The sequence below is a fragment of the Papio anubis genome, chromosome 4 (genome assembly GCF_008728515.1).
Source record: "Papio anubis isolate 15944 chromosome 4, Panubis1.0, whole genome shotgun sequence".
NCBI classification, from domain to species: domain Eukaryota; kingdom Metazoa; phylum Chordata; class Mammalia; order Primates; family Cercopithecidae; genus Papio; species Papio anubis.
The window spans coordinates 66,193,433-66,309,064 of record NC_044979.1 but is presented as its reverse complement, the minus strand read 5'-3'; the positions used below and the strand labels follow the sequence as shown (position 1 = coordinate 66,309,064).

The 115,632-nt window shown below is 38.6% G+C and overlaps 2 protein-coding genes and 3 long non-coding RNA genes across 12 annotated transcripts; 3 read left to right on the top strand and 2 right to left on the bottom strand.

Moving 5' to 3' along the window:
• Nucleotides 1-16,895: 16,895 nt before the first annotated feature.
• Nucleotides 16,896-43,587, top strand: TMEM243 (transmembrane protein 243). 2 transcript variants are annotated; one of them, XM_031665285.1, is made up of 5 exons: nucleotides 16,896-16,954; nucleotides 17,763-18,056; nucleotides 36,337-36,387; nucleotides 37,314-37,418; nucleotides 38,617-43,587. In XM_031665285.1, exons 2-5 carry the CDS (start codon nucleotides 17,979-17,981, stop codon nucleotides 38,737-38,739), a joined length of 357 nt encoding a protein of 118 aa, XP_031521145.1. In that variant the 5' UTR covers nucleotides 16,896-16,954; nucleotides 17,763-17,978; the 3' UTR covers nucleotides 38,740-43,587. The 2 variants fall into 2 exon arrangements, with proteins under 2 accessions (XP_031521145.1, XP_031521144.1); XM_031665284.1 differs by lacking the exon at nucleotides 16,896-16,954 and adding an exon at nucleotides 16,965-17,144.
• Nucleotides 39,051-83,068, bottom strand: DMTF1 (cyclin D binding myb like transcription factor 1). 7 transcript variants are annotated; one of them, XM_017956993.3, is made up of 19 exons: nucleotides 82,875-83,037; nucleotides 80,947-81,085; nucleotides 71,959-72,081; nucleotides 70,543-70,659; nucleotides 69,028-69,150; nucleotides 64,595-64,689; nucleotides 62,069-62,183; nucleotides 60,647-60,723; nucleotides 55,665-55,822; nucleotides 53,970-54,002; nucleotides 52,968-53,077; nucleotides 50,689-50,917; nucleotides 49,280-49,431; nucleotides 46,938-47,147; nucleotides 44,279-44,364; nucleotides 41,985-42,140; nucleotides 41,239-41,616; nucleotides 40,542-40,686; nucleotides 39,051-40,340 (listed from the first exon to the last, which is right to left on the bottom strand). In XM_017956993.3, exons 4-19 carry the CDS (start codon nucleotides 70,649-70,651, stop codon nucleotides 40,231-40,233), a joined length of 2,286 nt encoding a protein of 761 aa, XP_017812482.1. In that variant the 5' UTR covers nucleotides 70,652-70,659; nucleotides 71,959-72,081; nucleotides 80,947-81,085; nucleotides 82,875-83,037; the 3' UTR covers nucleotides 39,051-40,230. The 7 variants fall into 7 exon arrangements, with proteins under 7 accessions (XP_017812482.1, XP_017812481.1, XP_003896427.1 ...); XM_017956992.3 differs by lacking the exon at nucleotides 82,875-83,037 and adding an exon at nucleotides 81,191-82,811; XM_003896378.4 differs by lacking the exon at nucleotides 80,947-81,085 and having other exon boundaries at nucleotides 82,875-83,068.
• On the top strand, nucleotides 83,015-83,977 carry LOC108584805. The gene is made up of 2 exons (XR_002521108.2): nucleotides 83,015-83,651; nucleotides 83,742-83,977. It is a non-coding gene; the product is annotated as an uncharacterized LOC108584805 (long non-coding RNA).
• A 7,613-nt stretch (nucleotides 83,978-91,590) lies between these two features.
• LOC110742871 lies at nucleotides 91,591-93,555 on the top strand. Its single transcript, XR_004183195.1, has 2 exons — nucleotides 91,591-91,667; nucleotides 93,239-93,555. It is a non-coding gene; the product is annotated as an uncharacterized LOC110742871 (long non-coding RNA).
• A 9,219-nt stretch (nucleotides 93,556-102,774) lies between these two features.
• LOC116274503 lies at nucleotides 102,775-109,475 on the bottom strand. Its single transcript, XR_004183194.1, has 2 exons — nucleotides 109,427-109,475; nucleotides 102,775-104,004 (listed from the first exon to the last, which is right to left on the bottom strand). It is a non-coding gene; the product is annotated as an uncharacterized LOC116274503 (long non-coding RNA).
• Between the last annotated feature and the right edge of the window lie 6,157 nt (nucleotides 109,476-115,632).

Genomic DNA, 115,632 nt, shown 5'->3' with positions numbered 1-115,632 from the left:
TGCTGAAGAAAAGTTTGAAGCCATCAGAGGTTGGTTTGTGAGGCTTAAGTTCTCTGTACCATAAAAGTGCAAGGTAAAGGAGCAAGTGCTGATGTAGAAGCTGCAGCAAGTTATCAAGAATATCTAGCTAAGATCATTGGTAGCTATGCTAAAAAGCAGATTTTTGGTGTAAATGAAATAATTTTCTATTTGAAGAAGGTGTCATCTAGAACTTCCATAGCCAAAGAGGAGAAACAAATGCCTGGCTGTAAAGCTTCAGTCTGTAAAGGACAGGCTGACTCCCTTGTTAATGCAGCTGGTGATTTTATGACAAGTTCACTTCGATGCTCATTTACCATTCTGAAAACCCTAGGGCCCTTAAGAATTATGCAAAATCTACTTTGCCTATGCTCTATAAATGGAACAACAAAGTCTGTGTGGCAGTACATCTGTTTACAGCATGGTTTCCTGAATATTTTAAGCCCACTGTTGAGATCTACTGCTTAAAAAAAAAAAAAAAGACTCCTGTCTAAATATTACTGTTCATTGACAATGAACCTGGTCAAACAAGACTTCTGATGAGATATACAAGGAGATGAATGTTATTTTCATTAAAATACACCTCAATCCATGGTCTGCAGGATGGATGCTGCTAACACAACATCCATTCTGCAGGCCATGGATTAAGGGATATTTTTGACTTTCAAGTCTTATTATTTAAGAAATACATTTTGTAAGGCTACAGCTGCCATAAATAGTGATCCCTCTGGTGGATCTGGGCAAAGTCAATGAAAACCCTGCTCGAAAGGACTCATCATTTTATTCTATTTTATTATTTTTCTCACACAGAAGACAGCATGGATTTATCGTTTTAAATGCCATTCAGAATATTTGTGATTCATCGGGAGGAGGTCCAAAAATTGACATTAACAGGAGTTTGGAAGAAGTTGATTCCAACCTTCATGAATGATTTGGAGGCATTCAAGACTTTGATGGAGGAAGTAACTGCAGATATGGTGGAAATAGCAAGAGAACTAGAACTAGAATGGGCATCTGAAGATGTGACTGAATTGCTGCAATATCATGATCAATAAATGAGGAACTCCTTATAGATGAGCAAAGTGTTCTCTTGAGATAGAATATATTTCTGGTGAAGATGCTATAAACGTTGTTGAAATGACAACACAGGATTTAAAATATTACATAAACTTAGTTGATAAAGCATTTGTAGAGTTTGAAAGGTTTGACTCCAGTTTTGAAAGACATTCTACTGTTGGTAAAATGCTATCAGATAGCATCGCATGCTTCAGAGAAATCTTTTGTAAAAGGCAGAGTCAATTGATGTGGCAAACTTCATTATTGTTTTAGTTTTAGAAAGTGCTGCAGCCACCCCAACCTTTAGTACCACCACCCTGATTAGTCAGGAGCCATCAACATCGAGGTATGACAAGCAAAAAGGTTACTGAAGATCATTGCAGGTTCAAATGATTGTTAGCATATTTTAGCAATACGGTAATTTAAAATCAAGGTATGTGCATTGTATTTGTAGATATAATGCTATTGCACATTTAATAGACTACTGTATAGCGTAACATAACTTTTATATGCATTAGAAAACCAAAATGTTTGTGTGTCTCATTTCATTGCAAAATTCATGAACTGAATCTTCAGTGTCTCCGAGGTATGCTTGCAATGCCATTCTACTTATTTTCTAATCACATACAAAGAGAATCAGTGTCTTAATTTTGTTTGCCAGAAGCATACCCTCAGATATGGACTATAATGCAAACGGTTGATTTGGGAAGTGGGCCACAAAAACGCAGTAGGGGAGCTGGGAACTGAGATGGGGGAGGAAACAAGGTCAGCTCAGGGTTGTTATCAAAGAAGTTACCACTGTGGGCAACTATATCTTAATCACATGCAGGAGCTCTGGGAGCCAGAGTAGAGTATACACCTTAGAGTTATCCCATCCATGGGGTAAAGGAGCTGGGGTATTTACACACATTACCTGTGATTCCCTGGCACTTCTGGCCTTCCATGCATGCAGGCAAAGGGATTTCAGCAAAGAGAAGTCCCTGGGCAAGGTGTTGCAGTTACTGGTGATTGGAAGTTGGATTGGCCTGTGCTGAAATGGTAGTGTCCAATGGGATACAAGCAGGGTATTGCCAGTGTCTGCTACAAACTCCATGAGATTCTGCAACTTTATTTTTTGGTCGTTGTTCACCATTATGGTTGTGTGGTTTATCCTTGTTGGTATGTTGATATATATAACTGTGGTTCACTTATTTTTACTGCTACATTGTATGGTATTAGTATGTTTCATCTATTTATTTGTTCTACCTGTTTATGGGCATTTGGGCTGTTTCGACCTTTTCGTTATTACAAACAATGCTCCCTTGCAGCTTCTTGCACAAGTCTCTTGGTATATTTGTGCAAAAGTTTCTCCTATACACCTAGGTTTAGAATTGTTGGAGGAGGAGATAATACATTTTAAACTTTACTATATGATGAGTGGTTTTCCAGTTACACCCACACCACTAGCAAAGTGTGAGATTTTCTAATATTTTATATCTTTGCCAAAACATACTATTGTTAGACTTTTAATTTTTGCTAGTTTGGTAGGTGTAAAAGCAATCAACAAAGAAAGTTTTGGCCTAGTGTAGTGGCTCATGCCTGTAATCCCAGCACTTTGGGAGGCCAAGATAAGTAGATCATTTGAGCCCAGAAGTTTGAGACCAGCCTGGGCAACATGGTAAAACCCCGTTTCTACAAAAAAAAAAAAAAAAAGAAAAGAAAGAAAGAAAACCTTAGCCAGGCATGGTGGCACGTGCCTGTAATCCCAGCTAATTGAGAGGCTGAGGTGGGAGTATCACCTGAGCCTGGAAGGTTCAGGCCTGCTGTGATCTCACCACCACACTGCAGCCTGGGCAACAGAGTGAGACCCTGTCTCAAAAAAAAAAAAAAAGTTCTTCATCTTTTGGGAATACACATATATATATTTTAAATTTAAAATGGGGTCCATTTCAATATTTGTTTCTGCCACTGCAACTTAAATTTTCTAAGAATAAAGATGGGATAATAATTCTTGGAGTTGTAACTATAAACGAATGAAATTGTTTTGCTCACGTAACTTGCCAACAGGTTCTAAGGTGAATACAAAAGAAGACTTTCAAGAGGGTGAGTGAGTGAATGTAGCAATTTGATTTAGGTGTATAGTCTAAGGATGACATTGAAGTATGACTAATGTTCTGGGGTCTATTAAAAATTCAGTGTTCTTATTTTTTAGGTAGGTTTCATACTATACAGATGATAGGTTCCCTACTCTGTATGCAATTATTCTCTTAAAACACTTTTCACTTTGAAACAAGTGGTTTTTCCAGGGGCTGTGAACAGGAGAAAACTTTGTTAACAAATTCTTGAAACATCTTTAGTGAAGGGAGAAGCAGTTCCCAGTAGAACAGTGGTAGTTTCCTGGGGCTGCTGAAACAAATTACCACAAACTAGCAGCTTCAAACAACAGACATTTATTTATTATCTCACAGTTCTGCAGGTCAGAAGTCTGAAATCAAAGTGTAGTCGTGGTTGGTTTCTTCAGGAAGTTCTGAGGGATAATCCTTTCCATGCTCCAATCTCAACCCCATCTTCACATGGTCTTCTCTGTGTGTTTCTATATGGTCACCTTCTCTTAAAAGGGCACTAATCATTGGATTTAGGGACTACCCCAATCCAAGATGATCTCATCTTGAGATCCTTAACTACACCTGCAAAGAGCCTTCTCTCCAAATACGTTCACCGTCTTACTCAGGTCAGGCTAGTATAACAAATAACATAAATCAGGTGGCTTAAACAATGAACATTTATTCCTCACAGTACTGGGAGCTGGAAGTCCAAGATCAGGGTACCAGTATGGTTGGGTTCTGGTGAGGGACTTATTCCTGGCTTGCAGATTGCTGCCTTCTGGCTGTAACCTCACGTGGGAGAGAGACAGAGATAATCTCTTTCATATCTTTTCTTATAAGGGCACTAATCCCACTCAAGAAGGTTCTACCCTCGTGATCTAATTACCTCCTAAAGACCCCACCTTTAAATACCATCACACTTGGGATAGGGCTTCAACTTATAAATTTGGGGAGGACATAAACATTCAATCCAGAGCAGTTGACAAAGATTCTCTGCTTGGCCAAACTTTAGTCAGGCTCCTGACCCTTCTCCTAGGCTGATCGGTGCACTTCCTTGTAAAATCCAGTTGTAGAAAAGAACCCTGCTAAGTCAGGATAGCTAAAAGCCCCCATCTTCAATATCTGATTATGCTCTGTAGCTGATCAGGTTCCTCCTCCTCCATCATTCCCCAGGTGATGTCTGATCACCCTGGTGTGTCTTCAGCAAGGACCTGGTTTAACAAGAATGCCCATCTTACTCCTGATGTTTCCTTTTAGTAATTTTCCATGCACTGAGCCCCACCTTACTCCTTGGCTATATATTCCCACTTGCCTATTCCGCATTCAGAGTTGAGCCAAATCTCTCTCCCCTGCTGTAAGACCCCATTGTAGCAGTTCCTATACCTATCATGATGTTTCTGGATATAGTTTTCCTTCCTGTGCTTTAGCAAGTGTCGTTGATCTTTTTTTAACACAGTTACAGTCACAGGTTTTAGGTGGACATGTCTTTTGGGAGGCCACAATTCAACTCATTACAGGAGGCAACAGAAGACATGTAGGCAGGAGAAGTTAATTACATTAGATATTCAGAGGTGCTGGTTATCTCTTTCTTTAGGGTCTGAGATGGAAAAACACCATGTTGGGTGGTAAAGATGAAATCTCTTCCTTTGTATATTCTGAGACCTAATATCTTTTCCCTAATCTATTTATTTTCCTAATCTACCTCAGTAACAGATGTCTTCAGTGCAGGGATTGTCAAGGAACTCAGCCAAGGGATAGTGATGCCAATGTTTTCACTGGGGAGAACGCAAATGACTCTCTAAGAAGGAAAAATGTGTACTGTTGCAAGGGCAGATTGCAAGACAATTTCTTTGTCGTGGTTGCTATTTATTTACTTTTTCCTTGCAATCTTGATGTTTTTCTTTAGGAAAAAATTAAGCCTCTCAAAAGTTCTTCCTTGGAGAGAGAAACACATTAGACAAACTTATTCTGTGATGTTCTGTTTATTTAATCTAAAATGTCAGAAGTCATGATGACAAAATGTTTTCATTCTTGTTTTTGTTTGATTAATTTTTCTGCACTATTTATTTGTTTATTTTTAGAGAAAATGTCACAGGATCCTTGGGTTGTTGCTTTGCCAGCTGGAAACCTCTGTGGCCAGCAGCGCCTTCTGCCTGAGTATTGCTGGCACTGCTGGGCTTGTTCTGCCCCCTCAGCCTGGCAGGCTGCTCTCGGCTGGCACTACTGGCCCAGATCCCACACCTGCCAAAGGCGAGCCAGGTGTGGAACAGTGAGGGATATGTGGGTGAACACACATGGGGTCTGGCCACCACACACAGCCAGGGACACTGGCTGCTGCAGTGGGTTGGCGGCTCCATGAGAGGTTGTGACTGGACCAGATGTACAATATACAGCTTCCACTGTGGGTACCTGTGTCTGGACAAGGGGAATGCTGTGGCACCCAGAAGCTTGGAGACATTAGGGACTGGAGAGCCCCAAAGAGGGTGTCACAGCCCTGGCTCAGGGAGCACCCTAGGTCTGGGTTCCCTGAAGGGCCACAGCTCCTCTCCTTCTCATCTTAGGCAACATGGTGAGTGAGGACGGGGGTGTGTTTCAACCCTGTTTGTGTTACAGCTCTTTCAGTCCCGCCATTCAGTCCCTCTCGAGTTCTTGTCTCATGTACATGAAGAATGAGGTACACAGACAACTGGAGGGTGAGCAAGGCGGAGAGGAGCTTCTTGAGCAACAGAACAGCTCTCAGGAGACCCGAAGTGGGTAGCAGCTCCTTTCTGCAGGCAGGTTGTCTGGACATCTGTCCAGCGCTCAGTGGAGAGCAGACCCAGAGTGGCTAGCTCCTTTCTGCTGGCAGGTCGTCCTGGCATCTGTGTAGCCCCCAGCAGAGAGGAGATCTAGACTGGCTGGCTCCTATCCACAGTCAGATCATCCTGATGTCTGTTCAGCTCTCAGCGGAGAGGATATCCACAGTGGGTAGCTCCATTCCTCTGGCAGGTCACCCCAAGGAGTGTCCAGCTCTCACTCCAGTTGGCTGACTCCACTGGAACTGACAGCCCAGCCCTCATGCTTCATGCCATCCTTGACTTGTGGGTGGGGCTTCACTGGGGACCACCTCTTTCCACACAGGAGCCTGTCTGCCTCCTGCCTCCATCAATCATGTTGTCCACAGTGCTCAGTCTGTTTGTAAGGAGGGGAGCTTCCAGGCCTGTTCTGAGCTCCCCTTGGTGGCCCCCATCAGCCTCCCTCCCATGCTGGTAGGCACCCAAAGTCTAGAGGGGGCCAAGGTGGCAGGGGGCTGGCATGTTAGCATCACCCTGAGTGCACGCACACCTGGCTAGGTCATGACAGTGCCTGGGCTGGGCCTCAACTTTGCTCCAAAATCAGAGAGGGTGCCAGGAACAGGGAGGGGCCAGGCAGCAGGAGCAGGCACTTCCCAGCCTGTGGTGGAATGGGGGCTTCCTTGGTCCCCAAGAGTTCAGATATGCTCAGGTCCACAGCTGCAGCTGGGCAGCTGCAGCTGCACCCAGGAGGGCAGGGCTCCTGCCCCAACAACTGAGAAAGGGGCTGGGCTCCCCACTAGTTACCTGCAGCCCGATAACCTCTGCCGCTGCAGCAGACGTCTTTGCAGTGGGTGCTCCAGACTGGCTGCTGCAGTGGGTTGGCGGCTCCATGAGAGTAAGACTTGCCATCAACAAGGTCTTACTCTGTTACCCAGGCTGGAATGAAGTGGTGTGATCACAGCTCATTTGAACTCCTGGGTTCAAGTGATCCTCCCAACTTAGCCTCCCAAGTAGCCAAGGCTATAGGTGTGCATCATGCCTAGTTAGTGGGGTCTCCCTATGTTGCCCAGGTGGTCTCTAAGCACTTGGGCTCAAGATGGGGTCCCCCTCTGTTGTCTAGGCTGGTCTCAAACACTTGGGCTCAAGTGATCCTCCTGCCTTGGTCTTCCAAAGCACTGGGATTGTAGGCATGCACCACCACGCCCTGCCCATATTTTTACACTTGAAAGGTTAAATTGATATATTGCCCATTATTAGAAAGAGATGTCATAGATATGTTAAGCAATATTATTAACTTCTTCAGATATTTATTTTTCACTGTGAAGCTGGATGTTTAAGCAATAAGATTGTATTTCTGTCTAGTCTTCCTTAAAAAATTAGAGTGGCATTATTCTAAGAAAAGAAGTGTTATTACCCCCACTGTTATGTCTATTTAGAGAACAACTTAAATAGTATGGGAAAGTCACCTACAGCAAGGCTGGCAGGTTTAAGCTTGAATGTGTACAGTGTTTGTGTCATGCTATGTTTAAAATTATCACAGAGAAAATACCTTTGTGAAAAAGATGTTAAACCACCACTCTGTCCAAAACATAAAGGCCAGTAATACCATTATATGAAAAACGGCTATAACTGTCCTGCATCTGTGAACTACCTTTACATTTACTTTGTTTTTTCTTTTTCCCCTTTAACGTTAGGCCTCTCTCATGGTGAAACAGTCACATGATGGCAGTCTCAGAGAGGTTTGAAAAACTACTCCACTGCGCCTATTTTACAATGAAGAAATGGAAACTCCTAAGGCTAACTAATAACCAAAAAAAAAAAAAAAAAAAGCCAGAGTATGGTACACACGTTTCCTAAAGGTATGCCTGAATTTTAAATAATTGACTCAAAATTATTATCAGTAATATTCTACATTTTGAATGAAATAACAAAATAGCAATGGTATTATTACTTTTTCCTAAGTTTTCTTAAGAAATATAGTTTAAAACCTGAAAAATTATTTACCTGTCCTTAAATATTTTCAAATTCCTGACTCATGAAATTAATTAGTTAAAAATAATACACATGTGAAACATCGAAAAGTTATTGTAGGAACTTCAGGAAATTGTTTATCTGCTCAAGAATCTATTTGCTCATATTTGAGAGGATTGACTTAATGAATGTATTTCTCTAATTTCTCTGGGCAAATTTTGTACTTTCAAATTGAGAACAGTGTTTCAGCAATGTATGCCGCTAGACCAGTGCTGCAGATTTTATCTGCTTCAGTAGCACTGCCAAGTCAATTATTAAAACATCTAAAAATTACCTCTTATCCACTGTGGCTTATTCCAGTGAATAGCAATTTAGAGTAAAAATCTATTTCACGGCTGGGTGTGGTGGCTCATGCCTATAATCCCAGCTCTCAGGGAGGCAGAGGCAGGAGGAGAGCTTGAGCCCAGAAGTTTGAGACTGCCTGGGCAATACGAGACCCCATTCTCTCGATGAGACCCTATTCTCCACAAAAAGAAAAAAAGAAAGAAAGAAAAATCTATTTCACCTATTACATCTCATTTAATTCCCACAACACCTCTTGAGAGAAGAAATTTTGTTTATTAGTGGACATAAGAGACAGCCTCTGAGATTTGCTCAAGGACACAGGTCTCACTACATAGCAGCCTTATTTAAAAATAGAGAACTCTCAATAATGTCTATAGTTTAGATCAAGCTTGTCCAACCCGTGGCCAATGGACTGCATGCAGTCCAAGATGGCTTTGAATGTGGCCCAATGCAAATTCACAAACTTTCTTAAAACATTATTAGCTTTTTTTGTGTGTGTATTTTTTTTAACTCATCAGCTATCATCAGTGTTACTGTATTTTATGTGTGGCCAAAGATGATTCTTCTTCTTCCAATGTGGCCTATGGAAGCCAAAATATTGGACACTCCTGGTTAGATAATAGTATTGTACCAATGCTACTTTTTTTTAGTTTTGTTAAATGTACCATGGTTTTATATCAATAAGATGTTAATGTTAGGGAAGCTGGGTGAAGGGTATACCCCGTACTCTCTCTCTGTCTTCAACTTTTATGTAAATTTAGAAATCAATTCTTTCTTTCTTTCTTTCTCTTTCTTTCTTTCTTTCTTTCTTTCTTTCTTTCTTTCTTTCTTTCTTCTTTCCATTTTTCTTTCTCTCTCTTCTCCCTCCCTCTTCTTCCTTTCTTTCTTCTCTTTCTTTCTTTCTTTCTTTCTTTCTTTCTTTCTTTCTTTCTTTCTCTCTCTCTCTCTCTCCTCCCTCTTCTTTATTTCCCCTTCCTTCCTTTCTTCTTTCTTTTCTTCTCTCTCTTTTCCTTCCTCCCTTCCTTTCTTCCTTCCTTCTTTCCTTCCTTCCTTCCTTCCTTCCTTCCTTCCTTCCTTCCTTCCTTCCTTCTTTCCTTCCTCCCTCCCTCCCTCCCTCCCTCCCTCCCTTCCTCCCTTCTTTCTTTCCTTATTTTGACAAGTTGCTGCTCTGTCACCCAGGTTGGAGTGCAGGATGTGATCATAGCACACTGCAACCTTGAATTCTTGGTCTCAAGCCATCCTCCCACCTCAGCCTCCCCAGTACAGTGACTACAAGCATGTGCCATCAAGCCTGCCCTCACTATGTTGCCAGGGCTGGTCTTGAACTCCTGGCCTCAAGCAATCCTCCTGCTCAGCCTCCCAAAGTGCCAGGATTACAGGCATGAGCCACCATGCCTGGTGCAAAAGTATAAAAATTTAAAAATAGATCTTCTAATTATTTCACAGTGTATTAGCATTTTATTTTATTATGTTATTTTACAGGGGCACGGTCTTACTCTGTCACTCAAGTTGGAGTGTAGTCTTGCAATCACGGCTCACTGCAGCCCTGATATACCAGGCTCAAGTGATCCACTTTGGGCTCAAGTGATCCTCCCACCTCAGCCTACTGAATAGCTGGGACTACATGCATGTGCCACCATGCCCAACTAATGTATTAGCATTTTAGATCAGTCAGGGTAGAATATAATCTTTCTTTTTACAGATGAGGAAATTGGTACTGACGCTGACTTTCCCCAGCTCAGACCAGGCTCAAGTCTCCCAGTTATGGAGGTGGTTGTTCCATAGCACCTGCCTGATATGCAAGGGGTATGTAGAAAGCTCATCCTTCTATTCAAAAAGTTTTATCAGTAGGCCCACAGCTCCTACCTACACTTAGGAGCACATACAGATTGATGTGTGCAATTTGTTGCAATGCCTCAGTTCCTTACATCTGTAAATCCATTTTCCCGTTACATGACTATTCAGACGATGTGCACCCCCAGCAGTTACTCCCATCTGGCTCCTGTGCAGCTGAAAGACATTTTCTCCCTCAATCTCCTTCTGTTACTTTTCTTTGGAACTGCAGCCTTCCTCTCATCTTGATTTGGTTTTTCCCCTTGCCTTTTTTCTTGAAGTCCACTGAGTGAGGCTGTGAGGGCCACACTCAGAGCAGAAGTTTGAAGACCTCTGTTTCTCCCCATTTCCTGCCCTTTAAGAGACATCTCAGCTCAGCAAGACTCAGGCACAGCTTACCTGGTCTACTGTCCTCTCATTCATGAGCGCTGCTCTTCCAACTTCTGCTTTGAGAGAAGCACACATCTTCCAAGTTCTGCGTACCTGGTATGCTGTCCTCGCATTTGTGAGTGAAAGCACACATCTTCCAACTTCTCCACCGAGTGCGACCCTCCCTACATCCAGCTATTCGACATAATTCTATATACCAGCAAGGATTGCATGTAGAGAACTACGTTGCTCCTATTATAACCCTGACAGGAATTGGATTCTGATTTTTTCTTTTAATTCAGTTCTCACCTTCCTGGACTGACTTTGAACACTGCTTCCTCCCTCACCTTCTCCTGGCTTTACTTTCACCTTCTGAATACTCTTGTACTTGGCTGTTGAAAAAAATACCATGATGCCACTGTTGCTACTGAGCATATTTTAAGGGGGAAAAAGATAAAGGGGCACAAATGCATCATTGCTAGTTTTCTTGTCTTCTCACAAAGGTATAGAACTTCAAAAGAGAGAAAGACTAGTAAAAAAAATACCCATTTTTGTATTTTTCACGCTCCCTTTCAGTTTTGTTTCATATGTAAAAGAAAAAACACACTATTTTTTTTTTTCTACTCATTCTCATCTCAACTTTTGACACTAACTAAAGAGGAAAAACAATTTTTCTCTATTCAGTACTTTACTTCTGACACTACCTGGGGTTAGCACAGACCCCACAGGTTAAGAGCTCAGTCTTAAAAGACTGTCCCCACTTCAGGCACCAATTGCAAGTAGTACATTCTCACTGACTCACCCTTCTGCCTGCCTTAGCTACAAATCAGGGATTCCTACAGTCCCTTCCTCAAGTTTGATGATTTGCTATGATGATCCACAGAACTCAGGGAAACATTTACATTTACTAGTTTATCATTAAGGACATTATAAAAGATACAGGTGAACAGCCAGATGAAGAAGTACATAGGGCAAAGTCTGAAAGGGTCCTGAGTACAGGAGCTTCTGTCCCTGTGGGATTGGGGTGTGCTACCCACTGGTATGTGGGTGTTCACCAACCCGGAAACTCTCTGAACTCCATCTTTTAGGGATTTTTTTTTTTTACAGAGGTTCTATCACATAGGCATAATCAATTTTTAATTCAATCTCTAGCCCCTCTTTCTCCCTAGAAGATCTGGGAATGGGGCTGAAAGTTCCAAGCTTCGAATCATGGCTTTCTGGTGACCAGTCCCCATCCTGAAGCTATTTAGGGGCTCACCAAGAGTTGTCCCATTAAAACAAAAGGTGCTTCCATCACCCAGGACATTCTAAGGAATTTTGTAGCTCTGTGCTATGATCTGGGAGTGGAGATCGAATACATATTTCTTGTTATGTCACAATATGCATAGGTATCTTACACAATAATACTATATAAATTCTACTTTATATTTACTTTCCCCCTTTAACATTAAATTATATGCGTTTTTCCATTTTGCTGCAACTGTTGTAATGTTCCCTTTAGTAGACGCATAATATGCATAATTTACAGTGTTAACGGTGTCAGGTGTTTAAAATACATTATTTGATTTAATTCTCACAAAAACCTATAGGACAAGTATTGTTTTATTTATTTCACAAAAGTAAAAACTGAGGCTGATAGGGGTTAAGTAACTTGCTCAAGTGTATGCATCTAGTGAGGGTTAAGCGAGAATTCAAACTAAGGTCTGTTGACTCCAAAGTCCATGTTAATACTTGTCAGATAATAGAGTGAGGATCCACAGAAGAACTTCAGGCTCATTCAAGGGTTCAATACCCCAGAGATTCTGGTAGCTGCAAACCAGAGCCATCTAGAAAATTAAAAAAAAAAAATACTTATGCTGGAGTCTCATCTCCAGAAACTCTGATTTCGTTGATCTGGGTATAGTCTGAGACTATTAAAGAACTCCCCAAGTATTTTAATGTCTAACCAGAATTCAGAACCACTTCTTTCCACTGTGACAGCTTTACTATAGAGACAATAAAAGCAGAGAAATACAGTTAATTTGCATCTGAAATGAATAGAGTTATTTAAGTTAATTGTAAAAGTGGCTTTATAAATTACATGCCTCCTGCCAAATTGTGGAAGTCTATTCATATACATTTGGGAATACATAGAGGTGTATTAATGGTTGCCATGGTTGTAAATAACTAACTCTTGCAAAGCACGCCATGAGAAGACAAAAAGGCCAAGAACAAGGCCCTGGGAGATAATATTTAAGAGATGTGGAGAGGAAGAGCAGAAGAGCTACAGTGAAGGCTATTTCCAGGAATTTTCAATGCTAAATGCTGCAGAAAGGCCATATGGGAGAAGGCCTGAAAAGTATCCATTAGATTCAGCTATAAGTCCTCACTGGAACTTTCATGGGAGAATACTCATGGACTAGTACATGTAAACCAGACTTTCAGTGAGTTGAGGCAAATGTGGGAGGTAAGGAAGTGGATACAATCTGTATGGACTTCTCTACAGAAATTGTGACTTTAAAAATGTTATCAATATGTTTTCAGCTATAAGCAAAAGAATATCCAAATTAAAAGTGACTTATACAATAGAGATCTCCACTCAAAATACACACACATACACACACACACACACACACACTCCACATAAGAAGAAGCCAGAGGTGGGTGGTTCACAGGTTTAGACTCTGGTTGGCTTCTTTGAGATACTTTTGGTCACCCTTAATGGTCATAAGATGTTGGAAACATCTGCAAATACCATGTCCTCAACACGAAAATGTCTAGGAAGGTAACTCTCCTCATAGGCCTCTCTCTTACCAGGGAGGAAACCTTCTGAAAGCCTCCAGTGAACTTGCCCTAATGACTTATTGGCCTAAACACTCATATCCCTTCCCACAGCTGCAAGGGAGTCTCAGAAAGTGACTATATGGTGTATTTTTCCTTTACATTGGGAGGTAGGCTCTGCTTTCAGGGAAGAGGGAGGAGAAGGATGGCTGTATAGCCAACCAAGAGTTCCAAAAAGGGTATGATCAGAGTGTAGTAGCCAGAGAGAGACATGGGCTCAATGCAAGGTGGTTTTTTGTTTTGTTTTGTTTTGTTTTTGTTTTTGCTTGTTTTAACATGGTTAGAACTGATCATGTTTAAATGCCTTTGACAGAAAAAAATATAATCAGAATAGTGAGACCTCTGTGATCATGGGATGCAATGGGACATAAAATAGGAGAGATGGGCAAGAATTTCTTCTATTCTAATTGGAAAGGAGGAGTAATGGAACAGGTTGGATATAGGTGAATGTGCAGTTTTGTTGGGGAATTGAGGAAATTCCCATCTGATGGCTTATCTTTCTTCCCTGCGAAGTAGGCAGCTGAGTTATCTGCTGAGAGTAAGGGAGGAACAGAGAAAGGCCAGGAGACTGAATAAAATAGGCAACATAAGGATAGTTGCCCAGGCAACGCAGGATTTCCAGATGATTTTAAGGGCACGGTTGAGGTTAGCTGCTCTCAATTTAAGATTATTGCATTCAGGGGCATTTATGATTTTTTTTCCCTCCAGCTGCACTAGACACCTAGCTAGTTACAGATGTTAAGAACAGAGAAGGGGCCGGGCGTGGTGGCTCACGCCTGTAATCCCAGCGAGGCAGGCGGATCACGAGGTCAGGAGACCTAGATCATCCTGGCTAACAAGGTGAAACCTGGTCTCTACTAAAAACACAAAAATTAGCCAGGCGTAGTGGCGAGCGCCTGTAGTCTCAGCTACTCGGGAGGCTGAGGCAGGAGAATGGCGTGAACCTGGGAGGCAGAGTTTGCAGTGAGCCGAGATCGAGCCACTGCACTCCAGCCTGGGCGACAGAGCAAGACTCTGCCTCAAAAAAAAAAAAAAAAAAAAAAGAACACAGAAAGATTAATATCTCAGGGAACTTTCTGCACGGGGTGATAAAATAAATGAGGCAAAAGAATTGAAGATATTATCAAAAGAGCAATCAGAGTGAAAAAACACAGATTCTAAATTGGAAGAAAGTGAAAACAGGGGAGTAGATCTACCAGAAGAAAGTCAAGGGACCAAAGGATCAGAGACACTAAGGTGGCTAAATAAATGATATATTGACTGTGAGTGAGAGAACTGGAAGATAAAGCTCACCAAATGGTCTGGATTTATGTCAGACTTGGTATAGTTCTGAATGTTGACAAAGTCCAGAATGTGAAACGGGAATGAGTGGCTGAAGCAGAATGAAGAGCAAGAATTGATAAGTCATGGCATTGGGAGAGTAAACTCTACAGCCTTGATCCAATTTGTAAATATAAAGGTGTATGAAATAAGGACTTTTCAAGTTTCAATGTGCATAGGAATCCCCTGGGTATTTATTAAAATGTAGATTGCAGTTCAGTAGCTTTTGGGTGAGGCTTGAAATTCTGCATTCCTAACAAGGTGATGACCACGTTGCTGGTCTGGAGATCCACACTTCGAGCACAAGGCACTGGAGAATCTTACCATTGACTTCCACATATACTGTCTTCTTTTAAATAATCTTCTATCCCACTTGGCTAAAGGAGGCAGACCTTAGAAGCTAGGTGTCACTTGGTCCTTCCTATTGGCTGAGGGTGAAGAGCTTGATGCAACTATAAATCCATTCATAATCCAGGCTGAGCCAATCAAAACTCCTTGTGAGAACCTGAACTGAGAAATAGAGACTGGGCCTGCCAAGCAGTGGTGGACACTGGAGCTGTAAGGTCCATTTTCCTTGAGTTTAGCACCAAAACAAACTAAAGCCATATGCAAGTTGAAGTTTTGGAAAAGTAGTGATCATGAGGAAGCAGAGGAAGCTGGTTTTTAGGAAAACAAATGGAACAGAGACATAGAAAATTGATGAGATGGGAATAAGCAGCTCTCAAGTGCTAAGGTCACGATACCTTACTCAACTATCCACCTCCAACATAGCCTCCACGATATCTGGCCTCTCTGGACTGGCTTTTTGCTTCTCCTCCTCATCTTGGCTAACTCACATTCTCCTTTTGGGTCCTGATTTAGGCTTCCTCAAGAAAACTTTCCCTGCCACCTGAAGCTATTGGGTTTCCTCCCATGTATCCTCATAGCATTCCATTGTGTCCAGTTCACAGCACTTGTCACCATTTATGACAGCCACTATTTGAATATTTATTTGTTGGTATCATATATTCTTTATTACTTTTTTCAAAAAATGTTGAACATAGATACTATAGTTCCACTTATTATTATGATCTTCACTTTTTACATATGAAGGGGCTCAAGAGAGGTTAGATAACTTGTCTAAGGTCACATAGCTTGTTGATGGTGGCATCAGGGTTTGAAGGCAGAAACGATCAACCTCAAAGCTTGTGCTTTTAGCCACCGTATCTCTTTTCTCTAGATTCTAATTATGCATCTCTGTTTTCCACTCTAGCTTCAAGGCTATGACTATGCCTGTGTCTTCATCACTATATCACCACGTCTGGTAGTTGTCCGGTACATAGTAGATTCTCAAAAGTATTTTATTGAACGTGGCTAAATGTGAGTGAATAAAGTTATTTGTACCGCCATTCAATCTTCTAAGATAACTGGGTGCAGGATTGTGTAGCATTGCTGTTTTATCAGGAAGTCTTGAGCAAACAAACATGATTTGTAAAATATATAACTTGTAGGTCAGATATGCACCGTACTAATTCTACTCAGTGTTGCAAATTCCAGATCTATGTATCTACATCGTTTGTAGTCCATTCCGTGCCCTAAACTGTTGAGTGGACGCCTGGAATCATGACTTGGATTCTAAATGTGGTGTGGGTACAACGTTCCAACCCAGACCCTCCCTGCACACAAACGTTTTCAGAGCTCTCTTCAATCTAGGCGCTATATAGTGCCCTGAGAATCCAGCGTGGTTGTATGTTTCCAAATATTTATACATGATTCAAAATGCAGAGTGACGTTGTTACTTTTAATGACCTGTCCACCTCCAGTTGTCTATATCCTAAAACCTGGAAGACGAGATTGGTACGCGAAGCGCTGGCTCCACAGCTGCAAACGTGCTTAGTCAGCACCATCACCGGCGGCAGCATGGACAAGTCAAAGACGTATCTAGCACTACTGCCTCCTGACTTTCTGTAAACACATAAGATCTCTGTCACAGAACAAATCAAGGCAAACACGCAAACAACCCTAAACCAAAATTACCATTGACGGCCATTCTGTCCTTGTTAAGCGAAGACTGAGGTGGTTAAAGCAGGTTGATTGTTTTTAAGATGCTTTCAGCCAGGTGCAAGGCTATCTGCAAAAATGTGCTTTGCCCACGTGGATCGCATGGACACTAATTACTAAGGGCTAAGGAGCTGAGAAACGTCCAGCCGCAGAGATTGGCCGCCCTAAGGGGACTAAGCTGGCACCTCTAGAAATAAAGCTCCGCAGCCAATGCCGCGCCTCGGCCCGCGGGATTGGCTGCCTCGGTTGTGACGCGACCTGGGCGGGCCGACTTGCGACGGAGGCCGCGGGTCCGGGTCGGGGGATCCGAGAAGGACCCGAGAGGTGATCCGCAGCGCTGCGCCCGGACCGCGCGCCCGTCCTCCGCCAGCGCGGAAGGTCTATTCCTCCCCCACGCATCGGGCCCGCGACCCCGGGCCGCGGCACCGGATCCCGGCGGGGGTGTGGACCCAGGGCCCGCTCTCTCCGGCGCGGCCAGAGCCCCCCAGTGTGCGAGCGCCTAGGGGATGCCGAGGTTTGGCGGGTGCGGGGCCAATCTGGGCAGGGCCGAGCCGAGATTCTCCCTGTCTCTGTGCCCTGACCGTACTCCTGCGGTTCTGGCAGAGAGCGCGGGGAGAGCAGCGGCGGGAGGTGCGGGGAGCACGCCGGCCGTGGGGTAGAAGCAACACCTGAGAGGGGATCCAAGTTGCTTGGCTCGGCCCGAGCAGCGACCTGAACCCGCCGCCCTGCGGGAGGGGTGTGCGGAGCGCTGGGCTGTGCTCCTACAACTTCACTCCTCCCGCCGCTGGGGAACGTAGCGGGCGAGGCGCAGAGGGCTAGAAAAGGGATTCTCAATGCATTCTTCCAAGAAAACTTTTTCTCCCTCGAACATGAAGGAATACGTGTTCACTGTAGAAAATTGGGAAAACATGGGAAATTATTGTGTAAAAAATGGGGAGCGAGGCGTGGGAGTCACTCCCGGGGCGAGGGGACTGCGATTTGCTTTGCTAACCGCAGCCGGGGGCGAGCGACGGGCGGCGCTGCCGCGGGGGCGCCGAAGGCCGAGATTTGAGGAAGTGGGAGCTGCCCGGGCGGGGGCGTCCCGCCGAGAGTCCGCCACGCAGTGTTTGTTTCCTTTCACTTCCTGCGGCAGCTGCTCAAGATGAGGAGGTGCGTGGGGCCGGGGCGGAGCGGCAGCGTTCCCCGCGTGTGAGCCCCCGACCCATTGCCGGCGCCAGCACTTCCCTGACCACTCGGGTTCGGCTATGCGGGAGCCGTGAGGAGGAGGCTTGCTGTCGTGGACTTGAGATCTCGGGAAGTCATGCTGGCTTGCTTTTAAGTGGCTTGGGGAAAGTGAAGAAACCCCAAAATGGAGGACTTTGCTACTAGGACCTATGGCACCAGTGGCCTGGACAACAGACCTCTGTTTGGGGAGACGTCCGCCAAGGTGAGTGCGGATTGTGTTTCCAGACTGGGATGGGGGGTGTGTCTGCGGCCTGCCCTCCCGCCGAGTCCTGGCTGGGTCCTGCTGCTGCTCCTAAAAGCACTGTTAGGGAGGAAGCTGGTTCTGCAATACCGCTTCCCTCTCAAGATGTTTGCCCGGCCAGTCAGTCGTTGCCTGCTTTGGGACACGTGGTTGGCCAAGAGCGTTGAAGGCTGGAGTGGAGAAAAGTTCAGAAAGGTCGGGGTTGTTGGAAGCCCTTCTGGGGAGTGCGGAAGCCCCTACGGAGGGGGGAGGTTGATTTAGTGGTTGTACAGCTGCACCTGCAGCAGGAGGACTGACCCTCCAGAGGCTTCAGGTGTGTGCCCAAAGCTTCCTAAGAGAGCCGAGAAGGGGTGCTTCATGATTCCTGTTTACATAGAACTGTTAAGGGTTCATTGCTGAGCAGTGAAGCAGTCAAGCAAGGAAAGGGGAGAGGCTTGAGATGAGGGGTTCTTGAATGATGGCCTGCATTCCAGGAAGTGATCAAAGGGGCCCTGAACCCAAACGGGCTATCGTACATTATTCTAGGCTTTAAAATGTATAACACCTTTTAAAAAGGATTAATTATGTGATGTCCTGGGCCAACAATTGAGGAGAGATCTTTTTCTATCGTCAGCATTAACTTTCTGAGTAGTTTGGGCAAGATCTGCCTGGTTTATTTTTTCACCTAAAAGTGGCATTGGTTGGCTGGTCTCAGTGCAGTGGTGTTGACAACTAATTGATCATAGCTGGTTACAGATTTCTTTGTTCCTTCTGCAATCTCCCTGCTTCACTTGACTGGCTTAAAAGAAGGGGAAAAAAAACAGTGGCACTGGTGATCTTTGACCTCTGGTAAAGTGCTTTCAGCTCTCGAAAGGTAATGCACATGTAGAGTCCAGAGCTTCCGGTTTTTTTAGTTTTGGCAGGAGCCCTCCAGCAGACAGGATAGGGAACTGGTACACCTGGCAGTCTGGGGAATAGCCCTGAATTTGGAAGCTATGAGGCTGCCACAGGACTACTTTATTTTTTAAACTCCACTTGGATTTTACGTTCTGCTCTCAAAATGTTGTAATATGAAAGCAATTTAAACTCGATCTCCAGGAAGATGCACCTTGTTCATCTTGTGGCTTGGTGTAATCCCAGCCCACAGTGCTCCTGGTTTGAGACACATACCTCCTCCAGTAGATGTTCCATCTTAGGCAAACGTTATTGAGCATTATGTACTTGGCCCTGGGGAGCCAAGGAACCCTGTCAGGTGGGGAAAAAAATGTAGGCAAATGAGATGTGGTTGGATCTGTGCTACGACAGGGACATGTTGGGGGTACAGACGAGAACTGGTTGCTTTTGTATGGGAAATTTTCCCCCCTCTCCCAAGAGGTAAGAGAGTGCCTCCCCAACATGCTTCAGCAATAGATTGGGGTTCTGGGAGATCCAGACCTCTGACCTCTTTTAACCCATCTCTCTTGTAATTATAGAGGTAGATGACTTGGTAGTGGACTTGGCCATTTATGCAGACAGTTAGAAATATTGATGTTTTCTGAACAGCTTGGGCGAAAACATCCAGTGATTTAAGTTTCCTATTGCCCATGATCCATTTGAAACCCATTCAAGAACTTTACTTTTCCAAATGTATCTTTTATTGCATACTTACTATGAGAATATATCACACTGGGATTATTTAGGAAACTTTAGGGCATTGTAATAATAGCTGCAGCTATTCAGAGAAAAAAGTTAATATTTATTAATTCTTGATCTCTCAAAATTTCTCCCTTTAGCCCCCTCTGTGAAGTTGACAGGGTGATTGGACATAGAGAAATTCTACAGAATGGAGAAGGGAGAGAGATCCCTGGTCTGAGGGTGGAAGAAAACATGTATCTTATAAATGGAGATGCCACATCTGAGAGAGGAGAGGCCTCCATATGTGTTCACAGCAAATGAAGATTTGAGGGCCTGAGGAGGGTAAGGCCCAGGAATGGAGCCTCAATAGTGAAAGGATAGGACTCATTACAGTGGAGCCATTTCCACAGAGGACAGCAACTGCTAGAGCAGGGTCCTGGGGACACTGAGAAACCCATCACTTGCTCTTGTGTGTGGGTGTCTCCAGCTTGCTGTTTTACATGCCAGGAAACGACAAAATAGCCACTACACAGTGGAAACTTGCTGTTAGTGAACTGCCATTTCTGAGAACATCGAGAAAGAATAAAAGCCCAGTTCCTGTCCTACTCTGACAGGTGGTTTCCTGTGCATTTTGTAATCTTACTTGCTTTATGAGGACTGACACATCCATATAGCCTCTCAACTTTAGGTGCAAACTCTAAGGCAAAGAGAACTGAAGCTCAAAGAGCAGAGAAAAGTCTGGAATATGTTTTTGTTTCCTCAGTGCCAGGCAACATGGTGGGCATTCAGCTTTCCCTTGTTTAATCATCAAGTTCCTTTGTGAGATGGGTGTTCTTTTTTCTGTTATACAACTAAGGAAGTGGAACCCTCAGAGGGGGTTGTGTTCAGTCATACAAGCAGTTTCCTCTGGTAATGCTTCACCAACTCCCTTTCATGAGTTGAATAGTGAGGTCAGTAGTAACTTAATTAGGCAGTTTTTGCTTCTCAAAGCACTCCAGACATCTGCATACCTGTTGCCCTTTCACAGAAAATAGGGGTTGAAGTAGTTTGCCCCAAGTCCTGAGGTGAGTGAGAGATAATGAGATCTATTACACAACAATGACTATTAATATATAACTAATTTGGCCTTGAGCAGCACCCTCTTGGGGAATCTCTGACGGAACTTTTGCCTTTATGTATGTCGGGTGCACATAGTGATTTTGGTTACTGAAATCCCAGATTTATTCAATCTTTAGCATGAAAATTATTCCTTCTAAGTTATTCCTATTTAGGAATAGCTTTATAGGTGTAATCATGGAGAGAAGGGCAAAGTGAAACAGTTCTCTATTGTTCCATAAATATCTGAGGGACTATTTTTGTCTTTGAGGCAGGGTCTCACTTTGTCACTCAGATTGGAGTGCAGTGGCATGACCATGGCTCACTGCAGTCCTGACCTCCTGGGCTCAAGTGATTTTCCCACTTGAGCTTCTGAGTAGCTGGGACTATAGGTGCCTTCTACCAAGGCTGGCTAATATATATATATATATATATATATATATTTTTTTTTTTTTTTTTGAGACGGAGTGTCTCTCTGTCGCCCAGGCTGGAGTGCAGTGGTGTAATCTTGGCTCACTGCAAGCTCTGCCTCCCAGGTTCACACCATTCTTCTGCCTCAGCCTCCCAAGTAGCTGGGACTATAGGCATCTGCCACCACGCCCGGCTAATTTTTTTGTATTTTTAGTAGAGACGGGGTTTCATTATGTTAGCCAAGATGATCTCCATCTCCTGACCTCATGATCCGCCCGCCTCGGCTTCCCAAAGTGCTGGGATTACAGGTGTGAGCCACTGTGCCGGGCCCTAACTTTAATTTGTTGCAGAGATGGGGCTTCCTGTATTGCTCAGGCTGGTCTCAAACTTGTGGCCTCAGGCGATCCTCCCAACTTGGCCTCTCAAAGTGGTGGGTTTATAGGCGTGAGCCATCGTGCCCATCCTAGGGATTATTGACAAAAAAGGAAAGGTGTTCATCTTTTGTAAGAAACATAGACCTCATTCCTTGATACCTATGGAATTTTCATGTTAGGTTGGCTATCTTACGAATCCTAGTTTGAATGCCCAGATGCTTTTTACATCTTTTTTAAACCATTCCCAAGTTTTGTGCCATAGTACTTCTCTTTCAGGTGAAAAGTATGGCACAGACACCAAGATGATAAGAAATATCTGAAGTTTCCAAGCCTGTGTTATGGCTTAGCATTTTCTAAAAGAGTGCTATCCAGTAGAAATATTATGTGAGCAGCCATATATGTAATTTACATTTCTTAGTAGCCGTATGAAAAAGTATCAAACAAGTGAAATATTAATAATTTTATGTAACCCCTTATTTCCAAAATATTAATACTATCATTTCAACATATAATCAATATTAACATTTAACTAGACACGGTGGCTCAGACCTGTATATCCCATCACTTTGGGAGGCTGAGGTGGGAGAATCACTTGAGCCCAGGCTTTTGAAACCAGCCTGGCCAACGAAATGAGATCCTGTCACACACACACAAAAAATTAGCTGGGTGTGGTGGCACCCACCTGTGGTCCTAGCTGCAGGCTCGCACCACTGAACTCCAGCCTGGGTGACAGAACGAGACTATCTCAAACAAAAAACAAACAGATACTTTTGCAATTTTTTTGTATGAAGTCTTTGAAATCCAGTATGTATTTTATATTAACAGCTCATCTGAATTCACACTAGCTGTGTTTCAGATGCTCAGTAACCACGTGTGGCTAGTACAGGCTGATGTCCCAAATCCAAAATCCGAAATGCTCCAAAATCCAAAACTTTTTGAGCACTGACTTGATGCTACAAGTGGGAATTTCCACACAAAAGTACTTAACACAAACTTTATTTCATGCACAAAATTTTTAAAGATATTGTATAAAACTTGTCTTCCAGGCTATGTGTATAAGATGTATATGAAACAAATTTTGTGCTTAGACTTGTGTCCCACCCAAGATCTCATTATGTATATGTAAATATTCCAAAGCCTGCAAAAAATTCTGAAATCAGAGAAGCTTCTGGTCCCAAACATTTTGGATAAGGGATACCCAACCATTTCAGACAGCTTAGTTTTAAAGCAGCTGAAATGTTAGTTATGGTGGTTCCATAGCCAAGTTTGTGAAACATTTTTCTTTATTGTGGGACTTTGGAAGCTTTAATATGCCAGTTTTCATTGTGACTCTAGTTGGTGAGGGTACGTGAGTAGTACCTCCTAAACAGTGTAGGTGGCGTGGCCTCTTTAACCCTAGTACAATGCCTTACCCAGTTCTTGCCTCTGGCTCCCTAGGAGCATTCACTAGATAAGTTTCTACAGAATACAGTTTGGGAAACATGGTTCAGTGAATTGCCTTCCTCTGCTTTTCCCTCCCATCCTGTCCCCTAGGGTAAACTGAAACCTGGAGATTTTCTTCCCTCTTCTGCCCACGACTACCTTTAAAAGTTTGCTTTAGTACAACACACAGTTTGGACAGTCTTTCCCACTGTCTAGTGTTAGAAGGGCACTAAATTATTCTGAGGGCTTGTGAGTCTTGATCTCGACTTGTTAGCTGGCTGTGGAATCATCTGAAATCAGTTTCAGTCAGTCTAGACTGGTGAACCTAGGAGGAGAGGGAGAGAATGTTCTCTCTGGAGAAAGCAAAGCAGCATCCTATAGCTAGGGCAAATAGGAAAAGGATGAACACTGTCCACTTGGTGCCATGTAGTGCAAACCAGTTTCTAGATCAGCCCACTCTATGGGTGGTCACTGATTACAAAATAAGTGATTCATCCTCTAAGAAGGGTGGTGACAGTTCCTGCTCCTTTATTCTTCTTGGATGTGATATATAAAATCAATGATTTGGGGAGAAGGTACATACACTGAATTCCTCAGCAGATACCATAGTGAGAGGGAGGCCCTCTGTGGAGGGGGCAAGTTAGTGGGCTCTGAGGCTCAGATCTTTGGTTCCAAAGACAAAAGTATCTTCCTTTATCCCCCTCCCCCCAGTAAAAAAAAAAAAGCAAGCAAAAATGGTGAAAAGCAAGGGCTTTTTATGATTAGTGTTAGTCAAGCTATTCAAACTTGGAGCATTTGGCCTCTGCAAATAATCATGTAAGATTAGAGTTGCCACTTCATGCCATTTTTGTTGTTGCTTATTTAAGAACAAGGCTCAGTAGGGATGGTAATAGAATAATTTTAAAAAACGGAAAGAAGAGAAAAATAATAAAGCTATGATTAAGATAGCTGGGTCTGTGCCAGCAGCCCCTTCCTCTGTCTTAGAGCTACCAATGCTGTTCTCTGAGGAGTGCAGGCTTTAGTGTATTTCCTCTAGACAGAGCTTCTAGTTGATCATCCAAGCAGCTGTTTCTCTCAAAGGAGGGTTAGTCACCCAAAGGTGAAACAGTTATCTCCTCTCTTCTCATTCAGCCTGTCAAAACAACTTTGCCTTTTTTTTGTGTGTGCTAGAAAAGTAATTAGGAAAAATAAATGCCATCACTTTTTCTTTAGTACTCTATGTGGTTTTCTCTCTTCCACCCCTAGACCAGTGGACTGGAATCTCTGGGTGTGGGGCACAGGCACTGGTATTTCTGGAAGGTCCTGGGGATGCTGGTGCATAGAAAGGGTTGAGATGCATTGGCCTTACCTTTGCTCTGTGTAAGCCCAGTCCAGGCTAATGCCTCTCCATGGATCCCTTTCCTTTAGCTGCCTCCTTGCTCTTCACAAATGCCGTTCTCCTTTCTGCTGTGTCCTCTCTTCTCTAAATATCTGAATTCTGCTCAGCCTGATTCCCCACTTTAGAACCTTCCTTGTAATCCAGTCTCTTCTCACTTTCCTTCTGTGAGCCTGGCTGTCAAAGATGCCCCCTGGCACTTACTCCTCGTGCTGTGAGGCACTCATGTAGGTCTTGCCTCCTAACTAGAGAATAAGCTCTTCTTAAATGGTAGGTGCCAGTTTCCTCATTTTTGTAGCCTTTTTAGCCCTAGGGACAATGGCTTACCAAGTTCTTGATTTCATGTATATTAAGTTTTAAGCAAAGTGAGAATTTAGCATTATCAAAAACTAACCTACATTCTTGGGACATTCTGAGCTCACAGTAGAAGGCAGGGAGTGGTTAGGAACCTGGATATGCTAGATATCAAAACAGGAAGTGATGCTTCAAGCTCTCATACAATTAAAGTCATTTTTCTCTTTTTCTTTCTGCTAAGCTGTATATAGCAGAGGCCAGTAGTAAATACAATATTGTATTTAAAAAACTTAAACTGAGGTGTGGCCTCTCGGAAGCTGATGGTCTACTGAGTTTTCTCTGGATGTGATTTTTGCTGGTCTTTGGTAATATCCTGTGCTTACTGAATTGAGTCACTTTTTTCTTATGGTTGGCTCATAGGCTGTGTATGGGTATAGTGACCATAGTTTCTGAGTTGCTGAAGAGACATGTGGGTGGATAAACCTCAGTGTCCCTGTGAGAATGGTGGAATGCATTTGAAACTGGGGCTGCCATAGAAATTGGGGCCAGGGTGTTAGGCCAGCTCAGCTCTCTCTCAGCTCTGAGGAGTCTGATCTCTTATTGGTAAGATTCCCCCTTAGACATAGTATAAATAGTGCAAATACTGTATTAGCTGTCATTTACTGACCGTCTACTGAATGCCAGATACTCTCTTGTAGGGGCTATGTATTCTCCTCCAATCCTCATTACAACCCTACATGGTAGACGTTGTACAAATATGAAAACTAAGGCTTAAAAGTTGTAACTTAAATACAGGTCCACATCTAGCAGTGGAAGTCATGCGTTTGGGAGAGAATCGAGTGTAAAAGTTGTAAAGGGTGGGTGTGCCTGAATTCTCATAAATGCTTTCTCTTGCACCTCCCGTGCTCTTGGCACTGTTCAAAGTCTGGTGTTGCTTTGGGAAGTCTCAGAATATACGGGTCGTAATTCACTGCGTCCTAGGTTTAGCCAGTGAGACAAAATGTCTCCTTGCTTTCCGCCTGTGTGGCTGCTGTACCTCTGGTTGTCTCCAGTGACAGTACGAGAGGAAGCTCCTGTACAGGCAGAGCCATGCTGCTCTGAGGGACCCAAATTAAATCCCTGGACACAGGACCTTAGGTTTCTTTATTCAGCTGGTCTCAAAATAAACCTTCTCCCACATTTTGCATCCTCTCAGTATGTTTTTTCCTGGCCCCTAAGGCTTCTGACTAGGCCACTTCCACAGCTTTCATGGCGAGTAGTTGTCTGCTGTGATTTGGAAGAAGAGAAGCAAAGTCATTTCTGAGAATCAAACTTTTATTTATGGTGTTGGGACCCTTAAGTTTGCTTGAGAAACGCAGAACTTTGGAGGCAAAATTGTAGGATGTGGCTCAAGGGCCTGAATCACTCAGTCCAGGTAAACAATGGTAGGAAGTAGCACCCTTTGGGCATTTAATACATGCTGAATGTGTTGCCTTGCTCTTTCCCATCCCAGGAGAAGATAATCACTGTCTTCAATGACCTGAGGAAAGCATGGGTAGGGGAGGGTAAGCAATGAGTATAAAATGGGATTGAGTGCCAGGAGGTGTTGTTCCTAGACCAAACTGAGGGTCGGGCTGCTCTTTCTCAGGCCCTCTAAGGGGATGCAGTTGAGGAGCTGAATGTTAATAGCTAAGACAATGGGGAAAAGTCTCCAGGGAATTTCAGAGAGCTTCATAGCAACCCCCATGCTACAGGCCCAGAGGCCTGTGAGGGAAAAATGGTTTTGTGGGTCAGGTCCTGGGCCCCAGTGCCCTGAGTCATAGTTGTTCCAGCTCCAGCTGTGGCTAAAAGGGTCCAAGATATACCTTGAGCTGTTGTTTAAGAGGGTGCAAGCCCCAAACCTTAGTGGCTTCCATGTGGTGTTGGGTCTGTGGGTGCACAGAGGCAGGAGTTTGGGAGCCTCTGCCTAGATTTCAGAGGATGTATGGAAATACTTGGATGTCCAGAAGTCTGCTGCAAGGGGGAGCCCTCATGCATTGCACTGTAAGCCTGGAAAAGCCACAGACACTCAACTCCAGCCTGTGAAAGCAGCTTTGGGGGCTGTACTCTGCAGAACCACAGGGGTGGACCTGCTCAAGGCCTTAGGAGCCCAATCCTTGCATTAGTGCAGCCTAGATGTGAGACACAGAGCCAAAGGAGGTTATTTTGGAGCTTTAAGATTTAATGACTGCCCTACTGGGTTTTAGACTTGTATGGGACCAGTAGCCCCTTCGTTTTGGCTGATTTCTCCCTTTCGGAATGGGTCTGTTTACCCAATGCCTGTACCCCCATTGTATCTTGGAAGTAACTAACTTGTCTTTGATTTTACAGGCTCATAGGTGGAAGGGACTTGCCTTGTCTCAGATGAGACTTTGGACTTAGACTTTTAGGTTAATGCTGGAGTGAGTTAAGACTTTGGGGGGACTGTTGGGAAGGCATGATTGGTTTTGAAATGTGAGGAGGACATGAAGTTTCAGAGGGCCCACGGGCTGAATGATAAGGTTTGGCTGTGTCCTTACCCAAATCTCATGTCAAATTGTAATCTCCACATGTTGAGGGGCTGGGAGGGAGGTGATCGGGTCATGGGGGCAATTTCTAATGGTTTAGCACCATCCCGCAATGCTGTCTCATGAGCGAGTTCTCCTGAGATCAAATGGTTTAAACGTGTGTGGCAGTTCCCTGCTTCATCCCCACTCTCTCTCCCTCTTCTCCCCACTCTCTCTCCCTCTTCTCCCCACTCTCTCTTCCTCTTCTCCCCACTCTGTCTCCCTCTTCTCCCCAGTCTGTCTCCCTCTTCTCCCCAGTCTCTCTCCCTCCTCTCCCCACTCTCTCCCCCCTCTCCCCACTCTCTCCCTCTTCTCCCGCTCCTTTCCCCGCTTTCCCCCCCCTCTCTCATTCTCACTCTCATTCTCTCTCTAATTCTCACTCCCTCATTCTCTCTCACTCACTCTCACTCTCGCTGTGTCTCTCTTTCACTGTCTGTCTGTCACTCTTTGTCTCACTATCACTCTCACTCTCACTCTCGCCCTCTACACGCTCCTTCCCCCTCTGTGCACTCTCTCCCCCCCCCCCCCCCCGCGCTCCCTCCCGCACCCCCACCCGCGCGCTCCCTCCCCCACTGCGCCAGCTTCCAGGGGTAGGATGTCTGACAGAGGAGGACACTTGGAGGTGTGAGGTCTAACCTGGAAATAGGATTGAACACCTGGTAAGGGATGTGGGTCTATAGGACTCCCTGCGATGCTGTCTGAGGAGAAAGACTTTTGTGGAATCACATAGAAAGTTTGGAAGTAACACCAAAAATGGAGTTCTGAGTCTTCTTCCACCCTCTACCCTGCCTTCTCCCTCAAGAATGTAGAAGGGAATGTCTTCATGGCATTGTCCATCTAGGCTTTTGCTTTTCTGCAAGGACTTTTCTCTGTTTTGCCTTGCGCCTCTCTGGGAGTGTTGGGGAGCATTGTCGAAGGATTAATTTGTCAACTGGAGTTCAGAGCTGTGATGCCTTATAAATCAGTCCTTGGTCCTGCCCTAGCAGAAAGTAACTGGGCTTGTACTCAGGAAAACCTGGACCTCAGAGATCCCCGTAGTTTACCATTGATGTTTCTTTGGGAACAACAGAACCTATCCTGGGAGGTATCTGTTAGCGTGTTGCACCTTTGTGGCTGACAAACCGTGACCTCTTGGTCTGCAGTACCAGGCCACAGCTTCTGTGGTGCTGTTACATGCCTGCCCTGCAGCAGTGAGACACATTATGTTCCTATCGATAGGCCAGGCCCCAGATAAGTGGTAGGATTAGATAAATAGTCTCTACTGGTGAGAGGCACTCTAAAGAAAATACTGTTGGCCACTTCTGCTTTGAGTCTTTCGTTTCACCAACATTCATTGAGTGCCTACAGTGTGCCACACTGTCAAGAAGGAAAAGAAGTGTAGTAGTTCCTACTAATCCACAGCTTCACTTTTCTAGGCTTCAGTTACCTGTGGTCAGCCGTGGTCCAAAAATATTAAATGGAAAACTTTAGAAATAATTTGTAAGTTTTAAATTGTGCACTGTTTTATGTAATGTGATTAACTCTTACTCTGTCCTGCTCCTGCTGGGGACATGAATCATCCCTTTGTCCAGTGTATCCACACAGTAGATGCTACCTGCCCGTTAGTCACTTAGTAATCATCTCTGTTATCTGATTGAAAAAACAGTATGTATAGGGTTTGGTACTATTTGCAGTTTCAGGCATCCACTGGTGGTCTTGGAGTGTATCCCCCGCAGGTAAGGGGGGACTATTTGTAGACTGTCTTTCCCACTGTTAACTGCCAGTCTTAGTGTGGGACACAAGTAATACATTTTATTTTGATGCAGTTAAGTGTGAAGACTGAGCAAAGTGATGTGGGTGTTCTGAGGGGAGGTGCCCAGGGTGGTGTCCGGAAAGGATTTACAGTGAAGTTGATAGTGTTGAGTTCTGAAGGATGATGATATGGTTTGGCTGTGTCCTCACCCAAATCTCTTCTTGAATTTTAGCTCCCATAATTCCCACGTGCTGTGGGAGGGACCCGGTGGGAGATAATTGAATCATGGCGGCAGTTTCCCCCATACTGTTCTCATGGTAGTGAATAAGTCTCATGAGATCTGATGATTTTATAAGGGGAAACTCCTTTCACTTGGCTCTAATTTTCTTTTTTGCCTGCCACCGTGTAAGATGTACCTTTTGCCTTCTGCCACTTGAAACTGTGAGTCCATTAAACCTCTTTTTCTTTATAAATTACCCAGTCTCAGGTATGTCTTTATCAGCAGTGTGAAAACGGATTAATACATAAATTGGTACCAGGAGTGGGGTGCTGCTGTAAAGGTACCCGAAAATGTGGAAGTGACTTTGGAACTGGGTAACAGGTTGGAACAGTTTGGAGGGCTTAGAAGAAGATAGGAAAAGTTTGGAACTTCCTAGAGACTTGGAAGGCTCACAAGACAGGAAGATGTGGGAAAGTTTCCTTCCTAGAGACTTGTTGAATGGTTTTGACCAAAATGCTGATAGTGATGTGGACAATAAGGTTCACACTGAGGTGGTCTCAGATGGAGATGAAGAACTTGTTGGGAACTGGAGTAAAGGTGACTCTTGTTATGTTTTAGCAAAGAGACTGATGGTACTTTGCCCCAGTCCTAGAGATTTATGGACCTTTGAACTTGAGGGAGATGAGTTTGGGTATCTGGCAGAAGAAATTTCTAAGCAGCAGAGCATTCAAGAGGTAACTTGAGTGCTGTTAAAAGCATTCAGTTTTAAAAGGGAAACAAGAGCATAAAAGTTTGGAAAATGTGCAGCCTGACAATGCAATAGAAAAAGAAAAAATGAGAAAACTAAGTCAGCTGTGGAAATTTGCGTAAGTAATGAGGAGCCAAATGTTAATCCCCAAGACAATGGGGAAAATGTCTTCAGGGCATGTCAGAGACCTTTGAGGCAGCCCCTCATATCACAGGCCTAGAGGTTCTAGGAGGAAAAAATGGTTTTGTGGGTTGGGCCCAGGCCCCCCTGCTGTATGCAGCTTAGGGACTTGGTGCTCTGTGTCCCAGCAGCTCTAGCCATGGCTAAAAGGGGCTGACGTACAGCTCAGGCCATGACTTCATAGCTGCACGTGGCAACTTCCATGTGGGGTTGGGTCTGTGGATGCACGGAAGTCAAGAATTGAGGTCTGGGAACCTTTGCCTAGATTTCAGAGGACATATGGAAACACCTGGATGTCTAGGCAGAGGTTGCTGAAGGGGCAGGACCCTCATGGAGAACTTCTGCTAGGGCAGCACAGAAGGGAAATTTGGGGTTGAAGCCCCTACAGAGTCCCCATGGGGCATTGCCTAGTGGAGCTGTGAGAAGGCCACCATCCTCCAGACACCAGAATGGTAGATTCACTGAAACTTGCTCCATGTGCCTGGAAAAGCTGCAGACACTCAAGGCCAGCCTGTGAAAGCAGCTGGGAGGGAGGCTGTACCCTGCAAAACTGCCCAAAACTGTGGGAACCTACCTCTTGCATCAGCATGACCTGGATGTGAGACATTGGAGCTTTAAAAATTGACTGCCCTGCTGGTTTTTGGATTTGCATGGGGCCTGTAGCCCCTTTGTTTTGGCCAGTTTTTCTGATTTGGAATGTGTGTGTTTACCCAGTGCCCATATCCCCATTGTATCTAGGAAGTAACTAACTTGCTTTTGATGTTACAGGCTCATAGGTGGACTTGTCTCAGATGAGACTTTGGACTGTGAACTTTTGAGTTAATGCTGAAATGAGTTAAGACTTTGAGGGACTGTTGGAAAGGCATGATTGGTTTTGAAATGTGAGGACATTAGATTTGGGAGGGGCCAGGGATGAAATTATATGGTTTGGCTGTGTCTCCACCCAAATCTCATCCTGAATTGTAGCTCCCATAATTCCCATTTGTTGTGGGAGGGACCAGGTGGGAGATGATTGAATCATAGGGGCGGTTTCCCTTGTACTGTTCTCGTGGTAGTGAATAAGTCTCACAAGATCTGATGATTTTATAAGGAGTTTCTTCTTTTGCTTGGCTCTCATTTTCTCTCTTGCCTGCCACCGTGTAAGACGTGTCTTATCACCATAAGCCATGATTGTGAGGCTACCTCAGCTATGTGGAACTGTGAGTCCATTAAACCTCTTTTTCTTAACAAACTACTCGGTTTTGGGTATGTCTTTATCAGCAGCGTGGAAACGAATACAGATGAGTAGTCAAAATTGGGAGTAGCACTTTTTGGGGAACTGGGTTGACATTATGCCTCTGGGATTTTTTTATGGACCAATATAAGAAATGATTATGTATGAATTATCTGCATTTTCTGTGTCCCTAGATTTGTCCTGACTCATGGGACAAATTCTTTTTAGAGCCAGGAGAATTTTGACTCTAATTATCCAGTATGCTTACTTTTATTAGTTAGAACTTAAAATTCTGTTGTACTTCCCACTTGGCTGTCAGGAATCTTCATACACACATTTGAGTTTAAATGATAAATGTTTTTTTAGACAATTTTTTTTTTTTTAAAAAATAAGATTCTCATTCTGTCCAGGCTAGAGTGCAGATCACCACCTGGGCTCAAGTGACCTTCCCACCTCAGCCTCCCAAGTAGCTGGGACTACAGCTACGTGTCATCAAATCCAGATAATTTTTATATTTTTTTGTAGATACAAGGTCTCAGTATTTTTCCCAGGTTGGTCTTGAATCCCTAAGCTCAAGTGATCCTCCCACCTTGGCCTCCCAAAGTGCTGGGATTACAAGTGTGAGCCACTATACCTGGCCTTTGTAAGTTCTTTAGCCTTTTTCCCCCCCCCCATTCCCCAAAGCCTTTTAGAAATTTTGTCTTGGTCTTTTTATGGTCGGTTAGGTTAGTTAGGTTAGGGTTTTATTATAGTAGCACATGTCCTTGAAATTCATTTTGGAAGTAGGCAAAAGATTGCCATGGAAATGGAAGGCTGAATACAATGTCGCTTGTAAGCATTCCAAACTGTTTAGAACCAGGATATTTCCAGGGAGCTGAAGAGCTGAGGGCAGGCACAGCTAGCTTTTGGTTATTTGGGATATTATTGCCAGCTTCCTCCCAGGGCCATTGTTACCACCTGATCATTTGAGTTTTAGTTTCTCTAGTATCAAGATACTGGCTAATGACTGACCAGGCAAGTATAGGGGTTCTCTGGCTTTTAATCACTAGGGCATTAGTCCTTTTTCTCTGGCCCAAGTGCAGTCTGGGGATTCAGAACCATAAAGTGTAAGAACTGGAAGGGACCAGGTATCATTTAGCCCAGTCTTCTCCTTTGATAGAGTCAAATGGGTTAAGGAATCCTTTTGAGGTTACGAAGCTAGCTAGTGGCAGAATGAGATGAGAACCTTGGTTTCCGGACTGTGTTAAGGTCCATATTTATTAGTTTAAGGACTCTTAGACCTTTTGAACGTCTCATTATGCTTGCATTTTGCAAACAGCATTGGATAGATTTTCTGCCATTACCTAGCTGTGTGACCTTTGGCAAGTCAGTCTTCTCGAACCTAGTTACCCGTTGGTAAATGGAGATAACATATTCCCTACTTGCTTTACAGAGTTTCTTTCCACCATTCCAGATACAAACCAGTTGCATATACCTCTATCTTTTTCTCCTTCCTCATTTTAAAGGAAGACAAAGATATGAATCTGTCAGGCCCAGACTCTTCACTGTGCATTGCATTCCAGTTCCTTTCCTCTCAGCTCTCATGAAACTTGGGTCAACAATCTCCATTTGTCCCATTGCGTTTTTGTAACGGCAGTGCTTTTGTTCTCCCATGGGTCTTTGTGGAGTTCCTTTCATGAACCATCTTTCCTTTCCTTTTCATCTGCTGGTCTTCCTTAGGGTTTTGACTTCTCTGTTAGTCTCTCCCTGACTGCCAAAGATAGCTCACTTTGTCTTTTTAGTGCCCTCCTGAACTCTGGATAGTGTAAACTTCTGGAAGGTAGAGATGTTTTTATTCACTTTTGTATTTGCATCTGAATTATATGAGGTGATATAGGTGAAATCTCAACTGTATATATACACATGTATGTGCACACACAGTGTCTGTTTTTATGTTCATGTATATATGAATTCAGACTATCTCTAAACCTGTTGCAGAATATTTTGTCTCTGGGAAGGAAATTTTAAATCTATATCCTGTCCTCTCAGCAGGCAAGGATCCAGGCTAATTGCCATCCTTTGTCCGATCAGCTTCCTTGTAGAGTGAAAATAAGCCACAGTATAAGGTTTAAATTTCTGGTAGCAGAGACAAGTTATGATAGGTAGAACTAGAGTGAAAATAAAACTAGGGAGGGGACACAGCTAAGTTCTGTGAGAAATAATTGAGTTAATAGAGACTAACTATAGAAGTAGAAATAATCTGAGTTTCCATTTATTCCATAAACAGTAAAGTTTAAATGTAATATTCACTTTTCTCCATGTACTATAGCTCCAACTTGGAGCATATTATTCCCCAAACTGTCCTTTGAAGTGTTAATTAACTAGCTATTTAATTATTCTCTATTATCCTCTTTGGAGATTGGGAGCTAGAAGAGCTGCTAAAACCCTGAAAAGTAATCTCTAGGCCCAGGGAAGGAGCTCCACCCTGTGATTTGAACTTAATATTTAAAAATGACTTATTTTAGACTAAACTTTAGAGCACAGCCTCTCCATTTTAAATGTGCACACAAATTACCAGATCCTGTTAAAATGCAGATTCTGATTCAGTTGGTCTCAGTGAGGCCTAAGATTCTGCATTTCTTGCAGTTCCCTCAGGTGAGGCCAATGTGCTGGTTCATAGACTACACTTTGAGTAGCACGTTTAAAACAAGAGAACATTAGAAGTAGGAGGGCTTCTGAAGTTAACTCTGCATACCTGAATTCATGGTTATGTTGATAGCAGAAGGCCTTGGCTTGGAGAAAGAAAATATTCTAGAAACACTTCTGCCATGTCCTAAATAAATAGTAGTTCATCCCATCTTGGGAATCCCAGAGGGGATCACTACATTATAACAGTAACTGATTTTCATGAAAATCAGTTGGAATTCTGTTCAGTGACTATCTAAAAGGCAGGCAGGAATGTATTCATTAAAGTTTAGTTATATTTTCATCAGGATGATTAAAATCAGTTATATGGAGAAATTCAACAATGTGGAACAAAGTCACCTATGAGGAAATTTTCATTCTTGAAAGATAAGCAACTTAGTTTAGTACTTTGCTAATAGGCTTTTTGAGGTGTTGTCTGCCACTTGCCATCTTTGTCTAGACCAGCACTAGCATTCTAGTTTGTTCTTTGGGTGAGAACTATAAATGGAGAAAGGAGGTCTGGCATTGAATCTTGTCTTTATCACTTAATTGTATTGAGATCTTGGGAAAGTTCTCAGTTTCCCTGAGCCTGTTTTGCTACCTGTGAAACAGTCATATTACCATTTCATCCCAGAATTTTTAAGGAGAGGATTGGTGAATGATCTTGGCATAGTTAATATCCTTTTACCATTATTTTTCTCCTACTTTGATCCTGGTAGGCAACTTGCTGTGTGTCATTTGGCAATTAGTGATTTATTGGCTTGGCTTCTATTGGTGGGATAGCTGTTGTGAGGTATGCAGTCCTTCGTTTTGGAAATCCTGGGAGCTCAGAGAGAAGTAGATATTCTTGCTTCTCAAAAACAGTGGGGCTCCCATGGATTTTTGTCTCTCTACATATTTTATGTTAAACACACTTATTCCTCCCATGCGGGAAAAAGTTAAAAGTGATCAGTGACTTGTCCCTGGGTCCCTTTCCTAACAGGTGGTCCTAACTTCAGGCTTCTGTGTGCTGTGTAAGCTTCTCTAGCTGAGGTCGTGATAAGATCTCTTCCGAGTCCTCTGGAGTTAGGATGTGGCTGGAGTCCAGTTTCTTTTGTTCTTTAACCTTTCAGTTGCAGTGGCCTTGGTCTGGAGAGTTGTGATTTGTCCTTGGTTAGATTACGCACATCCAATACTTGGCTTTCTTATACTCTTTCCCTCCCAGTTTTGCCTGACTCTTAACTTCTGTGAGTTTTTACCTTTAAAAGCTGACTACTTGGAAATGAGAATTCGGTTGCTGCTCTGTGACTGTTCCTGTGTCCTTCCCATCTCTGAGGTTTTGTTTATTGGCAGCCTATGTTCCATATCCTGCTGTTCTCTGCTCAGACCTTATCAAAACAATATTTAAGATGACTGATTCGTTAAAGACTCAGCTTTGACTTCTCAGAAATAAGACTGCATGTCATTCTCATTGGCCTTAGTGTTTCCTAATCAGGGCTTAAACCCTAACTTTAATCTGTAGTTCTGCAACCTATCTTACTTTACATTTTTAGTAGTACCTGAAACTACTTCTAACCAGTGACCTGGATTCAGGAATCTCTGGTTTTCAAAATTGCTTCTAACTTGCTATATGACTCTTACCAAATAATTTAACCACACTGGGCCTAAATTTACTTTTAACCTGTAAAACTAGGATTGGATCAGTTTTTCAAATGTTCTTTGTTGTTGGTTGGGGTGGGATGGGAATGACAAGAAAGCTCAGTAGGTAGGCTCTTCATTCAATGAAGATTTTGTTTATATACTGAAGGCTTTCACTATTAAATAACTTGGAAAAACTGCTGGACTGGATGGTCTTTTAAGACTGCAGGTACCAAGCCTTTGGCACTCTAGGATCCATCCCTTTTAACAGTAGCATCTATTTTTAGATGAGACAAGGATACCTAAGCTGTATTACAAATGTAGTTCCAGACACATCATGGTACTCCACATCTAGTCTGGTTCCTGATACTTTTAACCAATGCCCTGGCTTGGCCATTCCCGTAGTGCCTGTCCTTTTCCTTTGGCTCATACTATCCTCCTCAGCACAAGCATTATTTGTAAGCCTCCCTTCCCCATTTGATACTACCCAATCAAGACTCTAGTATAAATGTTCTGTCCCTTCAAGAAACCTTCCCCAGTTGGCCATTTTCCCAAAGTACATTTTCCATTCTCATGACTCAGTACACTTTGCTTTGTTTGGTAGTTTTATGTGTAAAGCTCAGAGAAGGACTGGATCTTGGGTTTCTTTATTGTAAACCATCCCAACACCTTGCATTGCACTATACTGAAGGTAACATGGATCCAAGTCATATGGCTTAAAAATTCTTTTCTCTTTCAGGATCGAATCATCAATTTAGTTGTTGGCAGTTTAACATCCTTATTGATTCTAGTAAGTATCCTCATTTTGTGCCTCACCCAGGCTCTTAGCCAAAGTTTTGAAAACTTTATCAATTATAATTAACTTTCCAAAAAGTTAAGTGCTTTTATTACCACAAAATTGCAATTGCTAATTGGAGTAGCTAATTTAATTCCGCCGCACCCCCAGGTTGAATATGTGAAATGGTACAAGTCAGACAACTTGGTTTTCAGATAATTGAGTTTACCATGTTTTGCCTAGTAAATTTGTAAAAACGTCAGTGTAGCCACTTCCTTCTGTCATCATCTACCATAATTCCCCATTTCTATTAATTTTGTTCCTAAAGAACATATCCATTACCCTATGGTCAAGTTTTAAAAGATGTGGTCACAGTGTATAGCAGTTTTACTGTATACATACTGTAAAATACATGTGGGAGCTATCACAATAAAATTTTTAAAAGCTGCATTTTCCATAGTTTGACATTTTTCTGGCACATTTTCATTAAATTTGATAATTTGTTTTTTCCATGGCTTCTTAATGAAAACATTGCATATAATGCTGCATCTGTTAGAAACAGAACTACACGGTATTAGGTCTTTCAGTGTGTTTCATAATGTTATAGCAAAACCGGCTTTGATTATATTCATTTTGCTAGGAATGTTTAAAATAACAAAATGGCTAGAACTTTTTCTAGTAGAATCATTAATTCTGGGAGTGAGGTTTAGTTAAAGAAGTTATTTTGGGATCAGCTAGTTTTACTAATGTTTTCTCTCCTTTCATAAGTAAGGGAAAGGTTAGAAAAGGAGGAAGTACTAAAAACTCAAACATATTTATAATTACTCTAACATTCTAGAAAGCAAACTTGGTGGCAGATGTAATTGTTGCCTAGACTCCAGTTGGTAATTACCAAGTCTTGGAATTACTATTAAGGCCTTACATAATTTCTCTTCATACAGGTAACGCTGATCAGTGCTTTTGTTTTCCCTCAACTACCTCCAAAACCGTTGAATATATTCTTTGCTGTCTGCATCTCTTTGAGTAGTATTACTGCCTGCATACTTGTAAGTACTGTTGAGAATTTAACCAGTGTTCTTGAGGGTTTAAGTTGCAATGCATAGGACAAAAATTTTCAGCCTTGGGTCTATACAAAAGGGTATCTCTTAATTATATCCTCATCCTCCCCCTAAAAGTATGTTAGAATTCTCAATAAAATCTGAGTTTTCTCCTAAATCCCAAAGTTGTAACCCCAAAGAGAAACTCTTACTCCCTTGATAGCTAAAAAAAAAAAAAAAAAAAAAGAGAAAAAAAAATTAGTGGGAAGACTTAGGTGGCCAGATATTTTAATTTACTTAATTCATCTTCACTCAAGGACTATATGAGGACCAGCAGTCTTCGGGAAATGCCAGTTACTGCTAAGGGATGAGATAGCACACTCTGGATTGAATTCTAATGATTACAAAATTAGTCTATTTTAATCTACATGTTTGTCTCCCACAGTGGAGGTATTAACACCAAAACCTCCTGGGAAATCTGAAGCTGGAGTTGTAAAAATGTTTGATTTACTGCAAATGTTTGTTTTATGGTAAAGAAACAAAGATGGTGGTGGCTCCTCAGTGTTCAATCATTCATTAGTTGGCTACATTGTTTCATGTTCCTTGAGAGGCAGAATCAAAAGAAAAAACAATTGTTTTGATCTCCATAGGGCTTAAATCATAATAGTAATTTGCTTATCTGAGTTAAAATTAAAGAGGAGACATCTCCAAGTGTTCCAATTCACTGATCCTGCTATGTACTCCCATGACCCGAAAAAGGACTGGCCCATCGCACTTTGGGAGCTTTCCTGTTCCCCTAGCTTGAAGCCTAAAGTGACTAACAATGAACTAACTTAATCCAGATATACTATGGAAGCCCTATTTTGCAGTCTGAACCAATTGTATGAATCATATGAGTCTAAATGTTGTCTTCCTTTCCTGTTAAGTAGTATGTCCAGGTATATGTTCTTGGATAGCTTGCCAGATGCCTGGTGGAGTATACAGGTTTGAACATAAAGGAAAGTAAACTGAGAAAGTAGGAATAAGTATGATCTTGGATGTGGAAACTCAGAGTAAGAATTAAATTCTGACTGCACTGGTCTCAGGAATGTAGAGATGTCAGAATATGGAGAATGTCTGTCTCATTTAGGGGAAATTTGAAATTGGTAGAAAAAATGTTATGTTTTAAATTTTAACTGTTTATAAACTTTAATTCTTCTTTTTTTAGATCTACTGGTATCGACAAGGAGACTTAGAACCAAAATTTAGAAAGCTAATATACTATATCGTATTTTCTATCATCATGTTGTGTATATGTGCAAACCTGTACTTCCATGATGTGGGAAGGTGAGGCTGCCAAGGAGAAGTACTTACCAGGACTCTTCAAAATGATACATTAGGACAGTGAGTAATTTTTGGATAAGGTATGCTGAAGAATCTCCTGCAGAAGTCTGATACATGATTTTCATGTTAATTGTAAATGTAATTCCCTCTTGCAAGGGAGACATAGCCTAGATCACTTTGCTTTTTCTTTAAGGAGCTGACGTTGTACCTAAACATTCCAACCCTTAAAGCTCAAACAGCACAACATTTCACTTTTGAAATGAACATTTTTATAATGTAATTGCACGGCAAAAGGCTATGTAACAAACAAATCTTGCATTTTAAGACAAATATTCTTTTATTTCTGTTAAACTGAATATACAGTTGTTCCCTAGGCAACCGACTTTTGCTTATAACTACAATTTAATTTCACATTAACAAAACAGACAGTGAAAAGACAACTTTGTGAAGATCTAATTACAATAATAAATAAAATAATTTATACAAGTTTTTTTTTTTTCCCTTGACTTTTCTATAGGGGTCATATTCATTAAAAAGCCCAAAAGGCTACCTTTGCCTTAACCCTTCTGTAGTATAGGAATGACTCTTAGATTTGTTTCCTTTTGTTATAGAAGCAAATACTGTTTTTTTAAAAATTGCCTGAGATGAGAGGTTATATTGTACCCCACCACCTAACAAAGTGGATGACAAACTATTTTCTGGGTAATTTATGTTGCAAAACATGTAATAAATGGTCACGGTATCAAGGATAGGTAACATTACTTCCTTCCTCATTTAGTTTCACTTCAAAGTGCTAACTTTGTAAACTAATGACAGTGGTTTCTGAGGGGGTGAAAACTGCTTAGATTTTGGTGGGTTTTGTTACTATGCTTATCCATATTCCCTTTAAAAGTAACAAAAAACCTGTAGTGAATTTTAACTCTTTTAATGCTTTCCTGTTTACCCTGCCTAAATCAGCTCCCACTGCCAGCAATGGGTTAATCAAACGTAACCACCACAAGACCACCTCCTAGGTCTCTGTACTTGTATGCTGGTCAAGTCTCAAACTTAGTCTTCTTGAAGATCAGAAGATCACTGGTAAGCTCTCATGTTGAAATGACTTATCTGAACTACAACCAGGCTTACTTGAAAGGAGACAGTGCCATGTCTGATCTTTAGAGAAACTGTATTTTAAACCACAGCAGTTAAGCTTTCGTGATTCTAAACTTTTCTTCGTGGCTGAAGTGAATGAAATTCCTTATTGCCATGTAACATTAAACATAGGGATTTATGCTTAAAACTCCCAGCCTCCACTCAACTACACACTGTCATAAAACTCAACTTCAGATGATGTATTTAAAGGAGGTAAGAAGTCATAGCAGCAACAATGTGTGGCTTAAGCACTGTGGCTATTTAAATTGGTAAATTAAGCCTCTTGGGGGTTGCTCCTATTTCTTTGAAGATGTTGTAATTAACAGTGTGGCTTCTTTGCTTGAACTGCCTATTTCTAAGAATTATCCTAATGACAGTTTACCAAATCTTCGACATCCTTTGAATCTTCTGAAACAGGACTGCCCAAGGATGATCCAATGATATTTGATTCTTCCTGATGATGTTGGAGTATGGGATCTGTAATGAGTATCCAGTTAGTTTTAAATGTATATATTTATTCTCTAGTCCACGTCAAGAATTTAAGGTATTCTACCACGGTGTAGAACTTAAGACTACTAGTAGCTTATTGGATCAAGAAAGACTGAAACAACTGAATTAAATGTCTGATTTTTCCACCTAAAATTTATCAGGCACATAGTAAGTATTATATTACAGTACCTGTTAGTGTTGTCAAAGGCAAGACAGATTCAGTATCTATAACATCAGATGTCTGGATAAAGCCATGTGGTGAAGGAACGATAAGTATTGTTTCATCATCAATTGTTTGATCAACTTGTTCTTCTATAGTGGGAGACTCTAAACCCTAAATAACATTAAAAGAAAAGAGAGATTGACTCATATTCCTTACTAGTCTTCCTTAAAATCCCATGTGTAGGTTAAACAGACTTAAACATGACCCATTTAAAAATCAGAATATAAAATAAAAAGTTAAGGTCTCACAGGGACAAAAGATGACCTCACAATCTAACATACCTTTAACAAAAGGAACTTACAAGGACTGGGTCAGTTATAGGTCAGCTGAATATAATAGAAGAAACAATGCTGTTACAGTGTAGGATGATATTACTAACCACTCACAAGAAAATGCTTCTATGGGTTCTAACAAACCTTTCTCAATGTATTGTAGGTAAAGAGGGAAAAGTTTTAGTGAGGAACTATAGTAAGATAGAACATGGTTTTCTTATTCTTCCTGACTGCCACAGATCTCTGCCTGCCTATTTCTGCCAGCAACAACACTGTGAAGTCTGAGGTAGGGGTTTGAGCTTAATTTCATGAGTCTAAAAAAAGTTTCCCAAACTGCAGGTTTGAGGCTCAAGGCAAGAACCCACTGAGTTGTTCTTTAAGTACAACTTACCTCGGTAACATAAGCACTGGCTAAATCAGAGGGTGATTCCTCTTGTTTAAGGTCGGTGTCAGAAATTTCTTCTTCTGTTCTGACCATAACACTATTCATCAGTTCTGTGCTATTTTGGTCACTGAATTTGGATACATGAGCATCATTAAATGATGGCTCCACAGTCATCTTAGGGTGATGAATTTCATCTGGGAAAGTGTCTGCTTCTAGGGCATCTGGAGGCTCAGGAAAATCAGATGACTGAATATCACTATCTACTGTCAGTTCTGCTTGGGATATGGAAGAAGTGATGTCCTCTGTGGCAACAGTCTGAATGATGACTCTTGGTGTGTGACACTGCACTGTAACATTATCACTTGTGTTCAACAAATGTTCTGGCTATAAAACATTAAAGAACCTGTTAAAGTTGTAAATCAAATGACATTTATGGGGGTACCTCACTGTCTCCCCCATCTCTTACCTCTGGAACTGTAAATACTTTTATCACTATTTTTCTACAGCCCTTGTCCTTTACTTGCTAGGGCCTTTGCTCTCCTAATGTCCCTATTCTAATGTATAGCCATCTTACATAAAGAGAAGGGATGAAACATACACTCCAGTGAAGGCAGAGTGATGGTGTATAACACTGTGCCTGGAATAGCAGCAGTGGGAAGAACTGTTTAGATAACTACCTTATATTTTGGTCCTTATCAACTAATCCTGGTCTATAGCAGGTGCTCAAAAATCAAGTAATTTATGTAACATACGGATAAAGCATGAACAATGATCTGTTCAGGAGAAGCAGGAGCAGCAGCTGTCAGGGTTACTGTGGGACTAGCAGTCAGAGTTAGGGGAAGGCCTTGGCTTGAGCTTGTTTGAAGTAGGTAGGTGCCTGGAGTGCCAGTGGGCTGTAGATGGAAAGACTAAAGGAAAAAGAAAAATAAGATAATTTAACAATGATTAAGTCTACTTTTATATACAAAAACAGGGACTGAGTTTAGTTTACTAGACACAAATGTACTTACCCATTGTGAAGCTGCGAACAAGTAATACAATGTAGGGCATAACTGTCTTAAGTCATTACCTAGCCTGAAAGTTTAAGAGGCTGCTCTTTGCTCCTGTGTACTTCTATGGTCTGGTCTCAGCTATTTGTTTCAGGGCACCAAGACAGTTGTATGAGCCACTGTTTCCAGTGCAGTAACCCTCTTTTTCCTTTCTTTGTAGCACGTAAAAACTGGCAGTCCCCCAGTTAAAAAAAAAAAAAAAAAAAAGGCACAACAGCAGTGTTTACTTGAACACTTTTTCACCGTATACTTCTGGGAAATTTTTCTGTACCCTGTCCCTTTCTGTAAAATAGTAATTAGCAATGTTTTGCTGAAGGAAAAAGATGTTTATCTGAAAAAGCTAGTTAACTATTAAGTAATACATTTTCTTTTGAAATTTTTAAAGGAAGTATAATGAAATTATTGACCAATAAACTTTTCACGACCATAAGCTTCTATATAAAAAATGTGATTTAGGTTTATCTTAATATTCTAAAAAAGTATTTGCACTTAAAATAGGTCTGGGGGTTAAAATCATGTAGCCTGTTTTTCAGTCTTGTGGACTGAGCTAAAACAACTCTCCTGGGTACTAAATCCCCAAATATAGTTTTCCTTATTGCTAAAGTGGAGATGGTCGCTACTTCTCATGGAAAGTGTTTGGGATTAGAAATGATTATGAAAGTGCCTGGAACTCTGTGAGGACTCAATTTCTTTTCTATATTAATCACATATGGTGAGGCATTATTTTAAATACTTTATATTTACATGCATATATATGTTTAATATATTAAACTACATTTAATTTTGACAATTTTTTGAAGCTGGAGTACTATTATCCTGTTAATAATAAGGGAAAGCCTAAATATGGTGACCCCATAAGTTAAAAACCTGAACACATACCTCAGATATGTAGGTGTGTATATATATTGTTTACCAGGGGAATGGGCTTAAAAAGGTGAAAGTTTTCTACCTGTGTCAAATGGTTGTCTTACACATCCCCATTTCAGAGACCACTGGATTAGGAGACTGACTTAGGTTATGTAAGCTGCCAGTAAAAGTTCCAAAGGTGGCCATCCTCTTGGGATTTGGCTGGGGAGAGGATGAATAAACTCTTGTACTAATAACCCTGTGTTCTTCACAGTAAATCTTGATTTAATAAAATTTTTCTTAAGGAAATATGAATTATAGGTTTGTTTTAGAAAGGGCATTCAGTCATGCTCCACTTTCAACCTACACTTTCAGCTGCAGGAAACCACTGATCTACTTTTCGATATACAAATTTGCCTATTTTGGACATTTCAAATAAAGGGGAGCCAAGTACTATGTGGTATCTTGTGTTGTCTGGTTTCTTTCACTTAGCTTATTTTTCAAGGTTCATCTGTGTTGTACTGTGTTTCAGTATTTCGTTGCTGAGTAATATTTGCATGGCAATTGTACATTTTATTCATTTTTCTGTTGCTAGACATTTTGGTTGTTTAATGCCATGAACATTCATGTACAAGTTTTTACTGGACAGATATTTTCATTTCTCTTAGGTGGATCCTTTGATAACTCTGCTTAACCTCTTCAGAAGCTAAAAACCAGCTACCTTTCCAAAGCAGCTAAAGCTACCTTTCTAAAGCAGCTAAACCACTTAGCACTGGGACTTTGAAATTTTGTATCCCCAGTGGCTAGTACAGTGTTTACTGAATGAATGTTGTTAAATTTCTCATGATTAGTTTGTCCACAAACTTTCTCAAATAACCAATATGAACTTTTTGGTTATAAATTATAACTCAGTACAAGTCCACAGTATGTATATACTTATTAGCACTGTCATTTTCATATATATAACATTTTGGTTTATATACAGATGAGAGAAAAGCTGATTAAAATTATAAAAGTGGAAGTCCGATTTAGTCTACCATTCATTTGGCCTCTGACTTTTGTATTTCATTTGCTTATATGATTTATAAAAGTGATACCAATTGATCTTTCTCATGCATAAAAATGGCCAATATATATGAAGCGTTACTCACTGGAAGAATCTCAAATGTCTGTAGTGTTCCACTGTTTAGTGTTATTGTTTCTGAGTCAACGGTAGCAGCAGGAGAGTCTGTTGAAGCTGTGGTAATAAGGACAACAATAAATGTTTTGTAAATTTAAGTTTCTCTAGTGTACTCAATTATCATAAAGGCAATTTAATATTGAATAATTTGCCTGTAGACCTGAAGTCACTTAACATTTCTTATGAGAGATAATGAATTCAATTTGTCTGGGATGGCATATAGTACAGGGGTGGGCTAACTATGGTCCACAAACAAATCCAGCTGATTGCCAGTTTTTGTAAATACAGTTTACTGGAACACAGCCACGCCTATTGGTTTATATATTTCCTGTGGTTACTTTAGTACTACAACAGAGTTGAGTACCTGTGACAGACACCAGAAGGTCAATAAAGCCTAAAATATTTACTATATCTCTTCCTTTATAGAAAAGGTTTGCTAACCCTTGGTATACATGATTAAATGTTTCTAATGGTAGGAAGTAAGAGGAACACACTAAGACCAACCTGCAAAAAGACAGGAACTTGGTAAAAACTAATTTTCTTGTACATCTGGGTGAGCAGTATGGATGTCTCGACTGGTAGTACAAAAATACTAGGCTTTAATCACTTCCTAGCAATATAAACCTGAGTAAATAACTTACTTTGTAAACTAATGTTCAGATATTTTTACCTGTCCTGCCTACCTCATACGGTTGTGAGGATCAAAAGTGCTTTTAAACACAAATAAATGTTAAGACAGCATTATTTCAGAAGACCACATTTGGGAGACTGAATAAAGATCAGACAGTATAATCTCTTTACATGTGTGTCAACTGAGGATCAGACTTGATCAACATCTGCTCAAGGTTAAATAGAACATACTAGCAATGTCATCTTTTTTGGTGCTTGCAGTCATACCTATAGGCAAATTATGTGAAATATGGCTTGGAATTGACTTTTAATGTGTTGTGTTTATTAAATTCTGACTATAACACTTCTCAGCTATTTAAAAGGAATCTATTGCCCTTACCAACAGAAATGCACTTGATTCATATTATTCATCTTACTATTTGATGGATCCTTGAGATCATAGCTATAATAATTTGAAGGGGTTCCAGATAAGCTAAATCAATGTTAGTAAACTATTATCAGGGACAAATGTAGCCTAAGGCTAATATGGTTTTTACATTTTCAAAGGGTTGTTTAAAAGCAAAACAAAGACTATCCCTCAGAAACCTATGTAGCCTGCAAAGCCTAAAATATTTACTGTCTCTGGCTCATTACATAAAGAAATTTGCTGATCCCTGTTCCCTAACCTAAAAAACGAAAACGAGATTTTAGTTAGAATGCTACAAGTAATAGGTGGATTGTAGAACACTTGAGAAAATTCTAAACACTATTTTAAAATGCTGCTATCAATATTAAGGTATCATTTATAAAATGTTTGTCTTCCCAATGGGTACCGTCAACTCAATAGCCAAGAAAAACTAACATGCCCAATCAATTTATAACCAATAGCAACTCTCATATTTACTTGGACTAGTAATTTCAGTTGCTTTGCAATCCTCAGACTGAAACAAAAACAAAAAGAAATCCTTCATTCTTGATTACACTGATAACCAAATTCAGATTAGGACTTTAAGGTATGATTAGTTTAAATGTCTCTAAGGTAACTTTGACAGTCAATGCACATAGATACATGGTGTTAAACGCCAATATGTGATTCTGTGATTCTCAACCAGGGAATCATAATGGTATATTTAGAAATATGCAGGGTGTTTCTGTTTCTCATGATGACTGGCATATACTACTAACATTCTGTGGGCAAGATCAAAGGACACTGAATATCCTGCAATGTGAAGAAGTCTGCAAAAACCTGTTGCTCAAAATGCCAATAAATCACCTGGTTGAGAATAACATAATGATTGGAATTCTCTTGGGTATCTTTTCAAATGTAGATAGCATCATGTAGACCAAAACCAAAAAAGACGAGTGAAGAATATGGTTCTGAGAATTTCATCCTCATTCCTTTTTTTTTGTCACTATAATTCGAGACTGATGGGAAGGGATAAAGATCAATTTGACTTAGATCTAAAGAAAAAAAAAGTTCTCACTCTAACAACGGCTAGGTTTCCATAATCTCATTAAGCACAAAACTGTCAAAAAGTTGCCCATAGGAAACTGGCCCTTTACTCCCTGAAGAAAATCATTCTCAACCTTGCCAAAACTCACTTCTTTACCAAACGACCTCAAATCAATCCCCAATTGATATGTCTTCTGGTGAAATTACTACACATGACACACCAGTTGGTAAATTCTATTTCTTTGCTTGACTGACTGCTTTTTAGCTATTTTCTATCATTCATTCTAATTTCTATTTTTAATAATTTCTATTAAGTCATTAATTACAAAATCTAGAAATTAAGATGGTTTCAAATGGTTTATAATGGTTGGGCAACTGCTTATACATCCTTCCTGTCACACATTCAGTGTGCAAATATTAACTGAACTAAACAAAACATTTTTGGATGTCCTTCAGTTCACCTACTTGGGTAAATTTCTATTAACATTCTAGAAGACCAAAAGACATCAGAGCCATTAACTAAATCATATAGATCAAATAGCGGGAATCTTGAAGATCAAACACTTACAAACATGGGTGATCTGGACTGGAATCTGCAATGCTGCCATGGGGCTAGAAGAGATGGCTGTATTATCTTCCAAGCGGGCAACTCTTATCTGAACATGCTGTACACTGGAATTGGTATTACTGTTTGGAACTCCAGATCCTGATTTATTCTCCAAAAGCGTTGGGTTGTTTTTTTGGTTCTCATGTAACTGTTTAAGACCTTTTATTAAGACTGAAGGGAGATGGGTAGACAAAAAGAACATTGATTCTCCGACAGACCACCATCTAAGCAGCAAGGGAGGTGGGGGGAGGTAAGGAGGGAAAGTATTTGGAATAAATAATTGCACACTGGATGTGAGAGCTTATAAAAATAAGACATTTTAAAAAACAACATATCCTGAGATTTTTATGAACATTATCCATCGTAACAAATTTTAATTCTTAATATTGTTATTCTTGCCATCTAAGATGTATAATGTTAAAAAAATTAAAAAGGTAGACATTACAAAGAACATGAAAACGAACACTTTCTATTCCTAGGGTGTCTTGATAGAATTATTATTTAGGAAGAATACTGGCAATGCTAAACAGCTTATTTTCATTTTTTAAACGAATAGTGTATATTTTTCCCCCCAGAGCTGAAGGGCCCTTGACTGTTGGTCTAGAGGTAGCAACTGATCTTTTCCAAACAGTAATATGGTATTCCTGCACAGGGAAGCCCATTCTAGACTTTGTTTTGCTCTATTCATAAAATACGCTTATTCTCTGTAACTGGATTTTTTTTTTTTTTAAGACAAGGTCTTGCTCTGTTGCTCAGGCTGGAGTGGCATGATCACAGCTCATTGCAGCCTCGAATCCCTGGGCTCAAGCCATCCTCCTGCCTCAGGCTCTTGCTCCCCAATAGCTGGACTACAAGCACATGCCCACCATGCCTGGCTAATTAGTTTTTATTTTTCTGTAGTAATGGGGTCTTGCTATGTTGCCCAGGTTGGTCTCAAACTTCCAGCCTCAAGTGATCCTCCTGCCTCAGCCTCCCACGGTACTGGGATTATAGGCATGAGCCACCATACCTGACCTATACCTGGGTATTTAATTTTAAAAAACCACATTTTCATCAAGCCAAAGTTCCTCAGCATTAAATTTTCCTTTGGAACAATGGAAGTTAAGAGTGTTACAATAAGGGGAATAAATTTAATAACCTAAATTAGACCGCACAACTCAATTTAGTACCTAAATGCAAAACAGGCAACGAAAAGTATGCTATGCTTCACTTTAAGCAAACCCAATTTAAGATACCTAGATTTATATAATAAAATTAGAAAATTACAGAGCCGTTGTTCTACAAAATTATAACAGAATTTCTCTAACACGCCTAGTTAAGATATTTGAAATTACACAACTCACAAAAGTTGACTTAGGTTTTCAGAAGTATATCTTTGTATAAAACAAAAATATAGTCATCAATCACTTAAGGATGGGGATACGTTCTGAGAAATGAGCCATTAGGTGATTCTGTCATGGAATCATCAGTGTACTTACACAAACCTAGATGGTACAGCCTAGTACACACCTAGGCTAAAGGACGTATATAGTCTATTGCTCCTAGGCTACAAACCCTTACAGCATGTTACTGTACCAAATACTGTAGGCAATTGTAACACAATGGTAAATCTTTGTGTATCTAAACATAGAAAAAAAGTAAAAATACAGTATTTTAATATTGTGAGACCAATACTATGTATGACATCTGTTGTTGACTGAAAGGTTATAAGTGGCCAGCTATGCTGGCTCATGCAGGTAATCCCAGCACATTGGGAAGCCAAGCTGGGAAGATCACTTGAGCCCAGGAGTTGGAGACCAACCTGGGTAACATGGGAAGACCGCATCTCTACAAAAAAAAAAAATTAGCTGGGCATGGTGGCATGTGCCTATAATCATAGCTATTCAGGAGGCTGAGGTGGGAGGATCACTTGAGTCCACAGGTTTGAGGTTACAGTGAGCTATGATCACACCACTGCACATCAGCCTGGGTAAGAGCTAGACCCTGTCTCTAAAAACATAAAAATTAAATCGTTATGTGGCATGACTGTATATGCAGATTTTATTTCCTCCTGATAGTTTACAGAGAAGAACAAGAATGAGTATAAGTGTGTACATTTTCATTTTAGGGGCTTTAGGAATTACAAACAGTAGTAATTCTTCTCTGGGGAAGAAAACAATTATTGAGAGAAACAGGGCAGAAGTGTAAGTAGAAATCTGCTATGATCTCTCTTTAGCTGGGGCAGAGAACTTCTAACCTCTCACTCCTAAGAAGTAAATATGGCAAGAAAAGGGGAGGAGCTTAAAAAGCAAGTAATACATTACCAGGGAACGAAACATCCTTATGGTTTGCAATTTGCCTTTTGATGGTCCACCATTTACTTCGTAGCCATTGTGGTGAACGGACACTACTCCATCCCTCAGCTAACAGATCCCAGTTAATGTCATTTTCATCAGCTACATCAAGTTCTGCTATCCTACAGTTACAAAATAAGCATCTGTTAGACATTACATTAATTTCTCTATAAGAACCCCTCCTCTGACTATAGGTGATTACGCTGGCAAATAAAGGGAATGGCAGGTTATGGCAATGAGATGCTATTGTTAAGTTGCACGGGAAAGGACTCCAGGAGTGCAGATCTGCTTTCAGAGCTAACAGCTAAGAAATACCAACAGCAACAGCCTTTAGTTAAAGGTACAACCAATGGGCTAAACCATAAATGGTTAGAACCAGGTGAGGCACTGTGAAGGAAAAGGGGTATGGTAAAGGTTAGAATAAGAACAGATTTAGTTGTATAGTGTTCTGCAATGTTTCATAGTGTGGCATTTACTAAGTCATTTATTTCCTGGATCTGAGTGTTTCCACTGTTAAGCAAAACTATTTAGAAATGAGCTATTTATAAAGATGACTAGTTGAAGAAAAAAAAAACAATCCAGTCTAAAAAATAAACAAAACCCCCCACAAAATCCAAAACAAAATAACACAAAAACAGTAGCTGCAATCAAAAACCAACACACTAGTACAACAAAATTTGAGGTTTAAAAAAATCTGTTCATTTTCTAGCTTTGTTGTGATTTGATTTTCAGTAGGGAGTAGCCATGGTGACAGTCTCTATTACTTCAGAGTCTTAAACTATTTCTTGCTATTTCTTGCTAGTATTTTTGCCCATTTTATTTTAGTTAATGAGTCTTAATGGTTAAACCAACTACTTTTAAAAAAAAGCTGGGATTATGATATCTTAAAGATTTTTCGAATTTGTATGAAACGGATGTGTTTGATTTGGTCTACTTTGAAGGTGTGGAGGTAACTACAGACTGGGCCCCCTTCTTGGAAATCTTAGCACAGTAGCCAAGAATTGAAGGGCATGGAGACTGAACAGCCATCTTATCCTAAACGTGTTCCCCTTATAGGACTGAGGCACATTGGTGGGACAGTGGAAAAGCTGCACTGCCTCTGCCTGTGCCATACCTGTTCTGTGGATATAGAGAGGACTTCAGTCTCCACGCCTTCAATCTGGTACTTTGCACGAGCACTAAATCCACTAAAAGAAAAGGAACACAAAACAAAACAAAAAAAGAGCTCAATATGGAATACGTAAGATGTTAAACAGTAGTGCTCTATGGAAAGGATACTTTTCAGACACTAGGCATCTAGGGAAACCAAAAGAGGAAAGTCTATCAAGACATCCACAGCAATTAAGTGGTTTTTTCATTACAAGATTCAGGACACAAACCTGAGGATGAGATTGATTTCATCTTCCTTGGTCCATTCAGTACCTCCACTCTGTTTCCAATTCAGGTAGTTGAGCCATTTAGAACGACATTGCTTTTCTGAGCGGGTACCCACTCGTTCAGCCACAGCTGCCCAAGATACACCCTGTGTGACTATGTCACCTGGCTCAGTGCTTGTCAACTCATGAACCACTTCTGCGAGTCTCTTTTCTTCTTCTTCTGTCCACTTCCCTGAAAGAAGGAAATCATCCAGACTACCACTGCTAACTTCTTTTACAAATCTGATTCAGCCCTGTATTTACAAGGACCGATGGGAAGTATGCAGTAGTACTAAGAGTTTGTTTCTGAATGACCCTCTGGTGGAAAACCATATATACCTGCTAAGACAGTTTCATTTTACTAGCTCAGAGAGGGTCTCAGTAGAAAAGAAACTGAAGAATCCTATGGAAAGCACTCACCAATTATGAAAAGAAAAACCACCCAAAACATAACTACAAAGAAGAATGTATTCTCAAGTTACACTAAGTCCTTTATAAACCGTGAAGTGGGAAGACCTTCATCAATGGCTGACAGACAAGAAATGGCATGCTTTTTTTCTTACTCTCACCTAAGATTCCCTGCTCTGCAAAAGTAGAGTAAGTTCAAGAGGCCATTACTTACAGGAATGAATGATGAGACACTAGGGAAATAACACCAATGGGCTCAACCTATTTTAGTAAAAACTAGGTTTCTACCATCTTGTTTCCCCACTATCCCAACTCCAAGCTACTGTGATGAAATATTAGTAAAGTCTGATACAAGTATTTATATTTATTTTTATTCCTGTGTTTTCTCAACCCATAAACCCACTAATAGATAATCCCAAATGTTCCTCTCAGTCTTTTTCTTATGGAGCTAGAGCAGAAACACAGGGAACAAAGAGAACCATTTTTTTTCATCTTCTTTACCTCTGTTTCTGTTTTGTTATTACTAGCTAAAAACCTCTAGAAAATTTCAAAAAGACTGTGCTTGCTTTGGCATTCCATTCATCCAGCAAATGTTTATTGAATTTTCATTATATGCTAAGCACAGTTATGAATACTCTGGATGGATTCAAGATGAAGTCCTACTCTTCTATTCTAGCATGGTGTTAAAGGATGGGACCACTTTGAGACTGTGCTGTTTCATGGCGTGGCCTCAACAGCAGCTGTATGTCACAACATGAGAAGGAAACAGGCAGATCTATCAATCCCTCAGGCTGGGAATCAGGAAATGCCACTGTGTCCTTCCAAATTATGTTACCAAAAGTGGTTCTGTACTCACAGCATCTTACATGAACCTCTGAGATCCTATTCTAAATCTAAAGCTTACAGCCCTGCTTCTTTCATTAAACTAGCCATGTCACAGAATGACAAAGCTGGTAGGACGTATGTTCTCACTGCTCTGCAGGTAACAGTTCTGATTTCATTTTAGTAGAGCAAGGGGTTAAGGACAAAATGTATATGCCCTAGAAGCTAAAGCTAAACTTCAGAACTTTTTTTTTTTTTTTTAATTGAAACAGTGGGCACGGATTACGGATGCTTCAGAGAACATTATGGCTGAAAGGGCACTATGAGACCATCTACTCTAATCTCTTTATTTTACAGAGGGAAGTGAGGCTCAGAAAGGTTAAATGACAGTTAATGGCGGAGCCTAAATACGTTGTTGGTCGCAAAGATTAGGTTTAACAATATGACTAGGACATTTGTATGCATTAAGAGGCATTTGTGGTCTTGCCAGGGGACTGAAACACCAATCATAAATTTTTTCTATGGAAAAATATAGTTTGAGTTTAAAATAAGCAAAATACGTACAAATCTTTGGAACACAGCTTCTTCCTAATTTGGGACTTACCTGTGACTAAAGTTTTTCATAAACACTCACTGATTAGCTGTTGCTAATGTAAATTCAACAGTTAGATGGGCCTAAATTAAAATTACTTGCTGCATATATGTCTTCAAAATACTTTCTCAACTGGGGAAGTATTGAAATTGCTACAAAACTGAAACATGTCAGATCCGAATCATCTTGACACTAAGGTGATGTTGTGTCCCTGAAGACAATGTTACCTTTTACAAAAACAAAGTAAAAGATTAGTTTGATGTATCTAATAAGCTCAAGTAAAAGAAGACTAGAAAATAAAGTCTGAACTAAGGTGAATGATCTAAATCGCTCCCCCAGAACAAAGAAAAGACAGTATCCTAAGGGGCAGGAGGAGGCTTAAGTGGTGATAAGAAAACGCTACCAGGAGCAGTCACAGTACCTGTGTTGCAAGTATCCTTCATCAGTCGGCACCGATCTTTGACAGAAGATGCACTTCTTCCTAGCGCCGCCCCTATTGTTGCCCAGTCATTGCCATGCTTTATCCGGAGCCTAAAACAAGAGTCTGCCAATCAGCATTTGGTTCAATTGTTTTCTCCCTTTTAATTTCATCATTTATTCTTCATTCTTCTTCTTCCCATTTGACTGGTTTGGAAGTTGTGGGCAGCAATACTTTGAGAGCCAAAGTTTGAAAGTGTGGCCTTTTTTTGGGGTCCACAGTTGTCTGTGGGTGAAAAAAAAACAGGCAGCAATTGCCTTTTTCCTGGGTCAGAGAAGAAATAAGTAACTTGGATATGTGTTCAAAAAAGACCAATTTCCCCTCAGGTTACTGACACAATCTCCCAGGCAAGCCCCAGACTTTCCCTTTTGAGCATATACCCAACAAACTCTTCTTTAGACATCTAAAAAAGTTTCACAGGCTTTTAACAGATTATAAACAGAATCTACCTTCAAATTTTTTCATGATCCATACAATTCATTAAACCATACGTTAAGGCCTAACTCAATAAAGCAAAATTCTATTTCCTGAGATTCAATAGTCTTTGCAAAGTTGAGTCAGCCCAGATATTCACTGAAACATTTGCCAAGTCACCATTCTAAACTGAGCCATGTAGCACAACCCTGGTTTTGATCCTGGTATATGAATTCCCCAAATTTAGTCTTCAGGCCACCAAAAATGGCCCTTTAATCTTTTCTGGAACCCCTATTAGTGGTCTGAGGAAGCATCTGGTGAATGGCAACAGGAGACCAGATTTATACATTATGAGAATAGTTATTTTGTGCAAGTATGGATTTGATGTGATCTTTTTAAGGCCAATCATGCTTAACAGGAGAATTCAATTATACCAGTCTGCCAAAAACCTCTTGAAATTTTCAAAGTAAAACTTTTAAGGACGTAAGACATTTAAAAAAAAAATAGAATGAAAAAAACTTTAAAACTTACTCCTTGAGCTTCTCAATTTCTTCAGGTGTATATCTAGAAATTCAGAGAAATTTTTAAAAAATCAATTAAAACAATGAATGCTAAAAACCTTAATAAAAATCAGAATTTCATTTAGGGAGCTGAATGTTAAGTCACTTAGCATATGATAATACTTTCAAAGTAACCCATTTTAAAGTGGATTAATAAAAGTTGAGAATAGGCAGGGTGTGGTGGCTCAGGCCTACAATCCCATCACTTTGGGAGGCCAAGGCAGGCGGATCACCTGAGGCAAGGAGTTCGGGAGCAGCCTGGCCAACATGGCAAAACCCCATCTCTACCAAAAATAGAAAAGTGAGCTGGGCGTGGTGGCGGGCGCCTGTAATCCCAGCTACTAGGGTGGCTGAGACAGGAGAATAGCTTGAACTCACGAGGCAGATGTTGCAGTGAGCCAAGATCATCGTGCCACTGTACTCCAGCCTGGGCGACAGAGACTCTGTCTCCAAAAAAAAAAAAAAAAAAAGTTGAAAATAAATGCTTCTATTTATATTTTTTTAAAACAGTAAATATTTTTAGTTATAATAAAGGTAAGGATTGTATAATTTTCTCCAGAAAAAAAAATCAACATTTAAAACAAACATTCGCTCCTATGCTGTCTAACACTTCCTTTATTTCAAACTTAGATTTTGGCACTCTCAAATCATAACTATTCTGAAAAAACTTATGGGTGACATTGTAAACTACAGCTAAAAAGAAAATCTAAAAACAAAAAAAGTCTACAGAAAATTCTCTCAAAGCACTGAAAAAATTAAAATTATCTTTATTTCCTTTACCCAGGTATGGACATCTGACATACTCTTGCTCTTTATTTCAGTAGGCAAGTACTCAATACAGCCAATGTAATGTTCTTTTAAAAAATGTCCATTTAATAACTATGAAAGTCTGCTCACTTTGTAACCATTTGTAATGCATGGAAAGTTTATGAATAGTTAACAAGTCATTTATGCTTCATTTACAATTTTTTCTCTTTTTCCACTGTCACAAAAACATAATTTAATCCTCTTCAGCTTTCAAATGTATTTTCATTAGCAGGCTGCTGAAGAGCTAGAGAAAGAGCTCCACCATTAGCTCAGCAGTACCTAATAAGCCATACTACTGCCACCTAAAATTTCCAAAGAGAAATTAAAAATATGTCAGTAACAATATACAATCACTGCATTTGAAGAATCTTAATGATGCCTTCCCATAAATGCTACCTAAAACAGAAATCCATGCATTGTTTTCAGAAATGTAGTTCTTTTCCATTCTGCATTTAAAAAAAAAAAAAAAAGGCCACTGACCTAGGAATGCTATATTCTAAAAACAAATAAGAAAAATGTTACCAATAAATTTCAAGTTATTTTCACACTTCTTAAATCTTTAATCAGTACTGTACTTTTTATGTTACTTTACTACAAAGCAGACTTTGACATATTAAGTAAGCCAAGTCTTAAATCTAACCTATATAAAGTGAATTAGATCCTAATTTCTAAAAGAGGCTTTAATAATAAGGTTTCACCATATTCACAACATGGACCTGGAAGATAAAAATATTAACAATAATTCATAGCTGTCTTCAATTAATACCTTGACCATAATTCTATTTTTTAAAAAAATGGACAGTTCCTCAAATATTACCCCTAATTACATGAAAACATGCAGCATTACAAGTTTTCATACTTTCCCACATGGTTTCTGTCATCATACATGCGAAGCACTCTTCTATAAACTGCAAACAAAGGCCGGTTCAGACCCCATGCTATAGTCCTGTAGAAATCTTTTCTTTCGTCTTTTGACATCTCAAAGATGATTTCTGTAGCATCTTTTATTCCGCGTGCCTAAATGGGTTACATTTCTTTGATTTAGGGATTTCTGATAAAATGCATATGGATATACTATGCTTTTAAAATATCACTAATTCATTAATAAATCAAATATAAACTTTTAAGGTGTTGCAAGACATAAAAAAGTGACACTTAAATGTTCCAAGAATAAACTATCAAATTCAATAAATTCAATTTCCGTCAACTCTTTTACAATTACAAAAGGTTAAAAATAGATCTAAAGAAAGTAGAAGGAAGCAAATCACAAGAGCAAAATCAATGGAATCCAGAATCAAAAGGATAAACTAATCTAGAAATTGGTTCTTTGAAAACATCCATTAAGATTAATAAAATTTGAAATGATTAAAGTTCTGCCAAAAAAAAAAAAAAAATGACACAAACAATATTAGCAATGGGAAAATGGGGCCTAAGTAGAGATACTGCAGAGATTAGACCATTAACAAAGTAACATTATGAACAATTTTATGGTCATAAATTTAAATTTTGGTAAAATGAATAAATTCCTAGAAGACATCAAACATCAACTTACCAAAACTGACTCTGGAAGAGACAGAAAATCAAATAGGCACAGACCATCAAGAAAATCTAATCAGTTATTAAATAATCTTCCCACAATAAAAACAGTAGGCCCACATGACATAGATGACATTATAGGTAAATCCTACCAAAGAGACACATAATCCTGTCCTTAAACTATTCAAAAGTTAAAAAAAAAAAAAAAAGTGGGTACATTTCTTTGCTTATTTTGTCAGGCTAGCATAATCTTAATAGTGAAACCAGAGGAGGACAGTTTCAGAAAAGAATTTTCAGGTCAAACTCATTCACTAACATAGATCTCCTAATAATATTTTAGCACACTGAACCCAGCAATGTATAAAAACATTAGTATGTCCAGGTAGAAAAGTGAATTTATCCCAGGAATACAAGTTTGTGTTAATTTCAGGAAAATTATTAATGTAATTAATCACATCAGCAGATTTATGGAAAAAATGTAAAATCTCAACAGATGTGGGAAAAGCATTCATAAAATTCAGTATTCATATATGTATATCTTACCAAATTAGGATTCACTGATAATCAGATTTTTTAAAAAACCAAAATTATAAAGATTAGAAAAGAGGAATCACTTGTAATATATAGGTAGAAACACAAAAAAATCTATGAAAAAAATTATGTGATTTAAAAAAGAACTAATTTTAGCAAGGTTGCTAGATACAAAATCAAAATGCAGTTATTTGCGTTTCTACTCAAAGTTTAGATAACATTTTTAAAAGTTCCCACACGGCATCAAAATTAAGAGTATCAGAACTTAGGCAAGTTATCAATGTCCTTTATGGAGGAAAATATAAAACCTGACATTGAGGAGGAACTAAGAGTTATACCATGTTTTTCAACAGGAAGATGACATACTGTGAAGATATTACTTCCCCCCAAATCAAAGTACAAATTCAATGCCATCCAATAAAAACTCCATTTGAATGTTTCACTCTCTGTAAGCTGATTTTAAATTTACAACAAAAGAGCAAAGGGCCAAGAATAGCTAAGACATTTATGAACAGACTTGCCCCATTGGATATTGGGACTTCTGAAGACGGCACTGTACTGGTGCAGGTATCAACAAATAGAACCTGAAAACAAATTGGAAAACCTAGAAACAAATTTGTGGCAGCTTGATTTAGAACAGAATGGACACTGTAAGTTAGGAATTAGACATCTATACAGAAAGAGATACAACTGAAATTATATCTCACACCTACAGCCAGGAAATGCAGAATTATAAAACTTTTACAAGATAATGTGAGAATGTCTTCATGCCCTTGAGGCAGGGAAGGATTTCTTAAGCAAGCATGCATGCAAAACAAACAAAAAAGATGATACACTTGATACTGCAGTTAAAAATTTTTTATCAAATGACACCTAAAGAGAAGGAAAAGACAGGCCACTAAATTGGGACAATTTTGTATCTGTAATACAAATGACCAATAAACCATTAGTACCCAGCATACATTAAGAAAGTCTAAGTTAAACAAAACAGTTAACGCCACAGAAAAACTGGTGAAAGACACAGGAATTTCAAAGAAGAAACACAAATAGCCAATAAGCATATCAAAATGTTATCAGAGAAACAAATTAAAATCATAATTAACACCCATTAGATTTGTACAAATGAATAGCAAAAAACTAAAAGAACCCAAATGACCATTAACTGTGAAATGGGTAACTTGCACATTTGCACGATGAAATACACCTAAATAAAAGGGTAAGGATATTAAAATAATAATGAGTTACAGAATATCCACAGAATTAATCTATTTATATATATTTCAAAAACAGGTGAAATCACAGTATATGCATTTTATATACTTTTGAATGTATGAAACTTCACAGCAAAAAATTTCTACATTTCAGAATGTTTTCTAAAATTCTTTCACTTATGCAGTTCCAATTTTGCCAGTGATTCAACCTAAATATTTACTGATCTACTACATGCAAGCACACTGTGTTGCAGGATGACCATACAGTGAGATAAAAGATTCTTCTGCCTCCACACTCTTTGCCCTTTTTCTTGCTTGTGGAAGTTACTTTCATTTATCCTTTTAACCCAAATATGAAACATATGACATCCAACTAATTGGAACTCTCTGAAGTTTAAAACTGGCTCTACAGAAGTCTTAGAAGAGCACCACATAATAAAAGCTATGGTCAAAAACCCAAATTGAACAAATTATCTTTTTTCAAGATAATCTTTTGAACATTTCCTATTTCTGCCAATCTGATCATCATTCTCCCAATCACCTAAAATAAAAACTCTTAAGTTGCTCTAACTCCTTTTCCTTCTTTCCCAACATTCAGTTCAGGCATCCTTGCAGATATTTGGTTATCTGCCCTTTCTCTATCAATTCTATTTCTACCACTGTAGTTTAAGTCCTTTGCCACTATCAGTTGGGCTACTGAAACAGTCCTCTAAAAGGTCTCAAATCCTACTCACACTCCTGCCCATTAATCACTAACTTGGAAGGGTCCTCGGAGATTATCTACTTTAATCCCATAGACAAGGAACTAGCTTAATTCTCAAAGTTCAGTATTCCTTAGCACTGATTACTGCTTTATCTAAACTAGTAGCATTTTCCAGGATTAACTGAAGCATATGTGACTAGTGGACAACTTAAATACACTTCTGGATTCATTTTCAATGGCCAATGTATTTGTTTCTCTTAAAACAACAAACATGGTGGAAGGATCCCATTTATTAGTGAAGAATTAGAAGTTTTAAAATTCTATATTTCAAAAAGCTTAGCTTGGGAAAGTTGCAGTTAAAATTAAAATTTAAAATGTGGACCTTCTATCTAGGCAGCACTGTATTTCTACATTAGTGTTGAGTGGAAAATCTAAAGTAAGCAGTCAATATATCAAACGATACGAGAATGGTTAAACACTGTATACCATCCTTCCCCAAATGATGCTGATGGTCTACATTTCAGACATAACACTATTTGAATCTAACTCCATTACAGAAATGGTCAGCAAGTCTCTGGAAAGATTTCCTTGAGAATACAGATCTACCCCACGAATTCCTTACTCAACTAAACTACTAGCTTTTCTTAAACCCTTTAATGCTTCTCATCTGCTATAGGATAAAGTTCAAATTCTTTGGCATGGACTTCAGAGCCCAGTTTTCCAGAGGCTATTTATCTCAGTTCAAGGTAAAGGGGTTAATTTAATGTGCGTTGGTTTTGATCTTTGATTTCTTGCTGCTTCAGCTTGTATTCATGTAGTTCCCTCCAATTCTACTCTAGCCCAAGTACCATTCTTTAAGACAGCTCAAATCCTTTTTCTTCCAAAATTTTCCATAACTGCTCTAAAAACTCTTCTTTCTGTAAACTTGTACAGAATTCACATGTATCATTCACATGATACAAGGCTTTGTATCACTCTTTACCTGTTTCCAGCCTGCCCAAATGGATCACTGACTTCAAAAGCAAACACTGTTAAAGCAATCCATGCCTTAACACAATCCAAAGCCTTAAAAATATTGTGTTCAAAAGACATTTAATGAAGAGTACTAAGCTAACAAGAAATAAACCTGAATAAGAAAATAAACTAAATTTTTGATTTTTTTTAAAAGGGAAAGACTACTATGACATCAAAAATTCATTCAAAGATGCATACCTTAGCTGGGCGTGGTGGCTCATGCCTGTAATCCCAACACTTTGGGAGGCCGAGATGGGCGGATCACCTGAGGTCAGCAGTTTGCGACCAGCCTGGCCAACATGGTGAAACCCTGTCTCTACTAAAAATACAAAAATTAGCCGTGCGTGGTGGTGCATGCCTGTAATCCCAGCTACTCAAGAGGCTGAGGCAGGAGAATAGCTGGAGCCCAAGAGACGGAGGTTGCAGTGAGCTGAGATTGTGCCACTGTACTCCAGCCTGGGCAACAGAGCAAGACTCTGTCTCGAAAAAACAAAAACAAAAACAAAACAAAGAAAGATGCATACCTTAAGCTTTTAAACAATATAAATTAAACTATATAGCCTTCTTGAAAAGATAAGACTTTAAAATGTTGAGAGGCTACTAACATTTTATCTAAACTTTAGGGTGGCAACTAAAGTAGTAAAGCGATTTTAAACTGAGAATTCAAAATATTATTATACTATAATAATGTATTTTAGAATTACTCAGCTACAACATGTTAGCCATTACAAAAATCCATTACAAAAATAAGTAAAAAGTTAATAAGTACATACAACATACTGTGTCGGTATTTCTGCAACTGGCAATAAACAAATTAGTGAAACATAAAAATATGCCATAAGATACCTTTAGATAGCGTTCAATATTGTTCATCAAAATATCAATTTCTTCCTTGGACCACATCCCCTGCTTCCACTTATGCCCTTTAAAAGAAAACAAGTAATGTTAAAAAAAAAAAAAAGTTACTCTTTGAAAGAAATAAAACACCAAAGATTCCTTTGTGATTATATTTGGGGATAAAATTTAGCTAATTTCATTTCTCATTCCTCTGAAATCTGAAAGGTCTCTAGGTTAAACTTGCTTTTGTAACTTCCGGATTTTAAGCTATAGTACATTTATTTGACCCTACTAAAAAAAGACAATGATAATTAAAAGATTTTTTAAAACTTACCTCTCTTAGCCTTTCAACAATATAGAACTGCTAAAAAGAAACATAAAAGTAAAAAAAGCCAAATCATGCTCAAAACTTTTTGAAAAATTTCTCCAGTGAAAATTGTATGGGCAAAAAGAACATATACAAATGTTGGGAGCAAGCACCCCAAAATCTGGCCATAAACTGGCCCCAACACTGGCCATAAACAAAATCTCTGCAGCACTGTAACATGTTCATAATGGCCCTAACACAAAAGCTAGAAGGTTGTGGGTATACACACACAACTGCTGCAGTTAACTAGCCCAATCTATTCCTTTAATTTGGCCCATCCCTTCATTTCCCATAAGGGATACTTTTAGTTAATTTAATATCTATAGAAACAACGTTGATGAGTGGTTTGCTGTTAATAAATATGTGGGTAAATCTCTGTTCAGGGCTCTCAGCTCTGAAGGCTGTCAGACCCCTGATTTCCCACTTTACACCTCTTATATTTCTGTATGTGTGTCTTTAATTCCTCTAGGGCTGCTGGGTTAGGGTCTCCCGGACTCTAGGGCAAGGTAAATATTGAATAACAAGTGAATAATGTATTCTTAAAGAGTATTTACTATACAGTGGTTGAAAATGATTTACATTTTTCTGCTTCCTTTCTGTACTTCACAGTGGCACACACACAGCGCTCACTTTTTTTGTAGCACCTTCCCCAGCTATGCTTGAGCATAGCCAACACTATAAACACTACGTTTAAGGCTTAAGGTAGCCTCTAGGTCGCTTATCACACCATAGTAGGCCCTTGAAAAGGCTTGAGTTCCTACTCTCATAAGCAATAACTATCTTGTCTTAAATGCCACCACTATGCATTTGTTCAAAAATTAACAAGACAAAATTTACTTCAAATCAGAAGGAGAAAAATAATTATTAATTACTGAACAACAAATGGTGGTTTCAAAACCTTAATTCAAAGTCATTTGGGGCCAAATTTAATTCAGTTAGAAAAGCTCAATTACTCTAACTGCTCAATCCTAATGATGAAGGTCCAACTCAGAATCTTGATGACTATAAGCCCTTTCTATCTCCATTTTTTTCCACTGGGCACTAAAATTCACAGTATATCTTACCTTTATTAGTCAGAGAATCCTTATCTTCTTTAGTTGTAAACCATGCTTGGCTAACTGCTGAAACTTCCTCATTACCCAAGGGAGATATTTCATCTAGTTGCTCATTCTGCAAAATCTTGTAAAAGTAAAAAAAAAAAAAAAAAAAAAAAAAAAGTGGCAGCTTGATTTAATGCCCAACCTGATTCATCTTTGTAATCCTAAGCATTATAAAACTTAAATATAGTCATACGGAATTCACTTGTTTTAGATATAGTAAAAATATATTCAATTTACAAAAAAATATTTCTTGCTATTTTTATTATGGCAGTATGAAAACACAATTATATGCATTAACATAATATGACCTTCATTTAAGCAAGTAAGTGTACTACTGGCTTCAGTTTTATATAAAATGGGCCAAGAGTCTATTAAGTATTTAAATCAACATAGAATACTCAGGGAAATTTAAATATTTACACATGTAAATAAGCTCAATAATATACAATATACAGTTATCTGTTCTAGATAGGAAAATGGAAGTGCTAGGGTTGGGTGTTATGATTTGTTAATGCCCTCCGAGATAAGCTTGCTGCCTAAATCACCAATAATGTAATCTCTTAACTTAAAAGATTAACAGGCTAAATCATAAGTCATTATTGCAAAATCATGGTCTGCTTATTGTTTTCTGACAACTTTGTTTTAGACAACCTCTAGAGCCTTATTAATGTACCTTTCTCTCAAAGAACTGTATGGTACTACTTATTCTTAATGCAGTTAAGTCTTCTGTGCAACCACCACCATCTATATTTTTAGTTACAAGCATATCTAACTTAACAAATTCTGCAGGGGAAAAAGCTGCCTTTGGCAGAGTTGACCCTGGCCTAAAGAGAACCATAATGTAAATGAGGAAGACCTGGCAACAGTGCTACCGTATCAGATATTAGCCTATCATAGACAGAATAAGGGAAGAGTCACATGTTTAGTGACCACTCAACCCAATTCAGTCTCTGGGCTAAAAAAAAAACTAAGCAATGTTACTGGCTGAAGGTAAATCCTAAGAAGGACTGAACTACTACTTCTTGAATAAACAGAAACTGAACTTCTAATATGAAGAGAAACTGAAACCCACCTCTCTTGGAAAGAGATAAGCTGTCCTCATCTCTTTTGGAAAAAGATAAGCTGTCAGTGGACAACCAAGGTACAATTAGGAGAAAAGTCACATTTCTATTGTTGCCTACTACTTTATTTTTGTATCTGGTGGTAATATATATAGTGTGTTTATGGAAGTGCTTTTGAATTCATGGGCAAAAAGCTGGAAATCACTGGAACAAGTGTGAATAAGTTTTATAGCCCTCTATTTATGTGTCATACTTTTTGATTTTTTAAATCAAGAAGGACCTGTATAAAGCTAAGAATTGAGACAAACTATATGTGTCTAAGGTTCTTACATTCTGAAGATCACAATTTTATAAGATTTGATCCTGGAGTTATATATCAGTAAAGAGTATAACAGAGAGCTATCAAAAGACCTTGATACATGCAATACTCAGTTTTAAGAACTATAATGTAGAAAATACTCTTATCTTCTCTTAATCAGTTGGATATGAGAATCAAATCACCATTTCTCAAAGTATGTCTATATAGCAAAGCCCATTCCATGAACCTTTGGAATAAGTCTGTTATGCTGATTAACCACTATTTGGGGGCAAACATTTAATGCCTTATGGCTCAAATCTTCCCTCAAATGAACAAATAATTATTAAGCAGTAGCAGTAGTATTCAACACCATCAATAATAAATGAGTTTAGTGAGTACAGCAGGAGACTTAGGTACCTTGAAGGGTACCTATCTATACTTGATATATAAATAAGTCTTACAGTATTTTACCCCCATTTTTCACTACTTTATGCATCTATTAAGTTTCCTCAGCTTTATTTAGTATGCTGCTGCTTTTAAAATGAAGCTTTTATGAGTTGGTTGCAGGATTTCATGCCTATAATATATATAAGGCTTAGAAACCTAGAATATTCAGCTCATTGAAGCCTCTTGCAACCACAAAGTACTACATACATAGGGACTTACAATAGTTTCTAATTATTTTTCAAGCTAGTCTCATCACTGAAATGAGACACAGTACATTAACTACCAAACTATGTCAAAATAGCTGCACCTGGTTTACAGCAAAGATACAGTAAGAAACAGACTATTTCTGAACTTTTTAACTATGCTGACTTTCAACTCACATCTTGTTCATTTTGTGTCTAAAGTTAATCTTATTAAACAAATATTAGCAATTATTAGAAAAGTTTTTTGTTCACTAAAATGGTGATAGCAACCCAAGAGGTTAAATATTAAATTATAACTCATTAACTCTTTGGCAGTAATCAAAACAAAAGAGCTTTGTAATTTGTTTCATAATAAGGGCCAAAACAGTGGCGTGTGCCTGTAGTCCTCGCTACTTAGGAGGCTGAGGTTTCTCATCATTTTATCTGCTAACCAATGTGTCAAGGAACATTCTCCTGAGGACAGTTAAAAGATTTACTATACCTGGATCTGTGTCACAGTCCCCTCAGTAACCTCATCATCTGCTACCTCTGTGGTCGCAGTCATGGTCACCTCAAAGCTCTGATCATTTTCTGAAACTTCAAGAAAAGGAACAGTTCATCTCCAGAATAATAATGGCAAGTTTTAATTGTTCTAAAAATATCCATGGGAAAAAAACACAATCATCTAATTTCCTAACAAACTACTTGTTAATACATCTTCACATGTATATATTCATTTGCTTAATAATAGTTAATGAGAACCTAATTCATAGTAGATACTGCTCTGGGTGCTGGGGATACAACAGTGAGCAAGGGAAACAAAAATCATTTCTTCATGTAGCCTATATTCTAGTGGGGAAAGACACAAAATGGCCAGATACTACATTGGATGGTGATTAGTAGTGAGAAAAAATAAAACAGGAAAGGGAATCTGTTGGGGTGGAGGACAGTATTTGAAATTTTCTATAGGAGGCTGGGAAAAGTGACCAAGACTTGGAACAAGTGAGGATGGAAGCTAGTTTTGCAGGAATCTCAAGGAAGAGCATTTCAAGGAGAGCCAAGTGCAAAGGCTCTGAGACGGGGCATGCTTGGAGTGTTCATGAGAATGGCAAGCAGGTCAGTGCAGCTAAAGCAGACTAAACAAGAACAGTAGGAGATTGTGTGGGGCCTTGTAAGCCAAAAGGTTTTGGTTTTAACTCTTAGGTGGGAAACAACTGGAAGATTTTGAATAGAGGAATAATATAATCTTTTATTTTAACAGACTCACTCTGTGCTATCAGAAAAACCATCTGAAGCGCAAATGCAATAAAGATAGGTCAGTGGCTTGGACTAGGGTGAAGGCAAGTGAGAATGGCTAGTAGTTCAAATTGTGAATGTATTCTGGATGGCAAAGCCACTATGATTTATAGACAAAGAGGAGATGGAAGAGACTGAAGGGCTAAGGATAATATTACATTTTTTTTTAAAAAAAATCAAAACTACTGGAAGAATACACCTGCTACTAATTAGTTGAGAAGATTGTAAAATAAGCAAATTTAAGGATTTAGGAAGTTATAGAACCTCTGCTTTAAACACACTAGTTTGAGACAACTACTAAATATTTAGAGAATGAGAAGTCTGGTCTGGAATAAATCTGGGGTGGTTAACACCAGATAGTATTTGAAACCTTAAGTTGAGATCACCTAAAAAGTGAGTAAACAAAGAAGCAGTCTAAGGACTTAGTTCTGGGGTGCTCCACATTTAGAGGTTCTGGTGACATGGAAAAGTCAGCAGTAGAGACTGAGAAGAAATGGACAGAAAAATAGAAAGAAAACCAGAGGAATATTTTCTATAGGCCAAGTGAAAACGTTTCAGGGAGAAGGGAGTAATAAATATTGTCAAACGTTGCTGACAGATCAAGTAAGGCAAACACTAAAAAAGTGAACATTGAATTTGGCAACAAGAAGGTCTTTGGAGAGCTGGGAAAAACAGTTTAGTTAAGGGGTGAAAGCTTGGAGTAAGTTTAAGGAAAAATGGGGAAAGGAAATGAAGGCAAATACAGGCAATTTTCAAGGTATTCTGCTCTAAAGGCAAGGAGGAAAATTGAGTAAGAACCAAAAGTGAGCTAAAAGAACTTTTTATTTATTTTTCTGAGACAGGCTCTTGTTCTCTTGCCCAGGCTGGAGTGCTGTGGCACACTCACAGCTTATTGCAGTCTCAACCTCCCAGGTTCAAGCAATTCTCCCACTTCAGACTCCCTAGTAGCTGAGATTACAGGCATGCACCACCACACCCGGCTCATTTTTGTATTTTTTGTAGACACAGAGTTTTGCCATGTTGCCCAGGCTGGTCTCAAATCCCTGGGTTCAAGCAAACTGCCCGCCTCAGCCCCCCAAAGTGCTGGGTTTATAGGCATGAGCCACCACGCCTGACCAGGGACTTTTTATTTAAAGAAAAATAACAGTATGTTTGTGATACTGTGGTAATGACTCAGTAGAAGAAAAACTGGTGACACAGAAGAGACAAAATAATTATTGGAACAATGTCCTTGAGTAGGTAAAAGGGATAAAATCTAGTAAATGGAAGGGTAGGCCTAAGATAGGACAACGAATATATGAATGGACATAGATGCAGGTAGGTATGTATTTGTGGTAGTAGGAATTTGTAGAAATTATTTTCTGGTCACTTCAAATTCTTTGTGAGTAGGGTTATTGGCTCAGAGTAAAAAGGTGGAAAAGGTATTTGGAAGTTTCGGGACATATGAAATAGTCATCTCAGAGTGGGTAAAAGAACACTAGAGAACTGTTGTTACTGGTAGGCAGCATTATGAGCCCGTGAGAATAGTCAGCCTGCTTGTGTCATTTTTCTCTAATACTTTTCAATTAGCTGCACTGGTACAGACATAAACAGGCAAAAATCGATTTAGACAGTTATGATTTCACCAAATAAGTGAGAGGAAAAAAAAGGACTTGGTGAATGCAAGACAGTGATTATAAGATTAACCATAAAAGTAAAACAGGGTAAAAAGGAAAGAAAGGATACAAGTAGAGAAGAAACAATGATAATATAATAGGATCAATGGGTCCCAGTGAGGCAAAAGACTGCAGGAGTTACAGAGTGCTACAGGAAGTGAGCTGGAAAAACAGAAGTAGTGGTAGGAAAACAGCAAGTCTGAAATAGATCACAAATGAACTCTAGTAACAGGTAAGAGTGGTAAAGGCAGTAATAAATGGAGAACAAAAGGAATAAGAGGCTAAGGTACTGAAAGAATCATCTAGACGAATACTGTAATCACTATATAGTTATAACTATAAATAGGGAATGGGATAAATGTAGTGGCAGATGACTACAAAGAGAAGAGGTAAGTGAGTTAGAGTGATTAATGAGAGGCTGATGCCTGTGAGGATTTTTACGATCCAGACAGATAAACTTTATCAGTCTTATTGCTAAGTATTAGGCTCCAGTGTGTCTTCCATATGTGATGATGCTATGACCCAACATTAAGCAGCTCATGTGCTTTCAAGTCAACCTTCCTCTATTATCTGAAGCGCCATTAAGGATTTGGTTTACCACCATAAAAAAACATAATAAAGTGTAGTTTGAACCTACAATCATGAACAGGGCATTTCACTTTAACAAAATGAATTGGTTAAAGTCAATTCATTTCAAATTAGCTACTCAGAAATTCTAGTTTAGAAAATATTTAGGATTACATCTGTATAGATAGGCCAATTAAGTTTTAGAATTGAATCACAACATAATAGTCAAATTAGGAAAGATTTAAAAAAACACAGGAATCATCATTAGGAGGAAAGAATATTTAATTAGAAATATGTTATGCTTGTTTATACCACAACTGGAAGCAATATTAACACTGTTTTTTAATAAAGTCTTATAGTAAACTAAAAGTTTCTTTTCTGTTCAATTTAGCAAGCAATTAACTCTAAATTCAGAGTACATATCTACTTGTTAAGATATGATTTTCCAGGCTGAAAACCTGCTCTTGCTTTTTCAAAAGATGAAGATGTGATTTTGTCTGATGCTGAGTGTAAAATCAAAGTTCTCAGCTATGGCAAAACTCTCCTTTGTGCTAAGAGTGCCACCAACAGCCATGTGTCCCATCCCCATTGCCATGGACTAAGGCATCTACTCCAGAATCTTCCTGAACACTCCATACTCTTTGCTAAGCAAATCAGAAATACAACCTAATGTTGCAGTTGGTATGCGGTCTTGGGCCAACAGTATTGCACTTGAAATATTATACCTCCTATAGAAGCCAGTCTACTCTAAATGATCTTGGAAGAGAAACACATTAAGAACTTTCTTGGTAAGAATAAACTAATTAGGCTTCTATCTAACTTTCATGTTGTCATATAGCATACTGAAGAGACAATATGGCATTGGGGTCAAGAGTATGTACTACAGGAACCAGAATGCCTAGATATGCTCTTAGCCAAGTTATTATAATTTTCTGTGTCTCAGTTTCCTGACTTGTAAAATAGGAATAACAATATTAGTACCTATTGTAAAGCATGCTTTCTCAATGAGGGCAAATACGGTTCTTGGGGTGGGGGGAAATGCATGTGACAAAAAGTTTTATTATCTTTATGAACAAAGCAAGGACATACAGACAGTACGTTAAGAAATACAAGCTATTTTTGAGGATATATTGTACTTTTCATGAAAAGTACAATCAGGAAAAAAAAGTCTAAAAAGGCTCCTTGTGGGGCAATTGAAAAAAAAAAGTTGGGAAGATTAAAGTAGGCAATATACGTAAAAGCATTTAATGATATGTCTGGCACACAGTATTTATTGTTAGCTAAAAAGAGGTGTTTTGACTAAATGAAGAAAAAAGCATTAAGTCCAAGTCTATCTAGAAATGCCAATTGAATGTCTTGGAAGCTAAACTTTGATTTTAAAAGGGAACTCTATGGCTCTTAATACGTAGTGACTTACGTGGAAGTGCAACAACTGATATGCAAGGAGTAGAATCATCAATACTCTGATCATCCTCAGAGGACAAACAAAGCCTCTTATGTGGAGGTTCAATACTATCTTCTGAGTCTATTTCATCCGCTTCTAATGGAAGAAAACAAACAAATAAAAATCTCAAAAATTTCAAACCAATGAGGCAAAACAAAATTTCTAATAATGGTTCTACAATTTTTTTATCTATTAAAAACATTTTCTAACCAATTTGCTCATTTAACTAAACCTAGTTGTGCAAACAGGATTCAAAAGGACACTGCCTTTCTATGCCTACCACAGTATTCAACTCCTGAAGGCGGTGTCTCAAACGTGAAAGAGAAGGGAAGCCCGGGGAAAACTGCTATCTCTCTTGGCAGTAGAAGCAGTATGTGCAGTGACATGGAGGTATGAGAAGCTTAAGGTATAGGTATGTTAGGAAAATAAAGATAGTGTGATCTGCTGGAACACAGGTATATGAAATGTTGCAGGAGGTAAGACTATGAGGAAAGCAGAAACGACTGGAGACCTATGGGCCAAATTAAAGAACCTGTACTATATTCTAAAAACCTTGGGAAGCTTTATGCTATTAATTGTATCATGAACAATTTCATCAGCTGCTTGAAAGATGGATTATAGGTAGGACACTGGTTAAAAAGCTATTAGAGATACCTAGATGAGAAATGAGAAACTGAACTAACAAAGGAGGGCTTGAAACAGACAGTATGCAATGGATTTAAAAAACAATACTATCAAGAAGTCTTCAAATGAAATGATGCAGGTGATGAGAGAAATAATTTATTCCCAACCACATTCATGATCTGGACACTAATGAAATTCACAGAGAAAGGAAAAAAGAGAACTAGGTAATTTAGGAAGTACATGTAAGGATTGTTTGGGATGTATGAAACTTAAGGTGCCTATGAGAAGCACAGAGAATTCTGTATAAAGACAGAGTCTGAGTCATCTTTATAGGTAGGTGCTACTTAAAATTCTACGTTTGAATTAAATAACCTAGGAATTATGTACAGAGTGAGAAGAGAAGACAGAACCTAGGTTGAGTAAAGATGAACTTAAGAGCACAATAAATAAATGACATAAATAATGAGCAAGCAGAGGAGTAACAACAAAATTATCAGCTGGAAGGCTACTGATTCTTAATTCATTGTAGATCATCATATTAAGTCATATTCAAATGACTGTGTACAATTCTTTAACACAGGTTCTAACAAAAAAGTCTATTTGCATTGAGGAATAATTCTACATTTCCTAATGAATTAAATATACTGCTGGTACCACTTAGTATAAAAAAATAAGTATATATTATAGTTATTCCATCATTACCTTTGGGGGCTCAACATCCTATTTATAACATAGCAACAAGATTGACAAAAGCTAACATTTATATTAAACTCATAGGCACCTAGACCTCTATTTGGGCAATAGGGGTCAAAAGTGATAAATAAATTCAGAGAGTCAGAATTATATATCAGCAAGTTCTCCTACCATTCTGAGGGCAGTGAAGAATGAGATTCCCTTCTGTGTCCTGAGTCAAAGTCACAGAATTCACAGTTTCTACTGTTACTGTGTCAGAATCCTCTTCCACTGTGCTCATACTCAAATCTGTACAAGAACAGATTCTAGATCAGGATTTCAAAATTTATTCCCAGATATGAAGTATTCCCTTATAATCCCCTGAAATACCACACATATTTATTTGGGTATCTGCCTACAGTGTTCTTCATGTAAAATTGCAATGAGAGTTCAGATTTCAAAAACTGCCTTTCATAAGTTTACACCCATTATTTAGAATTAGGTATCTGCAAGACTCTGTTTGCTCTGATAAATTTTAAACACCTACAACATTTATAATACTTAATGTTTTTGCCACATCCAACCAAAGAGAATCTGTCTTAGCAGCAAAAGTCTCACCACTTTTTGATTGTGTTTTTATGGACAGCTTTGTAGGTGCTTAACTTCTTTTTCTTTAGCAGAAGATTCATCAAAATTTTTATCTTAAGAATTATTTTTCCAAAATATTTTTTACAGGTATTTAAGCTCTATTATCTGAAACACAGGAACACTAAATAATTCTTGCTGTGTTCTTTTCAAAATATTGAAAAAGTACATACATCCATCACTGACCAAATTGCAATTTTAAGAGATGAGTTAGTCCTTCTTTTGAAACAGGTAACTTTGAACATTGTTCAAAGTATCCTTACCTGCTATTTTACACAAATATTATTTTCCTCTTGTTCAGACAGATGGAATAATTAGTCTTGGAATATAATATCTCATGGCTAGCGGGGGGAAAGGCATGACACTATAGTCAATAGCCTGGCTGAAGTCTTCAGAAATACCTTATAAGGTTTAAAGAGGTTCTTGCCTCAATACTCACTTTTGGCACGTATGTTTTACCAACTAAATAACACAGAGGACATAAACCGTGATATAATTACTCAATGTTTATTAAGTTTTTTTTTTTTTTTTTAGAGAAGGGGTCTTGCATTGTCACCCAGGCTGGAGTGCAAAGGCTATTCACAGGCACAATCTTAAGTGTACTAGAGCCTTGAACTCCTGAGCTCAAGTGATACTCCTGTCTTAGCCACCCGTGTAACTGGGTACAGGTATGTGCCAACATGCCTGGCTCTCTCTGGCTCCTATACACAAGATATTAGTCCATTCATACATTTACCATTGAAGTGAATGTATTTTCCTTTGACACAAAAACTTTTAACATTTACATGGTGAAGATCCAATAATTCATTAAAATTTTACTATACAAATTACTATTTGAAAAGGACATCATTCATTTTACAATAGTAATTATGCCATTCCCAAAATAAAGGTAAATAGAAATCATGATCTAGTTTTGACAAATTTGCAAATCATGTGACGTCCTTGCAACAAAAGCAGACTTACCTAGACAACGGATGGATCAGCTACAGCCCTTCCCACAGAATCAAGTTGCCTTCCCTTAGCCACCAGCATCACTTTCATGTTATCCAGATTGTTTCTCTCCCATGTTCCTATCTCTGCAACACTCTGAAAAAGTAACAGCATTACACACAATAAGGTTTAATAAGAACAAATGAATAGTATAGCAGTATGCTGACGACAGTCTAGGCTCAAGCCTCTGTGATATCTCATCTCGAAGAGTAAGACAAAACCAGACTTCTTTTTTAAGTAGAACTTTTGGAAATTAGCCTCTAAAAATATTCCCCAATGAAGAAAGGACAGAAATGATGACTATTCACAGTTAGTTTCTTAGCCCAAGTGGCTCTCATCAGGCAGACAAACGTTCTCTGAGAGAAAAAAAAAAAAAAAAACCAGGCTCAGCTATGCTAGTGGTTCTATGAACTGTAGACTGTGGTACCATTATGTAACATGATGTGTATTATCAATCAATACAGTACCATAAATATTACCAGTAACTATAGTTTTTCTTTATAATTATTAATACCTCTCTTTATGTTTTATCTTAAAGCATAAAGATTATATAATACCCTATTCATTCAGAAAACCCTTTTAAGATGACAGGTGAGCAACCCTATCTAAGAATCTGTGTGTGAGGGGGGACCTTAAACAATTACACCAGAGAAGACAAATTACAAGCTCTTGAAAGCAATGTGAAACCTTATGAAATATGAAATGGTTTTTAAAGGTTTCTTTCAATAAGCTTCTCATCTTTATCCTCAAAAGCCAACCAGAGCTTTAAAAAAAAAAAGTACAAGATTTGAGGTTTGAGGGGATGTTTCAGCAAAAATTAGGGATTAAAATTCTAATTTTTTCAGCATTCTAATTAGATCCTCTTTGCATTTTCAGTGAAAAAGGTACAGACTCTGCTGGAGAAACATTAAGCTATTGGATTTCATGTTTCATGTTGCTATTTCTGAATCAATTTTTTAAAGGCTGGCTTGTTAGTAATACCTACTGCAAAAGATGGGGGAAAGAAATGTAAAAAAGTTAAAAAAAAAAAAAAAAGGTTAAAATCATCCATAAACTTTCCAAACAGTTTTTCATACTCTTTGGTGTAGTTCCTTCCAATCTCATCTCCCGGTGTATTGTGTGTCTGTGATTATAGTGTATTCTGCAATTTTATATCCTGCTTTTTTAGAATTTGCTCAGACTGAAAAGTGTGAAGGAAACCAAGGTAGGCATCTAACGAAAGTTATTACTTAAAACTTACACTGTACCAGGCGTGGTGGCTCACCTTTGTAATTCCAGCATTCTGGGAGTAGGATCACTTAAGCTCAGGAGCTTGAGACCAGCCTGAGATAATGAGATCTAGTCTCCAGAAAAAAAAAAATTAGCTAGGTGTGGTGGTGTATGCCTGTAATCTCAGCTACTCTGGAGGCTGAGGTGGGAGGATGGCTGCAGCCCAGGAGATCAAGGCTGCAGTCTGGGTGACAGAGCAAGAACCTGTCTCAAAAACAAAAAAGCAAAAAATAGAGCTTGTGCTGCAATAAAAAGTGTGACATTATTTAACAGTTATCCTATTACTGGACGTTTATGTTGTTCCCAATTTTTAATTTCCTTAAACCATACTGAAAAACATATTTTTACATTCCATTTCCTTGAATATTAGTAAATAAAAATTGTTAAATCAAAGGATATGACAAAATTCAGAACTCTTCAATCATACTGCAATATATTTTCCCAAAAGTTGCACAAATTTATATCCCAACCATTGAAATGTAAACTCTACTCTTGGTAATCTTGCCAATAGTTATTTCAGGACCCAAGTTAATCCACAACATTGGGAAAAGAACAGGAATCCTGGCTTCTTTTTTAAAGTTCTACAATTCAGGTTAGAGATTAGTGAATGATTTTATGCTACTTCGTAAATTAACAAGCTTATCTGTTCAATCAACAAATATATCCAAATATATTACCTCTACTATACGCAGGTACTGGGGATATAGTCGCTTTGTTTTTATGCTGTCATCTTTTTTTGTGGTTTTTGAGATGAAGTCTTGCTCTGTTGCCCAGGCTGTGTAGTGCTGGATCTTGGCTCACTGCAACCTCCACCTCCCGGGTTCAAGCAATTCTCCTGCCTCAGCCTCCCGAGTAGCTGGGACTACAGGCGCGTGCCACCATGCCCGGCTAATTTTTTGGTATTTTTTAGTAGAGATGGGGTTTCACCATGTTGGCCAGGCTGATCTCGAACTCCTGACCTCAGGTGACCCACTTGCCTCGGCCTCCCAAAGTGTTGGGATTACAGGCGTGAGCCACTGCACCCAGTCCCGATATCTTTAATATGTTCTTGATTCACTTTTTTCCCCCTATAGTCTGAGCTATGTGGTCAGTACATTTATTAATATTTAAGAAACTGACCTAGTTTCACTTTTAATGGGTAACACACACAGTTCAAAATTCAAAAGGTAGGTTATTTTTATTAATATTAGCATTAATACTAAGATTATAAGGTATCTAAATGAAGATGTTAAGCTGAAAGTTAAATATATAAAACTAGAGTTCAACATGCCAGGATTAGAACTATAAATCTTAGGGGCATACACATTGTTTTTAAAGATTTCTTGAAAGAGGTTAGAGAAGACAGCCTAGATTACAGTTCTAGAGCACCCTACTAAATCTGGGAAGTCAAACAAAGGAGAATAAGGACTAGCTAGAGATGAGGGAGAAAACCTAAGACGTGTTAACTAAGAAGCACAAGAGGGTTTTTTCAATGAGCATTAAGTAGTCAACTATGTTGAAAACTGCTGAGAGGGTAAGATAACTGAGAAGTGACTATGTAATCTGGTAATATGGAGAACAACTGGTGCCTTTAACAAAAGTAGTTTTGGTGGGAGTAGTAGGGGCAGAAGTCTTACTGAAATAAGTACAGAATTAGAAGTAGGGAAGAAAAGACAAACTACAGGCCGGGCATGGTGTCTCACGCCTGTAATCCCAGCACTTTGGGAGGCCAAGGCAGGCAGATCACCTGAGGTCAGGAGTTTGAGACCAGCCTGGCCAACATGGTGAAACCCTATCTCTATTAAAAATACAAAAATTAGCCGGGTGTGGTGGAAAGCGCCTGTAATCCTACCTACTTGGGAGGCTGAGGCAAGAGAATCGCTTGAACCCAGGAGGTGGAGGTTGCAGTGAGTCAAGATTACACCAATGTACTCCAGCCTGGAGCAAGGCTTCGTCAAATTAAAAAAAAAGAGAAAAGAAATGACAACCTACAGATACTTTTTTCACGAAGTTTAGCTTTCAAATTAGAACAAAAGGACCAAGCGCAGTCAAGATAGTTGTTACTCAGAATACAACTGTATTCTGATGTTGGACTGAGAAATATTGGTGAATAAATCAAATTGTGATAGTGGGGTACAAAGTTTAGTAATTTAGTGCCTGTCTTCTAATTGATTATACATGAACCTATGGTTAATAACTTCTGGAATCCCTCCCCATTTGGTTTGTCAAGAAAATAGGAAAATCGCCAACTCTGCTATCACCTTTTTGGTCCTTTTTGGAGCAAAATAAAGACAGTCATGTACCACATAACATTTTGGTCAACAGAGTGCATATACGGTAAGTCTGTAAGATGACACCACCATATTTTTACCGTACCTTTTCCATATTTAGATATGTTTAGATACACAAATACTTGCCATTGTTAAAATTGTAGTATATTCAGTACAGTAACATACAGGTTTGTGTATTTTCTATGATGCTCACACAAAATCACCCAAACTGCATTTCTCAGAACTCTGTCATTAAGCAACACATGACTGCACATCATCAGCTCTTTTCAATTTTCCTTCTTTGTAATGGGTTATACCATATGTACTATTTTTACACTAAAAACGAGAAGATATGGAATAAAAATAAACACAATTTTAACAGCTATTTTAACTGAAGTGGCATTTTCGCATGTTTTCATCGTTTGCTGAGTATCTTTAAATAGCACGATACCTTAGTAAATTAAAGGAAAAAATACCTGAGGGTAGCAGCAAATCTAAATGCAGTTGGGAAGACCATGGAAGATCTGCTTGAGATTTCAAGAATTTTGAATACATATGAAAATTTTGTCTATTGGTGTACAGCTTTATGACCAAGGAATTCAGCTTTGTCATCAGTTATTAGAAAGCTGTGCAAGGAATTGGTTTTATCCATAGCTTTATCAGTGGAGAGCTGCTTACAGAAAGAACCATCAGACGTGTTTAAATTTTTTTTAACAGCCCTAATGCTTTGGCATTGCTGTTTATTTATGCACTCCTTATTTATAGCTTTGATAGCTTTAATTTTCTAGTTTATCATGTCCCTATCTGAAAAATGTAGTTGTATGCCTTGACATTTCCATTAAAAACTTGAATTTTGAATTATTTATGCATAACTATGGAATTTGTTACACTAGGCTGAAAGTTGACAGGATTTCGGCTACCATCTGTAAATTTTCATTTAGATTATGTATCTCATAGTCTTGTTTTTTAAAAGAACAGGGGAAACATTTCTTGTAATCTGCTGTTTAACAAGTTTTTTAAAGTTTGTCAGGCAGTTAACAGTGAGCCAGATCATTTTTGTATTGATTGAAAAACTTAGGTTTCAGTATTAATGACAGAGCTTAGCCTAGCATTACTTGTAGTTTGAATCATTTAACTCTAAGGAAAATATTGGTTAAGAATGTTTTCTAAGTTTTATCCCCTATAAATGAAGACCTAAAAAAATGTGTAAAATGAAATACAGTGAATGTGCAAAATGCCAGTTGACTTTTATTACATAAAATTTAAATGTGTACTTAATAAATCTTGAGTGGTTACTTGATAAATCACTAGATAGGTGGTATGTTTCAACAGTTATTTAATGCTTTCTGAAGAAATAAGAATTTCTGGTCATTAAAAACTAATATGTTCTGCATCAAGAATTATGGCTTTCTAAAATTATTTTAACTCTTCAAGTTTCAACTCATTGATGACTCAAGAATTTTAGAAAACTTAGGATAGCATTCTGTTCCTGTAACGATCTCAATGAAGTTTTTTTGCAAGACTAAAATGTATTTGATTTGTTCCTTAAATTATAGATTTTGTTAGATGCCATTTAACTAATGGTACAGAATTCTCTCCTTAGCAGCATTTCGTTTTTCAGACAAGCTGAAGTGGTTTTAATAAGACTGAGTAATATTTAAATTACCTTTTAGACCTCTTTTAATCATTGAGTTTTTAAGCATGTGGCATCTTTAACAAGTACATTGGAAGGTTTATTATTGACAGAACAGGTTGGGATACAATAAGGACTTGGGATAAATCATTTCATTAATAATCACTACAAATGCTGTGTGTTTTAATTTATAAAACCAGAGAGAACAGCTTCTGCCAAACTTCAAAATTTGTCTATACTTCTGGGTCATGAAAGTTGATAGTTTTATTTATGACTACTTAGATTGTTATTTATGCGTTAAAGCAGGAAAATATATTGAGAATTATGTTTATAGTGAACTTCTTTAATGCATATTTCTTAAAACATAAACATACTTTTAATGCATACTTAGTATTTTAAAAACCAAACAAAACAATTACACAATTGCAGGTTTGTACATACTGTCAATGACAAAAATAAAACCATTGTGGTGCCTTAAAAAGAAAACCACACAACCTTAACTGTGGTACAAAACTCTTATCATGAAGTCATTGTGTCTTCATTATAATACAATCTTATAGCTTCCAAATGAAAAAGATGACCCTATTTAACACACTATAACCTGGAAGAACAAAAAAGGATAAGCATAAAGATATAACTCTTGGATCTGTTATTTAACACAGAATTCAATTAAAGAAATGAGTCATTCATGCTATTCTTCCTTTCAGTATTGATGTAAAGTTCCTATCCAATGGGTTATCTTAGACTGGTATTTCCATCAATTGAGTCTACCTATCATCCTGATTTTCCTGGGTATTTAAGTGTTGAATATCTTCTAAAAACCAGAATCAAGGAATAAAGTCACCTTTCTTCCCAGTTTGGGGGGCTAATTCTGTAAACAGATGTATACTCATTTCCAAGTACAGTACTGACACAAGTATGGAAGAGTTTAGATGCTATTAGTGTCAATCTTGAGAAGCATAGGAACCAGCATTTGCTGACCATAGATGCTTGGAGCTGTGCTTCTAAAATGGAACATGGGATGAGACATGATATAAAATATTCCCTATTTTAATATACTCACTTTATACTGTGAAATCTTGCAAGCTACAGAACATACAGCACCACAATTTTATTAGATGAGTTAAAGACTGAGAAACATTGGCTGAAAAACAGTCTCTGGCATAATTCAACTTATAAGGCAATAAGGACAGTTTTTAGATGTTTTTTTCTCCTGACCTAATACAGTACAAGAAAAATCATCCATATTCTTTCTGTGTGATTTGCAAGTCTTCTACCCATGTATCAGCATGCCTATCTTTTACTGTTTTCACAATATTAAGATCGTACTGTCACATCTTTTTTGTACTTACTGTATCAGGAGCATTTTCCTGTATCATTACTACTCTACATTTTGAATGGGCACATAGATCTAAATTTATCTAATTCGTACCTATTACTGAGCATTTGTTTTTGTGGCTATGTTATTATAAAACTCCAAATGGACTATCACCCTATCATTGAATAACTAATGTTTTAAAAAAATACTTAAAAGAGAATTTGCTTAGTAACGTCTAAGGAATTTGGAAGATATTTTCAGATAATTTTATTTTGAAATAATGAAAGTCTGCTAAGTAGAAAATCTTAATGGAAGATAATAGGTAACAAATTCATACATCATGAACATGGGTACACAGAGGGCTGTCAAACAACAGGTAAGGTCATAGAATAAGCATAACATCTTCATTAAGTACAAACTTTATTCAAGACACGAATAGGAACACTACACACTTGAAGAAGAATGTTTTGGACTATGGTGCCAGGCCCCGTGGGATTTGTTCCTCTATACACTTTGCGGAAAACTTTGAGCAGCAGAGCCATAAATGAACATAAGACATATTCAATTAAGGTACCTAATTAACTTTTACTATGGCTTGGTTTTAAGATGGTAAAATATGACTATATATCATAAAAATGTCAATACAGCTGTTAGTGGAGTCTATTCTAGCAAGCTTTAATGGCTTAAAATGTTTATTTCAATTATCAACTATTGAAAACAATGTCATTATTACTTGCGTAAGGAGGATTACTTGATAGCATGGATCATTTTAAGGTGCAGCATTTCATAACTGGTTTGACAATAAAACTATATTGCTTATTCAAAAAGCAAAAATGTTATTTTTCACTTCATGTATGGTTCAGGAGCTTATAATGTGTTATTTGGTACACTTGAAAGATTTCATCTATTCAAAACTGAGTACTTTTATACAAGGCACCATCAGAAGCTCTTTAAATGGAAATATACAGTATCACCAGACACCTGTGATTTACAGTGAATTTTTTTTTCAAGTTAATTTTTAAAGCACATTTACTCATTAGATACTAAAATATACACAGGCAGTAAAATAAACCTAACGAGCATTTCTGATACATAACACCTGATGGGAAGTGAATGAATCAGCTTTGACCACTGGTGATTGGAAAAATGACCTAACAGTGTACATAATCAAAATGACATTTAAATAAATGAAACGGTAGAAAATTAAATTGTTCATAATGAGTTCCCCAGTGTGCTTTTCCCTGACAACTTATTTCTAGTATTCAGTCATGGAATGGATTATCTTTCTACAAACTTGGGGCGGGGGAAGACATGATAACCACGTTCCTCCTTTTATTTAAACTTATCTACCTTTATAGAATCAGAGCAAACACAAAATCTATTTGTGATTTCTATTACAGGAATTTTCTTCACAAAATGAGAGCACCATCAAGATAAAGGGAGAAATGACACGAAAGCAAACAAATGCCACATACATTTGGTAACTATCTGTATTTTATCTTTACTATTTTGAAATTAATAAAAATCATTTAGTTTACCACTTTCTCGGGTCATCATTTGGAGACATAAAGGACCTGAAATTGCAAAGCATTTAAAAGTATATCAATTCCCAGGAAATCCTTTCATATATGAAAAATATGGTGGTAAGAAAAAAAAGGGACTATTAAAATGAAAACTCCATTTTGGAAAGGCAAAATAACACCTCAGTGTTAAATATGCAGTCTCTACATATGATATTAAAAAAAGTAGAATGAACCCTCCCTAAACTTAGTTCCTTTCTAAGCTTTTGATGTCTTTGCAACAGACAGATGTGTGTTTAATACAAGTGATGCAAGACGTCAATACTTTCAAAAACACTTCTAAGCTCCCTCAATATTTTAACATCTATGTGCCAGGCAGTAAATCCTTAGGGAACACTTGTTTCACATTATCGCATTCATCCTCACAGGTGTTAATTTAAGCCAATGCACTTAATGAAGCATGGCAAAAGCAACTGTTTAAAATAATGAGATGTTTTCAGGACATGTAAGTTTATTACACCATTTATAAAAACTAGAGTCTGTAGATGTTGGAGAGATAAATGAGGCTAATAGAAAGGTAAGATTTTTGCGGAGAAAGTAAAGGCAAGATTTTGTGATTTAAATACTAACCAATGATATCAAACTAACCTTATAAAATACATACACTATCTCCCCACCTTTAAAGCACCCCTGGGGTGTAATGAGATAACTAAAGCACTGAAAAAAGAGATCTCTAAAAAAAGGACTAGAGGACAGCTACCTACTTTTGATATGATTCTCTACCAGTAAACATTTCCCAGCCATGCTGTTTTCAAAGCTCAAGTCATAACCCCCAAACTTTGATATCTTCCCCTCAAAATACTTCTAAAACCTGAACACTCAAGAGAAAAATGTTTACATAAAATAATGTATTCATATAACTGCAAAGTATGAACTTAAAGTTCTAAGAAAGATGCAATGCCCAGTACTTACTGATTAAATGTTGATGAAGACAGGGCAATAGCATTTTGGCTCCACCATTAGCTCAACTGCAACCAATTAAAGAGATTCACGCAGAATATGCAGGTGCTAAATCAGTCCCAAAAAGCATATTTTGGGGTGAGCCTATCAACTAAAATAGTAAGAAAAAAAATTAGCTTGTTTGGTGGCATACAGAAGCATTGGGAGTTAAAATGAGATAAAAATCACCATAAATCATTAAATGTATTTTTCACACCTATAACATAATGGTTTTTTTCCAGAAACAATCAGGCTGGTTTTCGTGCTTTGTGTACGGAAGAAAAAAACTATTCTCACACCAAACTGGATTGTCTCAGCATGACAATTTTTGTAACGTTAAGGAATGTAGTTTTAACCTTTTTTCTCTAAATCTTAACAGAATTTCTAAATCCTAACCAAATAAATCTTGTCTCTAGTACACCATAAGAGCAAAAAGATAAGATTTTGGTGTATCGCCATAGTCATTCTCTAAATGTTAAAGTGATGGTAAATTATTCAAATTATTAAAAGACAGTAATCCTCAGAAAGCTATTTGAAATATAAATTCAAAACTAGCTTAAAGAAATTTGAAGTAATGAAAAAATATGAAACCCTTAACTGAAAAAAACAGATTTTGTAATACTTTCAACATATTAGAATAATATTTTCGTATTTGGACTGGAGCTTAAAAGCTACAAATAGTTTTCTCCCACGAATTAAAAATACAGGTATAACTTAAAATTTTCCAAATGGCATCACTTTAAGACACGTCATATTAAAAAATAATTCTACAGAATATGCATTTTTGTAGGACAAGCAGCCTCGCCTGTCAGAAAGGAGGCACACGTACAAAAATCAAATCCATGTACATTAAAAAGAGGTACACAAAGATGAATCGAGTTGCGAAAAAGGCAACTACACAAATTCAATGAGAAAGGGAGGAGTCCTGACTCACAGACCGAATATTTTATATAAAGACATATGCTCTATCATTCAACTGCACAGAATGGCACTTGGCCACTTCTCTCAAATCTGCTCTGGAGATTGTGGTAAAACATTCTATATACCTCCCTGAAGAAATTCTCAAAGCGAAGTCCATTTTAGAGAACAAAGTGGACTTAATTTTAGGAACTTTCTCGGAACTCGGCACAACAGAGTAATTACTACTTTACAGACGCATTTTCCGTGCTCCACCAGGGCTCTGTCCTCGCGCCCCAGCCCACATCCCTTCTTTAAAGAGACTCAAACTGACTGAGACGGTTCGGCCAGCTATCCCGATTCTCTAAGTCTGGGCCGTGAATCGCCGAGCAAGGCTGAACCCCCGCAAAATTACAGAAGAATCTAAAGCGCAAACGAGGTAAAAGAACAACAAAAAAAGCAAAGGGGGGGAAGTTGGGTCGAGACCCGCCCCCACTCTCTCAACCCCACCCAAGCCTACCTCTCCTACGCTGAACCATAAAACAAAACCGAAAACGTAACAAAAATACAAATTAAAAAAAGAACATCACGAGAAAACAAGTAGGGCTTCTTTACTGTCTCCACTCCCTCTGGCCCAGTTCTCTACCCAACCTCCCGGCCCACCCCACCCCCCAGGGGTCCCGGCGCCATTTAGCTCCTCCGAAGCCGCCGCCATTTTCCGCCCCCGCCGGATCGCTGCTGTGCCTCGGCGGCCGCTCGCTTCCCTACTCTGCAGCCTGAGCCACGGGCGCCGCCCGGCCCTAAGAGGGAGGCCCTGGCCGGAACGTGCGGGGACGGCAGCTGCAACGTCAGGAAGGCCAGGCTCCGACCCCGCCCGCAGTGCCCCGGCGCCGACAGCTTGCGCCAGCCGGCGGGTGCTAGCGGGCAGCAAGGGGGCCGGACAGGCTCCACTGGGCGGAGCGGCCCTGACGGCGGTTGGGACCTGAAGGTTCCATCGCACTTACTTCCTGTTTTGGGTCCGGGCACTTTGGAAGAACCAGGATGGAGGCTCCAAAAAATACCAGGATGGAGGAAGCAGCCACGGGCGAGAGTGGCTGCAGCTGGAGTGAGCGAGCGCGACAAGCCACCGGAAACGGAGCTGCAGCCGCGCCCCGCCCCCAGCTCCCCGCACGCTGCCCCTCCCGCTCGTCTGTCCCGCGGGCGGCCCCGCGCGCTGGCTGCACGCGTCACTTCCGGCTGTGTCGGCGCGCGAAAAAAGTTCTTGGGTTGGAACGTTGGTACTAGTCTGTGGCGGTGTTTGTCGACTGTACTTCTCTGCTACGAAATCTCGGCACTGACTGTCCCATTGCTGATGCTATAAAAGAGGTCCTTCTGCTATGACGCAACTGTGGTTCCTCTGGTTCTGGGGACTTATGCCCCGCGTGCCGATTTTCATAGTTCCATGTGGCTCCGAGCCGAGGGAGCCGCGGTGTGGAAAGGAGGGAACCGATGATCTCAGTGCTGAAGAAAACGGAGTGTGTGTCTTCATGCTTGATTTCCCTTGCCGCAGGGGCTTAAAATGAGATGTCTGGGCGTGAGAAGTCGTTCTTGATGAAATGTGTCCTCTGTGAGTGTGGTCTCGCTGTTAGACTAGGAAGATGCTATTTTGCTGTGCCCAGTTCCTCTTGAAAGTACAGATGCTCCTTGGGTTGCGATTTCGTTTTAATACCCTTATAAACGAAAAGGATAAGCCTTTGGGTTCTGTAATGTGAGCCAGCATTCTTTGAGTACTTACGTGTCAGGTAAATGTTTTACGTGTATTAAACTCATTTAATGTTCATAAGTGCTAAGTGCATCGCTGCATTATTACAAATGAATCCCATTTTACACAGGAGCCAAAGAGAAGTGAAGGAATGTGTCCAAGGGCTCCCAAGTTGGCGGTGGAATTAGAATTGAAGCCTCAGCTCCAGAGCCTGTGTTCTGAACGACCCGGTTGCAGCTCACAAAATACACTTTGGCAGTACTTTCATAACGAAAACAAATGATTACAACTAGTTTACAAATGCTTTACTTTACTGGAGGATCGACATGTTTGACTGATTTTCAAAAATAAATGTCAGAAGCAGCATTTTCTTGTGTTGATAACTTTATTACTAATTTGTGGCACTCTGCATTCTGTTGGAGTTAACCTGTATATCATTCCATTTTTTAATAAGTACATAATAATGTTTATGTAAGCAAAACTATGAGGCAGAATAGTATTGTGGTTTGGACTCGGCAGTCAGACCTGAGTGTGAATCTTGGCTCAATTTCTTAGTAGTGGATATGGCACTTAACCTCTTTTAGCTTCGTTTACTTTAGAAAAATGGGAGTAATAAGACCTACCCTCCAGACAACATATTTTGCATAGAACCTGACATGTATTAAGCATTAAAAATGGAAACTAATAAACCTTAAAGCCAGAAAAGCAATACAACTACTCAAAGAGCAGTTCTAATAAAGTAATAATTACATATGCAAAATTGTTGACATTAACACTGATTAGAAGGTGATTCCTAATGAGCCACATTTTCCATAAGACATAACCATATAGGATTCTTTTTGCTAAGGCATAAAATAGTGATATATAAATTATAGTCGAGCTGTCCATTCTCTTCTACTAAATTTTAGGTCAGCCTGCACCCTGCTAATTCCCCCCAAAAAGTCAAGTTCATCCTCATAACTAAATTCTCCCTTTCTGGTTGAGTTTGTTTTATAACAACCTTTTCCCAAGTCAGTTGGTATTTATTTAGGGATGACGAGTGTATTTTAATATTAATACATAATTTTTAAAAAAAGTAACATCTCTATCCCTTTAACTTGAATAATCAATGTAAAGACTATCCATAACACAACTTGATTCCTAGAGCAATTTTCTGCAGTTCTACTTCTATGTTATCCATACCTCATTACCTAGTCAATGTGTACCTAGGGAATGGATGAGGTTTTAAATATTATCCAAGGATTTACCTATTTAGGAATTAAATGTTTTGTAGAAAAATCATTAGAAATATTTCTATCCTAAATAAGCATGAAAGTATTTATAGCATAGCTATGGTATTTACTGCATTTGCTAGTTAAAATTGACTTTGTTGAACTCCAGATGTTTATAACACTTTCATGAACCTCATCAGTGATTGAATGATGATGAAATTGCCTTTTATGACAGGTCGATATATTAATATAAAGTATTTCAAATACTGAGAAGAAGGTTCTGTTGTTTCATGATCATCTCATGCTAATTCAGAAAAAAGATGTTTATAAGCTTTTGTTCAAAGTAAAAGAAAACTACAATTACTGAGTAATTTTCTTTCTACACAGTCTCTGAGTCCTGTTAATACAGCTGATGGGGATTGCTGTGCTAATGGAGGAATGAATAAACTGTCCCAGTTAAGCCCACGCAACAGGCTTTACCAGGTGGTCTCCTGTCTCAGATTCTTCTTGTAGGCTTCCCTCTGGACCTTAGGACACTCCATCTTACAATCCTTTTCCCGCCTTGCATTTTGCTTGTGTGTCTCATCTCTACGATTCTTTTAATACCTCAGCTAGGTGACCACCTATGTCCACTTCACTTTTTTCTTCTTTTGTGGTAAATCTTTGTTGAGAACTATTGATAGAATATTAGCCAAAAAAGTGTTTCCTTATCAAGGGAATGGAGAGCTAAGGCTTCCAATACTCCTAGCCAATAAGGATAAAAATTTTTGTTCTTTGTAATTTTGATGTGCAAAACAAAATAAACAGTTCAGATACTTCATTAAAACAGGATAATATCCAGACCCAGACTCAAAGACCTGTTCCTTTATAATCTAGCATGGAAGAGAGAGGGACAGTATATTAGTTAACTAAGCAATAATTGCCATGTTTTGTAAGTTCTGAGAAAGATACAACTTGGGTGCTCTGAAGTGAAATTCTATAGAGTTCAGAGCAGGCCTTTCTGAGAAGATACTTAAGCAGAAAGGTAAGAATAAACAAGCGTAGTAGGGGGTGCAAGGTGGGAAAGCATTTGTCCAGCTAGTGTATGAAAGCATATTTGCAGAAAGCAACTGGCTTGTAAAATGTTTATAAAATGGTGAAAGCACAGTACTGCCAGGTGATAGGCTGTCCCTTGCAAATGTTAGCTGAATTTCTCAAAAAACTTTATTGTGGTAAGAAGACAACATGATGTCTGCCCGCTTAATAAAATTTTAAGTGTACAAAACATTATTGACTATGGGTACAGTGTTGTACAGCAGATCTCTAGAGCTTATTCATCGTACTTGAAACTTTATTCCCACTGATTACTAACTCCCCATCCCCTCTCCCCAGCCCCTGGTAAACCACCATTCCACTCTGATTCTACAAATTCGACTATTTTAGATACTTAACGTAAGTGAAATTATTTAATATTTGTATTTCGTGACTGTTTTATTTCACTTAGCATAATGTCCTCAAGGTTCATCCATGTTGTTGCATATTGCAGAATTTTCTTTTTTTAAAATTTTTAAAATTTATGTTCTAGGGTACCTGTGCATGAGTTAATGGGTGCAGCACACCAACATTTTCTTCTTTTTTAAGACAATAGTATTCCTATTCCTCTAAGATTAGAGCTCAGTGCATGCCCAGACATAGCAGAAATAGGCCATCTTCCTCCTTTGCCATGAGCTTTTATTTGCTAATATATGCCACAGTACCTTAACTTAGCAGACATTTAAATGTTTGTTGATATTAAAGATAATTGTCTTAAGCCAGAAGACCTGGAAGCTAGCCACTTCTATTCTTTGGCAAGAACAGCTGACTACCGGAGATCACACAGTATTTTTCCAGATAGTGTTGCTACTTGGACAATTCTCGACAAAAGCAAACACGTTAGCTATTTTTCAAGTGGAAAAAAGTTATTTTAACACATCACATATTTGGTGTTACTCTAAACCTTATTGCTCAAGTCTTGTGCATCTAGGTGCAGTATTTTAAGAACAGAAGCATGTCACTTTAGCCAGCAGATGTCCCTATTGTTCAGCAGTTTTTTGTTTTTGTTTTTTGTTTTCTTTCCTAAGTAGTAACTTGAACAGTAAATAGAAATTTTGGGGCCTTCATTATTAATGATATGCTGTGGTAGACCAAGGACAAGCCTCAACAGTAATAAAACTAAAAGGATAAGGATTATGCTTTGAAATCAAAATATGAGAAAGCTCTCTAGAATTAAAAGACTTGTAGATTAATCCCCTTCCCTTCTATTCACTGTACATTTAATTCCTTTGCACAGAATATGCAGTGAAAGAGGAAGAAACAAGGAACCTCCGTAATGTTTATAACTTTCAGGAGTTTGCACATTTGTGATACACTCGCTCATTTCCTTCAGCAGCTCTTCCTGAGCGCCTGCTTTGGGCTGAGCACTATTTTAGGCACAGGAAATATGATGGAGAACAAGAGAGACAAGATCCCTGCTCTCAAGGAACATATATTCTAATGGAGGAGTTTACATTATAGTAGTATAGTGCATCTTTGTGCCAAACTTGTTTGGGTAAAGTACTCACTAAATTACTGGCAACTGCCTATAAAACTTGCTTATAATTAACAACTTAATGAAGGATGAAAACAAAATATGAATCAAATTGATAGCAGCAGAAGGCAGACAAATCCCTCCACGGATGGGACAGGTCCCAGTGAAACCTGACCTTCAAGCCAAAGACAGCCTGAAGCCTGAAAACCTGGCAGCCAGTTCCAAGTGGAATCCAGTACCCAGAGTGAGAACTTTCTCGATGCCTTACAATGAATCAAATAGTGCTTTTTCCAGGCCCACCCATGGTCCAATCAGCACACACTTCCTCCCACCCATGGGCCAGTTAACACACACTTCCTCCATTCTGAGTCCATAAAAACCCTGGACACATCCACGAGTCAACACTACCTGCCTGCAGGTAGGAGCTACCCGCTTAGGTCTCTTCTCTGGTGAGAGCTGTCTGTTACTCAATGAAACTCTTCTCTGGCTTGCTCACCCTCCGATTATCCATGTAACCTCATTCTTCCTGGATATGGGACAAGAACTCATGACCTGCAGAAAAGAGGACATGAAAAGGGCTATAACACTTTCCTGGCTGGCTCACTGAGCAGTGGGCGATGACACGCTCCCATTTGCTGGACTAGGGGAGTGAAGAGCAGCAACTCTTTTGGAGGCCCAGACCTTGGGATTCCCTGAGCCACAGCTGTAACACTATAGCCCTCCTGCCTTCTGCCAGTGTTGGGCAGCTGCCCCAAGTGACAGGAAGTAGTGGTGGGGCTGAGCCATCCCAGGAGTGGTGGGCTGGAGTGAGGCAGCTGGACTGAATGAGCTGAAACATGTCCCCACCTTGGTTCGCTGAGCTGCAGGCACTGGGAAAGAGAGCTGTAGCATGACCCCCACCACCCGCCCTTGGAGACTCTGCAGTTGCTGGTGACTCCCAAGTTTTCAGATGCCACCTTGTTCCCTTCGTCCAGACGCTGGTGCCCACAGTGGAAGCCGCTTAAAGTATGCCTGGTCCAGCTGCAGCCACGAATGGAGCAGGTGCCTGTGCTGGTGCCTGGAGCTGCCTGCCCCACTGCAGCATCCAATGTGCCTATCTGTGTACAGTGGCCAGACGCTGCGCTCCCTCACTCACACACCCCTCACTGCTTCACGCCTGGCCCGCCATCCTCAGGCATTGGAATCAAGGCTGGTAGTGTGAGCCGAGGACAGTCTGCCAGGCCAAGTGGGCAGAATGAGCCCAGTGGGTGCGAGCGAAACTTAAGCAAGCAGAGATGCTGCCGACCACAGAGGTTTCCGACTGGCGACATGACTCCCAAAGGATCCTGTGACAAAATCACTTGGTATCATCAGATTAAGCTAAATTACTAGTATTAGAAAGGATGAGTCAATGTGTTTCTTCTTCGAAATTTCTGTTTTCATGTTTCTAGGCAAAGTATTTTATGCACAAGAGAAACACATATGTCCTCTTGAATCCCCTTTGGCTGGTGTTCTCTGAATCCCTTTAATAGACATACAACGTATGTATATAAACACGGGCAATGTAGAGGTCTTTCTGAACCTGAAATTGTTAAGAGTTAAGATCTGAACCAACAGAAAACACTGCCAAACATGCTATTTCTCCTCTAAAATTATCTGAAATACCAACCCAGTCTTTTAATACCTAATTTAAGAATTAAATTGTAGTAAGTTGTAGTAAATATAACTATATCAAATTGAATTCCATAGCATAGTACTTTTGTTTTAAGACTGCATCTTAAGTGGGCAGACCTGGTGAAGTCATATAATATGTAATTTGTAATTTAATAAAATTAGGGCTAATAGGATTAGGAAAGGAGAGTTTCTATGGGCTGTTTAAACTTGAGAATAACCTTATTATATATAATCATATTTTGTAATTTCAGCAGTATTATATCTATTTTAGCAAACCTAGGATAAGGAAGATATGTGAATTCAGAAGTCACAGTATCTCTAATGTCTTTTTTTCTGTTTATTTACATTTCTTAACCAGAAATACACATTTGTGTAGAATTTTGGCCTATGTTAATTCAACCTGGTGTAGCAAGACAAGGCTGTCGCAGTCATCTTCTGAAATAAGGTGAAACTCCTTTCTCTATCTCTGTTGGATAAGCTCTGTTTTTGTTGAACAGAAGTCTATTTTCATATGATACTGGAATCTTTTTTTTTTTTTTCTATTCTTTTGCCAAACAGCTGTCTGCCATGGAATCATTCTCTGAGAACACTCTTGATCTTGAGCCTGTAATAAATTTTCACAAGAATCTCCTCTGAGAAGGAATCCATGGTGCTTTACCATTGTAGACCAATTGCTAGAGAAATATGTGATACAACAATGTCTCATACATAATGTTATAAATAACTGTTATTTGAAAAGGTCACAGTAAATATAGTACTGTATAAGAAATCCGTCTCCTGCAATGGGTAAAACTGAAAATAAATCTGAAGCCTTTTACTTTTAGGGCTTTCCTATCTGTCTTTACTGCAACAATATTTGTGATAAAGTAATAAATTGAATGAAGGATTTTAGATTTCTCTTGGGTAAATGGCTTACAAGTGATGGTAGCATGCAACAAGTGACCAGGGGTTTCCTACCATTCTTATATTCACTTGGTGTTACAATGTAATATTCTTAAATCCTTTATTTATTTGAAATTTTAAATAGAAAAATGGTTGATTGTTTTTCTTTTTATTGTTGTTTAAACAAGTAAAAGATGAAACTCAATTCCAATGAAATCTTAGAAGTCATGGATCATACCCTATAGATTTGCAAGGAATGTAACTGTTTTTCACTCTGTAACAAGCTTTCAGAGTGGTTCTCACACCCTGATGGATATTCCTTTTAATTCTCTATAAATAAATGACCTTTACAGAGACTTTTAAGCATAAACTCCCTCAATAGCCTGCCTTCATCCCCATGTATTCATCTGTGCTCATTCTAAATTCCTTCCGTCTGATCCTAGAGATGTTCCTTCTCTTATTCAAGGTTAATTCCTCCTTTTGTGCTTTTGATCTTATCTCCCCACAGAACTATGCTTACTTCCTTTTATGTTTTCAACCGCTATAGTCTGATTTCTGCTTATAACATGCCATGAAGATCATTAGTGACCTCCACACTGCTAAATCCAATGAACAATTTTCTATGATCCTTTTACTTAATATGTCAGCAACATTTGCTCAGGGAATAACCACCTCTTCCTTCTTTGAAAATGCATTTTCTAGACTTTCTGATACGATACATTGGAATTCCTCCTACTTCTTTAAACACTTTTTTGCTGGCCTGATTTTTAAATTTTAGAGTTCCTCACGGTGACCCCTAAGCCTACGTCTCTTTCTTATTCTATCCTCTTTCCCTAAGTAATGCCCTCCACTCCAATGGTTTCAATTGCCCTCTATACACTGATGACTCCTAAATTTATAACTCTGCTAATTTACTGCTCAAATGCCCTGTTCCCTATGGAACATCCCTATAAGGCTTGCACTGTAGCAGGTCATATTTTTTCAAAGACGGCTACAGCAGTATCTCCCATCCAACAACCTTTTTATATAATGTGACTTTGACACTCGTCCCACTAAGAGGTGGTGGTATATGACTCCTTCCTCTTGAAACTGGACAGCTTTTATGGCAATTTTAACCAAGTGAATATGCAGGAAGTTGCACTATGTGACTTTTGAAAATGAACATAATAGACCTATCAGCCATCATGTAAATAGTCCAGCTGCTATACTAGGAGGAAGGCCAAACTAGCCCATGCAGAAAAGTCACACAGAGAGGCCCGAGACTATATGAAAAGAGACAAATGACTGGAGAGCCCTTAGCTGCTCCAGCCTCTCCTCCATGTTAGTTACCTGTCACCCCATAGTAATATCAAATTGCCCCAAAATGTAGTGGCTTACCACAGAGTTTATTAACCTCAATTTTTGTGAATCAGGAATTCAAGAGTGGTGTGACTGATTTACTTACGGACTTCTGTGAGGTTACAATCAAGATGTCAGCTGAGGCTGCAGTCATCTGAAGGCTTAACCAAGACGAGAAGATCCAGTTCCCAGATGGCTCATTCACATGGCTGTTGATGAGAGGCATCATCCCTGACAACTGGCTGAAGGCCTTAATTCCTCATCACATGAGCCTTTCTATAGGGCTACTTGAGTGTCCTCACAACATGGCAGCCGGCTTTCCTGAGAGAGCAAGTGATCTAAGAGTGACAGAAAGGAGGAAGCTGCAATGCCTTTTGTGGTTTTAGAAGTTCATATTGTCACTTTGGCTTTATTCTATTCATTAGAAGTGAGTCACTGGCCGGGTGCAGTGGCTCGTGCCTGTAGTCCCAGCAGTTTGGGAGGCCGAGGCCGTGTGATCACTTGAGGTCAGGAGTTCGAGACCAGCCTGGTCAACGTGGTGAAACCCAATCTCTACTAAAAATACAAAAATTAGCTGGGTGTGGTGGCAGGCATCTATAATCCCAGCTACTCGGGAGACTAAGGCAGGAGAATTGCTTGGACCTGAGAGGCAGAGGTTGCAGTGAGCCAAGATTGTTCCACTGCACTCCAGCCTGGGAGACAGAGTGAGACTCTGTCTCAAAGAAAAAAAAAAAAAAAAGAAGTGAGTCACTAAGGCCAGCTGACACCCAAGGGAACAGAGATGAGACTCCACCTTTCAAAGGGATTTGTGGACACCCTCCATCCACTGTTACAGATCCAGCCATCATCTCACAACAAAAGCATGAGACACCCAGAAGTTTATCCCAGCCTTTCCCAAAATCCTAGTCCACAGAAACTGTGAACAATAATAAAATGATTTTTGTTGTCTTAAGCCATTATTTTTCAAGGTAGTTTTTTCCCTAGCACTAGCTAACCAGAACATAGACTCTTCTGGACTGAACTCTAAAAAATCAGAAAGTAATTCTTTGTTCTCTGAGATTTCCCCCAAATATGGGGTTTCTATTATTTTCTCTCCTGCCACCCTAGGATTTTGACTCCAAGAAGGGAGTATCATATGGGGGGCTTTTCTTAGATATCTCTTGGTACTTGTAAGTTCATCAAAAGTTTCACTTTGTTTTGGTTGGAAAAACTGCCCTTATGTCATCAGCAGTCTCCGTGTGCTCTGGTTCATGATATAAATTCTGATCTAGGTAATCAATGCCCTTCTTTTAGTTTTCAAATGAAAGGTTTTAGAGTCTCAAAGTCCATTTTTTTCTCCATAATTCTTGGCTCTTAAAGATCAAAAGCTCTGGATTTCAATAGTATTGGCTCATATAAATTTATAAAAATCCATTAAACATTTATTTGTTGGCCGGGCGCGGTGGCTCAAGCCTGTAATCCCAGCACTTTGGGAGGCCGAGACGGGTGGATCACGAGGTCAGAAGATCGAGACCATCCTGGCGAACATGGTGAAACCCCGTCTCTACTAAAAAATACAAAAAACTAGCCGGGCAAGATGGCGAGCGCCTGTAGTCCCAGTTACTTGGGAGGCTGAGGCAGGAGAATGGCGTAAACCCGGGAGGCGGAGCTTGCAGTGAGCTGAGATCCGGCCACTGCACTCCAGCCCGGGCGACAGAGCGAGACTCCGTCTCAAAAAAAAAAAAAAAAAAAAAAAAACATTTATTTGTTCTAGTTCATATATATGTTCTCTCTCAATATAGAAAGTATCAAAGCTGCCTTTATGGGGGGAAGCATAATAGGCACAAGAACATGCAGGAAGGAGTAGCAACCAATTAATAGCTCAAAGATACTATTATGCTAAAGAAATATTTGACACATAGCATTTATATTAAGTGGTATTTGGTTTTACATAGTTATATGTTTGCACAAAACATGTATATATGTCATAATTCATTATCTTATTTTTCTTTACTAAAGATTTTGAGATTTGGGAGAAACGGAATGGATAACCAGGACTAGAGTTCCAGTTTACAACACTGCAACATAGGAAATGCAGATTGGCAGAAATACTTGGAAATTTCCAGTATTCTTCGAGACAAGCAGCACAGCTGAGAGTATTCTAAAGACTATAGAGATGCCCCTGAGTCCCAAAGAGCTGGAAATGGAGCATCTACCTGAGTTCTTTCCAAGTGATAGAGACAAGATCAGAAATGGTTATACGGCACAATTCAGAGATGTTGAGCCTGTTCACAAGAGATTAAATGATTAAAAAGATGAGGATTTTGCAAATGTTACATGTTAGAAGCTGAATTTGTTGCTTATTACTTTCAACATATTTTAATATATAATGGGCACAAGCACTTGCAAGCCACGGTGTGTGCAGAAAAGGAATGTGTTTGTCAGTGTAATGGATATTCCCATATTTATTATATTGCAGTAAAGTAAAATAGTTATTAAAATTACCTGAATTCTATATGTCAGTAATTAGTAACATAGATGTTACCTGAGTATCTGGGCAGAAATCTGAAGTTCCCACAAGTAGTTCAAATAGGACACAATGATGTTCTGTATGGAACATTAGTTGACCAGATATTTTCAACTTCTATTCTTCCACAGCTTATATAGGAAGGAGTGGACTAATCGATCAACAAGCAATTTCTTCTAACCTGTGTTATATGTGGTTAACATCTGCAAGTTCACTTTCAATGAATAATGAAATGTCAAAGCTTACTTAAGTTTTCTGGATGACTGTTAACATTTATTTCTTTCTAACTAAACTTTCTCCATGAGAGCTTCTACTGGTAATGAGGCCTCTTCAGCAATGAATTATTTTGTAATCAGGCATGCCTCAATCTGTCAGAAGTGCACAGTTGTCCATCTGTTGTATAGTTTGCACTGACGTTATAAACTATAGTCCATTTGGCCTCTTTTGGGAAGACTGGGAATTCATCCTGTTTCCTTTACTGATGTCTTAGTGTCAGTACACAAAATGTGGTTGAGAAGAAATTTAGGTGGCATTCTTAAATCTGTGATAGTTACATTTAGCCTACATTTCAGTTAGGAAAGTGATTCATACTTCATGTCTATTTCCAGTAGCTAAAACTAACACTATGTTAAGTCTAACTAAAGCTCTCTCAAATTGCCAACTTTATGGTTGCTATATGTAGCATGATTAGGAACTCTACACTGATTATTTTTGAAGAAACCATGTTTTTTTTTCATTTATGCTTAATTCTGCTTTTAGCACCCTTGTTTGTTTAAATGTTAAAGATTTTAAAAGAAACTGGTGGTACTCAGACATCAGCGAGGCCTTCTATCTCCTATTTCGTGAAATCAGTGTAAGGTTTTCTTAACGTCCAATTCAAAGTCCAGTTACACTCAAAGCTTTCCATAGAAGTCTGTATGTTATCAGGGTTTCATACTATCATGGCTCTCTCTTCCTCTAATTTTTGCATTCAGGAATATAGTACTTTATTTTACCTTAAAAAATTGAGTTTCTTTACCAGTTTCCATCAGGGTTCTCATTCCAAGATTTTAGAAAAGAAATTCATAATAGAGTTGAAAGTTTCTGAGAGGAATCGTAGCCTTCCATCATTCCTGTGGCTTCTTTTTTGTCTTTCCTACTCTCCTGCCTCTCAGGAACAAAGCCAATTTGTCTTCTTATCCTTTATATAGTATTTTAGGAGGCTGATACACTTGAACTTACTTGTGCTAGTGACTATATTAAACCTTATTTTCATTCCTGCTTCCCTCTATAGTAATAGTAGAATATTTGAGTTCCAAGATAACAATATATTTCCCAGTCTTCTGTGCAACCAGGTAGAATTATGTGACCATGGCCAATGTGATGCAAGCAGAACTGAAGTACAATGTCTCTCTTTTTCCCTAAAGTACTGAGTATGCCCTCCTTTTCACGTTGACCCTTTCCTTCTGCCTGGCATGTGGTGGTAATGAGTCATCTGGAACTGTGTAGATAAGTACACCAGGAATAGTGGAGCAACAAGATGGATTGACCCTGTCAAATCCTCATGCCTATCTTTGGTCGGCTATGCCCTGTTACACAAGAGAGAAGTAAACTTCTATTCTGCTTAATCAATGTATAGTTTGAGTCTCTGTTTCTGCAGCTGAGTCTACATCCTAATCAATACCATTTTCTTCATCCTCTCACCCTTGCCACCAAGGCATTTCTCAAGAATACAATGCTCTTTCTAAGAGGAAATCTGGTGAACCAAGTTTTCTCCTCTTCCTTATATTTATATGTCAGACTTTCTGTCGAAGGGGAAGATGAGTGACATTTCTTTTAGTAGAGATTTGAGAATAAAGGCACTTCAGGCAAAGGGAAGTTTCATAACTAAATATTCAGGAAAGTACAAAGCATTTCTAGGGAATAAAAACATCATGCAGTTTGGGTGGGACATAGGAGAATTCTGGAAAACAACATTGGAAATGTGGCTTGGGTGGGATAAAGTAATGGAGACGTATATTAGTTAACCTTTGCTGCTTTACTGTGTAACAAAACCCCTCAACTTTTAGTGTATTAAAACAATTATTAGTTCATTACCAAATGGTGGGCAATTGGGGCTGTCAGCAGTTGTAGGATGCATGTCGACTGGAATTTGTCTGATGTTTTCCTTACGATTAGACTTAGATTATGGGTTTTTGGGAGGAAGACCACAGAGCTAAATTGCCTTTTTCATTGCATCATATTAAAGGTACACACTATCCACATGACTTCCCACAGTTAACGTGAATCTTGATCACCTGCTGAGGTAATTTAGTTCTCTACTGTAAAGTTACACATTTACACTCATTTTGTGTCCTTTTTGGAAGGAAGTCTCTATTCTTAGCCCACACTTAAGGATTAGGGAGTTATTTTACACCCTCCATCTTTAGGGTAGAGCTTCTACATAAATTATTAGGAATTATTCTACATGGGAGATTTAGTTATTCTTTCCCATTTATTAATGTATTCAATCATTTATATCAGTGTAAGTTCATAGATGTTTATCATATACATTGTGTTATAATCTAATACAACTTTATTTTGTTCTTTTGCTCAATTTTTTTCCAGCTTTGTAATATATTAGCATGGTTGCAAAAAAAAAAAAATCCTACACTATTCTACTTTCAACATTGTTTTGTCTTTTTCTTCCCAGGATCTCACCGACATGTATCCTTTCTCTTGAATTTACTGACTTACCTCATTTTATTTCCACCAACTAATCCTTTTCTCTACTCTGAATTCCCTTTCTGATTAATACTGATCATGCAATAGTTTACACATAAGATATTCAGGTACTGTGGTTCTAGATTTGTTTAATAACATAAATAAATCTCATGGAGGAAGGGCAAAGAGGGAACAGTTTTGCAGAAATAATTTTGTTATTGTCCTTCCTTTGCCTCCACCTCTCCCAGTTCGACTCATTATGAAAGATATCTGCAAGCCTGACAATAATGTTCAATATTTAATAATTCAGGAGTGACCATTCACTCATCAAACATTTATGAGTTTCTATATGTGCTAATCATTTTTCAAAGAATGAAGGGTAAATATAACGATGAATAATAAAATGTATGGTTTCTGTCCTTGAAGATCTCAGTTTAATAAAAACATTAGACAAGGGAAAAATAATTTGGTTTCAAACTTGGGAACTTTTTATCTGTAATTAAATGTTCTACTTGAACATAAAGTCCCTTGGGGAGCAGAGCATGAGGATGGAATAGAGTTGAAGAGAAGGGGCAGTGAGATGAAACTCAGAATTTGAGATTTTAGCAATGGAGAAAGTATAATCTAGAAGGAAGGTTTTATGACATGACTGTGTTGGTTGATAGAAGCTGAGTATAGTTTTGGTGGTTAAGATACGAGTCCATAGTATTAAATGAATTAGGAAAGATGTTGAAGTCAAAAGATAATAGTGTCCAAAGTGAGAGAGAAGAATCTAAACCTGAGGGTAAAATAATCACTGAAGGTAGGACAGTGTTGGAATTTAGTAGGTCACAAATGTAATTAAGTGTTCCCTGACCACATCTCTTGAGTCCTATGATTTTTCTCCTGGAAACTTCAAATAGGCATTCTGATTAGTGTGAGATGGTATCTCATTTGAGTTGCATTTATTTGATGATTAATGATGTTGAGCATTGTTTCATATTCATTGGCTGCTTATATGCTTTCTTTTGAAAAGTGCCTGTTCATGTCTTTTGCCCGGTTCTTAATGGGATTATTTGGTTTTTGTTTGTTGAATTGTTTAAGGGCCTTATATATTCTGGATAATTGATATTTGCTGGATGCATAGTTTGCAGATTTTTTTCCTATTCTGTAGCTTGTCTTTTTACTTTGTTGATAACTTCTTTTGCTATGTAAAGCTCTTTAGTTACGTTTAACTAGTTAATTTTTGTTTTTGTTGCAGTTGTTTTTGAGGACTTAGTTATAAATTCTTTCCCAAGGCCAATGTCCAGAATGATGTTTCCTAGGTTTTCTTTTAGTATTCTTATAGTTTGAGGTCTTACATTTAAATCTTTAATCCATCTTGAGTTAATTTTAGTGTATGATGAAAGGTAGAGTTCTAGTTTTATTCTTCTGCATGTGGCTTGCCAGCTATCCCAGAATGGCTGTTATTAAAACGTTAAAAAAGAAAAAAAATGCTGGCAAGGCTGAGGAAAAAACAGAACACTTATACACTGTTGGTGGTAAGGTAAATTAGTTCGGCCACTGTGGAAAGCAGTTTGGTTTGGTGATTTCTCCAGGAATTTAAAACAGAACTAACATTTAACCCAGCAATTCAATTACTGGATATATATCCAAAAGAAAATAAATTATTCTATGAAAAAGACACATCCACTCATATGTATATTGCAGCATTATTCATAATAGTAAAGACATGGAATCAATGTCGGCACCCATTATTGGTGGATCGGATAAAGAGAATATGGAAAATATAAACCATGAAATAGTATGCAGCCATAAAAAGAAGAATGAAATCATGCGCTTTGCAGCAACATGGATGCAGCTGGAGGCCATTATCCTAAGTGAATTACATAGCAACACAAAATCAAATGCTGCCCGTTCTCACTTATAAGTGAGAGCTAAATATTGGGTACTCATGGACATAAAGATGGCAGCAATAGACACTGGGGACTACTTGGGGTGGGGAGAAGGTTGAAAAAATAAAATAAAATGAATTAGCAAAAAAAGGAACTTCATAGGTAGAAATTGAAAAATAGTGTAACTTCAGGCAGCTTCAAGGGCAGTCTATATCACCTGGAGAGAACTAGAGAAGGACAAATGGAAGAATATGGAAGACAGTGCAATAACTGTACAGGCAGGGTAAATGGTAGGCATGTATGAAATAACTGTTGAAATACTTTACAAAGGGAAAATGAAATCCAGCAATCAAGGTATCAGTGGTATACCACACTAATATAATTTGGGCATATTCAGAGTTATCATGACATTGTATCATAATCATAGACCTTTATTTAGCCTAGATCATATAGATCTAGTTAGTATATAGACCATGTGGCCGAGAGAGCCAGGCCATACATGTATAAGGAGCAAGTGGCCTAAGGCATGGATGACAAAAAGAGGAAATGGCATGAGGCCAACTAAAGGGCATTGGGAAGCAGGGAAAAGTTTATTCCTCTTTTTATGTGAATTGGAGAAAATAATAATTATAGCAAGTTTCAAGGCTAAAGATATAATCAGGGGGAAGATAGATTTTGATAATGTTATTTTAACTGAAAGAACACTTTTAGAAAAGTGTTTCGGAGTGAAAGGAGTTTCACAATTGGTTAGAGAGGCAATAGAATGCAGCAGGAGCTAGTGAGTGTTAGGCCAAGGTAGAGGACTATGGAAGAAGGAGGGAGAGAGATGGTATTGAGTTCCATGGAGCAAAATGTACTTATAAGAAGTTACACTATCTCAGTGTAAGCCACAGACTAGGGATTTGATAGTTAAGTAAAGGAATAAAAATAACTTGTAACAAATGGTAAATTTGTAACTAATAATTGCTCAAATAATTGAGAACAGAATGAATGAAGAGCATATGCTGCTTATTTGAGCTGTCAGCACTTAGATGAACTGTTGACAAAAATGGAATGATATTAGATTAGATTGAAGATCTTGCAGAATGCATTCGGAGAATACAGTGGAAACACTGGCACTTTAATCAAGTGGAAAAGTCATAATGTGAATTACTTTTTACAATGTGTGAAAAAAGTATAGAATGATATATGGGCCATATTGTGATACTTTCTTAGGTTGGGATGAAGGAAATGTAATGGTTCTCTCTTTCTCCCATAATATTGTTTACTTTCTGCAAATATTTTGGTACCCATCTCTGATGTGGGGTTTTCATTTGGGGAGAATGATAGAAAATGGAACGGGGGAAGAATGCTGGCAAGCGCACAGAGTTAAATTGGAGAAAAAGAGTATCTTCCCTAACTTCCCATTTCTCATTCCCCTAGCATCTTCCCCCACCCCCACCACCAGAGAACTGAATTTGGATGTCCTAAACCCAAAGAGATCAAAGATCTCTGTATGTGCCTGCTTTGAACAACGCAATGAAAATAGAATCAGAAACTAGATTTAAACTCAATTTTGAAGACAGAAACATTTGAAATCTTTGAAATGAAAAACTGGACAATTTAAAATGACCCAAAATAATGTGATAGAATTGTCCCCTGCAGGGAAAAATCTTTATAAATCTGATCCAGAAGTTTGCATCTGTTACTTAATGTTACTTTTTGTCATTTACTAGTTACCTGCCCTTGGACTAGTTAATTCACACTTGAAAGTCAGTTTACTTATACACAGAGTTCTGAAGACTTGAATTTGGTCCCCCCACCACCCAGTTTTGATTTATTTTTTATTCAAATAGTGGCAATATCAAATTTATAGAAAAGTTGCAAAGACAGTATAATGAACATTTTTCTAAGCCCATTTGAGAATAAGTTGCTGATATGATGCACCATCATCCATGAATAAAGTGTTATTTCCTACAGTGACATTTTCATACATACCTGTAATCAACACATTACTACCATCTGATCTTCAGATATCATTCAAATTTCGCCAGATGTCCCAATGTATCTTTTACAGAAAGAGAATCCAGTTCAGAATCATGTGTTATAGTTAGTTGTCATGTTTCCCTAGTTTCCTTCAATATGGAAGAGCCTCTCCTTTACTTTTGTGAACTTGACACTTATGAAAATTACAGACCAGTTATTTTGTAAAATATCCCCCCATTTGAATTTGTCTAATGTTTCTTCATGACAAAATTTTGTCCTCTGGCTTTGTCAGACATAACATAGAAAAAAATGCCTTATTTAATGCATTGTATCCTATCAGGTGGGACAAGATTTTGATTTATGCTGTCTGTTAAAAAATTTATTATTGCTACTGTAATAAATTAACACAAATTTAGTGGACTAAATAACACAAACTTATTATTTTCCACTTCTGGATATCAGAAACCTGAAACGAGTTCACAGGGTTAAAGTGAAGGTGTCAGTATAGGCGTATCCCTTCTAGAGGCTCCAGGGCAGAATCTGTTTCCTTCCTTTTTTTTTTTTTTTTTTTTTTTTCCGCTTCTAAAAGCTTCCTGCATTTCTCTACTCATGGCCCCCTTCCATTCTCAAAACCAACAATCACATCACTTCAAACTCTGTGTCCATTACATCTCCTTGCCTGACTCCTTCTGCCTTCCTTATCTACTTTTAAGGATCCTTATGATTACATTGACCCAACCCTGGTAATCTAGGATAGTCTCTTCATCTCAAAATCCTTAATTTATCACATCTGCAAAGTTCCTTTTGTCATCTAAAGTAACATCTTTACAAGTTCTGGGAATTAGGATGTGACATCTTCAGAGACGGGCATTATTCTGTCTACCACACCGATTTTTAGTGATCTTCACAATACTGCTGCAACAAACATGGAAGTGCAGATATCTCTGCCAGTTTCCTTCACTTTGTTTTCTCACTACAGTTAATAACTTTTGTCGGTGAAATTTTTGGTACTATGCAAGTATCCCATTCTCTATAGAATTATTTATTCAGTTAGTTATTTTGTTATGGGGTTTAGTGGATTATGAAATAAAGTTCTATAAATTGTTATTTATAAAATAAAGAAGTAAACAAACAAACCTCCTGTTCCAGGCTTGTTTTGTGCTTTCTCTGCCCCACACCTTAAGTCAGTCATTATTGCAAGAAGTCCTGGTTTTCTTTTAGTGGAGAATGGTATTTACCAATAAAGAAGTGGACACTAGGTGTGGCCATTACTGTTGGACTGTGGCTATTCTGAGGTCCTCTCAATGGACAGAACTTTAGGTATATCTTCATAAAGAGACTTGGTTACGATTAGTTATGTAGCTTCATCCATAGAAGCTCAAAGCTGAAAGCACAAATGTCTTCAACAGGAGAATGCGCAAAAATTGTGGTATATTCATACAATGAAATACTGCTTAGAAAATTAAAATTTTTTAATTTTTAATTTTGGTAGGCACATAGTAGGTGTATATATGTATGAGGTACATGAGATAGTTTTGTACAGACATGCAATGTGTAATAATCGCATCATGGAAAATTGGGTATCTATCCCCTCAAGCATTTATCCTTTGTGTTACAAACAATCCAATTACATACTCTTTTAGTCACTTTAAAATGTACAATTAAGTTATTAGTTGTTGGGGTCCGTGCCGGGGGTGGTGGAGAATGAAAGAACACACAAAAGACAAAGACACACAGAGAACATGGCGGCCGCGCTCAGAGCCTCCGCCTCACTTTATTTATACTCCATAAATCCCACGTCAGCAGAAAGAATGCAATGCAAAACAAACTTTCTTTTCCCAGATGTAACCTTCTACTCAGTTCTTTGTTTCTATGCTCTTCCTTATCTGCCCGCCTTCTTGGCGCCTACAGGAGTTCATTAAAAGTTCAATTGGAGATACTGTCCTTGAGCCCTATCTATTCTCAGCATACTGTTTTCAAAGGCCCCTGCATTTCCCCCCCCTTTTTTTTTTGTTTTGCCTCAATCCTAAAAAGGTAGCCCATATTTGTTTTTGTATTTTTTTTTGTTTTTGGAGGCAACGGAGGGAGCATCAAATCACCAAAAGAAGTAGACCCAATCCAAGTGCCCAAAGCAATATACTTCCAGAGATTGTAGAAATCTATGTCTTTATTTGGGTCCATGGGTTAAAGGCAGCAAGGCGCTGACCCAGCTCCTGAAGGGTTACAGTTCCGGACAACACATGTAATTGTTGTCGAAATGTTTTGGAAATGTTCTGAGTGAGCTCTTGGATGTCCAAACTAATATTTTTATGGCCTATTAATAATTTTTGGATTACGGTCCAATTTTGAGAGATGTTAAAAAGCACAGGCGTTACACAAAATTGAGTGGAGTTTTAATCACATTGTAATGTTATCCGAGTACTGAGGACAGTGAGCTGATCTCCAAGCCATGTCAAGGCTTGTTTTATGTTGTCCAATCTTTTAGCAAGTTGAGAATCAATGTTTTGTTGTTGAAGCCATAACCGGTGAGATTGTTCGTGCCATTGCTGCACAAATTTAGCATTTTGTATGCTTTGATGAAGAGCGAGCCCTGCTACGGCCGCAGTGGAGACGATGGCGACAAGGCTCATCACCGAGGCAATTATAAGTCCAAGGGCACGGAGGGTTTGCTGGAGAGAAGTCCAAATATAAGTCTTAAGAGGTGATGCCCCCCATGGTCACGTAAGGTTAACAGGTAGCCAAATTTCTTTACGTGCCCTGAGGATATAAATATCCTCAGTAAAGTTGTGCCACCATGAATGATTGAGGCAAGACAAAAATGTACACGTATCTGTACAATGAACAATCCCCATATCATTATCCCATGTCAAATTTCCTGCTAATAATAGGTAGGGCTTACAGACACAAGCAATAATATATCAGGAGGTATTTTGATATAACTGAATATGAAAGGAGTTATTTGGGTTAGAAAGATTAAGGGGCATATTCCCCACAAAAATGCTAATGGCATCGCCTGTAGCTAACAACTTTTAAAGATGACTCTGTACTTAGGCCTCCTTCACGCCATACTAAGGTTTCATTATTGTTAGCAGTAATACTTTTATTTACCCGGTGCCATTTCAAAGGTATGTGACTAAATTTTATTTGAAAATTACCGTGCACATTTCAATCAGTTATTTGCATCCCATTGTATTTTAATAAAATCCGGGGTTTATTTCCCTGACATTGTTGTCACTCCAGCACCTCAATATTAGGAGAAACTTTTGGAATATGACAAAAAGGTAAAGAACTAGGAATAGTTTCATTACTATATACAGTATCATTATAATAACAGTATTAGTAGCCACATGACTATGATTATAGCGAACAACCCAGGCTTCATGCGATTTTCAGAGACAATGAGAACTATTTCCCATGTATATTGGAAGTTCTTCCACTCCAAATTGGTATGTGTTGTTTATAATTCCCGTTTCCAGTTTTATATTGTTCTTGTCTATATAGGGGGACAGCATCCAAGTAGTGTCATTGGTGAAAACCTTAATTTTCGCCTCTCCCCAGGCGACTCCCTGATACAAGGGTAGAAAGGGAATATAAGTCCAATATTCATACAAAGCCTCACTAAAGGAAATAAGTCCCCCGCCGAGGCACATCCAACAAAGGAAGAAATGCATGTTGAATCCAGTTTTCTTTTCAACAGGGTTTCAATCATTTTGTAGGAAACCACTTAGGTCCGCTCCCTGTAAGGACAAGAGCATAGCCCCGTCCCTGTTTTAGAACTTGCCCTTGAACATACTTACCTTCTTTATTAGGATACCAAATCTTTAAATTGTCAGTGGGGACTATACTGAGGGAGGTGAGGAAAGATGCGTTATGACAGCAGAGTCTTGCAATTGTCTCCATTGATTCAAAAAATAATTAAGGTAAAAAGAACCTTCAAAATCAAAAAAATTAAGGTAGAAAGGTTAACCTTCAAAAAAATCTGTTTTTTGGGGGGGCTCATTTCCCCCTTTTTGTTTTAGTAGTTGAGTTTTTAAGGTTAAATTTGTGTGTTTAATGATGGCTTGACCTTGACTGTTGTCCGGGATACCGGTGATATGTTGAATATTGTATTGTTGTAAGAAAACTTGTAATTTATGAGAGACATAAGTAGGGGCATTATTAGTTTTAAGTATAAGAGGAATGTCCATGATGGCGAAACAAACTAAGAGATGAGTAATAACAGAAATGAGAAAAGGTATTAATGGTATGATGAACATTTTAATTGTCCAAAAGAAGGGACATCTCGTGGATTAACCCTAGGATGGAAGGATGGAATGTTCAAAGGAGTACAGGAAGGACAAGCTCGAATAAGAGAACCAGTTTGTTTATGAGTTAAATGAAACCGTCGTTGAAGGCCAGAACTATTAGTGTGATGTAGAGTATATTTTTGTTTTGTAGTATGTAGGTGGCCGATTAAAAGTAAATCAATCTGAGTATTACCATGAACTAACGGTCCAGAAAGTTGAGAATGAGAACGAAGATGAGTGATGAATAAAGGAGCCCGACGTTGGCTCAAAGTAAAGGATAACAAAGAAAAGAATTTCTGAAGAGAAGAAGTAGTACAAAGAGGTAAAGTGGCCTGAGAAATATAAGTAGTAACATAAACGGCGTATTGAGAATTACTAATAATGTTACAACCAGTAGTAGGGAAATTAAGTAAGACCATGAGAATAGTAAACAATTTTTCCTGTTGTACCAAGGGATAAGGATAAACTGTAACTCAAGATTGATGAAGCTTTTTGCCAAGAATTAGAAGTTGTAAGAAGATAAGTGATTTGACTATGAGTGAATTGAGAGATAATTAAGGAAGGATTTTCTCCCCAAAGTTGTCGACAGTGATGTCGTCCTTTGATGATTAGTTTAGTTAAACGATTGATATAAGTAGCCAAGAGTTTTGATGTTTTATTGGACAAAAAGATTTATTTTAGTGGCCGATTGGTCTGATGAATCATTTTTGTAGGAGAATGTAAAGTATGAAATAAACAAAAGGAAAGGGGAACATTAGGAAGGGGCCTTTTAAAGTTGTTTTTTTACAAGTTGGAGTTTTTGTAAAGCCAAAGGAGTTAAATGGCGTGAGTTGTTTAAGTGACTGTCTTCTTTTAGAATAGAAAAAAGATGTTATATTTTTAAAACAGGACGTATTGTTTGAAAGTTATTTAATATTTTGAAATGATCACGTCGACTTTGAATTTTTTGGGGTCGAATATTTTGTGCTTTTAAGGTATAACCTAAATATTGAATAGGAAAATCTAGTTGAATTTTTTTTGGGGCAATATTAAGTGAATAGAAAGAAAGCTGAGTTTGTAATTATGTAAAAGGACAAGTTCTTGACACAAGGTAGGGCTGTTTAACATACCTTGAGGTAAAACTTTCCATTGATATTGAGAAAGTGGCTGAGAATTATTAAAAACAGGGACAGAGAAGATTTATACAATGATAAATTAACACAGTTGGAAACTGATTTTTTACAGGATTTAAAGTCCTATGTACGAATTTTTGACATATAGTAGGGCTATTAAGTATACCCTGAGGAAGAAGTTTTTGTTGATATTTTTGAATGGGTTGTCCATTATTATATTTAGGAATAATAAAGACAAACTTTTTACAATCTTGAGGTTGTAACTGAATAGAGAAAAAACAATTTTTGAGATCTATGACCATTAATTTTTAACTTTGTGGGATAAGGGCAGGATTAGGAAGATCAGGCTGTAAACTTTTTTTAGGTTTAATGTAAACATTTATAGTTTTAAGATAAGACAAAGACGGGAATTTCATGCAGAAATACGTGGCTTTATATTTCTCTTGGCCATTTGTTTTTTGACTTACTTTTTTAGAGTCCTAAGTATTTTTTTAAATAATGGTCACTGTTTTACCTAAATAGGAGTGGTGGCTATGAGTTTAAGGATTGTAGCCCATTTTGAACATTATATTTTTGGCAGTTGAGGAAATATGAGGAATGTTTAAAAAAGCAGTAAATTGTTGTGAAAGATTTTGTTTTTAAAAATTAATATTGATAGGAACAATATAAAAATTAAAAAAAACACTTGACCTTGTTGACCTTTAGGACCGACACAGGTTAAAGGTTCTACGTCTTGATAAACCACAGAAGCAGCACCCAAGCCAGTGAGTATAACTGAAACTTGTCTTTTTTTTTTATTGTATAGGCCATTAATTTAAACAAATAATAGACATATTTACCCCCGTATTAATTAACCCTTTGAAAACTATTTTATTAATGTGTAATGAACATAAGGGCTTTTGATTAGAAACTAAAGTTTCCCAAAAAACAGTTTTTTGTGTGTTACCAAACCCTCCCTATTGAGAATACGTTCCCCTGCCTCTAGGCATATAAATTGTGATACTTGAACCATAATAAGAATTTTATTAGTAACATTATGTTCTTTTGGCAAAGGGCCACACACTTTAATAGTTAATTTATATACTCCTTTATTAGGAGACAAAGTATAAGGCTGAGTAATAGCTAAGTCAGCAGTGGCGTTCTGCTTAGTTGCCGCATAAGGCTGAGAAACTGGGGTAAGGTGTGGGATCCTTAAGGAGGACTTGAATTTATTTCTTGATGTTGTAGGCCATTGTTCACTGGGTATTGTATGTAGATTTAGTCAATAACAAATATTTGTAAACAAATAAGGTGATTACAGGTACAGAAATTTAGTTTGTAGCTTACTATTTAATAGAGTATTTGCTTTGTAAAAGATGGTGGACCACAAAATACTTAACGGATTTTGGTTTTTAAAACACAGTGATGCTATCCAAGGCTAAATGGATACTTGAAATTGGGATTGGATCTGGTGTTGAGATACAACTTTTACTTAGTTATTGATTTTTTTTTTTTTCGATTATTTCAAGGAGGGTGACTACCATTTTTGTATTTTATAGAGCAGTCTAGAGGAAAGGGTTAAGCATGTAAGCTCTGAGGACAGAAAGTCATATTTTCAAAATATAATAGCTATATGACCTTGGATACATTTATAAAACTGTCTTAACTCTGTTTTCCTGTCTACAAAATGGTAATAAATATAAAATTTGTCAGTCTTAAAGGGATGTTGGAAGAACTAAATGTAAGTGAAGATTTTTTTACAGTAGTGGACACATAGTAAGTACTCAGTATACTATGGCTATTATTACTGTTATTATTGTTAATATTACGTCTATTTATTTTAGCTCTTTAATGTAACAAGTGCAGAACCATAATCTCACATCCTTCAGAGTTACGCTGATCTTGTATTTTTTGGTCCTTTGACTAGTTTAGTGATTTATTACAAGAAACCTAGTTAGTTTGTGCATTTTTTTCTTTCTTATATTTTTTATTTGTAAAGACTGACAAACCAACTACACTTTTAGACCTGGTGACATAAATTGTTGGGGCCCCAAGCCTGTGGGCCCCGGCTCCCATTTCCCAGGAGAGGAGACAGTAAATTTCCACTTTTATTAGTTTTAAAACGACATTTATTTGTCCAATGTCGACCTTTACCACAACATTTGTACACCTCTGAAGGCAGCTTTCTGCCTTGAGGGATAAAAGTGTTTAATTTTTATGACCTTTTTTTTTGAAATGTCTAGGTTTACCACATTGAAAGCAAACACCTTGTTTGTTATTTTCTTTTAAGGCTTTAGACAAAGCTCCAGTAAATAATTGAGTATTATAAATAGCCCCTCCAACACTAACACAAGTTTTAATATATTTATCTAAATTGGCCCCATTGGCCTTTAACGATTTTAACACTTTTTGACAGTCAGCATAAGCATTTTTAAAAGACAACGTTTGTAACAAAATTTTTGAAGCAAGGTCAGCACCCACAATTTTTAAGACAGTATCCTGAAGACGGGCTACGAAATCTGAATATTGTTCATTTGTGTCCTGTAAAATCTTCACAGAGGAAAGGGAAGATTTTCCTGTTATCTCTACCTTATTTTAGGCCCTTAAAAACAAAGTCTTGATTTGAGTAAGGGCAACATCATCTAGACCAGCCTGAGTATTAAGAGTAGCACATTGGCCCATGCCTGTGAGTTGTTCCTCAGTGGCTCCTGGGGGATCACACATAACATTTTTTTTAGCCTGTACATGCGTCTTGTTCATTTACCAGCTGTGCAATTGTAACCACTGAGAACGATCAAGAAAAGCCTTTCCCAAAGTCTTCCAGTCTATAGGAATTATCAAATTTTCTGATGAAAAAATATTAAGAAGACCAAGGATAGGGGTTCATAGTTAGAAATGGCAGCTTTCATTTCTTTTAAAAATTTAATTTGTAAGGCATTAAATTGGACATTATTGCCACCATTTGAAAACTGAGCATTAGGAGCAAAAGAAGCACAAATAATTGGAAACAGATCCAGCTCCTTAAATTTTTTTTTTATCTTTTCCTTTTCTCCCTCCCCCAATGGCGGGCAAGGCACTGAGAAAACTTTGCCAAACAAAGGTAAAGATAAGGAAGCCGGGGGGTTGGAGGCACTGGAAAATCCTCTTTTAACAGGGCAGAAGGAAAAGAAACAGGGAAAGCTCACAAAGGTGAATTAGAAGAATGTATCTGTAATATTTGTTGAAGCATTTTCATAATACACTGCATGTCAGAATTTCCCTTAGAAGAAGGAAGAGCTGGCTTTTTCTCTTCTCCCCCTTTTGCTACCCTGGCACAAATGGGCTCCATTTCAGATTTATTTTATTTTATTTTATTTTTCCAAATCCTCAGATACCTTTCCTCCTGTGGCTACATTACCACACTCCGGATCAGTCTCAAGTAACTCTAATGTCTGAGTGATAGAGTTACACAAGGTCCACAATTTTAGAGGCATAATATCCCCTAACTGGAGAGCTCTAAGCAGAGCTTTTACTACCTGTAACCATTTTTTCCGATTCAGCTGCACTTTAGTCTGATACTGAAACCAGTAACAATGTTGTTCAACATGGGCAAACAATCGCTTCAAAGTCTTTTTCTTTCACTTCTACTCCCATAGACAGCAACAGTCCTTGAAACAGCCATAAATATTCTGAGGCCAGAGAGATGGAATTCCCCATAATGAAAGCTTAAGAAGGTTCCCCTTAACAATATCCGAGCCTTACCCGCTCCTAGGGGGTTCCCCTTCTTGTTCTCCCCTACTCACCCGTGCTGACCCTGCTCGCTGCGCCACTTGTTGGGGTCCGTGCCGGGGGTGGGGTGGTGGAGAATGAAAGAACACACAAAAGACAAAGACACACAGAGAACATGGCGGCCGCGCTCAGAGCCTCCGCCTCACTTTATTTATACTCCATAAATCCCACGTCAGCAGAAAGAATGCAATGCAAAACAAACTTTCTTTTCCCAGATGTAACCTTCTACTCAGTTCTTTGTTTCTATGCTCTTCCTTATCTGCCCGCCTTCTTGGCGCCTACGGGAGTTCATTAAAAGTTCAATTGAAGATACTGTCCTTGAGCCCTACCTATTCTCAGCATACTGTTTTCAAAGGCCCCTGCAATTAGTGACTGTAGTCCCCCTGTTGTGCTATCAAATAGGTCTTATTCATTATTTCTAACTATATTTTTCTACTTATTCATCACCCCCATTTCCCTCTTCCTTCTCACTACCTTTCCTAGCCTCTGGTAACCATCCTTCTACTCTCTTATGTCCATGAGTTCAATTGTATTGATTTTTAGGTCCCACAAATAAGTGAGAACATGTGGTGTTTGTCTTTCTGTGCCTGGCTTATTTTAGTTAACATAATGACCTCCAGTTCCATCTGTGTTGTTGCAAATGACAGAATCTCATTCTTTTTTATGGCGGAATAGTACTCCATTCTGTGTAAGTACCACATTTTCTTTATCTAGTCATCTGTTGATGGACATGTATGTTACTTCCAAATCTTGGCTACTGTGAATACTGCTGCAACAAACATGAAAGTGCAGATATCTCTTGCATATACTGATTTCCTTTCTTTTGGGTATATACCTAGCAGTGGGATTGCTGGATCATATGGCAACTCTATTTTTAGTTATTTGAGGAACCTCCAAACTGTTCTCTATAGTGGTTATACTAATTTACATTCCCATCAACAGTGTACCAGAGTTTCCTTTTCTCCATATTCTCACCAGCATTTATTTTTGACTATCTTTTGGATATAAGTCACTTTAACAGAGATAATATGATATCTCATTGTAGTTTTTATTTGCATTTGCATTGATGATGTGGCACACCTTTTCATATGCCTGTTTGCCATTTGTATGTCTTCTTTTGAGAAATGTCTATTCAAATCTTTTGTCCATTTTTTGATCACATTATTAGATATTTTCCTATAGAGCTGTTTGAGCTCCCTATATATTCTGATTATTAATCCCTTGTGAGATGGATAGTTTGCAAATATTTTCTTTCATTCTGTGGGCTGTCTCTTCACTTCTGGATTGTTTCCTTTGCAATATGCAGAAGTTTTTTAACTTGATGTGATCCCATTTGTCCATTTCTGCTTTGGTTGCCAGGAAGTTTTTATTTTAAAGATGAAAGAAAGAACAAATGACATAAGCTAACACATGGATAAGTTTCAACATCATTATGTTAAATAAAAGAATCCAGATGCAGACAAGAACACCCTGTATGAATCCATTTATGTGAAGCTCAAGAACGGGCAAAACTAAACTATAGTAATAGGTAGAACAGTAGCTGTCAATAATGACTGGAATTGAGTGGAAAGAGACAGTAATTTGCTGCCATTGTGAAAATATTTAATCTCTTAATTGGAGTGCTGGTTACACAGTATACCCATTGAATTGTACAAGTAAGATTTGTACAGTTCAGTATATGTGAATTTTAACTCAACTTTAAAAAAATGATAAGTGATTGTCTGACAGTTTGGAGGATAAGTTTTTGTGCCTTGTATTGCTTTTCTTCCTGGCAATTGTCATGTAACTTTGAGGATGTGTATTAGGGCTCTCCAGAGAAAGAGAATCAATAGGAGATAATTATTTATTTGTTTATTATTTGTAATGAGGAATTGACTCATGCTATTATGGAAGCTGAGAAGTCCCACAATCCGCTGTTCGCAAGCTAGAGATCCAGGAAAGCCAGTGGTATAACACAGTCTGAAACCAAAGGCCTGAGAACCAGGAGAGCAGATGGCATAAATCCCAGTTCTATTCAGACCCACAATAGACTAGATGATGCCTGCTCACACTGGGGAGGACAATCTACTTTACTAAGTCCACTGGTCCAAATGCTAATCTCACCCCAAAACAACCTCACGGAGGCACCCAGAAATAATGTTCAATCTGGGCACCCCATGGCCTAGTTGACACATCATAAAATTAACCATCACAGGATGGCAGCCATAAGATAAGAGTGGTGAAAGAAAGACAAAGTTTAAGTTCCTCATAGCATTGTAGTATCACATAGCATCCCTGAACTGCATACCTCCAGAATGCATGTGCTCACAATATGGCCACAATCTGGAGGGAGATGACTAGGGAAGAGTGCCTAGCTATTTATTTAGCTCCCCTCATGATGGCATTAAACTTAGTGAATTCCTTAGTGTGTACCTGTGTGTGTGTGCACGAGAAAGAGAGAGACACAAAGAGAAAGAGATTGAGCTCCTGATGGGATCAAACCATTGTAGCCGAAACTCAGTTACTAGTCCAAAGCATTTCCTTACTGATACATTTCTCCTGATCTCCTTTTCTTTCATCTTGTCTGGTTATGAACACAGTGTATTTGTAAACCTATATGTACTATCAACTCTATGAGGAAGAATTAAGTAGTTATCTCACATGATAGTAAGTTCCTATTCCTAAACTGTATTCCATGGAATATTAATGTTACCAAAAAGATATCCCATATTCACATAAACCACATTCGCCTTTTATGTATGAACAATAGTAAATGATTGGGAATTGTAAATTCCCTCTAGGGGAATACATTGTATTCATTGCCCAAACATCTCTTGGCCACAGAAGCTGTTTTCAATGGTATATCAGGCTGGATCGGAATATATGTTTGGAAACATCACTCTAGATTAAGGCTGAACCTTGGAATGAAATCCTAATTGTAAACACCTCTTCCTTTTGGGATTTGCTATCTTCCTCACCCAACCTCTCCTCACTATAGCAGGGTATGTAGCCTGCTTCATTTTGCTGTCATAGACCAATCATACTCAGGGAATTTCTTTCCCACCTTGGCAGAACTATAGTAAAGCTCCCTAAGACAAAGTGAATGTTTAAAGTCCTCTTAGTGCAATGACTTCACATCTTCTGACCTGCCTGTTTTGCCCTTCTTCTTCATTTCATTTATTCCTGACTATCTAGGCCTCTGACCTAATATTTCGGTCCAGGGCCTCTGTAAATACTATGCATGTGCAGGCAAAACTCCAGCGGGCATTATTCATATACATGGTGATCTGAAAAGTGTCCCCTGGAACTGTCCAGTGGGGCAGCGGTAATCCTTCTCCAACTCTTTTCCTTCCTGCCTGCACCAGTTTTCTGATTGACTCTCTGTTCTGGGTTTCACTATTTGCGGATCATGACTTCTGTTTTCTAGTTTCTGACTCTTCTTGGTTTCCTTGTCTTTACTTTCACCTTGTATATGCTTTTGAGCTTCTGACCTATTGGTCTCGGGACTGACTATGACTAAAGTAAACTGGTATCCCACATCTAAGTACTAACGAACACTTCCCAATTATTTCTCTTTCCTTTTTAAATGTAGTTTTGCTTAAAACAGAATTCTACCCAAACGACACTTTGAAGACATGTAAGGGAGGCTAAAGAAAGAGGATTTTTAAAAATTCAAGATTATGATATGTTATGAATATTTGGGGGTAAAGATGAGCTCCCTCCTTCCTCAGAAAGACTTTAGATTGCCTGTTGAGAATTAATGTTTTAAAAGCATCACAGCATTCATTGAATAGGAAAATCTTCTCTAAATAGGAAGAATGGCTTCCCAGCAGGTAACATTGAACTGTAACCTGATTGAATGTATTTAGTAGCTAAAGAAAGAACGTGTCAGCCAGATGGTGTGGGAGCTTGGTTAGTCCTGAAATTTCAGAAAGAGAAAGATCACAGGGGCAAAAGTTGAATGTATCTTGAGACAAGACCTTGGTGCAGAGACAGCAGAAAAATGACAGTACTCACACCAAGGTTACAGTTACCAAGAAACCTTTTAATTATAATTTAGCTTTTCATGTAGTGCTCCTATAGGTAAAGAAGGTGTAGGTCGTGGGATTGAGTAGCAGTAAATGCTTTCCTTTGCAAATTAGCATATATGAGTTTGCGTTTATATGTCAGTCTTTGTGAGCTGGTCTAATGAGATACTGCCTGATGACCTGACAGACCAGGTTTATGAGCTTTCCAGGCTGAGAGCTGAGCCTGTGAGGAATTCACTAAGGTTAATGCCATCCCGAGGGGAGCTAAATGGGTAGCTAGGCAATCTTCCCTAGTCATCTCCCTCCAGATTGTGGTCATGTTGTGAGCACATTTTCTTCAGATTTCTCATCCATGTAACTCTCTATTAAGTGTATCAGTATTAGTGGCACACTGGTATTCATACACATTCACAATCTCCTCCCTGCCTTCATTTTGGGTTGAAAGTATCAGCAGGAAACATAGGGATATTATGAACACACATGAGAAATTAGATAAAAGAAAGGATTTCCTGACAGGTATCCTTTAAAAGTTTTGTTTCTTTTTTATTTTTATCTTAATGTAATTAAATTGACTGATTAATCAATTAATTGAGTTTGTTTTAGCAAAAGAATTCAGCACCTGTTTGCCAGAAATAGCTCCTTTGTTTTCTTTTTCTGGAAAAAGAGAGCTAGGTCTGATGGCAGCCTCTGTCCCTTCTATTCTGCAGATCCTAAAGTTTATTTGTTCCTTTTGATATTAAAAGTACTGTTCTGAGCAAAGATCTCTGTCAGTTACTATTTAAGATTGGGGCTTGGGTTTTCTCTCACAAAGTTAGATGAGAAAGTAGGAAATTAATGTGTTTATTTACTTAATTTAAGCAACCTCCCTGAGTTTTGCTAAATTCCAGATTCCGTATTGATAAGGTAAACCTAGGTGGTTTCTTTTTATTCAGCCTTTCTCTCTAGAAACATCTGAATCAAAATACAGCTGTTCTAGTCACTGTGACTGTTTTGTTTTATGTAGACCCCCACCCAGTTTCTTCAATGTCATAATCGATACTGTTTTTAGATTGCCAAAATATTGAGCTTGGTTTTGCTGACATGCTATTCAGTGACATTTTATGACCATAATTAAATTGTTTAGGCTTCAGTTTCTAATTGCCTAAGCACCAAAGAGTATTTGATGGTAGTATTTGATACTCTATTTGAATAGAATATTTGATAACTTGCTGATGATTATAGTATTATTTGCATTTTTGAAATAATCACATTCCAAGTCACATGGGAGAACACACTTAGGTTTGCTGTCAGAAATGACATGGATGAAACTCTTAAAAATGAACACGAAATAAGTCAATGTGAGATGGCTGCAAGAACAGATCTAATTTTGTTCATGTTGAAAAAGTTAAACTTTCCATGCTCGGTAGCAATCATTCTGTGGTAACAAATTGTCAGAAATAATTTTTGTTTGACCAGGATCAGAAAAACTCACCAGGGCAAAAGCTAGACTAGGATTTGTCCACTGCATGTTTCTTTTTTTTGGCCTTCCAATGTATGCCCCCAGAGCCATGTAATTTTCACTGAAGAGCTGTTTTAGCTCAGACTCCAAGCTGACCCTGTTCTGATTCAGAGAAAATTTAAGGAGACTGGGCCAGTAATTCAAGTACTAATGTTGCATAGTGTTTTCTCAAACCCTAGTAATTTATAAATAAATCACTTTCGAAGAAACCAGTTTTCACGAATTCCCAGTGATGACAACTGTTACTGTATAAATATAACCATAAAACTAGGTTGAAGTTCCTTATGTACCTGGATGATGCACATTCACAAACCCAAAGTAAATTTACAAATTAAATACAAAAAAACTAACAAAACCAAATAAGTTCACATCAACAAAACTTAGTGAGAAAGATGCTGCTCTTTTACTGAAAGTAAATTGTTATTTGCAACATAAATATGGTACTGACCCATCTAGTATAGGTTTTTTGAATTTAGTATGCCTGTCACTTGATGACTCAATTCTTTCATACTTTTCTCTATTAGAATAATTTTGCAACCTCAGATAACGTTTCTGCTGCTCTTCATGAGCTACCTGGTGGTTGCCCTCTCATTCCTGAGGGGTCAGAGCTCCTGGTAATCATATTCCTCCCAGACTAGGGTTACCGCACTTCTCCCTTCATACTCATAATTGGAGAAGAGAGAAACCAAGAGGCACCCACGTGGATCCCCTGAGT

Excerpts from the sequence above, each read along its gene's own strand:
- TMEM243 (XM_031665285.1), top strand. The coding sequence starts at position 17,979 with ATGGAGGACTTTGCTACTAGGACCTATGGCACCAGTGGCCTGGACAAC. Across the intron at positions 18,057-36,336 it reads TTGGGGAGACGTCCGCCAAG|GATCGAATCATCAATTTAGT; the intron begins GTGAGTGCGGAT and ends TTTCTCTTTCAG. Across the intron at positions 36,388-37,313 it reads TAACATCCTTATTGATTCTA|GTAACGCTGATCAGTGCTTT; the intron begins GTAAGTATCCTC and ends CTCTTCATACAG.
- DMTF1 (XM_003896378.4), bottom strand. The coding sequence starts at position 70,651 with ATGAGCACAGTGGAAGAGGATTCTGACACAGTAACAGTAGAAACTGTG. Across the intron at positions 54,003-55,664 it reads GACAGAAACCATGTGGGAAA|ATATACACCTGAAGAAATTG; the intron begins GTATGAAAACTT and ends CTGAATTTCTAG. Across the intron at positions 41,617-41,984 it reads TCATTGTTCATGCTTTATCC|CCAGAACATTTGTTGAACAC; the intron begins GTATGTTACATA and ends AATGTTTTATAG.